This window comes from Heloderma suspectum, chromosome 13 (assembly GCF_057233095.1).
Source record: "Heloderma suspectum isolate Gila_16-S chromosome 13, 16-S_ref, whole genome shotgun sequence".
Taxonomy (NCBI): domain Eukaryota; kingdom Metazoa; phylum Chordata; class Lepidosauria; order Squamata; family Helodermatidae; genus Heloderma; species Heloderma suspectum.
Genome location: NC_139470.1, coordinates 5,843,680 through 5,966,429, shown reverse-complemented (window position 1 = coordinate 5,966,429; position 122,750 = coordinate 5,843,680). Strand labels below are relative to the sequence as shown.

The following is a 122,750-nucleotide window of genomic DNA, read 5'->3' as shown; positions in this document are numbered from 1 at the left end:
ATTAACCTGGAGTGGCCCCCACAGGTTGGAATTTTTTTTATTATTATTACATTTATCTCCCGCCTTTTTTTTCCTCCAGGGAACCCAAGGCGGCGTACATAATCCTCCTTCTCCTCCATTTTATCCTCACAACAACAACCCTGTGAGGTGGGTTGGGCTGAGAGTTTGTGACTGGCCCAAAATCACCCAGTGAGCTTCCATGGCTGAGTGGGGACTAGAACCCGGATCTCCCGACTCCCAGGCCAGCACTCTAGCCACTACACCACACTGGCTCTCATCCTATCTAACTCTACAGACAAGATGGTTAAACTGCAATCCTATATGGAGATTTAACTAATTTTTTTTTACCTTACCTTATTTTTTCCTGATGGATACACACATTTATTTAGTACATTTCTAATCTCTAATATTAGAAATCTCTCTTAATACATCTCTAATCTCCAATAACTAATGATCTCTGGGTGGATTACAACCACACACACAACACACACTTGCACACGCTCTTTTTACTTGCTGTATAAATTGTATTTTTACTCTTTCATTAGGTATTAAGCTCCTACTTAGGCCATTTTACTGGAGATGTTCTATTAGCATATCGATTATAGATTAAGAATTATAATTAGTGAATTGCCTTGTTTCTTTAGTGATCTTGATCTTTTAGTGTGTTCTTTTTGTTAACTTTATTTGGTTAACTTATTTTGAAATAAAGTAAAATGTCATGAAATACAGACTTACCTGGGATTAATTCCCATTGAACTCAATGGGACTTCTGGGTAGACATGTTTAGGATTGCACAGTCAGCTGTATGCACAAGATCACTCTCTGGAGTGACTACCATTCATTCGATATTTGTGCCCCACATTACCTTGGACTATATCCTCTTACCCCACATTTTAGACAAACACTGGATTGTACTCCAGTGCAATGACTCTGGAGTGACTGCTATTCATTCATTTTAATGTTTGTACTCTGCTTTACTGCTATAGATGAGTCCTTATTTATTATTTACAGCATTCATATACCATTCTGCATCTAAACAGATTCCAGAGTGGTGAACAATAAAAGATAAAATGTTAAAAAGATAGAACAAAACACCATATTAAACATTATTTTTAAAAACAGTACGGACAAAAACTGTGGCTGGTCAGTCAAGGAAGGCTTCCTGGAATAAAGGTGTTTCCAGGAGGTGCTGGAAACAGCAGTCTTGGCACCTGCCTGACCTCCAGAGGCAGGGAGTTCCATAGAAAGGGGGCCACCACACTGAAGGCTTTTCTCTAGGTGGACTCCAGTTGGGCCATAGGAACCAACAGGAACACCCGACTCTCCCCCTCATTAGAATCTCCTCTTCCTTCACATGCATGTTTTAGCTACATAAATCAGAACATCTGGAGTATAATTAATGCAGAGTGACTATCGCAGACTAGGATCTCCTTTTCCAAACATGCTTTTAGCTGCTGCATGCAAAAGCATCAGATTTAATTCACCAGTCTAGCCCTTAAAGCTCACACTGGACGCTTACCAACTCATTCCATATTTTTACTCAACATTAATCCAGAATGACTCCCACAGGTCAGCCCATAAACACGTGGAGCTTGTATACAAGCTCAGTCTAGATTTTATTTTTAAAATAAAATAGCCCAGATAACTAGGTTGTTAGAGCTCACTCCTTCCTTCCCCACTGCCACACCACACACACACTTTTAACAAAACATGCAAGATTCTTGTAGATTTACCCTTTTGTTCAAAACTGAATTTCAGAGTCATGATAACTACAAGAACAGCCCCTACCCCAAAAATAGTTCAGTACCTGAGCTATTGTCACGTAGTCACAAGAGTTCTTGTTTTCACCAGACAGGTGGAAGGTGTAATGTTGAGCGTTGATCTGAGAACTGTGTTCTCACTGTTTGCATTTATGTGATGCACTGTTTGCATTTATGTGAAAAATGGATCACACAACTTTGCTGGAATGTATCAAATGTTAAGTTACTAAAAACTGTACTATTTTGAGAGCAAGAAGTTAGACGATAAAAATGTAGATATTTATAACATCTAGATATAAAAGTGTGCTTTCTGAGGTTCCATTTTGTCAATTATCCCAATTAAAGGGACATTAGATAAGGAGATACCCTTTTTTTCACCAGCTTTTGGTCATGATGTAAAATCAGGCAAGCTTTCAGCTCACACAGAACTCTTAACCAGACCAAAATGAAAGGAGAGCTCATTCTTGTCCACAGAGCAGCTAAAGATAGCTTATTGACAGCCTAAACAGCCATGAAGACCATTCCAAACACCGTTGTTAACAATGCACATCTAATGTGGTAAAAAAAAAAAAAAGGCACCCCCAAATTCAATACCAAGAAGAAAAATTCTGAGACAAAAGATTAAGAACAAGGATGCAATGTTGCTTATTTGGCAAAGTTATTTTGCTTCTATTAGCTGTGGACAGGAATAAAGCATGGTACAGAAACCCCATGTCTTCTATCACCGAAAGCCCTCCTCAGGTCTGAAATTCCCTCAGAAATACCTATTTTCAAAAGCCACAGTACAGCAATTGCTTTTGAGTTTTGGAGAACTCAGGATCTTGCTCACTACTCTGTAGCATTTTAGCTGGTGCTAATAAAGGTAATGCCCTATTGTGTTGCTTTTAGATTTTTTTACTCACCTAATGGGCCAACAATTGAGCTAATGTTTGTGTCTATTTTCAGCAAATTCTGCACATTTTCTCTGTTTGATCACTGTAACAGAACTGTTATGGTGATTGTACAGACGCAAGAGAAGACAAACCATTACTATAAATTCCAGAGGGACAGCTGTGAGTCTATTATAGTGTGCATGTGCACACGCGCGCACACACACACACACGCACACACACACAAACAGAAGTGTGTTATTGGTAACACCTTGAAAACTTCACAGATTTAGTGTGGCAGAAATTTGTGCACGCAATTCTCTCATTTAAGGCACAATCCTATGCATGTTTAGACAGAAAAAAAGTCCTACAACTCCCAGCATTCCCCAGCCAGGGAATGCTGGGAGATGTAGGACTTTTTTCTGTCTAAGCGTGCATAGGTTTGCACCCTTAAGTTCCTAGTTGATTATGCCATGCAAGTACATCAACATTTTAATTCTTCTGCCTTCTTTTGACAACATGAACTAAAAAGGACCTTTGAAGGATTGATAACAGAAAAATAACGAAACACTTACTTGGTGAGGAACAATAACTTCTTTATTTGATTAAGTCTCTACTTCATGTGGAAGCATGATAGTCCCACTTCCCCCAGAATTAAACTTTGGCAAAAATCACAAACAGAAAATAAGCAGCCAATACAGAACAGTGAAAATGCCAACAGTAAGGACACCCCTTTAACAGTTCTGCTGTCAGGCAAACACACGTAGAAGCCTTGGTTTGGCTACGACGACTAGAACTTGGTGTTGGTTAAAAGGCAGGGTTATTGTTTTAAAAAAGCAACATCACTTCTTGACTTCTCCTAGATCTTCGATGCTATCGTCATCCACCTGCAAGACACGAAATGTGTCATCAGTTGGAAGAGATTACAATTTAGGGCCATTAAGAAGTTAAAAAAAATAAAGAGTCACATGTAAAGAAGTTGGAACAGCTCAAACCTTTTAGCTTATAACAAAAAGGACAACCTATGAGGTTATAATTTAAAATATGATGAAAGATTACTATATAATGTTATTTTTTATTTATTACATTTATATACTGCCCAATAGCCGAGGCTCTCTGGGCAGTTCACAACAATTAAAAACTAAAATACAACGCAATAAAACCTACTATAAGACTTTAAAACCGGGATATGCAGACAAGACAGGGTCTACCATGAAGGCTGGATGTCCGAGGGGGAAGAAGGGGGACAACAACCCTTAGTGAGCCCTATTGTCTGTCAGGCACACCATGGGTTGTTCCATGAACAATCCACCCTGCATAAATTATTTGTAGAGTGGGTTGTCACGTTGCGCAAACCCACCCAGTGCATGAAGTGTCTTCATTTTGCAAAAATCACAGTGGCCACTAGTTCAGTTGGGTACAGGACCGGGAGTGAAATATATGGAAATTTAACCCCCTGCAAAAAAGCATGCATGTGAATGGCAAGATAAATAGTTCACCTCAGGCCACTTTTCCTGGATTACATCAATGATGTCGTCTGTAAAGTCCCCCTGAATGATTATTTCATCCTCTCCTGTTACCGAGGCACCACAGGAGAACTTCTGAGCAAAGAATCTTTGTGCTTCCTTAAGGTCTATTTCTGTTTGGGGAATAAAAACAGTAAGAAAACCAACACCCATTTCCTCTTTGTTCAACTTTATTCATTTAATGCCAACAATGTGTATGGCACTTTACGCGGGAAATAAGTGAGCGAGGCAGGAGGATACAATTTAAAATTTAGACCGAAGAGATGAGGAGGGGTGGGGAGAAAAAACATGGGTAACAGGATGAATACATTCAGAATGCAGTTACATGTATTGGGGGTGGGGAAGATTCACCTCCAGTTGGGAGGTGAAGATTAAAGTTTTGAAAAGACCGTGTCTTCAGAGAGACTGAGAGAAGGAAGCCCAACAAGATGCGTTACCAGTGGAGACAGCTGGCTCTGATGTCAGTGGAGTGGCAAATCCACTCTGGGCTTCAGCCAGAATTCTAAAGGACCTATCCAAGCACCCTGGATAGCTCCTTTGGAGTCCTGACTGGTTCTGACTGAAACCCGCAGTAGATTCACTGCCCCGCTGACATTGGAACCACCAGCCTCGACTGTCTGTTATGAAAATCACAGCCAAGAATTCAAGAGAAATGTGACACTCCGTGAGCTTGAGGCAGCTTAACAGAGCAATCCTATATTGTCTACTCCAAAGAAAGTCCCATTAAGTTCAATGGGGCTTACTCCTATATAAGTTGGCATAAGACTGCAGCCTGGGTTGCTTGTCCTCCAACAGCAACCCGCAGCCCACTGCATGGCAAACTGCTTTTGAAACTATTCCTAAAGCTGCTTGAGATATGCCGTTGGAGGAAGCTGTTCAGAGAATAACATTCTGATAGCACAAGCCCCTTGCATGAACCTAAGCAACTCTTTGGGTCCCAGTCCGTGTATTCAAGACCATACAGTGGCACAAGAGAGTTTGTATGCTAGTCAAATGAGTGACACAGCAGCCCATGAGCCACAAAGCCATCAAGCCTATCTAAGTGGTCAAACCTCTGTCTGTTCCTCTTAACCCCGCTCCCAACATCCATGTGTCCAGTGGTGTAGGGGTAAGTTTTGAAGTGCAAGCAAAACTTACTGAGTGGGTTCCCACGATCTCACGGGGTAAAGAAGCAGGTAATTATGCAAATCACAGTTCTTTTACCACCACCTCCGAACACCGCCATCATGATCGCCCCCACAGCCACAACCCCGCAAAGAATCCAAAAATCCAGGCTGTTGTGTTGACCCGTATTAACAAACCAATTCTAGTGGTCTTTTGTAAAGCTGATGGCTCTAAATTGCCCATTCAAGACCAACTCACCCCAAAACACTTTGCTGTATTGTTATTGGGAAAAATTCATTTCCTCCAGCAGGATAGTTCAGAGGGAACAGGGAATTCTGAGGGCACAGGGTGGCAGATGATGTCAGCGCCCACGCTAATGAACAGTGCAGGCGCTGCATCCCTGCGAGTCTGGGCTCCACTACACCACTGCTTGTGTCGTCCAGCAGTGCTCCCGCTGAAGCTGGTCTTGCGCTCCACATGGAAAATCAGCATGTGAAGGAGACCAGTTCCAGCCTAGCCTCCGCCCTAACGTGCCAATTGTCTTCGTAGGGGGAAGTTTTATCCAGAGGAGCATTGGCACATGCCAGTGCCACCCCAGCCCCCAGCCCAGCCATAAATGTAACCAGTATAGCCCCAGAGATTCCCTGGAAAAGACCCTGATGCTGGGAAAGATTGAAGGCAGAAGGGGACAGCAGAGGATTCGTTGCATCACTGATGCAACGACTATGGACTTGAGCACGCTCCGGGAGAGAGCGCAGGAAAGGAAGGCCTGGCGTGCTGTGGTCCATGGGGTCACGAAGAGTCGGACACGACTGAACGACTGAACAACAACAACATAGCCCCAGAGACCTCTGTGAAAATGAGGCCTTTCTTCACGTACCAAAAGTTGCAAGACCACACACTCTTGTGACGTATTTCTTCTTTGCTCTAGGTATTTTCGCTATCGTAACTTTTTGAGGTACAGTTTTCTTCTTCTGCTTTATCTGACCTCTTCCACCTGGGGGACAGAACAGAAAACAACATAAATACTCGCCTCACAGGCTTTTTTCTTCACAGCATATAAACGGGTGTGCCAGGTTTTGGAGTTTACAGTCCCTCTGCCAGAGCTGCCGTCCTCGGGCAAGACCCCCTCCCCCACGGAGTCTGCCTTCTCACGGCCATGGTCACCAGCTGCGTGTGCTCCTCCTCCTCTTTCCCTTCATTGCTGTCACTTGCTTTCTTGACAGGCAGAGAGGCCAGTGAGCAAGGAGGCAGTGGCAAATGCCTACCATTGTCTGGGCCAGAGCAAGAGGCAGGCGAACAAGCAGGTTGCAATGGCGTGGAGGTAACTCTAGGGGCCTCTTGTCAGTGGGCCCCTGCTGGGGTGTGAGCCCTTAGCGGGTGCCCAATCACACCAACCCTTGGCATCAGCCCTGTCCCCCAGTCCAACACAAAATGGCTGACATTAAAGCATAGCTCATGCCCTTTTTTAAAAAACAAACAAAAATGCATCCAGCCCATAAATAACCTTGCCTCTCTTTTGCTTTTTCTTCTCTTCCTCTTCACCAGTTGTCCCTTGACCTTCTCCAACTCCTGATTCTTGTTTTGGAGAATTCTCTAGGGTGTAAACAGTAACAGTATTTAAGCTTGAGAAAGGAAGAAATTGGGCGCAGTCCCTTTGGGATTAGTGGAACGTTAACAAGGCTAACTTTTTTTCCTTTGATGTTCCCAAACACAGATATTTTAGTATAGCAAACTGGGAATACCCATCCTTGATTTACTTATTCTCACTGAGACAGAATGCAATGTAAGGAGGGAAGAGACCCCTTTTTGACAGAGTAATCATATGCATGTTTACTCAGAAATACATCACACTGAAGTGCAATGGGATTTACTCTCCAGTTAAGTGTTTTATAACTGAAGTCTAAGAGGTACAGATCCAACTCGGTTCATGCAAATGTTGCCAGAATAGGTCACGTTCCAGCTATCACTAGAATGCATCTCTGTCCACTATAGAAAGGGAGACTGTTTCCTCTCTAGAAGCAGAACTCTTGGGTAGTGTCATATGTCTTCCTGGAATGTGTTCCAGAAGAGTAGCCATGCTGATCTGTTATAGCAAAAAATAGTCCTGGGCTACCTTAAAGACTAACAAGCTTGTCCCTCTCATCAAAGCAAAGGATTGTGAGACTGAAGAGGAATATATGAGCAAATCCAGGAGTAACTTATATTGGGAGTGAAAGGGACCATGAAGTATGGGAAGTAGTAAAGTGGTTACTACCGGTGTATTCTAGGAATACTATTCCTGGAAGAGTTACATGCTGATATACACAGTTCAAATCAAAGCTAGTTCATATGTAAATACCTCAGTCATTCTCCTTTTGAGGTCCATAACAGACCCCCATTGATTTTATCCTCTCTGGGAATCTGTACCCATTTCTTTCCCCCTGACAGCGCAATCCTATGCCTACTCGAATAAATCCCACTGAACACAATGGGGCTTACTCTCAGGTAAATCTGAACAGGATTGCAACCCAAGTCTCACATTGAAAACAACACAGAGAACTTCTTACCTACAGTAAGCTTTGCAAACTCGTTTGGAAAATTCTTCTCTAGCCATTGTCTGCACTTTGCCACATCAGGCATGTATTCGCAATACTGGAAAAGAAACACAGCATAGATTTGTTCGCTGAGGGAACCCGTCCACATGCACAATTTCACACAGCATACCAGTGGCCTTTACAACATTTTTGGTAACAGCTAGCACACACGTATACACAGCTTTATGCCCAGTTACTTGTAATGTCCCGTCCCCCCGACCCCGCCCGCACACACAGAGCTATAGAATTCCTTCTATTTCTGATGTTCAGGCTGTGAGTGCCGTTGCATATGTAGCCAAAATTACACCACCCACACATAAAAGGGAGGCATCAGCAGGCTTAGGGAAACTCCAGGTTTGCAGAAATACAAACATCTTTAAGAAAAAACATAGCCCTCCCCCCCGCCCAGTGAGATCTGGTGGTGCTCAGCATCCACAGAATGCTGTCTGACTGTTGGGAGACGCTCTATGTGACACTCTATGGAGTTGATAGACACTCCAGGGGGAAGGGCAATGAAACAGAGCAGCTGAAATCCTGAACAGGGAGCACTCGACACAGCAACATTTTGTCACAGGTCCCACTTGTCTCTATCTAGAGAGAGTGGTATAGTGGTTACAGTATCAAACTAGGACAGGGAAGGCCCAGATTCAAGACTCCACCAACATGAAGCTCAGAAGGTGACATCGGACCAGTCACTATCTCTCAGCCTGACCTCCCTCACAGGGTTGTCATGAAGGTAAAAAGGGGAGAGAACTACATTCACTACCATGAGTTCCTTGAAGGAAAAGTGGGACATAATTTATTTCATTTATTACATTTCTATAGAAATAGTGAAGAGATAAGATAGTTAGTGACTAGGATTTATGTGTATAGGATTAAAGTGGTAATTAAGCGTGCATGTCTGCAAGAGGATATATATATACAGAAGCTTTTAATGTGACTTATTTACTCTTTAACATCTTAATGCTATAAATAAATATTTCTATGTTTTATAAAATCCTACGCCAACGGCTCGTGGCTACAAAAGCATAAAATAATAAAGAGAACAGAGGTCAGAATGAAAGCCAGTGTGTCCTCGCATCTCACAAAAAAAAAAGGTGTTGGACCTGAGTTAAAGGTCCTGATGGCAGCGTGAAAGGTGTTGCCAGTGGTGGGAAAGGCTTTATTGGAAAGGTATTCTTACAGGTAAATAGGCAGGAATGCCACAGGTTATTAGAGCTTCACCTATTGGGTGGTATAGAAATGTAACAAATGAATGAATGAATGAATGAATATTACAATTCTATATTGTCCAATGGCCAAAGCCAAATATAAACGCCAACAATAACGAAATCAACCTATATACAAATCCAGCCAAAACAGAAAGACTTCACATGTTTCATGGAAGACAGAAGACAGTCAACCAGAGCAGCCTCAGTAGGCAATTCAACAACAAGAGCAGCACCACCACCCCGAGGGCGGTTGTCTGCTGCCACGCTTCAGATGGCAAGGGGAATCTTCAGCAAGGCCTCTCCAGGCGATCTGAAGATACGTGGTGGAGCTATAGAGAGAAGCGGTCCCTCAGATACCCCAGGCCATTAACACACACGTCCACGGAAGTGGGCACAAAAGGATGCTGCTAGCGGAAAAGGGAGCCGGTCTACACACGAAGCAGGGATGAGGTGGCCAAGTTCCAAGGTGGAAGAAGGGTCTCTACTACTTCAGATGCAAGGTCACATTTTGGAAGACTCCCCTGTGTACAGAACTCTTTGTGAGGGGAAAACCAATACAGCCAGGGACAAGCTGAGCTAGGATCTCTCTTCTCATAGATCATATAACTCATAGAATCATAGGGTTGGAAGGGGCCTACAAGACCATCGAATCCAACCCCCCGCTCAATGCAGGAAGCCTGATTCCCAGGCGGAATCCCATCCAAATACTAAACAGGGCTGACCCTGCTTAGCCTCCAAGATCAGACGAGATCGGGTGCATCCAGCCCTGATGAACATCCTAGTTCTTTACTTGCAGGGAGCTCTTCATACGGGCGAGCATGAAAAGAAAATGGAATCCCCAGCTGCAGTCTGAAGTGAAACGATCCACTCTAGCCTCTCACTCCCACTGCCTGCGCAGAGTACAACACAAGCCCTTCAAAATTAAGGCTACTCACCTCTGTTGGCAACGAGCAGACTGGGGAAAGAAAAATAAAACAATTCTTTTTATTAACATCACATTTTCTCTATAGGTGTTATATTTTAAAATTTTACCACTTCTAACATAGCTTATTAATCGCCACTTGGAGATTGTATTTCATCGGCCACTCAGGGAAAAAATTGTATGCTGCAAACTGAAATTGTAAAAATTGTCACTAACTCCCTACAAAGCCACATCTTAGGCAGGGGGGAATGGATTACCCCCCCATCTCATTAGGTGTAAGCATCCAATTGTTCATTCTGGAATAACCCAATTTCTCCCCCACTCAAATTACGTTCTATTGTTAAGAATAAAAATATAAGTACAGAAGATATACACAGTTTATACAATATACATATTACTATAGTTCTTATGTTGCATCTCACTTAGTATTTATAATAAATTAAGGCTGCAGCTGTATGCCCAGTTATTTGAGATGTCCCCACCACCACTACACCCCATGGTGGAAATAGAATAAATCACTGACAAATGCCAGAGGGCTAACCATGATAGAGAGCAATCCTGTGGCCCATAGACAGCATCTGGGGGGGCCATAGGATAGTTTGGATTGCTGGATCCGAGGTCAGAGACAGCGCTGCAACCTCAGACCCAGAAGTCTGAGCTCCCCACCCCCTCTCCCTTGCAGCTGGTACGGAGAGAACCGTGCCAACTGTCCCTCTGAGCTTGCAAAAGTGACCTCAAGAGAGGAGGGAAAGGAGTTGGTTCTGGGGAGGGGACTGGGGAAGTGGGGATATGAGCTCTCCCCAGCCTCCTCCCCCCGCCACCTTGGCAGAGCCTTAGACAGATGGGCAAAAATGCTAGCAAAATAATTCCGCTCTACGAAGGATGCCCGTCAGCCTCCAAGTTCACAGGCTGACGGGCTTCTGGATAGGACTGCACCCTTAGCCTGTCAAGCAAAAACAAGGAGGTCTTTCAACACTTGACAGATCTGACTTAATTTAAACCCCGCGTTTCCACCAAGGAAATGGTACTCAAGGCAGCCAACAAGGAGGCTGCAAATCCTACGCATACTTACCTGGAAGTAAGCCCCACTGAAATCATGGGGCTTACTTGTGAGTAGACATATAGGCGTCTACTGTTAATATTTTATGGCCTCTTTTGTACAAGCCTCAGGATCATGCACTCCCCCATCACAGCACAGCCTTGTGTGCGCGTGTGTGGGGGGGGTGCATTCGGAAGCTTTCTCTCCCGTTATAGACAAACCACAACTTGTTGTGACAACCAAACCTGGGATACTGCAGTTAGTTTTAACCAGCCTTGACCAACCTAGTGCCCTCCAGACATGTTGGACTACAATTCCCATCACCCCTGCTGGCTGGGGTCAATGGGTGTTGTAGTCCAACACATCTGGAGGACAGCAGGCTAGGAAGGCTGTTTTAACTATGGTTAGGGAAAATAAGGCATCCATAGTTTATGGAGCAGGTTCGTTTTCACTAACCATTGCAAAGAGTAATCCCATTTTAAGCCAGAGAAAATAATCATCTTGGAACAAAACCCCCTAAAAGGAGACCGTCGCAGTGGTGGCCCCCTGGTTATGGAATGATCTCTCCACTGAGGCAAGATTAAGACTGTCCTCTGCTCCCAGGCATTTGATAGCATATGATGGGGCATAGAATCACAGAATAGTAGGGTTGGAAGGGGCCTACAAGACCATCGAGTCCAACCCCCTGTTCATTGCAGGAATCCAAGTCAGAGCATCCTTGACAGGTGGCTGTCCAGCTTCATCTTGCATGCCTCCAGTGTGGGAGAGCCCACTACCTCCCTAGGGAATGGGTTGTATTGTCATATTGCTCTAACTGTCAGGAAGTGTTTCCTGATGCTCAGCCGGAATCTGGCTTCCTGTCACTTGAGCCCATTATTCTGTGTCCTGCACTCTGGGATGATGGAGGAGAAATCCTGGCCTTCCTCTCTGCGATAACCTTTCAAGTACTTGAAGAATGCTATCATATCTCTCCTCAGTCTTCTCTTCTCAGGGTTAAACATGCCCAGTTCTCTTCTCAGGGTTAAACATGCCCAGTTCTTTCAGTCTCTCCTCAAAGGGCTTTGTTTCCAGTCCCCTGATCATCTTCATTGCCCTCCTCTGAACCTTTTCCAGTTTGTCTGCATCCTTCTTAAAGTGTGGTGCCCAGAACTGCACACAGTACTCAAGATGAGGCCTAACCAGTGCTGAGTAGAGGGGAACTAGTACTTCATGTGATTTGGAAGCTATGCTTTTATTAATGCAGCCCAAAATAGCATTTGCCTTTTTTGCAGCCACATCACATTGTTGGCTCATATTCAGCTTGTGATCTGCAGCATTTATGTCAGCTGTCTTTATCAGGACTAATATTTTATTGAAATTAATTGTTTAATTGCTTTAAATTTTGTACGTTAAAAATTTTATATTGTGTTTTATTGTATTTTATGGTTTGTAACTTTTGTGAACTGCCCAGACAGCTTCAGCTACTTGGTGGTATTTAAATGAAAATAATAATAATAATATTAAATATTTCATTAGGTGTCCTCCTTGCAGCCATGCCAGAGGAGGAGAGGGAAACAGGGAGCACAAACTGCGTCACTGTGGCAAAAGCTTTCGTGGAGAATAGATGTCCTTTATCAAATGTACAAGAAAGCATATGCCACGAATGGTAATAAAGCTTTCAACTCTTACATAACAACTTTTTATTCTGTAAATAACTGACAGTTTGTCCTCTCATAAACATCTGTGAGGAGCCACCTTAACAGCAAATAGATCTTTCACCACCTATCCTGAATTAGTGTTATTTATACCTGCCTTCCCCAACCTGGCAACCTCCAGTTGTGTTGGACAACACATGGATAAAGGGCTGGATGTGCCTGATCTCGTCTGATTTCAGAAGCTAAGCAGGGTCAGCCCTGGTTAATGCTTGGATGGGAGACTTCCTGGGAATCAGGCTTCCTGCACTAAGCAGGGGGTTGGACTCTATGGTCTTGCAGGCCCCTTCCAACCTCATGATTCTGTTATCCCAGGATCCACAGCCAGCATCCCACACTGGCTAGGGATAATGAGGAGTCCTAGTCAAACAAAACCCAGAAGGTTTTTGAATGGAGTCCGGAACTGGACAGAATGCAAAAGGAAACCTCTTTATTTAAGCCCAATGCGTTTCAGAGACAAAACGCTCCTTCATCAGGGGCAACATTATAAAATGCAAATGCTGAAAACAAGTGAAGTCAGCTTACAAAGGTAGTGGCTATTCTTCATATACCATAGCTCATTTTCAGGATTTGCATTTTATGAGATTGCCCCTGGCAAAGGAGTTTTTGTCCCTGAAATGTGTTGGGCCTAAAGGCATTTCCCTTTGGCACCTTTGAGAACGAGTCCTAGTTAAACCCATCTGGTGAGCGCCAGGTTTGGGAACAGTGATTTATAGCAACAGCCCCACACCCCTTTAGTACTTGCCTCCACAGTAGAGGACTCGGAGGGGATAGTCAGCATCTGGCCTAGCACTGCACCTTTGGTCTCCTTTACAGTCCAGGACCGCAGTCTCAGTAGCATCCATTGCCCTCTCACAAGTCTAGGAATCACACAAGCACAGAATGTCAGTGCAAATTTCATCCCTAGAAATCAGTGCAAATCATGGTAAGGCACTGGCTATCAAAAACCACAGCTACAGGCCCCACCCCAAATCTCGTTATAAAAAATTAAGTCTCTAGACTTTTTACTAAGAAAAAGCCTGGAAGCAGGATTCTACTCAATTGCTCACTAAGGCTGCAATCTTATACATATGTGCTTGGGAGTAAGTCCCACTGAACTCAGTGAGGCTTATTCCATGTCCACATGTCTAAGATTGCATTGCATGACAGAAACTCACTCCCCCACCTTCCAGCAATCTATCCGATGAGTGGCAACAACTTCTTGGACTTTGTTCTTCAATTGCATAACACTTAAAAACATTTGATTTTCATTTATCAATACCGAACTCAATTAAATCACTTGGAACATGTTAGGCTACCCGCATTTATGGCCTCCTGAAGGGGACAAGGTACTGATGTCAGGGTATCGACCATTAGGTGGGTTTGGTCCAGGAAAAAAATGAGATGGTGAAGAAAGTGAGGAAGGGGATCAAGTGATTCAAGCACAGATATATAGCTCAGTGGTAGATCGCAAGATTTGCATGCCAAAGGTCCCAGATTCAGTTCCTGACATCTCCAGGAAGGGCTGGGAAAGAATCCTGCCTGAAACCCTAGAGAGTTGCTGCCAGTCAGTGCAGGCAATACTAAGCTAGATGGACCACTCCTATCAGCCCCAGCCAATGGTCAAGCATGCTGGGAGTTATAGTCCAAAACCTTTGGAGGGCACCAGCTTGGAGAAGGCTTGCAGAGGGTAAAGATGAGATGATTCTGGCTGCTCCCACACTGGAGGCAGGAAACAGATGACAATAAAGAAGTGCAGCAGAGATGTGGGAGTGGGGCAGGGTGGGGGGCAAAAGAAGAATTTGAGTGCTAGACATGAGGCAGATAAATTAGGGGAAGTCCAATGGTTCACGTTTGTGTCTGTGAGGAATGACCAAAGGGTGCCAGTTGGGTAAAAGAGAGGAGTTGCTAAAGGTGCTGGTAGTTAAAAATCAGGGTGCCGAATTTGAGGCAGGCAACACAGCAAGCCGTCCACAGCTTGCAGTCTGGATGACAGGTGCGGGAATGAGCACTTACTTGAGATTCTGAGTACTAGGTGTGGGCTAGAAAGAGAGGGGTATACATGAAGACTAAACAGGGTGGGGCGAGGTGGCTACCATCTTGAAGATGGACGAGGGGTATGGGGGGGCTTGGGCGAGGAAATGGGGGATGTGTCAAGGATAGAACATTGGCTCAGCATATTCTGGAAGATCTCCGGTTCAATCCCCCATGCAATCCGGGAGGCAACGCCTCCTGAAAATGCACGCATTCACCCCGACTTCCACTTAAATTAATCATGCTGCTTCATCTTACTGCTCCTCATATTCTTCTGTACTATTATTGTAACTGGAATTGTTTTAAACATTATTTTTTAAATGTGGCTTTAATAATTATAGGTGAACCGCTTAGGGATGTTATTATATTAAGCGGTATAGAAGTATCACAAATAAATAATAAATACATCCATAAAATCTCCAGCTAAAAGGATCTCAGGTATCAGGTGATGGGAAAGACATCCTTCTCTCTCTACCCGGGAAGCCACGGCCGGTCAAAGTCAACCAGCCTTCCCCCCAACCTCCCCCCCTCCAGAGGTGTGGGACTACAACTCCCAGCTATGCTGGCTGGGGGATGCTGGGAATTGTAGTCTCACACCTCTGGAGGCGGGCAGCTTGGGGGGGGGGAAGGCTGCGGCAGACAATACCAGGTGAGACGACGGGCAAAGCCGGTTTCGGGCAGCTGCCCAACTAAAAAAAACAGAAGCGATTTAAATGCATTTTCTGTGGATATGCCGCAGGGCTGCTTTGAGTGCTGGGCGGGGGGGGGGGGTGCGCCTAAAAAGCAAATTCATTATGCGGGGGGGGGGAGGCTGGCACAGGAGCACGGCAGAGTGGGTGGCGCCCAGCTGCCCTGAATTATGCGAGGTGTGGAGCGAAACCCCGGGAAGTGCCCAAAGGGGCGGTCGGGGGGGGGGGCATTAAGCAGGCAGGGTTGCAGGTATCAACTTTTGGGGGTGGGGGGGAGAAATGCTAATCTGGGTGCCCAGCAAAGGCTGGGCAAGGCATGGAGGGGGGCCGTGGGGAGCGGGGCGCGTCTCTTACCCAGGCAGCCCTCAAGTCTCGGGGGAGGGGGCGGCGGTTCCTCCTCCTCCTCCTGCCGTTGCCACCCTCCCGAGTGGCACATGCAGCAGCAGCAGCAGCAGCAGCGCCAGCGAGGCTTCAGGCAGGAGCGGGAAACGTCGCGAGAGCGGGGGATTTCTTGCGAGATCTCTCTCGGAGTTGCCTCGGCGGACGGTGAGTCTATATATACCTATCCGAAGGCTCCTCCTTCGCTGCCAGGCGTGAGCTGAGCCGTCCCGGCCACCGTACGGCCGGACCGCGATGTGAACCCCTCTTGCTCCCTATTTGGAGCAGCGCCGTAGGGGGAGCAAATGTGCCGTAACAGCATTTTCTATTATTTTATTATTGCTATATTATATATATATATATAATATTTGTATTTATTATGAATTTTACAAAAATGAAATCAGAGCGGCTTGCAACAAATTAAAACACAAAACAAATACAAGAAAAACAAGAAAAGTGATAAGACAGTGGCTGGAATTTGGTCATCAGTCAGGAAATGCATGCCTGAAAAGTTTTCAGGAAAGTAATAACGGTAATAACGGGTAGTAGTGCCTTAAAAAACGAGGAAATCTATTGTGGCATTAAGATTTGATAGGCTAGTAATGCTATGCATGTCTACTCAGAAGTTAGTCCCACTGAGTTCAATGGGGCTTACCGCCATGTAGCCCACCTAAGGCAAAATCCTATGCACGTTTGGAAAGAAAAAGCCCTACGTGGCTGACTGGGGGATACTGGGAGTTGCAGGACTTTTTTCTTTCTAAATATTATCATTATTATTTATTACATTTCTATACTGCCCCATAGCCGAAGCTCTCTGGGCGGTTTACAAAAGTTAAAACATTAAAATACAATATACAAAGCTTAAATATGCATAGGATTGCGCCCTTAACCTGGGAGTCGAACCCATAGAGTTCAGCGAGCCTTACTTTTGAGTAGAAATACATAGGATTGCGCAGTAAGACAATGAAATACCAGCAAGTTAAAGTCAGGTCTGATAACTCGAACTAAACAGAATTTTGAATTAATTGGAATTCAAAGTAACAGCCTCCCAGGGGTTTGGGCGGCCCGACAGGACGAACTTTCGATTCTGTGCCGTTTATATATTTTTATTTGCACGTCGCCTTGACCTTGGCTGTAGCTCATAGGCGTGGTAGAAATGCCAAAAAGAATATGTTTTACTCTAAAGTAAGCCCCACTGATATCATTGGGACTAACATCCTAGTAAGCCTGTTACAATATCTTTCAACCCTTTGGGGCAAAATTATAGTAAAAGTCATCTTTCCTCTTCAACCCTCCACGGGATCACGCAGGCAAGACGCAAAACCCCCTTGGTGTGCGAAGAACAGCAAGAGCTGCGGCTCTTCACGAGTTAACTCCGCTCAAGGCTCTAGATGTAACTTGCTATGTTTGGCCCGCAGGACTTGCCGTAGCTGCGGAAGTGAGGCTTAAACCATAGAGACAGCGAAGGAAGGACCGTGTGACCGACGGGTCGCTCTTTGGGCCAAACTACTTACGCGCACTCTTCTCCAGGCGCTGGGCTGAACAAGAGGGCGGCAATGCCTCGCTATGCTCAGCTGGTTATGGGGCCTGCGGGGAGTGGGAAGGTGAGCTGTGGGTATGTGTGCAGAGAGGGGGCTAATCAGGAAATGATTTGACCTTTGGGGCGCTAAGTTTCATAGCGGGAGGATGAACTTGAGCGTGACATAGTGGCGTGTTGTTCCATAGCCTCCAGGTTAGCTTTCCCCAGCCTGGAACTCTCCAGATGCGTTGGACTACAACTCCTGTAATCTCCAGGCAATAGTCCTGCACATCTGGAGGGTACCAAGTTGGGGAAGACTGACTCAGATCATGCGTTTATACTGTTCATTAGTTTGCTAACTGGTTACTCATAATGATGGTGGTATTATATTATTATTACTATTATTATTTCTATTATTATTCCTAGTAATGCTGTTTATTAGTTGATTTAGGGCACAATCCTATGCACGTTAAGGCAGGAAAAAAGTCAAACAAGTCCCAGCATTCCCCAGTCAGCCAAGCTGGCTGGGGAATGCTGGGACTTTTTTTCTGTCTAAACATGCATAAGACTGCGCCCTTATTTATTTTCAAAGATTCTAAGGGTGCAATCCTATTCATGTTTAGACAGAAAAGTCCCCCTTTCTCTGTTTAAACATGCATAGGATTGTGCCCTAAGCCACCCTTCCAGCCTGGTTTACACAATAACAAAAAACAAGGCAATAATAAAATGTAAGAGCATGAAGCAACAGGTAAAAACCTGGCAGCAATAACATTGCTATTGCTTAACTGTTAAAAGCTTAGGCAAAACTTTAAAAATGACCTGGTGCTAAAACAATAATGAAGTAGTGATGAGCCTCCCTGATGAGAGAAAGGCAAAAAAAGGTGCCACCACTGAGAAGGTCTTTCCCCAGCTCTCCCCACTCCCTTCTAAATCTCACCTCAGATGGATGGGGAAACTTCAGGTGATTATCTCAGCAGACTGAAGGAGAGATGGGCGTTCCTTCAGGACCTTTGCAAAGATTGATATTGCACCTTTCAGTTAAATGAATGACCAAGATGGCTTATGTAAAATTTAAGTACCCAGAGCAAAACTCATTAAAACTTTAAAAAGTGGTAATGCATCCCTATTATATAAGAGTGCCTCATTACACGTGGTGATATTCCTAGGGACCAAGGGACAGATAGCACAGGCTGTGCAATGTTATTCTCTGTAATGGAGACGTAGGTGTCATTATTCTGTGACCATTGGTCCTTAGAAGGCTGTGGAAATGTCTTCACTGGCTCCACCTTCCTTCGCAGCTGTGGGACTGCTGCCCCCTGCTAGACGCCCCAGGGGGTGTTCGTTAAAGCTCTGCATTTTCGATTCCAGAGCACTTATTGCGCTACCATGGTCCAGCACTGCGAAGCACTGAATCGCTCGGTTCAAGTGGTTAACCTGGATCCAGCTGCAGAACACTTTGACTACGATGTCATGGCGGGTAAGGCCCAGGCTAAGGCCTGAAGCCGGTGACGATGCAAAGGGCCATCTCTGAGCATCTCTTCTTCCTGGAAATGCATTTGTTATAGCTCTTTGATCTCAGTCATGTGTAGCCATTGAAAAATGGAAGAGCCAGTGTGGTGTAGTGGTTAGAATGTCGGACTGGGACTTGGAAGATCCCAGAGAGCTTTGGCTATGGGGCAGGGTAGAAATGCAGTAAATAAATACAATCTGGGTTCTAGTTCCCACTCGGCCATGAAGTTCCCTGGGTGACTTTGGGCCAGTCACTGAGACTCATCCTAGCCTACCCCACAGGGCTGTTGTGAGGATGAAATGGAGAGGAGGAGGAAGATCACGTAAGCCACCTTGGGTTCCTTGCAGGCAGGATATAAATGTAACAATAAATATTTTTAAAAAAATCAGAGCCCTGCTGGATCAGACCAAAGGCCGATGTAGTCCAGCATTCTGGTCTCACAGTGGCTAAACAGATGCTTATGGGAAACCCACAAGCAGGACGTGAGTGCAAAAGCACTTCCCACTTGTGTTCTTCAGCATCTGGCCTTGGTAGGCATACTGCCTGTGATCCTGAAGGTAATATATAGTCCTCATGACTAGTAGCCATTGGTGTGGCCTTATCCTCCACAAATTTGTCTAATTCCATTTTAAGTTGGTGTCCCAAGTCCAAGTCAGTGGCCATCACGATGTGCAAGCGAATTCTATAGTTTAACTATGTGTTCAGTGAACAAGTTCTTCCTTTTGTCTGCTCTGAGTCTTGCACCATTCAGCTTCACGGAATAACCCCAGGTTCTAGTCTCCCCGTCCACATTGTCCACGCCATGCATAATTTTGTACACTTATCATGTCTCCCCTTATTTACTTTTTTTGTAAGTTAAAAAGCCCCAAATATTGTAACCTTTCCTCACAGGGGAGTTACTCCAACCTGTTGATCATTTTGGTTTTGGCCATGTGGGCTGGGAATGATAGTTTTTGCAGTCCAATACATCTCTAGGGCCCCAAGTTGGGGAAGGCTGTACTAGATGGATCTGAAGGCAGGTCTTTGTTTTAAGACTATTTCAAGCCCAAACGTTGTTTCCCTTCCTGTTTCAGATATCCGTGAGTTGATTGAAGTGGACGATGTCATGGAAGATGATTCGCTAAGGTTCGGCCCCAATGGTGGTTTAGTTTTTTGCATGGAATACTTTGTGAGTAACTTTGACTGGCTGGAAGAATGCCTCGGCCATGTGGAAGATGATTACATCCTTTTTGATTGCCCAGGTAAGCAGAGAATTATGACTTTAAAAAATAGCTCAATACGCAGCTCATTATGTAGCCCTGATTAAGAAAGAGATGTGAACCTCAAGAAGTGGTTTGTTTAGCTTTTCTTCTTCTGGTTTGACTTGATCGTCAAGGCTTCAGAAATGCAGTGGCCTATGGCTACCATGTCTTTCTTCCTGGCAACCACCTGCCCCTGGATGCCCAATACAAGGCAAGAGATCCATCTCATAGGTTCTCTGCACATTGCAGAGAACTTGGCAATAGGTGAGGGGCAGGAGAAAGGGGCTCTGCTGTTCCCCTGAATTTTCTGGCCAGTACAGAGAGTTCTGGGGAGGGAATCAGTCTGGACACACCAAGTTCAGGAGAAACACAAAATGTCTGACCCAGTCCAAATCCTCCCAATGGGCCAGAAGATTGAGGATTGGAGCTGGGTTGATGGCAGCCATAAATAACAGCTGGCTTCAAAGACCAGCCCAAATGTGTGTGAGCCTGATTATAATAGTGGTCCTTCTTTGCATAAAATGCTGCTTGATTTGAAATTGGCCCTTGGGATTTCTGCAGTAGTTGTATGTAGTTGTTTGTTTGTTTTGTGCTAAAGTTGCTCAGTAGATAATTTTTGCTACGTTCAACTAGGCTTTGATTTTACTCTTTTGGGGCACAATCCTATACATGTTCAGACAGAAAGAAGTCCTACAACTCCCAGCGTTCATCAGCCAGCCAGAATGGCTGGGAATACTAGGAGTTGTAGGACTTTTTCTCTGTATACGTGTATAGGATTGCGCCCTTAGCTTCTGCTATTTTTATCTGCTATTTCAGGCCTTGACGGTCATTGCTGATATATTATTGTTTTTATTGGTTTTTCACTATGCTAGCTACTGTGGACATTTTATGGAAGGGTGTGGTACAAATGTTTGAAATAAATAAACTTGGGTGTGCTCCTTAGGTCAAATTGAACTCTACACCCATTTACCAGTGATGAAACAGTTCGTCGAACAGCTGCAACAATGGGAATTCCGTGTCTGCGGAGTCTTTCTCGTTGATTCCCAGTTCATGGTGGAATCCTTTAAGGTATCTTACAATCACCTCCCAAAAGCAGCAGCAATTCCTGGGTTCTTGTATCTCAGGGTCTGAGCATGACTTGACCTCGTTTTTTAATGTTACATCTTGGCAAACTAAACATGGCTTGGCAGGGGGCAAGGAAATAGGTATTTCCTTTTGCATCTGATGCCCTCCAGATGTTGTTGGGCTATAACACCCATCATTCCCTAAACTGCTTGGGGCCAGGTTACTTGAAGGATTGTCTCCTCCCATATTTACCTGCCCGAACCCCTAAGATCATTTCAACAGTCTTCTCCAGGAGCCCCTGCCAAAGGAAGTGAGGTGGGTGGCTACTTAGAAGAGGGCCTTTTCTGTTGTGGCACCCCAGCTGTGGAATGACCTTCCCAGAGAGGCTCACCTGGCGCCTACGTTGTGCTCTTTCTGGTGCCAGGTGAAGACCTTCTTATTTTCCCAGGCGTTTTAATCTTTCAGTTTCTGTTGTTTTAAATCTGGTATTGTATTTTAGATCTTTGCACTGCTGTTTGGTTTTATTTTGGTTTTTTTATTTTATAATGCAGTTTTAAACTTTTATATTGTATTTTATCATGTTGTATTTTATGTTTTTAATTGTTGTGAACCACCCAGAGAGCTTCAGCTATTAGGCGGAATAGAAATGTAATTAAGGGCACAATCTTATGGCCACTAGTCAGCTGCTAGACAGCCATAGGATTGGTTGGTTTCCAGGAACTGACCTCAGAGCCCGCACTCCGGTTCCTGGAGAACTGGCTCCCCACTGCCTTGTAGGTGGTGCGGATCATCCCTGGGCTCTGTGCTCGTAAGAGCAGCACAGAGTGGGCTAAACGGTGGCGTTCCCAGGGGCGGGGAGCACAGAAGTGCCAGTATGACGCTTCCTATGCATCGTCTAGCCTCCCCACCCCATGTTCCGACATCCCATAGCTAGACAGCCAAAATGGGCCCTCTAGCCACAAATGCAGGGCAGCTGGAACACGGAGGAGACGATCCCCTCTGCGCTCCTCCCACAGTGCACCTCTGAGTTCGGAGGTGGCCGCCTCTCCACATAGGATTGCTCCCTAAATTAGATTAAAGTAATACATACATACCTGGCCATTAGCTATAATGCCTGGGGCTGATGGCAATTGTAATCCAAAGCATCTGGAGGGTACCTGGTTTAGAAGGCTATGCTATAGCAACTGGATTTTGGGGAAATGCCGGCCCAAGACATTTTGCTACTTGAAGTGGGGCCCAAATACCTCCTCCACTAGAGACAATACTAGTTTAAAAAGTGTTTTTGCACTGCTCAGACAGCAATGCCTGCCTTCATCTATTTCCACCCCACCCCACCGTGCTCCCTGAAGCAGGATCTGCTGAATGGCTCTGTTGTTCCTCATCTTGGGCTGCCCTGGCCCTGTCACAGCGGCCAATGAAGCAGTGTTTTGGAAAACCAGGCACAGCCAGTCCCCTCTTCTGACTCCCTTCTTGTTGTTGTGTCTTCTCCTGTAGTTTATCTCTGGTGCCATGGCGGCCCTCAGCGCAATGATCTCCTTAGAGATTCCCCAAGTCAACGTCATGACAAAGATGGACTTGCTAAGCAAGAAAGCCAAGGCAGAAATCGAAAAGTAAGTTTGCAAAAGCGAAGGCTCCTTGCCTTGACATGGTTGGGGCTAGATTTCAAGGATGCCTTCTGCTCCTTTCTCTCTCTCTCTCTCTCTCTCTCTTTCTGTCTGTCTCATCGTGGGTCTCTCATAGAGATGTGAAGCCCCGGAAAAATCAGGGAGCAAAAACCCAAGGGGGCTCCACGGGCCGGATGCAGAACCTCCGCAGACCAAATTAGGCCTGCGAGTCAAAGGTTCCACATCCCTGCTTTAGATAATAACACATCAAAATACAAGGGTCTTTTTTAAGTGTATGGGAGTTCGTGTAAGGGACAGTTAATATGAAGTCCTTCTCAGACAGCTGCATTTTAAACCTTAGCTAACATCTTCCAGGTACCTGGACCCTGACATGTATTCTATGCTGGAAGATTCTACAGATCTGCTGAAAAGCAAACAGTTTAAGAAGCTGACTAAAGCTATCTGTGGTTTGGTAAGTAGTCTTGGTTTTTTAAGATCCAGCGTGCAATTTACAGGTAACCATGCCTAGATGGCTGTTTTGACAGGCCAGCTGATAACGTTAAAATGTCCACACACGATAGCCCAATGTGGTTGGTTGCGTCATCTTTACACTTGGCATGAACTAATGTCTTCCATCCTTGGGAGAATCTGTTGAGGGTGCTGCTAGCAATTGGCTTTTGCAGACTTCCTCAAACTGGTGTCCTCCAGATGGGTTGGACTACAACTCGATTTGAAACTGATTTCAGATCCTGGCTTGTTCCAAAGCCGGTAACCATAGTTTCTGAGTTCGGACAAAACAGGAAACTCTGGTTAGTTGGAGACTTCCGTACTGCACTCAGGTGTGTTGGAAAGGGAAAAGAAAAGGGGCTGCATGAAAGTCCAGAAGGCTTGTTCATATCGTGGCTTAATAAGCCAAGATACGATTATCCAAACTGGGCTATTGTTGATAAAAGTCAACCATATTGGCCTTCGTGTGTTGTTATCTTTTTAAGGCAATCAGTCGGTGCTAAATGTATTGTCTTGCTAAGTGTTGCTACTTCTGTCCGTAGCCACTCTCTCCCAATCTATTGGTCACCTTTCTAGATTGACGACTACAGCATGGTTCGGTTCTTGCCTTTTGATCGCTCCGATGAGGAGAGCGTGAACATCGTCCTGCAGCATATCGACCTTGCCATTCAGTACGGGGAAGATCTGGAGTTCAAGGAGCCGAAGGTAACAGTTGAAAGGTCCCCCTGCAAAAGCTCATGCCATTTAATTCAGAACTAAAGAAGGTTCCAATCTCGAAAAATTAAAGACCACAAAAGTTACTATGGCAGGGAGTAGTAAAGAACCACAGTTTAGTGGTATAGTCCCCTGCTTTGCACGCAGGAGCTTCCAGGCTCAATCCGCAGCATCTCCAGTTAAAAAATAGATCCGGAAGCAGGTGACATTCAAAGTCTCTGTCTGTCTGAGGCCCTAAGGTAGCATTCACTAACACTGGGGGATGCTGGGAGTTCTAGTCCAACATGTCTGGAGGATACCAGATTGGAAAAGGTTGCCCTAGAGTTGGCCCCAGTTGGAATAGACAATACCACACTTATAGTGCAATCCTATGCATGTTTAGACAGAAAAAAGTCCTACAACTACCATGCTGGCTGGGGAATGCTGGACTTTTTCTGTCTAAACATGCATGGGATTGCACCCTCAATATCCTAAAATCTCTAAGCGGTTCCCTATATATCTATACAGTATAAAACCAATACAGAAACAGTGTATGAACAATAAAAACAACAAATGCTTAAAAACTTGACAAGACAGTCATAAGATGGAGCAGTATCATAACCCATTAGAAATCAGGGAATGCCTGTGTAAGCCAATATGTCTTTAAGAGGCATTTAAAGTTCAACATACTTTCTGCCTCTTGAACAATGCATTGATGGTGATCCAGAGTGTGGGTACCTCTACCGAGGAGTAGGGATGGACGAAAGGGACTTAACTGGTCCCGCAGCTTGCTTCGCGGTGGGGGGGAGGCGCTTCGGTTCTCCCCCCGAAGTTCAGGCAAGGGGGGGGAGGTGCCCCGCCTCGCCCGGCCGAAATTCAGGCCGGGGGGAGGCGCCCCATCCCTCACCGCCGAAATTCAGGCCGGGGAGGAGCGCCCCGTCTACCCGGCCGCGAAAAAAAAAAGTAAAGTAAAAAAAAAAACCACACACACCCGTGATAGGTTACGTAGCCTATCACGGGTGACTTTGAGAAAAAAAAAAAGCTCATATGCAAATGGCGGCGCCCATAGGGCGCCACCATTTGCGTTCCTTAGTTTGGCATGTCTAGTCTACGTAAAGATTTACGTAGACTACGGCGAAAATAAGGGAACGCAAATAAAGGAACGCAAATGGCGGCGCCCCATGGGCGTCGCCATTTGCGTACACGCCGTTTTTTGGTTTTTTTTTTCAAAGTCACCCGTGATAGGCTACATGACGATTTACGTAGCCTATCACGGGTGACTTTGGAAATCTAGCCGTGATAGGCTACGTAAATCGTTACGTAGCCTATCACGGGTGTGTGTTGTTTTTTTTACTTTCCTTTTTTATTTTGCAATGGCGGCGGCGGCTGGTCAAAAGACCGGCCGCTGCCACCGCCCCTGCCGAAACGCCACCGGGACCCGCCGCCGAGAGGGACATTTGCACGAGGTAAGTCCCATCCTGGGGGGGGGGCAGGGGGCCGGCGGAGAATTTCACCACCAATTTCAGGGGGCCAAATGCGTTGGCATTCAGCCTCCCGGAGATTCGTGGAGAAATTCTCCGCCATCCCTACCGAGGAGGCCCACTTATGTGTTGTTACTTGGTGACACACTGCTGCTCACAGAACGACCAATAAGGCCTCCTCAGAATATCTCAGGGTCGATAGGTCCCGAGTTGTTTAGGGACATGAGCCATTTGCGGCTTGAAAGAAACGACATTGGTGAGGCTTCCTTACCCAGGCAGCATGCCTTACTGACCCCAGGCAAATAGTGGTTTCCAGCCCTGGATTAATTCATTCAGAAAGACAACAGGCCTCGATTTCCATGGAGCGAGATTAGAATGGTCCATGCAGGTGCATTGAAAGGATGCCAAAATACTGCTTTTAAAAAACATTCTAACCAACAAATCTCATGGACCGTGTGTTTAGGATTGTGATTTTTATGAGGGAAAAATGACAGCACGATTTCTCGTTTAGTCAGAGTTCGTACAACTGCCCAAGACACACAATGTGTCTTGGAGAACTCAGACTTTTTTCTTTCCCCAACAGGAAACTGAGGAAGAGAAATCTTCTGGTTTTGATGAATATTTTCAAGACCGAGTGGATGAATGAAGACTTGAAGATTGATTTTTGTTTCTTAAAAAAAGACTTCAGTTTTTTCTATGCATTGCATTTTTAAAAGATGCAGACTGCTTGATAAGTCTCTGGCAGAATTTGAACAATGGACTTCTTTCTCCCATTGAAGAGTTTAATGTATATAAATGGATAATGCTACTTCGTACAGTTTTATTCTTTGAAAAAGTTAGCCTTGAAGTATGAGAAATAAATTATTGAGTTACTACTTTGCTTGGTAGCTTTCAAAGCTATAAAAACCAGGAAAACTTCCATTTGTTCTTGTAACTGTTTGTGGGGTTGGTGTGGCTTTGTTTACATTGGCAGCTGGAGCAAATATGTATAGAGTTCATTCTTTATTTAGAACTTCTCATAATGCAGTCTTAGGCTCCGGCATGCTGCACTGAAACCTTTAGCTAAGGGGGAACAGCCTTAGCGCAAGCATGGTTATGTATTTCCAATCGCTTCCACCGCAGCCCGCTCTGAAAACCAAGGCAGATTCTTGCCTAGCGACCCATAATCATTGCTTTCCACAATCCAACAGTTGCCTAAGTAGGTTTTCACAGCCTCCGCACGCCTGGGAACCTGGAATCGGTTGTAACCTACGTACGCAAAGAGCAAGTGTGATGTAGTGTCTGAGGCTGGACTGTGAAATGGGCATTGCTGAGTTAAATGTGCCTTTTGCCTTGAATCAGCAGCACTGAACCTCTGTCAGCCCAAGGGCTGAATTCAGTCTTGACATTCTCAGGGCGCTTTCCAGTGGTGGGTGGAGCTGGCATCAAATGAGGGTGGGGCTGGAAATACCCAAACTACCAGCAGATGTTTGCTTAAAGCACTTACTGCCAGTACATGAGCTTTAGGGAAGGTATTTCAACCTTTTAGAATGGTGGTTTTGCAGCTTTCGCATTTTTTTCCGCAAATGATCAATCAGCCGTTGGGAAAAAGGAGCCTGCGCCCATGCATGTTTACTCACACGTAAGCCCACCTAAACAGAAGAGGGCTGGCTCCCCAGTGAGCATGCAGAGGGTTGCAATTACAAAACTCGGTCCTAACCATACATAAAAAATCAAAGATAGTCATGCTGGTTCATGAGGGGGAAAACTCCAGAACTGCCAGTTGGGCAATGCCGTGATTGTTGTTGTTCAGCCATTCAGTCATGTCCGACTCTTCATGACCCCATGGACCAGAGCACACCAGGCCTTGCTGTCCTGCGCTCTCTCCCGGAGTGTGCTCAAGTCCATATTCATTGCATCGGTGATGCTATCTAGCCATCTCATCCTCTGCCGTCCCTTTCTCCATTTGCCTTCAATCTTTCCCAGCATCAGGGTCTTTTCCAGAGAGTTTTCTCTTTGCATTAGGTGGCCAAAATATTTGAGCTTCAGCTTCAGTATCTGTCCTTCCAATGAGCACTCAGGGTTGATTTCCTTTAGGACTGACTGATTGGACCTCCTTGCAGTCCAGGGGACTCGTAAGAGTCTTCTCCAGCACCACAGTTCGAAAGCATCAATTCTTCGGCGCTCAGCCTTCCTTATAGTCCAGCTCTCACAGCCATACATTACTACTGGGAAAACCATAGCTTTGATTAGACGGACCTTTGTCGGCAAGGTGATGTCTCTGCTTCTTACTATGCTGTCTAGGTTTGCCATAACTTTTCTCCCAAGGAGCAAGCATCTTTTAATTTCATGGCTACAAGTCACTGTCTGCGGTGATCTTGGAGCCCAAGAAAATAACATCTGTCACTGCTTCCATTTCTTCCCCTTCTATATGCCAGGAAGTGATGGGGCCAGATGCCATGATCTTCATTTTTTTAATGTTGAGTTTCAAACCACCTTTTGCACTCTCCTCTTTCACCCTCAACAAGAGGCTCTTGAGATCTTCGCTTTCTGCCATTAGGGTGGTATCATCTGCGTATCGGAGGTTGTTGATAATTGTCCCAGCAATCTTAATTCTGACCTGTGATTCATCCAACCCAGCATTTCTCATGATGTACTCTGCATATAAGTTAAATAAGCAGAGTGACAATATGCAGCCTTGTCGTACTCCTTTCCCAATTTTGAACCACTCGGTTGTTCCATGTCTGGTTCTTACTGTTGCTTCTTGACCCTCGTACAGGTTTCTCAGGAGACAGGTAAGGTGGTCTGGTACTCCCATCTCTTTAAGAATTTGCCACAGTTTGTTGTGATCCACACAATCAAAGGCTTTAGCGTAGTCAATGAAGCAGAAATAGACATTTTTCTGGAATTCTCTTGCTTTCTCCATGATCCAGCGAATGTTGGCGATTTGATCTCTAGTTCCTCTCCCTCTTCAAAACCCAGCTTGTACTTCCGGTAGTTCTCGCTTCACATACTGCGGAAGCCTAGCTTGTAGGATTTTGAGCATAACCTTGCTAGCATGTGAAATGAGCACAATTGTACGGTAGTTTGAACACTCTGGCATTGCCCTTCTTTGGAATTGGAATGTAAACTGACCTTTTCCAATGCTTTGATTAGGACCAACCAAAATGCCCCCCAAATGTGCAAACTTCTGATTTCTGCAGAACTCATCAGGCTAGGTGGTACAAAAAGCAAAGGACAGGGGCAGAAACATAACTAAGCACTGAGTTTATTATTATTACGTTTATATTCCACCTTTGTTCCTCTTGCAAGGAACCCAAGGTGGCTTACATGGCCCTCCTCCCCTCCATTTTATTGTCACAACAAGCCTGTGAGGTGGGTTAGGCTGAGAGTCAGTGACTGGCCCAAACTCACCCAGTGACCTTCATGGCTGAGTGGGGACTTGAACCCAAGCCTCGGGCCAACACTAACTACTATGCCACACTGGTTCCCCAGTGTTCAAGGGGATCTCATTTTTAATTATTGTATGAGGGTGAGCCACCAGTAGAACCCATTTTTGACCAAGAACATTATCAAATAATTGTAAACAAATGCCTCATGGAACTTAAGTCTGAAGTGAAATCGACAAAGATTCCCTTCCAAGTAAACTATGGTTCCCCACCCACCCTCTGCTCTGTGCAATGAACAGTAGCGTGATAGGCAGAAATCCAACTGGCGCAGCGCTGGTCCTTCCCAAAGGAAGAGCGGAATATAAACGGCATCAACCTACGCCGTGCCCTCACTGTTGCTGCTCCTCATCTGTGGTGAAACGGGGCGCCCACCGTTTTTGTTTCGCTTTACACCTCGGAAGCCCCTCATACCTTCAGCAGCTGCATGCCCGGCGGACGTGCAAGAGGCAGCGCTCCCCCCGCATGAACGAGGTACGGCGATGAGGGGACACGGCCTTGGTCGCAGCCCGTGGTGGCCCGCTCTTCCTCTGGGAAGGGCCGGAGCTGCGCCGGTTGAATTTCTGCCTGTCGCAGCGCGGTCCGCCGCGCAGAGGGGAAGAGGACGGGCCTGTGCCGCAGGTCCCGCCCCCTGCCGGCGCCCCTGGGCCGCGCAGCCCGCGCCGCGCCGCCGCTCACTTCCTGCCTCGCCCCGCGGCCGCGGCGGAACAGGAAGGAACTCGCCCGCCGCAGAGCTGCTCCCCGCTCGCTGGAGGGCGGCGTCCCGGGTCGCGTTCCGCAGCTGGGCTGACTCGCTGACCTCCGGACATGCCGGTACGGGGGGGGGGGGCGGCGGCGGACGTGCATGCGGGCATGGCGAGGCGCTGGCTCGCCTCCCGCGGCCGCGGAGACCGGGGCGGTCTTGCCCGCCTGCCCAGGCGAAGGGCAGGAAGCGGGGCCGGGGGCCGGGCTGCTCACCGGTTCCCCTGCGCCGCGGTCGCGGGGTCACCGGGCGCCCGCCAGATGCCTCGGACTGCAACGCCCATGAGCCCCAGCCCGGCTGGCTGGCTCGGGGCGATGGAGGTTGTGGCCCGCCACGTCCGCAGGGCGCGCGGTTCAGGGAGGCCGGTGCAGAGCAGGGCGGCTGGGGCATCTTCCCCTTCTGAAGCAACAGCCCCCACCGCGCGCGCACACGAAGCAGGCGCAGATATGTCGGATTCTGATTTCTGTGATGTTTTGCACTCCGGCCGGGCTTTGCGCTCGGCTGCTTTGTTGAACGAGCGTCAGCTCTGGTCAGACAGGAGAACTGCCTTATATGGCCATCGGGGTGTAAAAATCCGCATCAGCATTGGCTCTCTGTTGGATCATAATTAGTGCAGCATCCTTGCTTAACAACTAAAAACCCAGCGTAGGTTCAGTTTTTGATGTACGTGTAAAAATCCGCATTAGCGTGGTCTCTCTGTTGCATCATAATCTGCGCAGCATCCTTGCTTAACAACAAAAAACCCAGCGTAGGTTCAGTTTTTGATGTACGTGTAAAAATCCGCATTAGCATTGGCTCTCTGTTGGATCATAATCTGCGCAGCATCCTTTTGTTGTTCAGTCGTTCAGTCGTGTCCGACTCTTCGTGACCCCATGGACCATAGCACGCCAGGCCTTCCTGTCCTGCGCTCTCTCCCGGAGCGTGCTCAAGTTCATATTCATTGCATCCGTGATGCTATCTAGCCATCTCATCCTCTGCCATCCCCTTCTCCTTTTGCCTTCAGTCTTTCCCAGCATCAGGGTCTTTTCCAGGGAGTTTTCTCATCCTTGCTTAACAACAAAAAACCCAGCGTAGGTTCAGTTTTTGATGTACGTGTAAAAATCCGCATTAGCGTGGTCTCTCTGTTGCATCATAATCTGCGCAGCATCCTTGCTTAACAACAAAAAACCCAGCGTAGGTTCAGTTTTTGATGTACGTGTAAAAATCCGCATTAGTGTGGTCTCTCTGTTGCATCATAATTTGCGCAGCATCCTTGCTTAACAACTAAAAACCCTGCGTAGGTTCAGTTTTTGATGTACATGTAAAAATCCGCATTAGCGTGGTCTCTCTGTTGGATCATAATCTGCGCAGCATCCTTGCTTAACAACAAAAAACCCAGCGTAGGTTCAGTTTTTGATGTACGTGTAAAAATCCGCATTAGCGTGGTCTCTCTGTTGCATCATAATCTGCGCAGCATCCTTGCTTAACAACAAAAAACCCAGCGTAGGTTCAGTTTTTGATGTACGTGTAAAAATCCGCATTAGTGTGGTCTCTCTGTTGCATCATAATTTGCGCAGCATCCTTGCTTAACAACTAAAAACCCTGCGTAGGTTCAGTTTTTGATGTACATGTAAAAATCCGCATTAGCGTGGTCTCTCTGTTGGATCATAATCTGCGCAGCATCCTTGCTTAACAACAAAAAACCCAGCGTAGGTTCGGTTTTTGATGTACGTGTAAAAATCCGCATTAGCATTGGCTCTCTGTTGGATCATAATCTGCGCAGCATCCTTGCTTAACAACAAAAAACCCAGCGTAGGTTCAGTTTTTGATGTACGTGTAAAAACCCGCATTAGCGTGGTCTCTCTGTTGCCTCATAATCTGCGCAGCATCCTTGCTTAACAACAAAAAACCCAGCGTAGGTTCGGTTTTTGATGTACGTGTAAAAATCCACATTAGCGTGGTCTCTCTGTTGCATCATAATCTGCGCAGCATCCTTGCTTAACAACAAAAAACCCAGCGTAGGTTCGGTTTTTGATGTACGTGTGTGTACCCCCAAAGCAATAAGATCTCAGGGCAAGCGACATTCTAAAACAGCCTTCCCCCAACCTCTCTTCTTCCAGCTGTTTGGGGCTACAACTCCCAGTATTCCTGGCCACTGGCTGGTTGGGGCTGGGGCTGACTGGAGTTGAAGTCCAAAACATCTGGAGGGCACCAGGTTGGAAAAGGGAGGTCTTAAAGCAAGGCTGCACTTTCAAAACAGCAACCCATGTTTTTTGATATTCAAGGTTTTCCATCTAGAAAAAACCTACTCTGGAGGTTACTAAAAGACTTCTGTAGCCCAGCCACCTCCAGCTGGTGCCTTCCAGATGTTGGACTGCAACTCCCATCATTTCCAGCCAGGCTGCTCAGTGGGAGTTGCGATCCAACACATCTGGAAGGCAACAAATTGGGGAAAGCTGCCCAATACACTGATTTAAATGTTCTTTTAAAAACTTAGTTCACTTGTCCCTGTTAAATCAATCCCATTGGTTATCCTTGGGATCTGAAAGATCAGCTAATGATGGAGGGGGTGGAAGTTTGCTGTGCTCTGCAGCATGTAGCTTGACTCACTTTCCTGAGTGACCTGTCTCTGGTAATCCTCCCAGTAACTTAATAAAGAACACCTTGTATTTCACTCCAAAGGTCTGTTCTGTATGAGCTGAGCTGCAGTGGGTCTGTTGATCCTGCCTGGGTTGGGATAGGACCCTTGATCATCTTCAGAGGCCCTCCTCCTGGTGCCCCCACCAAAGGAAGCTATGCAGGTAGCTACAAGACAAAGGGCCTTCTCAGTGGTGGCACCCCACTTAAGGAATAAACTCCCCAAAGAGGTTCACCTGGCACCAACCTGATATCTTTTCAGTGCCGGGCAAAGACCTTTCTTTTCTCCCAAGCATTTTAGGCACCTAGTTCTAGATTATTATGACTGATGGAGCAATTCCTGTGCTGTTTATTGTTTTGCATTGTATTGTATTTTATTCTTTATTGTTTTAAATATGTGTATCATATTTTATATTTTAACTGTTCTATGGCATTTTAGTTTTTTAACTGTTTGTAATCCTGTTTGTAAACATTAATTATTGGGGGGATTAGAAATGTAATAAATGAAATAATAATCATTAATAAATAACTGGTGCCTCCCAGTGTTTTTGACTACATCCTCCCATAACTTCTGACCTTTGGTCATGCCGGTTGGGGGCTGATGGGAGTTGTATTCCAAAGCGATTAGTCAGCAGTTGTGTTTGAAGCATAAGAATACAACAAGAGCCCTGCTGGATCAGACCCAGGGTCCATCTAGTCCAGCATTCTGTTCACAGCGGCCAACCAGCTGCCCATGGGAAATCCATCAGCATGACATCAGTGCAACAGCACCCTCTTGCCCATGTTCCCCAGCAACTAGTGTACTTAGGCTTGTTGTTGCTGCTGTTTATTCGGTCAGTCGCTTCCGACTCTTCGTGACTTCATGGACCAGCCCATGCCAGAGCTTCCTGTCGGCCGTCGCCACCCCCAGCTCCCCCAAGGTCGAGTTCGTCACCTCCAGAATATCATCCATGTACTTAGGCTCACTGCCTCTGATACTGGAGGTAGCATATAGCCATCAGGACTGGTAGCCACCGATAGCCTTCTCCTCCAGGAATTTGTCAACCCCCCTTTGAAAGCCATCCAAATTGGTGGCCATCACTTATGTCTTGTGGTAGCGAATTCCATAGTTTAACTCTGCGCTGTGTGAAGAAGTAGTGAGCTAATCCCTACTCCTTTGCATAGAACCGGGAAAAATCCTAGGAAGCTGCCTTATATCCAGTCAGGCCATTGGTCCATCGAGCTCAGTGTTGCCCAAACTGATTGGCTGTAATTCTCCAGGGTTTCAGATAGGAGACTTTTTCAGCCCTACCTGGGGATGCTGGGGATTGAACCTGGGATCTTCTGCATGCCAAACACATGCTCTTTCAAAGAGCTACAGCCCTTCCTCAAACCCACACTCCCCCACTCTGCCAGTGCTGCATCCTGGTTTTATTGCCTCCATTTCTCTCTTCCTCCTCCTTTCACTTTCTGGCAAGGGGAGGAGAGGGGACCCAAGTTTACCATTGTTATCCAGGTGGCCCTCTTTGTGGGCCAGGTTCAACCCAGGGGGCACAAGGTTGCCGACTCCTATTCTACCCGTACGGTCCCACAACACATTCGGTAATAAACCTTCTTCTATACCCTCTCAGGAGGACTGGAAAAGATGGAAATTGCTTTCCGGTGTGTTTGTGACTTTTCGTGATTGGCTGACTGATGTGCTTCTCTTCTCTGTGACAGGCCTATCATTCTACCCTTATGGATCCTGACACCAAACTGATTGGGAACATGGCCTTGTTGCCAATTAGGAGTCAGTTCAAAGGGCCGGCACCCAGAGAGAGTAAGTTCACAACTGTAAACCTCATTGCATTTATGACATTTCTGTACTGTCCACTAGCTTAACCTCTCTGGAAAGTTTACAAAGATTAAAAACCTAAAAATACATATACTGTAATATAAAACCATCTGCATACAAAAGGATAAAACAATCCAATGATAAAAAATCCCAGGACCCATTACATATCTAATCATATGCTGTCAGATGCCTGGGAGTAGAGGAAAGTCTTAACCTGGTGCTGGAAAGAGCGTTCCAAATTCCCTTTCTTCTACCAAGGGGCCCCAGGATCAGGCCGATCAACTACCCCAGCCCCAGCTGGTGCAGCTAAATCCCCACCGCCACCGCCATTAGTTTCACCGGGTGCAGGGGGCACTGAAATTTAAACCAGTAAGGCTCCACCAGGCCTGTTGTTGAGGAACCTTCCGCCCCCCGCAAACACGCCTCCTGTCCTAGCAAGCACAAGCCAACAAGATTTTGGAAGTAGTGGATCATCCACCAATTCACTCACCCATCCTACAATGGATTGCTTTCTCAGACATCTTCAGGAGTTCACATACATTTCTGGCTTTCTTTATTGTTATTCCAACTACGTTGTACTTCTCCATTTCTTGGTAGCAAAAGATACGGACATCATAGATGAAGCCATCTACTACTTCAAAGCGAATGTCTTTTTCAAAAATTATGAAATCAAGGTAAGGAAAAAATCTGCTTTAAAACGCCTACTAGGTGAATCAAGTAATGGACCCCAGTAGTCTTCTGTGGCCACTGAGTATGCTCCGTCTTCATTGGGTTGTTTGGGGGATTCCACCCCCTTTAAGGTATGTGGGTTTTTTTCCTTAAAGACTTTTTGTCCTTCCGCAAACCTCAGAGTTCTCCCAAGCCTGGCGATGTCCTTCTCTTGTGTGCAGACAGTGCCATTTGGGGTACATTAACAATGGCACTCACAGCCTGAACATAGGAAATAGAGAGAATGACAGACCTATCATTGTTTGTGGAATCCCTTTTTAAAGCCATCTAAGCCTGTGGTGGGGAATTCTATAAATTAATAATGTGTTGCATGAAGAAATATTTTCTTTTGTTGACTACTGCCAGTCGGTTTTCTTAGATGACTTCAACTTCTAATAGTATAGAAGAAGGAGAAAAAATATATATCCCCTTCGTCCACAGCATGTGTAAAACTAAGGTAGCAATCCTATGGCCGCTAGGCAGCGGCTAGACAGCCATAGGATACCTTGTTTTCCGGGAACCGACTTCCCTCCGCTTCCACACTGCCTCGGAGGCAGCGTGGAACAGCCCCGTCCTCCACGCTCGCAAGAGGAGCGCAGAGCAGCTAAAAAGGGCCATGTCTGGGCGCGTTCCGGGGTGGGGAGGGTGGAAATGCCTGTACAACACATCCAATGTGTTGTACAGCAGCCTCCTTGCTCGCACAGCCCTCCCATGGCTAGACAGCCACAATCGGCTGTCTAGCTGAAAATGCAGGGCAGAAGGAGCACAGAGGGAATGATCCCCTCCATGCTTCTCCTGCTCTGCATTGGATAGGCGGTCGCCTCCGAGTTCAGAGGTGGCCGCCTATCTGGATAGGATTGCGCCCTAAATCTCTATCATCTCTCTCCCACCACTCCTTAGTCATCCCCCCCTTTTTTTAAAACAGTAAGGGCGCAACCCTATGCATGTTTAAACAGAAGGAAGTCCTACAACTCCAAGCATTCCCCAGCCAGCGCTGAGGAATGCTGGGTGCTGTTGGACTTTCTTCTGTCTAAACAGGCATAGGGTTGTGCCCTAAGGTACACTAAACCTGTTGATGATTTTTCTTGATTACCTCTCCAGCCATTCCTATCTGCCCCTCAGTTTGCCATTGAATTTGTTGTAAATCTGTAGATTGAGAGCATGATCCTGCTAACAGCCCTCATATTTGCGTGCATGCGTGTGTGTAAACACACATACACATGTATTTATATGTATCAACCTCTCCCATCTTCACATCCTCCGGATGTGTGTTGGACTACAATTTCCATCATCCCCACCCACCAGACCCCATGGCCCTGCTGTCTGGGGATAATTGGAGTTATAGTTCAACACAGCTGGAGTGCACCAGATGTCAATCTAATGGTCACCAGTAGATTGACACAGGAGACAATCTTGCTGAAAAAGTTCTGCAGTTTTTTCTCTACCCCCTGAAAAAGGTCTAAAAATAATTTTTAAAAGGCCAAAACGCATTTGGCCTTCTACAATAAATTTATTTTTGCATCCTGAGAACCTGTTTCTCTTCTTTGTGATCTAGTTTGGATGCTCACCTCCTTCTGTTTTCTTGTGCACCAGATGTGCCCTTCGCATGTGTTGGGGAAGGTATACATGTGTGCGTGGGGGGGGGGGAGAAATTTTAAGTCCTCCCATAAGCTGACTGATTTTTATTTTTAGAATGAGGCTGACAGAACCTTGATCTACATAACGCTATACATCTCTGAATGCTTGAAAAAGCTGCAAAAGGTAATGGAGCGGGAGGCGGGGGGGATTGCGCACACGTGTGCGATTTTAAAAGCTTTAAAAAGATAATAATAATCAAGACCTAGTGCAACACTACAAACATGTTGATCGCTAAGGTCTTAGCAGTTCCGAACCCTTTTCTTTATTCAACAGTTATTTCAGCTTAGCAAACTCATGAAGTTTTTTAGTTCCTATACTCTGTTCTCGCGTATTGTGCTTACAATGAGAATGAAGCAAGACTTTTTTTTCCTTTGAATATGAACTGAGAGAAAAGAGAGCTTCGGCTATTGGGCGGTATAGAAATGAAATAAATAAATATAAATAAATAAATAAATAAATGTCCCTCTATTCCTACATTATTCATTCATGTGAACATTAGGAGAGCAGGATCTGCTTCATTCCTTCCCAGAATGCCCTTGTATGCGATAGGAGGACTACTTCCTCTGTAGAGAACAGAAGGGCATTCTGGGATATATTCATTATTATACTTCTTTCCTCACATGAGTTCAGTGAAGCCAAGGCTTGCAATCCTATGCCCACTTACATGGGAGTAGGCCCCACTGAGTAGGAGCTTACATATCTGAGTAGACATGTATAGAATTGGGCTGTAAACCCCCTTGTGGAGAAAAATGGGGGCTATATATACTCTGAAATATGCAGTCTGTGTGAATACAGAAGCCAAATTCTTCAGAATACCTTTAACAGAAGTACCTGCTGGTGAACAAAGGTATAGATTCCTCCTGTGATATCCCCCACCCACCCGCCCCTCTTTTTGAGAAGTTAAACCTTCTTTTCAAAGTGAGTGAAAGTAAGTGGCATAACTGCTATTTGCCAGTGTTATTTGTCCTTTTTATTTGGTAAGTATATTCTCAGAATTCTGTCGAATGGCATAGATCAGGGGAGGGCAGAAGCTAGATTACCTGATGTTTTAGACTTCAACTCCCAGAAGCTCTTGGCAGCAGGACCAATTGTCAGGAATACTAGGAGTTGAAATCCAAAACTCTCTGCCAACTCTGGCATAGATATGTAAACGAAACATGTTTAGGAAGATGTAGCTTGCAGAGTGTGGCCAACTCTGCCTGTGATTCTGTAGTTCTATCGCCAAACTTCCACTATACAGCTACAATCCTAAACACATTTACTCAAGCCCCCATTGAACACAGTGGGATTTGAATCTGAGTAAACGTACATAGCATTGTGCTGTAATTCTGCACCTTCCGATTGCTATTAGTGGGCAAATGGCTAGAGATCCCAAAAGCATATAAGATGGACTTCTGCCATTTTAGGGTGGTTAAAGAGTATCACTGTATTGCATTCTGTTTAGGCTTGTGTCTTTATTTTCTTCATTGGGTCACATGTGCTTATGTTTTCTTTGCCTCTAGTGTAATTCCAAAGGCCAAGGAGAAAAAGAAATGTATACATTAGGAATCACAAATTTCCCGATGCCTGGAGAGCCAGGATTTCCGCTGAACGCTCTCTACGCCAGACCCAGCAACAAGCAGGAAGAAGGTAAGAGGTGTATAACAATGAGGACTGCAAGCTTGAATCTATAAATTGAGCTGACAGTTAATTAATCTTAAACTTGTTTTCTCAGAAGTAATGGGGCTTAGTCCTGGGTAAATGTGCAAAGGATTGGAACTTTCCACTTGGGACATACATAACAGGACAAAATGCAGCTCTCCTTCCATTTCTCTGCAACTTTGCTTTCTTTGCAGCTGTTCTTATAGAATCATAGATTAGTAGGGTTGGAAGGGGCCTACAAGACCATCGAGTCCAACCCCCTGCTCAATGCAGGAATCCAGGTCAAAGCATCCCTGACAGTTGGCTGTCCAGCCTCATCTTGAATGCCTCCAGTTGGGAGAGCCCACCACCTCCTTAGGGCATGGGCTCCATTGTCGTATTGCTCTAACAGACAGGAAGTTGTTCCTGATGTTCAGCCGGAATCTGGCTTCCTGTCACTTGGGCCCATTATTCTGTGTCCTGCACTCTGGGATGATCGAGAAGAGATCCTGACAACCTTTCAAGTGCTTGAAGAGCACTATCCTGTCTCCCCTCAGTCTTCTCTTCTCAAGGCTGAACATGCCCAGTTCTTTCAGTTTCTCTTCATAGGGCTTTGTTTCCAGTCCCCTGGAATTCAAGCTTCTTCAACCTTCAAGCTCCCACTCTGTCCATCCTGCCAACACACGACCTGATCGAAGCAAGCCCGTGTGTCTCCTGTGCACATGAGCTATTCCGTTCAGTCTGATGGAAGGAGCAGATCCATGTGCACAAAGGAATGCAGAAATTGGCTTGCTCCATTGGAGCGAACAGGGTGGTCTTTGAATGAGCAGTCTGCCCATCAGAGGTCCCACACTTACTCAGATTCACTGTATCTGAGCAGTTGCCATTGTCGTTCTGAAGCGCCATCAAACAGGGGGGGTTCATTCGTTCACTTGGTCCAGTAGACAATGTTCTGCCTTGTTTTGTAGGAAACTTTCAAAAGACAGGAGGGACAAAGCTTGTTTCCGCTACAGGCTGCTTGCTTGAAAGCACTCTTTGGGAAGTGATGTAGCTACCAGCTGGCTGCTGAAAGCACTCTTTGGAAGCAGGACACAATGATGAATTAGAGAAGCTATTTGGTTGAGAATGGGAGGGAAAACTTTTTAAATGACCACAGCTTTTGACTGAATGAGAGCTGTCATATGATCTGGTCTTAGCTGGGTGTTCCTCTCTCTGTTTTCAGAGGTTATGAGGGCATACTTGCAGCAGCTGCGGCAAGAAACAGGCCTGAGGCTTTGTGAAAAGGTCTTTGATCCGCAGAGCGACAAACCTAGCAAGGTAAGATGTTGTTTTCATCATTGGCTTAGTTCTATTGAAAACTAACCAGACTGTTGACGGAAAAGAAGCACTTTCTTTGTTTTTTAAAAGAGAGAACAGTAGCATTTGTCAAACAAGGTGTATATTTAAATACAATGTGTATATTTATCAATTGCTTCAATCACCCAAGGTTGCTTATTTGTAATTCATCATCAAACTTGATTGTATGTCTTAGGTTGTGAATAAGGGATAGAAATGGTTCCCTCACTACAGAAAAAATAAACTGCCTACTCTCTAGTGTGGGGATGTGGGGAGTGTATTCTGTTCATTAATATATATATGAATATATCTATCTATCTATCTATCACATCACATTTGTGCGCATTTATGGTAATGCATCCTAAGCCCACTAGATAAGGCTTTCCCGCACTCCTTCCCATAAAGTCTATTGCGGATTATAAGGGGAAAACGAGACACAGAGTTTGTGTTTTTTTCGCAGCAGCCCTGTTTCTGTCAAGTCTAATTCTGTCAACTTGACGCTGTAAAGAAAAAGCATCTGTATACAAACCGTGAGCGTGATGTGAAGTTATTACACTGAGTTTTCCTATCTCTGCCAGCCAGTCATATGCAGCAGGGAAGCTCCCGGTGTGATGATGTCATGGTGCATTTCATTTGATGCTAGAGGGAATCAGGTTAGAAACGGATATGGGGATGCCATTTTAGGTGGCAACCCCGTTTCCTTTGTAAAGACCTCCTTCACTCCATTTTTATATCTTGTTTTCTTTTCCCTTTGTCTCCTAGTGGTGGACCTGTTTTGTGAAGAGGCAGTTCATGAACAAGAGCCTGTCAGGGCCAGGGCAGTGAAGAGGAGTGTGTGCCTGTTTTGTCAAAGCACTTTGCTGCCAGATGTATAAAATTTTGCCTATGTTTTCTACCAAGAGAAGCATTTCTGTTAAGGAAAAGTGGAGCGAAAATCATGTGCAAATCTTTTTGAGCTGGAGCTTGATGATGGTGATAATAAAAAGCGGTTTCTAACGTGGTTTCGTCTACACTTTCAGCTGTCAGCCGCACGTGTCCCAGCCATAACCTAGAGCAGGCGTGGGCCAAAGGTAGATCTTCAGGTGTTTTGGACTTCAACTCCCAGAAGCCCCTGCCAGCAAGGCCAATGGTCAGGAATGCTGGGAGTTGAAGTCGAAAACATCTGGAGATCTACTTCCTGCCCACCCCTGATCTAGAGGAGCTAGATTGCCATGCTGTCAAACAGGGATAGGGAACCTTTATTTTGTTACAGGTCACATTCCCTTGGGGGTCCCATTCCAGTTGCGACCAAAGCCAAAACTAGCCAGAGACACCCCCTTTTCTTTCTCTGCCACCCCTATCTGTATGCGTGTGTGCCTCTCTCTCTGTGCCACCCTGTCTCTGAACCACCTGACACTCTCTCTCTCTCTCTCTCTGTGCCATCCTCACCAGGCTGCCAGGGGAGAGGAACACGAGCGGGAGCATGCTGTTGCACTCATGTCCTGCTTGTGGGCTTCCTATAGGTGTCTGGTTGGCCACTGTGGGGACCAAATGCTGGACTAGATGGGCTTTTGGTTTGATCCAGTATGGCTCTTCTTACATTCTTCAATCAGTCTTGCCAGAGGTGTGAAATGATTGCTTGCAGAGGGCTTCTGAAATTAGATGGAGGGCCACAGGTTGCTGGCCCCTGCAATAAGATGATGTTCAAACTGTTCTGGAGTACCCTAGATACCTTCAGAAGCCTACTGGGGGTTTCCTAATTAGAAGGTCAGCAATAGCAAACTAGTCTCCCCGAAAGACACCTTGCGCGGTGCTACTCATCCTCTGTTTCATCTAGGACTCTGTGTCCCAGAATATGCCCCAGAATCCACTGCAGCGCTCAGGGGTTCATTAGAAGATATGACAGGGTTCTTGAACAAACAAGTAAATGGCCATGCTGGCTGGGGATGATGGGACTTGTAGTCCAACTCATCTGGAAGACACTGGGCTGGTGTAAAGTAAGTCCCGTTTCTTTGTAGTAGTTCAGCGCCGATAAAACTGGACTTGCCGACTCCAGGAGCAAGCGGATGCAAGCGGAAAAATCCACCCCACACCCATCTTCTTCATGTAGTGTGTAGTTCAGCTAAGATATTTGCTACTGGCGAATATGGTGATGGCCACCAACTTAGATGACTTAAAAGGCGGATTAGACTGATTCATGGAGGATAAGGCTATCAATGACTACTAGTCATGATGGCTATATACATATTTCGAGTAACAGAGGCAGTATGCCTCTGAACACCAGCTCCTGGGGAACTCGAGCCGGAGGGTGCTATTACACTCATGTCCTGCTTGCGGGATTCCCAGAGGCATCTGGTTGGCCACTGTGGAAGCAGAAGTTGGACAAAATGGACCGTTTGGCTTGGTCCTGTACATTACTCCTTATGTTCCTATCTCTGGCCCATAGAATCATAGAATAGTAGGGTTGGAAGGGGCCTACAAGGCCATCAAGTCCAACCCCCTGCTCAATGCAGGAATCCAAGTCAGAATCTTCCCTGGAGAGGCTCATCAGGTGCTGACTTTTCAGCACTAGGTGAAAACCTCACAATTTGCTCAGGTTTTTTACATGCTGTTGATACATATGTTTATAGTACTGGTTCTGGTTTTATGTGGCTTCTTAACACCTAACTGCTTGTTAATGTTCTACAGTGGGGCTTAATGTTCCATTAACTTAAGGCCCATTGAGGTAAATGGGTCTGCTCCAAGTATGACTCAGTCTGCTTGGAACCAACCCATTATATTTTTAGAGTGTGTATCTACTCAGATGGAAGCCCCATGGAGTTCAGTGGGACTTACTCCCCAAGTATGTATGTATATATGATGGCAGCCCTAATATGGATGACTCTTGTTTTAATCATTGTTAGCCCTTTGGGCTTGAAGAGAAAGATATCACTGCATAACAGAGGTGAGAACTTGTGGACCACCAGATGTTTTAAACTACAACTCCCATCATCTGTCACCATTGATTATACTGGTTAGGGCTGATGGGAGTTGTAGGCCAAAAATCTGGAGGGTCAGAAGTTGTCCACCTCTGCAGTAGAAAATAAAAATGAGCAACATCTATCTCCCACCCTATTGAAATGTGAGTAAAACCCAGCCTTCCCAACCTCCAGATGTTTTGGACTACAGCTTTCATCTTCCCCAGCCACCAGAGCAATGCTAGCTGGGGATGATGGGCACTGTACTCTAAATCAGGGCGGGCAACATGTGGCCCACCAGATGTTGAACTGCAACTCCCATCAGCCCTAGTCAACAGACAATGCTGAGGGATCATGGGGGTTGTAGGCCAAAACATCTGGAGGGTCATAAGGTGACCATCCCACACGTGCTCAGATCTTTCCTTTGTTCGTCCCACCTTTCTATGATTTCGGTTGGAGCAGAGTGTCTAAAGCACTGCCTGCATTTAAAAACAAAACAAAACGCATCTTTCTGAGGAACAAGAATTTTTTTTTTCAAGAAAAAGAAAAAAAACAACGATACCTGAGGTCCGATAATAATTTCTGCGGTGAAGAATGGTAGCATTTTTGCTGACGTTGACAGGCGAACCACAGGGCAGCCCTCTCGGTGGCGGTTTCCCCCGCGGGTGTCATGGCCGCTTTCTCTGCGAGGACCCCTCAGAGAGGCGCCATTTTAGAGTTCCTGAGAGGAGGACACCGTTGTGGTCGCCGCCGCCGCCGCCGCCGCATTGCCTCACGTCTTCTCGTTCGCCGCCTTCCCTTTCTCCGTCGTCCTTTCGGCTCGCCCGTGGCCATGAGCGTGGTGGATCATGTGCGGGAGATGGCGGCCGCCGGGCTCCACTCCAACGTGCGGCTCCTCAGCGGGCTCCTGCTCACCATGAGCGGCAACAACCCGTGAGTGAGGCAGCCAGCCGCGGTGGGGCGACGTTCGCGCGTTACAGATAACGAGAGCAGCCTCTCAGGGCTGCCTTTATTACGTAGTCCATCTCTTTCTTTACCTCCCCCTCCCCACCAGCGTTATCGCTACAACAGCCCTGTGAGGTAGGCCAACGCTGGTAAGGTTTCATTAGTCTAAGGCAGCCGTTCCCAACCGCGCGCCCTCCAGATGTGGACTGCAAGCCCCATCATCCCAACCACTGGCTGGGATGATGAGACTTGCAGGCTAGCACATCTGGAGGGCGCCTGACTGGGGAAGGCTGGCCTCAAGAAACCCAGCGAGCTTCACAGCCAAGGTAGGGATCTGAACCTGGGTCTCCTCAGCCCTAGTCCTTTTCCCATATTGCTGAAATCTCTCTTACTACATGTGTTACTGTAAGAACACAGCTGAGCTTGAAGGGCTGTGTTATATTTTTAATTACTACTAGTGTGAATACTGTCTTTGTGACTTTGTGTTGGACTAAGACTTGGGAGACTTGGATTCAAGTCCCCACTCGGCCATGAAGGGCACTGGGTGACTTGGAGCCAGCCGCTGACTCTCAGCCTAACCTACCTCACAGGCTTGTTGTGAGGATAGATAAAATGGAGAGGAGGAGGCGAAGGATCGTGTAAGCCGCCTTGGATTCCTTGGAGGGAAAAGCATGGGATGTAAACAAAGTAGTAGTAGTAGTAGTAATAATAATAGACCTTTTTTGTTTGCATATCTTGGACATTTGGCTGCATTCTCCTCCCCCGGTGTTTATATACCTAAGAACTGTGGATAACCCTTCCTGTGTGTAATGGTCTCTAGTCCACCAGTTTCTGCTACAGTATATCTGCTTAGGCTGTGCAATGCTCGTTACACTTACCTGGGAGGAAGCCTCATTGAAGCCTCATTAAAGATCCGTAGGATGGCATCACATGCATTTAAAGTCTTGTGGCAGCTTTACAGGCGAATGGATCTATTTGGGCATAAACTTGCATGGATTAAACACGTGCTGCAATACAAGGGCAAGGAATTAGTGGCCCTCTGGATGTTGTTGGACTCGAACTCCCATCAGGCTCAGCTGGTGGTCAGAGATGATGGGAGTTGTAGTCCAACAACACCTGGAAGGTCACAAAGTACCCCACCCCTACTGTAATAAATCTGCTTAGACTTTAAGGTGCCACAAGGCGCTTTGATGGTTTTGCTGCAACAGACTAAGAGGGCTGCTAGACCTCTGTACCAAAGTAGAAAGATTATGGTGGGGGAAGGAATGGTTCTGATGGGAGATTGGATTGAGTGGAGGTGGACATGGGTAGATGGGGAGCAGTATGATCAGATGCAAAGGAGAGTAGGGCTCCTGTGCCTTTAATCGCTGTGACAATACTTGGTATTCATAGGAAGAGGCATCTTCAGGCTGACAGAATAATGGCTTGCTTAAGGCCACCTAGTGAGTTCAAGACAGAAGGCTTTCTGGTTGACAGACATAGGGCAGCAAGTACTCCAAGAGCAGATTGGGGTGAGGCAATACCTTATAAGTTCTTGGTCAGGACATGGAATTGATGGATGGTCTCAGAACAAAGACACAATTCTATTGATTCTCCCTTCCTTTTAAGGCATGCTTGATGCCCTCATGCGATCATTTGACACCCATCTGCCTTTTGTTTCCTACAGTGAGTTGTTTTCCCCATCGCAGAAGTATCAGCTTCTTGTGTATCACGCGGATTCTCTCTTCCATGACAAGGAATACAGAAATGCCGTCAGTAAGTATACCATGGCTTTGCAGCAGAAGAAAGCACTGAGTAAAACTTCGAAAGTCAGACCTTCAACTGGGAATGCTGCGTCTGCTCCTCAGAGCCAGGTACTCATGGTTAAAATGCTGACCATAGCTTGTACCTCACCAATCAGACAAAGGGCTGTTGTGTTGGTTGTTGATTACCATGACAAGTAGATTGCTATCTAACTTAGTTCATATCTCGAAGTTTCTTTGCCCTTATGTGATATTGGGATGGGAGTGCGGGATTCAACATATTGACCTGATTCACATGTAATGGTGGCAAATCATGAGTTAATTAACCCACGATTTGCCAGAGTTGTGTTTGAATATGCAACCTCCGATTGGCAGTTCTGAGTCAGACAGGCCAAGGTCTGACATGTTCTAAGGCAGCTCCTTTAAACACCTTTGTTAAAAATTCCATCTCTATTTATTAGATTCGTATACCACCCAACTAGCAAATGCCCTCAGTATTTCTATTTCCTCATGTTTCAAAGCTGCCAAACTATTAAAGTAGCCTCCATTTTTTATTTTAGTGTCTGCCTTCTGAAATCGAAGTGAAATACAAAATGGCAGAGTGCTATACAATGTTGAAGCAAGACAAAGACGCCATTGCTATACTTGATGGAATTCCTTCAAGACAGAGAACCCCTAAGGTAGGCTCTTCCTAAGAAATCGGGTTAAATTTCTTGAGAACCTTTGGCTGGAGGTGTAAGATCATTCTTTAAGATAATTCCTTGAGCAGCCTTTGGTTGCAAAGTATAAGGCACCAATTTCCAGCTTTTGGAATAAAGGTAAAAACAGTTTGCCGTTAGTCATTGCAGACCCAAAGAGTTGCCCATCAGCAGTTGGAGAGAACAAATCCAATGCCCTTAGTGCGAAGCATAATGTCTTATGACCATATTAAAACTTCATTGTTTTCATAATTGTATTTCTGTGGATTACAGATTAACATGATGCTGGCAAACTTGTACAAGAAGGCAGGCCAGGAACGCTCCTCTGTGACAAGTTACAAAGAAGTGCTGAGACAGTGCCCGCTAGCCCTTGATGCCATCTTGGGTAGCCACTTTTCTTCCTACCAATGGTTACTGTTTAAATTCTTTTGAAGTGAAGTGTTCTTACAGGGCAGAAAAGGTGTGATTGAGAAATGTTGGTAAATGTGGATATTCTTAGCATGGGCAAGTGACAAAATATGGATTAAGGCAGGCATTCAGGTGAAGTCATTCAGTTGCCTGCTCATGAGTAGGTGCTAAAGGGGTACTCATGGTGGCTATATGTATTTCGTCTCAGAAGCCTTAAATGCTCAGAGAGGCAGTAACAGTGGTGTTGCAATGTCCTTTCCGATCTGAGAGAAGAAGTCTAAGGCAGTTTCCCCCAGCCTGGTGTTCTCCAGATGTTTTTGACTTCAACTCCCGTCAGCCCTAGCCAGCATGGTGATTAGTCAGGAATGCTGGTAGTTGTAGTCCAAAACATCTTGAGGGGAAAGCTATGCTAGGGATTTGTAGCTGATATAGTAGATAAGTTGTACAAATTTCAGGTATCTGCAGGGCTGGATCACTACAGCCCAGAGGAGGGCAACTTGTGGCCCTCCAGATGTTTTGGCCACAGTTCCCATCATCTGTCACCATTGGCTATGCTGGCTAAGGCTGATGGGAGCTATAGGCCAAAACATCTGGAGGACCACAAGTTGCCCACCTCTGCTTTAGTCAATTTACCTGGTCTTGGTACCTGAGCACATAATTTCCTTATGGCTGCCAAGGTAGTCACAGGAACTGTCGCTTCCCTTCTAGGTTTGTTGTCACTCTCAGTGAAAGGTGCAGAAGTGGCATCCATGACAATGAATGTGATTCAGAGCATCCCAAACTTGGACTGGCTTTCAGTGTGGATCAAAGCGTATGCATTTGTGCACACGGGCGATAACACCAGAGCCATCAACACCATCTGGTAAGAATCCAGGGCAAACTTGAACCAACTTTCTTGAAGAACACCTTGCCTAATCTCTTGTTCTGCTTGGTACAGAAGGCCATGTGCTCTTTGGAGCAAGGCATTTTCTATACAGCGTCATCTGTACTCCTTGGACACAAAACTGAGCTAGAAACAATTTGCTATTGATTGATGGTTGCATTCTTGATGTGGCAAAACTTTAATATATTGGAGTGTGTGCAACCCCAGACCACCTTTTTGAGATGCTCCACTGTGAAAGAAACCAAAATCTGAAGCATATACCTTCTTTCTGGGTATATATGTATCATGTGTTCTCCCCTCCTCTTTTTAATCTTCTTTGTATGGAAGATGTCCTGGCTGTAGCTTTAGGGGATATAGATATTATGGCATCAGCTGTCTGTTTTCTGAGATCAAAAATACCTTATTTTTTTGACAAAAGAGTAGGGCAGTGGTTGTTGTTGTTCTAATAATAAATACACAAATATTCCAGGAGGTTATTTTTAAATTGCTGTTAAAAGATTATTGATCTTATTTTTTTCAATTTGTTCTTTCCCCAAAAGCTCACTGGAGAAAAAGTCACTACTGAGGGATAATGTGGATATACTGGGGAGTTTAGCAGATCTGTATTTCAGAGCCGGTGACAATAAGAACGCAGTTCTAAAATTTGAACAGGCACAAATGTTGGATCCATATTTAATAAAAGGTAAGTCTCTGAGGGCTTCCTAGAATCATTTGTGTTCTTGATCCAATTAACAGTGCAATCCTATGCATGTCTACTCAGAAGTAAGTCCCACTGAATTTAGTGGAACTTATTCCCAAGTAAATGTACACTTTAATAGAACAAAAAAATCCAGCTTGTTCGTTTTTTGTTCCCAACATCATTGAGGTTGAAGTAAAAACTAGGACAAATGAAGCAATTCTTTTTCTATTTGTCCTTATACTTCTTAAAATCGGAGAGATGATTAAACCCCAGAGTGAGACATTTCTAACTGGTTAAAAAAAAAAGGTATATGGGTAACAGGTGATGCATCAACAGCATCATATAATGTGGAGGACGTTGCAGCACAAAATATAGAACATTATTTAATGTTTGTGTTGAGTTGAACACATCTAAAATTATTCACATCCAGTGATAGCCACTTGAATGTTAGGGCTTCATTTTTTTAAAAGTGTAGATTTGGACTACTGTGGACCTCCAAAGAACTGTGAAACATATTCAAGCTGACTAGAACAGGAAACATACCTAGCTTCTATGGAGACTAATTTTATAATTTTATTTTGAGTTTGTGTGTCTCTGTATCTGTGGATACATGTATAAAAGTGGGAATATTTTCTTACCCTTTCTAAAAATTTAAAAATGTTTGGCTCTGAGCACTATTTCTGCTTATTAGTGACAGCTGTAAATTATCTTACGCTCTAGTTTTCTTCGGTCTTACATTTTTCTATTTTTCTTAATATTTGTTTATTATATGACAGCTTTTTTCCTCTTGCAAAGAGCCCTGGGTTGCTTACATGTTGCTGCTGCTCCTCCATTTTATCCTTGCAACAAACCTGTGAAGTAGGTTAGGCTGAGAGTCATTGACGGGCCCAAGGTCACCTAGTCAGCTTCAGAGTGGGGACTAGAACCCAGATCTCCCAAGTCCTAGTCCAACATTCTAACTACTTTACCACAGTGGCATTGTTGTTGTTGATGTCCAGTTCTTTAATTCTTTGTCTTTAGGAATGGACGTGTATGGTTACTTGTTAGCTCGTGAAGGTCGCCTGGAGGATGTAGAGAATCTAGGCTGCCGTCTCTTCAACATTTCTGATCAGCACGCAGAGCCATGGGTGGTATCGGGGTAACTGGCTGTTTCTTGTTACCTTTCTTCTCTTCCACTGAACTGTCTTGAGGCTGGGTCCATCGAGGCACAAGGCTCCATTAAACAAGTCGAGTTCTGGATTGGCTGCTCTTCAAGGAATCTTAGGTCCAGGGCAAATGGTTTAGTGTCAGGCAGCAAAGTCTTGATCCACTGAAGACTGGGAGTTCGACCAAGGCTTATGTGAGATGTCCAGGAGTCTCTGCAACTGAGGTGCACAACAGAAATACTGCTTCTAAAGCACCTCTTACTGCTGTTGAACTGCTTTGGAGCTGTTGGATCCAAAAATAGCCAGGGATTTCAAAGCCAATCTGTCTGAAATAAAATTCGGCCACAAGAGAGCTAGCACCGAGTTACACATTTTGTAGCTCTGCCTTTCCAACCATGCTGCTCAAGACAGTTCATTCATAAAATAATTCATAAAAATTGCAAAAGTCCTTCCCTATAAACAAAAAACACTGTATTGTGTTATCATTAAAAAATGGTAGGACTAAGCAGAAGTGGGTTTGCTTTATTAAGGTGTTTCATAACTTCTAGGGAGACACTACTGAAAAATAGGCATCATTTCAGGATATTGAAACCTAACATTGCATTTCTTAATGGCAATAGACCATTCTGCCTTTAGCAAGGAGTTCTATATTCCGTTATTCGACAGACAGAAAGTATTTTCTGCCCAACATCAAAAGCAGTAATGGAAATGGGAGGTTGTAGCAGTTGGGGAAGGAGGTGTGCAGGGTAGAGAATTCACACAGAAGAGAGCACACCGGATGTCAGGATATCATCCCAGGCTGGTGAAGCAGGTAAGGCTTGATCCCAAAAGTGGGTGGGGCTATATCAGAAAAGCCCCTTCCTACTTTGCCAACATGCCCTTCCCACATTCCTTGATCCACGGGGGATGCACGCTGCCTTGACTGAAGAATTCCCTGGCTGTCTTCTGATGGTGGGCGTGTGAGGAAGTATATTAGCCACCATTCCCCTTCTTTCTGCAGGTGTCACAGTTTCTACAGCAAGCGCTATTCCCGTGCCTTGTATTTAGGAGCCAAAGCCATTCAGCTGAACAGCAACAGTGTGCAGGCGCTGCTGCTGAAAGGCGCCGCTCTTCGGAACATGGGGAGGGTGCAGGAGGCCATCATACACTTTCGCGAAGCAATACGGCTTGCGCCTTGCAGGTTGGACTGCTATGAAGGCAAGTAAAGATGGCGGACGTCTTGAAACGGGCAATGTCAAATCTAGTGGTAGAGTGAACGTCCCTGTAGGTCAGCCTTCCCCAGCCTGGTGCTCTCCAGATGGGTTGGACTAGGGACATAGGAAGCTGCCTTATACTGAGCCAGACCCTTGGTCCAACTAGCCTGGTACTGTCAACGCTAAATGGCAACAACTCTCCAGGGTTTCAGGGAGGAGTTTTTCCAGCCCTACCTGGAGATGCTGGGGATTGAAACTAGAACCTTCTTCATGCAAAGCATGTGTTCTACCATTGAGCTACAGCCCCTCCCCATTGGCCATGCTGTCTGAGGATGATGGGAACTGTAGTCCAATACATCTGGATGGCACAGGTTGGAGAAGGCTGCTATAGATCAACAAATGAATCTCATCACTGAGATGTCATCTTTCTGACATGCCAAGTACCCTCCCTAAAGCTTTGAACTTCCATTCCACTGTGCTCGGTTCTTTGACCATTGAAATGGGTAATTCTCCCCCCTTACTGCTAATGGTTCTGAAATAAGGAACTCTGGTTACTTCTACAAAAAATGATATTGACCTCTTTGACTCTCAGGTCTCATTGAATGCTACTTGGCATCCAACGGTCTCCGTGAAGCCACTGTTATGGCTAATAACGTGTACAAAACCCTGGGAGCCAATGCACAGACTCTTACTCTCTTGGCAACTGTTTGCCTGGAAGATCCGGTTGCACAGGAGAAAGCAAAGACTTTGCTGGACAAAGCACTGACACAGCGCCCTGATTACATCAAAGCAGTGGTAAAGAAGGCGGAGCTTCTCAGTAAGTCTGCTTCCTCTCCTTTTGTGTGCTTTATACATGCTTGTCAACACAAGTCTTACACAGCACACATAGATATTCCCCTCCAGTGCAAATCGCTCCTGTCTAGTCTCAAAGATGGTGACAGTTGACAATTCTCTCCCAAATCTCTTCAAACTATAGCCATATTCTGACATGCAGCATCCTTTCCTTTCACTTTTTGGTGTGGGCTACCAGCTGCCAACCATTCAGACTCCTTGGCTAATTTCTTTTACAGAAGAATTTGCCATTGAACTTTAAATGACTCTATAAATTGAGCTTCCCTGGTATCATTTAGCAAGGAGTCTCACATAAATTGGGGCACCAATGTTAGTCCGGCCTTCCCCGGTCTGGCACCCTCCAGATGTGTTGGACTGCAAACCCCATCATTGCCTAACCAGCATGGCCCATGGAGCTGCAGTCTAACACATTTGGAGGGCACCATGTTGGGCAAGGCTGGTTTAGGATGCAATGCTGTGCATGTTTAGAGAAAAAGAAGCCCTACAACTCCCAGCATTCTCCAGCCAGCAAGGATTGTGCACTTAGTCAACTAATTGATTTGGGTTGATTTTATTTTTAATTGAATGCAAGTACTTCTAAATCCGTGGGCTCCAAGTGCCTTCTAAAAATAGTCCTCCTTCCTGCTGTCTCACTCAGGAAGGAAGGTTGCTTCTGAGATGGTGTCTGCTGTGTGACACACAAGTACATCATCTAAAACCAAGACAGAACGGGTTCTTCTGATAACTTTTAAACTCTGCATAAATATGCATGTATATACATAATTTAAGACACATGCAATTAATGGACAAAGGTTTCTTTAATTGGGCGGCAGCCCTGGCATTAAATAGCTCTAAATCTCCTTGTTGACAGGCCGAGAACAGAAATATGAAGAGGGAATTGCATTGCTGAGGAGTGCCCTGGCCAACCAGAGTGACTGCATTCTCCATCGCATGTTGGGGGACTTCCTCGTGGCTGTTAATGAGTATCAGGAAGCCATGGACCAGTATAGCATTGCTCTCAGGTAATGTTCTGGGAACTGTTGCTGTGATGGTGATGAGTTATAACTTCTACAACAGCCTTTCCCAGTTAGGCTGGCTGGAGAATGATGGGAGCTGTAGTCCCACAAATCCAGAGGATGCCAGGTTGGAGGAGGCTGTCCTGCAACCATCTTCCTCAGTAGGCTGCTGGTAGACCCTGCTGAGCTTCTGCCTCATCTCCTTATTCTCCAACTGCTTCTCCTTCCAACAGCTATAGACACCCTAATTCTGTGCATCCTTTTATTGTGTGCGCGCACACAAAGTGGCTTTGTGACCCTCCCAAAAGTTGTTAAGATTCTGGCTTTGAGTCTCCAAGTGGTAGATCCCTTTTTGCTTTTTTTGACCCTCCTACATCAGGGTCTTTCCAGTAGACCTTAAGCAAATGAGTACCAGTAAAGCTACATTATGTCCTAAGAAACCCGGCTTGCTAATAAGCCATGTGAGCATTTGGGTAGTAGTCCTAATGGCTTTGGGCAACTTACTGTTCTCAAGAACCTTTATTTTTAAAAAAGATTTTATTAATTTTCCAAGTACAAAGACTTGGAAACATGCAAGCAAGTAAACAAATGAAAAGAAAATTACATCTAGTTTAAATCTAGTTGTTGACAGAGGGTAGTACGTGTGACGTATTTTTCCCCTTTACTTTACAGGTAAAAATATGGGTGGAATCTGTTGGCTATGGAGATTTTCTTTATGATTCTTCATAATAGCTAATTATATTTACGGAGGAATCCTATGGTCCCTGGGAGAATGTCCAAGGGACATAGGATTTTAAGAATTCCCCCTCCCAAAGCTGTAGACACTCCTACGACTTCAGGGGGAGGACTCTGAGATCTGCCCCTGCCCCCATCGCCTCGCAGCCACTGTGGAAAGAACTGTAGCACCTGCTTTCCAAGGTTGGGGGCAGTGTCAGTGGGAAGGAGTGAAAAGGAGAGGCTGGGATCCACTCTGTCCTGTGGCCTCTCCAGCCCCACCCCAGGCAGCATGACTCCTCTAGACAGGCTCAGAAGCCCATCTAGAGGGAAACATTTAAAAGGAGGACAAAGCAGTGAAACCTGCCTCCATCACTTCTCCTGCTCTGTGGTAGCACCTTGGCGGGGCACAGGCTACTCAGAAGCCTCTGAGGCCAGAGGCTTCCATCTCGTTAGTGGCAATTCCATAGGGTTGCACCCTAAATCTCTTTTTCCATAATCTGAAGAAAGGCTTTGATAGAGGTTGCTGCATACGTCCCTGATTTTTATATGAAATAAAATCATGCCATACAGTATAAAAATCAGATTTTTTTTTACAAAATCTTTATTTGAATGCACTTACCTAAACAAAAGCAAAAAACCTAAACACAACTGTATCATCTTTATTTCTGAAATATATAACCTCCTTCTTTATGGCCCTGAAGTGATTTAGTTGCATAGACTTCAGTGAGACTAAGCTATATTAAGATGCTTGGCTGTGCTTGTCTGAAGATTGCACCATCTGTCTCTTGTGTTGTCCTTTGTGAATGGTTGAAAAGCCACACTTCTGTGCAGTCAGAAAGTTCGTGGAGTTTAGCCAGGTGTGTTCAAAAGCTAAACTCTGCAAGATCCCTGCGTGGACTGCCTATGCATGAATGTTTCTCTCAGGAACCAAGCAGAGAGGCCTCATGTATCAGAAAAGGGCCTAGAAACTAGAAAGGTGAAGAAAGAAGATGAGCATGAGCTGGTTTGTCTTCTTCTACTGCCCCCTCCCGTCAGGATATTTTTCTGTTCTTCTCTTCCCCCAGTTTGGATCCCAATGATCAGAAGTCGTTGGAGGGAATGCAGAAAATGGAAAAAGAAGAGAGTCCCACAGATGCTACCCAGGAGGAGGATGTGGATGATATGGAAGGGAGTGGAGAGGAAGGGGACCTCGAAGGCAGCGACAGCGAGGCGGCCCAGTGGGCCGATCAGGAACAGTGGTTTGGCATGCAGTGAGGTGGCCTCTGAGACGACCTGGAATTGTAGCGCTTGACGAGTTGGCCCAAGATGTCCTGCTTCTCCCTGGCATGAAGAATTCCAAGGCCAGAGTGTGCTGCTGCCAGAACTGGGCTGAGGCATGACCCAAAGCAGCTGAGTGGTTTTAAAGAACAACAGTTCTTTTTCTGCATTATACTCTCAGTGCTCCTTATTTAATGAGGTGGCTGAGCCACTTCGGTGGTGAGTAGGCATTAGTGTCAAACAGCAATGTTGAGTTCTTGTTTCTAAAATTAGAAGCTTTAAAGTATTATAAAGCATTTCTCAATCGTTTGTTAATGACTAAAAGATGTTGGAATCATGTTGCAAACTAATTACGCTTGATCCCCAGTGGTGGATAAATGTAGGCTGCTTTTATATCCTTTTATGAAAGGAGGCTTTATTCACAAAGCCTGCAGTGTCTTTAGATGTATGAACTCCTCCACAGACCTGTGGGAGACTTTCAGAGTAGCAGTACATTTCCTCCCAGCCCTTTCCCCAGCCTCCCCTGTTTTTTTGTGGAGGGCACTTAATATGTGCACTCTAAAACAGAAGCCAGGCGCTTCAGGCATCTAAATTGAGGAGCACCTCTATAGCCAGTCAGCTGAAGAAATGGTGGCCTATGAAGGAATTGCAGTTCTTTTCTACTTTCTGCCGTAACAAGTGGTGTTCCTTTTAAGCCTTTGTGTTTGAAAAAGTGAAATGTAGCAGCATTGAGGAAAGTGCAGGCTGTGAAAGGCTCTTAAGGTAATTGGTAATACCAATTAACAGTATCTCTACACTTCAGCCCTTTCCTGCATAAACTATTAAAAACAGCCTTGATAACCTTTTGTGCTTCAGACCTTGATTTGGTTGTATTAGGTAACTGTTCCTCAAAGCACAGTCCAGTGGCAAGTTCCCCTGGGCATGCCCCATTGGGAACAGCTGCACACGAGCACAGAAGCGCTGTGGGTTTTGTTAAGTAATACCAAAAAGAAGAGGGCATCTTCCCTCTCTCATCTCCTTTGACCCCATTGCGAGCATCTTTCAGCTCAAAGGAGGCTAGTTTTCTAATTGTTTTTTCTTGTGGCATGCAACATAACAGGTGGCGTAGTGAAGGATGTAATCCCCCTTCTTTCATAGTTGCATTTTTTTGCTCTTCACTGGAAAGAGAACTCTGTTTTTCTACTGGGGCACACCTTATCCTGGACAGTTTTGGATTTTCCCCGCTTGTATTGCAGATTGCTTTCAGCAATTATGGATGTCATTTTGGAAGTGAGGGGGGTGGGTTTGCTTCGTTCATTTCTTTCCATTTTTGGCTGTCGTCAGATGCCAGAATTGTGTGCAACCAACAGCAGTTACACATGAGATGGGCAATGAGCTGAGGCATTGTAGCTGTGGCTGCTATTTTGTATTCTGTGTTGAGTGGAATCCCAAAATTACAGAAACAAACTCCATAGAACAGGGCAAGTTGAAAAGTGTCCCAATCAGGGTCCACTGCAAGTTCACCAGAGAGATGTATACACAACCAGGCTGTGACCATTGACCCCACCAACAGAGGTCAAAGTTTGGGATGGATTTAATACGTACGGAGATTCTTGCTAACAATGAGATATAATACCTGTGCAAAAACTTTCCTGAACATGATATGAAAAGGGCCAAATAACGAAAAGAGTGTGAATGCTGGGGTGTGGAGAGGAAAAGAGTATCTCCTTTCCATCCTAGAGGATGTGATGAGAGAAAAGGGCGGCTGGGAGAGAAGGCAATTGCTAGGAGATATAAGCAAGGGTGGAGTTGAACTAGCTCAGCCTTCCCCAACCTGGTTCCCTCCCAACAATGGCCACTGGCTGGCTGGGGCTGATGGGAGTTGCAGGCCAACGCATCTGAAGGGCACTAGGTTGGGGATGGCTAAACTAGTGGGACTGCTTCTGGTGCCTCATTCAGCTCAGTAGCAACAGGACTGGGGAAGGCCCACCAGACATGAGAGAAAGGATTTGCCTACAATAGCATATTCCTACCTCCTTTCCCTTCCTCATTTTTCTGGCTGAGAGTCTGCTTTTAGAACCAATTAAGTTAACTGAATCACAGCAAGCTGCATTTTGTGCAGAAAAAGGAGCTTAGCTCTTAGATTTCGTTAAACCCTTTAGAACCAACAGGTGCAGCTAATATCCTTGCAAAACAATGCATTGCTGGTGGGAGCTTTACGTCCTCGATACTCACTTGCTCCTAATGTCTCTGGACTAGCCACCTCCAGTGCTTCTGATGATGGATTTAATTGCTCTTTAATGCTGTGTGTAGAAGGAGCATTGGAAATTTCACTGCAGCTGGTGACGGATGTTTATATCTTGAAATCCATCATTAAAATTACTGCCAGCCTCCCTTTCTCCCTCCAGCACCCAGGCAAAGAGTGCCTTAATGTACTTGGAAAACGGTTCCTCTTGTTGCAGAAGAAGCAGACCTTTTATTTTAAGTGTGTATGTGTGTTTTTAATATGGAAGGCCGTGAGTTGTACACCCATACTGGAACCTCCTGAGCATTGCAACTTTAAAAAAAATAATAGTAATGTTATAACAATAACAGACACCCATGGCTGAAAAATGTATGTTCCCAGAGCAAGAAAATGCGAGTCACTGGCTGTGTTCCTCTGAACAAAGGATAGACACCTTTATATCAGGAACACATAGTTTTTTAAATTTACTATATTTATACTCTTGGTTTTCTGCCAAAAGAATAGCACACAAGGCTGTTTACACTTAATCAGAAAAAACCCTGAAAACATCACAAAATACAGCAATATATTAAAATAACAGGTAGTTTAAAATGGACTAAAACCAGGAAGGATAAAAAACAAAGACCCAATGCAATAAACCAGTAATGAAAAACAACATGCCACCAACTAAATATTAACTACCACTTAAAGCTCAGGTACACAAGACAAACTTCAGTGCCTAAAAGCAGCCACTACCAGCTGAACCTCCCTTCAGGGTCTACAGTCAGCATGCAACCACAGAAAAAGTCTTGCCTCCAGGAGCCATCTGCCCTAACCTCTAAGGACAGGAGGATCCAGAGAAGGGCCTCTGAAGACTTGCCTTGCTCAGCCTTCCCCAACTTGGTGCGTGCCAAATGTATTGGACTACAGCTCCCAGAATAATGGAAGTTGTAGTCCAACATGTCAGGAGGGCACCAGGTTGGGGAAGGCTGAGCTGGCTGTTAGGTTCATCCAGGAGAAGGCGGTCTAGAAGCTGCCCACATCCCAGAGCGTTTAGGATTTTATCAGTGGGAACTGCAACAAAATGTTGCAGTGTGGACAGCTCCTGTTTAAGATGGTAGCCGGCCAACTCTTCCAGGTTACTCCATTACATTCCCACTCTGCACTGCCCTTGTCAGCTCTATTTTTTTGTTCATCCCAAGTCAGAATTCCATGTCGGTTGAATGTGCTCAGTCCTCATTGAGCTGGGGGGCGGGGTGTCTTCCCTTGAGGGTTTTTTTCCCGCAGCGTATTTTTTCTACTGCCAACCTTGAAGTTCCCCTGAGCCTGAGGATTTCTCCGTCTTGTGCATGGATGGTTCTGTTTCGGCTGTGTAAGGATCTGCACTCTGAGAATGAGTTCGCCTGCCCCTGGTATAAGTAATACTGGGTTAGGTGAACAAATAGTCTGACCTGATAAGCTTATTAGCTCAGTGGTAGTGTAGAGCCACCTGTGTTGCATCCAGTGGGTTCCAGGTTCAATCCCCAGTATCTACAGGTAAGGCTGGGGAAGATTGCTATCTGAAACCCAGGAGAGCTACTACCAATCAGTGTGGACAATAGATGGACCAGCCCTCCAACTCTGTGTAAGGCAGCTTCCTGTCCTTGCAACAAGCCTGCAAGGTTAATCACCCATACTGCTGATGTTAGGCTGATGTTGAGATAGTGGCTTGCTGTGTTCTCAGCATTGAATTAAGATCTGAAGCAGAGCCTTGCTGCTTCACAACTTTGTTTGCTAGTCACTATGTTGGTCTATTTTTCTTAACTTTAACTGGTTATATACCCTTTTTTAAATCTTGATTTTATATGCTTTCATCCCTTCTCCCCTGCCCCCCCCCAAAGTAAGAGTGAAATGGAGCATAGGAAGCTGCCTTATACTGAGTCAGACCCTTGGTCCATCTAGCCCAGTACTGTCAATAGTGATAGACAGCAACTCTCCAGGCTTTCAGGCAGGATTTTTTCCAGCCCTCCCTGGAGATACCAGGGATTGAACCTGGGACCTTCTGCTTGCAAAGCAAGGGCTTTACCACTGAGCTTCCCATCATGGTCCATGCATTCCAGAATGTTAGGATCCCACCCACCCTGCAATTACAGGTAAATACATATGTTCCCAATTACCACTTTGGAAAAATTGACCATAGGGAGAGGGGCAGGGGTGGGAGAGGACGAGGAAGAATCAGAACAACCACCGTCATTGGTGGGATTTGTAAGAATTTACCAAACAAAGTAGGATTGCATCAAAAGCAGCTTGGTGAGGGAACAGAGGCAACCAATCTGCAGTGTTCTTAGCTGTGCTTTCAGGTGTTTGGAAGTTTTCCCAGCTGGGATCCCTGGCTTAGGAAAGGTTTAGCTGTTGGCAGGAATTAGATGCTTCTATTGGCACCCAGTGCAGAAACTTCACATTGATAGCGGCAGTGTGAAAGACCAGGCTGGGCGAATGGTTACATGGTGCTCTAAAAATACTGTTTCCGTACAGTGTTCTTTCTTTCCATCCTGGCATAACCATAGAATCATAGAATCATAGAATAGTAGGGTTGGAAGGGGCCTACAAGGCCATCGAGTCCAACCCCCTGCTCAATGCAGGAATCCAAGTCAGAGCATCCCCGACAAATGGCTGTCCAGCCTCGTCTTAAAGGCCTCCAGTGTGGGAGAGCCCACCACCTCCCCAGGTAATTGGTTCCATTGCCGTATTGCTCTGACACTCAGGAAGTTTTTCCTGATGTTCAGCCGGAATCTGGCTTCCTGTAACTTGAGCCCATTATTCCGTGTCCTGCACTCTGGGATGATCAAGAAGAGATCCTGGCCTTCTTCTCTGTGACAACCTTTCAAGTACTTGAAGAGTGCTATCATATCTCCCCTCAGTCTTCTCTTCTCAAGGCTAAACATGCCCAGTTCTTTCAGTCTCTCTTCATAGGGCTTTGTTTCCAGTCCCCTGATCATCTTTGTTGCCCTCCTTTGAACCCTCTCCAGCTTGTCTGCATCCTTCTTAAAGTGTGGTGCCCAGAACTGGACACAGTACTCCAGATGAGGCCTAACCAGTGCTGAGTAGAGGGGAACTAGTACTTCCCGGGATTTGGAAGCGATGCTTCTATGAATGCAGCCCAAAATAGCATTTGCCTTTTTTGCAGCCACATCACATTGTTGGCTCATATTCAGCTTGTGATCGACGACAATTCCAAGATCCTTCTCGCTCGTAGTGTGGTTGAGCCACGTATCCCCCATCTTGTAACTGTGCATTTGGTTTCTTTTTCCTAGGTGCAGAACTTGGCATTTGTCCCTATTAAATGCCATTCTGTTGTTTTCTGCCCAGCACTCCAGTCTATCCAGATCACTTTGAATTTTGTTTCTGTCTTCCAAAGTATTAGCTATCCCTCCCAATTTTGTGTCATCTGCAAATTTGATCAGCATTCCCTGCACCTCCTCCTCCAAGTCATTAATAAAAATGTTGAAGAGCACTGGGCCCAGGACTGAGCCCTGCGGTACCCCACTCGTTACCTCTCCCCAGCTTGAGAAGGTCCCATTGATAAGCACTCTTTGAGTCCGATTCTGTATCATCAACAATTCTGTATCATCAACCATCATCAACCTTCCTCAATCGACAGGAATTAACTACTTGACCTGAGTCACTTAGGGTTTTAAAGGTCAATACTAGCACTTTGAGGATGATAATTGGTTTATATCCATATCTGCTTTTGATGGTGAAAAGCTAGGACCCAGTCTTAGGCTTCACTTGAGGGGACCAGTTCTGCCATTGCTGTGCAGTGGGACCCTACTGCCCAATACAATGGCCCACTGTCTCCATAAGACAGCCATATGGTGGCCAGGGCCAGCATCAAAGGTAGGCATGTCTGGGTATCTGCCAAGGGCCCACACCCCAGCAGAGGCCCACTGGCAAGAGCCCCCTAGAGCTGCTTCTCCTCTTCAACATTCCAACCTGCTTGTTTACTTGCCTCTCTCTCTGACCCAAACAATGGTGGTGGTAAGGAAGAGGCAGCACACAGGATGCCATGGCCTTCTTGCTCAGTGGCTCTCTGTCAGGCAAGGAAGTGGTAGCAATGATGAGAAAGCGGAGGAGGGGCAAGAGCAGCTGGTGATGATGGTGAGAAGGCAAATTCACTGAGGAAGGGGGCCCATGCAGGGTCTTGCCCAAGGGTCCTCCAAACCCTGGAGCCAGCACTGGGTGTGGTGATCTATCCTACTTTCTAGAGGACAGTCCTCTGTTTAAAGGCATCCTCTATCTGAAGGCCTGGCTGGTCCAAGTCCAGTTTAAAGAACCCATTAAGAAGGGAGAGCAAAGAGGCCTTGAAGCTGCCCAATGAACAGTTAGTGTCTGAACAGCAGATGGAGCAGGCACACAAGTAACGTGGTCAAGGTCTTCCCCACTAGACTTTAGTCTTTTAGGTCTGTTTTAAATCTGTTAGGGCGCAATCCTATGCAGATTTAGACAGAAAAAAGCATAGCTGGCTGGGAAATGCTGGGAGTTGTAGGACTTTTTTCTGTCTAAACCTGCATAGGATTGCACCCTTATTGTATTTTAAATCTCTGCATTGCTGCTAGGTTTTATTCTGGTTTTACTTTTATACTGTAGTTTTGAACTTCTAAATTTTATATTGTATTTTATGCTGTATTTTGTGGTTTTAATCGTTGTGAACCACCCTGTATAGAAATGTAATAAATAAATAAATAAATAGGCTGAGATATTTCGTGTTTCTATTTGAATTAGAGTAATTATTTCTAAATTTTCATCGATACATATAAACTAGCATATGCAACATTTATGCTAATTGGTGTCATCTTTTGTCCTCCATTTTGGCAGTGCATGGCCATCAATCTCTTTGATATCATTTCTCTGCTAACCACACAAAGATAATTCTCATCCAACTTGCCTAATGAAGTACCTTGCTCTGGACACATCATTTAGAAGGAACATAAGGCTATTGATGGCTACTACTCATGGTGGCTATATATTATCTCCATTATCCAAGGTAGCATGACTCCTAAACCCATTTGTTGGGGAACTTGGGATGGAGGGTGCTCTCATCTCCTGCTTGTGGGCTTTCCAGAGGCATCTGGTTGGCCACCATGAGAGCAGGATGCTAGACTAAAGAGGCTCTTGGTCTAATCCAGCATGGCTCTTATGTTCTTAGAAAGGCAGAATTCCTGCTGCGATACTTCCTATGCAGGCCATTCTATAGCTGGCGGGGGAGCAGGTGGGCAGACAGGGGGGTTCCTGTTCTGAAATGAACCACAAAACCAGCCTTCCCCAACCTGGCGCTCACTCCTCATCCTCTTTCTCATCACTGCTACCGCTTGCTTGCTTGACAGGCACAGAGCCAGGGAGCAAGAAGGCAGGAGGGAGTTGCAGATGTGCTGGACTGCAACTCCCATCATTCCCAGCCAGTATGGCCAGGGCGGGGAAAGCTACTCTAAAACCAAAGAGGAGGAAGGAAAGATGAAGCAATTTGCAAATAAGGATCAACATGGATGAAATGACTCATTTAATAAACTCCCCGATTTGGTCTGAGTTGAAATGGAACAACAGTACCATAATAGGGAAACGGGTGGGGGAGGAACAGGAAAGATGGTCCTAAATATTTCTAAGCTTTCCTAGCTGTTGAATTGCAAGTTGCTGACCAAGCTTACAATATTTTTTTCTGGCAGGACTATTTTGGCAACGCTTTATTCCCATACTGTCTCCACTTGATGCTTTCTGCAAAGGAATGTTCATTGATAATCCCAACGATTATGAGGAGAATCACCTCCGTTTATTTAGTCTCTTACTACTTAGCTGTGAGTGCCAGATTCTAACTCTGGGATCTTCAATGTGGGGGTCTCCTCTCTTGGAACACGCCAGGCTCTCTGCCTCCTGATTTTTAATTAGTTATTATGAGAGAGAGAGAGAGAGAGAGAGAGAGAAGATATAAATACATGTATGTATGTATTTATGTATATATTTAATTGGAAGGCCGGCATGCTACAAAGCAAAGTTCTGCCCTCCAGCACCATCTTTATTTGGCCTCAAAAGAGTGGCTTTGTGTTTTGGAGCACACTTAGGTACTTGATCAGTTTGCCTTCTGGGAAATTAGTGTTTTGTGACTGGTCATGCCCAGCATGGCAGCCACTTTATGACTGGACAAGCCCCCTCATGGCACCTATTTTGCTACAGCGCCCACAACATTCTCTCAAAATTCCAAATGTGCCCACCGACCCCAGAAGGTTGGGAGGCCCTTCAAAGTGTAACCCCTTACTGTCTAAGCTAACTGGCAGCAATACAATTGGTGGCAAACGGAGTTCGATGTTCCCTGGCACAGCTCAGGAAAAGGTGGGAAAACTCTCTTCCTTCCCATTCCTCTCCTCATTCTGACTCCTCAAGGCACAGTGTTCTATCAAAGTTGGGGAATTACATGAAAATCCTCTCAGAACTTGTCAACCAGTCTAGATACCCCATGTTGACACAACATGATGATCTTAGCTTAATTGTGCCCGACTTCCCACCCACCCACCAAACCTCAGAAACAGAAACACAGCAACTCTAATGAGAAATGAGCAAACTATTTCTGTGGAGATTATTACACCCCTCTTCTCTCAGAAACAAGGAGGGGTGAGCTATGTGGTGAGAAAACTAAAGGTTTCCCGAACCTTTTTTTTCCTGTGGACTTTCATGCACTCAGAAACCCCCTCAGAAGCAGCAATGTGCTGTCTGGCAAGAGACAAGGGAGTTCCCTCCTAGCTGAAGATTTTCCCATCTTTTTTCTCTGAAGCCACTAGAATAGGAAAAGCAGTTTGCTCTGTTTAGGGAGCTGCCTGTCTCTCCCAAGCCCTGAGGGGCATTTCTAAGGGCAGCAGCAGAAGAGCCTGTTGGCTCCTCTAGATGGCTACAACTCTGAATGAATGAATGAATGAATGAATGAATGGCTTTATTCTGATCTCGGAAGCTAAGCAGGGTCAGCCCTAGTTAGTACTTGGATGGGAGACCACCTGGGAATCAGGCTTCCTGCATTGAGCAGGGGGGTGGACTCGATGGTCTTGTAGGCCCCTTCCGACCCTATGATTCTATGACTCTATGAAGAGATAAAGGATTCCCTTTGCGGATGGCTCTATAGCTACACTAGACGGTGGCATGTTGGTTCCAAAGATGTGGATAAAAGTCAGCCTTGGCCATTAAGATGGCAGGGTTACATTTCCTTCCACCAGGGTTCCAAGCTTTTGACCTAAGAAGCTCCTGGAACGTGCACCTCAGTAGTGTGTAAAATTTAGGCAAAGTAGCTAAGGCTCCTGCCCTGATGATGGGTACAAAATTAGTCCCTATACGTATTTCTGCCTGCATCCTGTCAGCAGATATGATCAGATTAAATGTACAGCTTGTAATATATGGTGTGTATCCTTCAAGTTGCTTTGTTTTTACTCTTTTCTTTGCAAGTACTCTTTTTGGAGAGCATCTGATGCTATTATAATAGAATCAATAACAAGAAGCAGCTTCAACTTCAGTTCCATTGATAAAAGGAGAAGGCTTCAAAGCGTTCCACTAGTTCTTTACGTCCCTTTAGGTCGCAGGGATTATAGGGACTTCACAATTCTCTCATAGGATTACAACATCCTGTCAGTACGGAGGAGGATTCAAAGTTTAAACTTGCTTGAGAAGCTTTCTCCACAAACAATTGGTTGATTTTAAGGCATTCAAGAAGATTGTTGTCTAAAACTCACTGTGGTCAATATTGGTAACTCTTCCTATACAGGGTGGGTTCAAGGCACATGCAAAACAATATGGTCTCTGAAGAACCCAATATTTCCTTGGACTGAGGTTTATTGATCAGGTGCCTCTCCAAGAGAAATTCTCAGATTACTCAATTTTCCTTGTCTTACAGGTAAACAATCACATGGAAATTCCCTGAGGAAAATACTTTTGCATCCATATAGCTCCCTTGGTAGGTGATCTGCAGAGAGAAGACACCACAGCTCTCCTTGGGCCATGAGAGAGGAAAATACTTTTGGGTTCTGCAGCAAGAGAACCCGCTAGCTCTGTAGATCTCATGAGAGCATATAGTCATGTTCCCCTTCTCCAAAACTTCCATGGATAATTCAAACTCATTTAAAAGCAATTGCTATTAATACAAGATACTTTCATGCCACCCTATTGACTCAGCAGTGTCTACAGGGGATGCATATTAACCTATATTTTTACTTAACCATTGCATTCATATTTTTTTTCTGGAGGCACTCAGGTGAACCTGCAATGCAGTAAAGTATTTGTTGGGTTCCATGCCAGACTGAATAAGTAATAATTTAAATAAAACAGGGATCCACGTTGCTTACAAAAGGTGGATCTTATACTGCTGAATATGTGGGTCTACATAGCCTTTGTACAGGCAGATTGGCTGAGCAGATAGAACGTGGATCAAGGCAAGTGGGCATCACATCTACAGATATTCTATCTCATAGCCAAATAGCCAAACAGGGAGGTGACCATGTTCTCACCCTACCTGCCACAAGATCAAACAGGAAAGTAGAGAGGTTCATTTCGTGATACCAAGAAACAAAGCCCTATGAGGACAGACTGAGGGAGCTGGGCATGTTTAGCCTTGAGAAGACTGAGGGGAGATATGATAGAGCTCTCCAAATACTTGAAAGGCTGTCACAAAGAGGAAGGCCAGGATCTCTTCTCCATCATCCCAGAGTGCAGGACACAAAATAATCGGCTGAAGTGACAGGAAGCCAGATTCCGGCTGAACATCAGGAAAAACTTCCTGTTAGAGCAATACAACAATGGAACCAATTCCCGGGGGGGGGGTAGTGGGCTCTCCCACACTGGAGGTATTCAAGATGAAGCTGTTGTTGTTGTTCAGTTGTTCAGTCGTGTCCGACTCTTCGTGACCCATGGACCATTTCATCAAAGATGAAGCTGTACAGCCACTTGTATGCTTTGACTTGGTTTCCTGCATTGAGTAGGGAGTTGGACTCGATGGTCTTATAGGCCCCTTCCAACCATACTATTCTATGATTCTATGAAGAACTGGAAGCAGAAGCCATGGATGATCTGCATTCAGAGTGGCCACGGGGCCTCCTATATGCATTCCCTCCCCTTCCTGTGTTGGCACAGTTACTGTGCTAGATTTGTATGACTGGGGCAGAGGTGGCAATGATAGCTCCATACTGGCCCAGGAGGCCCTGGTTTTCAGAAGTGATAAGACTTCAGTGTGAGCCCACCTTGGAAACTTCCAATCTGACCAGATTTCATATCTCAGGGACTGATTCTTCACCCAGATCCAGCCTGGCTCCAACTCTGCATCTGGAGGTTGAGAGGGGACAACTCTTAGAGCAGGGATTGTCGGAAGAAGTGGCGAGTACGCTTCTGGTATCCCACAGAAATTCCATAGCAAACATCTTTGTTATGAAGTGAAAAGTGCTCCAAAGGTGGTGCAAACATCAGCAAATGCTTTCAGAGCAGGTTAGGATTCCTGATGTGTCCAATTTTTCTTTAAGCCACCTTGAACAAGGGCCTTGCACCAGCAACTCTGGTAGCTACAGATGTCTTTAAGTCATGTAGGAAGACCTATGTTTCCAGCCAACCCCAAGATGTTTCCTCTGGGGTGCAGCCCTTTTCTCTCCACCTGTGATCCACTGGTGCTGGAAGCTGTCATTCAAGCCCCTTCCTTCAATTCCTGTTAAAGAACTCATGTGGAAGGTCACCTTCCCAACTTCCACCAGAGGGGTACGGGAACTAGGAGCTCTGTCAGTTTGAGAAGAGCTCCACTCTTTTCTACCAAATTGAATAGTGCTGAAACCTGACCCAGGGTACATACTTAAGGTTATCTCTATGTTTCACCAGGTTCAGGAATGGCATTGCCTGATTTTCGTCCACGGCCATTCATCCTAGATTAAAGTGGCAGCACAAGCTTGGAAACTAGGTGTTCTGAAGCTCTATTTCTCTCTTATAAGAAGGGAGATCAGACACGGAAAGTCACGATTAGTTGATGGATTTGTGAGTGCATCACACTGGCACTCCCAGCAGTTAAATTCCACCCAAAGTTATAACCACGCATTCAGTCGGGAGTGCTGCAAAGTCAGCGGCACTATGAACCTACATGCCATCAGAAGACATTTGTAGGGTATCAATAAAGGTGTCACCTTCCATATTCACCTGCCACTACAAAATTCACAAGTTTGCTTCTGCAGAAGCATCATTTGGACGTAGAGTCCTACAACAAGTATTGAGACATATGCAGTCTGGCTCACTCACAAAGGGCCAGTACTTTGGGACTTCCCGTTCCTGCCTGATCCACTCCTTCACTGACCAAGAACAGGAAGTTCGGCTTACCATGAAGTGGTGTTCTGGTCAGCGAGGGATGGCGCACGCAGTCCCACCCATATTGTAGTTCTGCATATGGCATTGTGTATGTTTTGGTCTGGGGAGGGATATGCTTTCGCATTCTTGCAGTACCCCTTTGCAGCTAGCTAGGGACTCCACTGGAAACCCCTCTGATGTTTATCTAGGGATGGCAGAGAATTTCTCCACGAATCTCTGGGAGGCCGAATGCCAACGCATTCGGCCCCCCGAAATTGGTGAAGAAATTCTCCGCCCCCCCCCGGGATGGGACTTACCTCGTGCGAATGTCCCTCTCAGCGGCGGGTCCCAGAGGCGTTTCGGCGGGGGCGGCAGCCAGTCTTCCAACCGGCTGCCGCCATTTCCCAGTAAAGTAAAAACAAAAAAAAATGTGATAGGCTACGTAACGATTTACTTAGCCTATCACGGCTAGATTTTCAAAGTCAGCCGTGATAGGCTACGTAAATCTTTACGTAGCCTATCACGGCTGACTTTGGGGGAAAAAAAAGCATATACGCAAATGGCGGTGCCCATGGGCGCCGCCATTTGCGTTCCTTATTTGGGTACAGGTAGGCTACGTAAAGATTTACGTAGACTATGGCGAAAATAAGGGCAACGCAAATAGCGTTGCCCTTATTTTCGCCGTAGGCTACGTAAATCTTTACATAGACTACCCGTGCCCAAATAAGGAACGCAAATGGCGGCGCCCATGGGCACTGCCATTTGCGTACGTGGTTTTGTTTTTTTTTTCAAAGTCAGCCGTGATAGGCTACGTAAAGATTTACGTAGCCTATCACGGCTGACTTTGAAAATCTAGCCGTGATAGGCTAAGTAAATCGTTACGTAGCCTATCACATTTTTTTTTTTTTTACAATTTACTTTTTTATTTCGCGGCCGGGGAGATGGGGCACTCCCCCCTGGCCAGAATTTCGGTGGGGAGGGATGGGGCGCCTCCCCCCCGGCCTGAATTTCGGCTGGGAGGGGCGAGGCGCCGCCCCCCCGCCAAGAATTTTGGGGGGAGAACCGGAGCACCTCCCCCCCCACCAAAAACAGCTGCAGGACCAGGTAAGGGAGTCCATCCTTATGTTTATCTCTTTCTTACAGTTGGTTGGTTAATTCAGCTAAAAAGATCTTTTTTCCAAGTTCCTTCTGTAAGCTAAAGCAAGGCTGGTGACAGATGGGTTCCTCCCCTTCTGGGTGGATAAAGTCTGATCCGATAGGCCCATGGAAGCAAGAATTCACCCTTTTCTTTCCTGCCTGCTCCATCCTGCTTTTCCTGCTTTTCTTTCCTTGCCGACCAGAACACGACTTGCCAATAAGTCCAACTTCCCATTCTGTGTAACGTGCAGATTGGCTCCAAGTAAACATATTTAGAACTAGGTTGCAATAAAACTTGCATGTATCTACAGCAGAATTTAAAGTACATCCAAACAACTCAGAACTATGTATTGTAGAATAAGTTTATTTTACCTGAAACTAGGATGGTAGGTGTGATGCTTTTCACCATCAGCAATGAATCAGTTAATGTTATTTACAACTTCTTAAAAAAAAGTCACACATGCTGTCTTATGAACTGACTAGGTTCATTATTAGGGTTTTGTTGTTTAAGATAAAACGCATCACAACATGTGTATTGCACCAATGTGTGTCTACGGCTTTAGATTTAAATAAGTTACATTATTACAGTGCAAAATAGGTCTATTTGCACACTCCAAGATATTAAAAAAAAAGCTGAAGTTATGGAATTGAAGGTTTAACAGTTTCTTAAACATTCAGCAACAGTACCGTTGTCAATGAATTTGTATAAATAGAATTGCATATTGTACAGAGCTGTTTAAAGTGTTATGTTAAGATACAATAGAGATTATTGGCTACTTACAACTGAAAAGCATGCATTACAGTCCGATATTGTACATTTTATAAACTATGACATTTTACACAACGAAATATGGAAAGAAAAAAAAGATAAAACTTGGCCAATCACCACTCTTTAATTCTTGCTTAGCAGTTTAGGGAGGCTTGTCTTCCTTCATGCAATCCCAAAACTTCTTTGCAGAGGTCTGTTTTATCAGTTAAAAACTATATTGCACATTGGTAGAGATTTGTATATAAACCGAAGCTTTAACAGCACCACACACTTCCTTCACGGAACACGAGTTTTCAGTTCTATTTTTTTTCTCCCTCCCTAGGGAAAGATTTTTTTTTCCATTTTACAAGACTCATGCAGATGTTTTCAGTAGATGCGTTGCTAAAGACGCATGCAAGAAAATTAATCTTACAATTCTGCAAGATTTGTTTAGGACTAAGTGATTACTCCAGTGGTACTGCAAAGGAAAAGAGAAAGAGGGAGAGAGAGAAAAGGAAAACATTAGTGAAAAAGATGGATAAAGAAGACTTAATACAAGCACTAAAAGGACTTTAACAACAACAAAAGGCTCAGTAGCAATAGAAGATTATTTTAACAGTTTGATAACTGGTCTCCCATTTTCCAGTGGGAGACTACAGGTTAATAGAAAAAGCATAAGAGAATTAAAAGCTGGAAGAACATCCAGTTAGCAGTTCTCTGCCCACCACCAAACTGGGAGCTTGTTAGTGGACTTGAATACTGGAATCTAGCCAAGTACCAAATCTCTTGATATTGCACAAGGGAAGAATGGAGACACTTGACACAAGATCTTCCATTTCCTTAAAAGGTATTATGACTGGAGCAGAGTGTCATAGTACCTTATTTCCTTTTCACTGCAGGCCTTCCCCTCTAAAACTCTGTGTGGGGGTGGGGGAGAAATGGCTATCGCCAAAGCTCTGAGAACCAGCCAAAACTAGTTTGTGCATCCACGTTCATCACTTATTGACTGTAATGGCTTATCTGTGTACATGCAGCCACAGACTAACCACGATGGATAGAGCTTTCACAGATCACCATATGCCCACCACTGCTTCTTAAGTAGAGCCAAGCAAACCTGCCTGTGTGAATCAACCTCAGGCTGCCTGTGGCTGCCACATGCTTTGGACCAGCTTATCGACAATTCACAGCATGATGGGACTCTTCCGAGATCCTATCACCTCCAAATTCCTATCACTCAATTTCCTAGTGAATGATGACTTTTGCAGTAAAAAATGTTTGGGTTAATCCTTTGTTTCCTTTTTGCTAATAAATGTGTTCAGCCATTCAGCCAGTTTCCCTTTCACATTTTTCAAGCAATAGCACTATTCAAGCATTGCTCAGTTATTCAGTGCTCCCCCGCCCACCCCTTCTAAAGCTCTAGCAATTTTGGCTGAATTTTGTGCAGTGCTTCAAAATGTGACTCCCTCAGGATATGCCACTAGTTGGAGATGCAACTTTAAAAAAGCATCTTGGAAGTGTAAGACGCATAATAGGTAGTACAGATGTTCTACTAGCCTGTCTCTTCCCCACACCCAAATACAATAGACAATTTATTTTTAAAGAGGTAGACAAGGTCTGCCAACCAGGAAAGTCAACTAAAGTCTTTCCCTGGAAATGCTTTTGCCACCAGAACCACTGGCATACAAGCCTGTTACTCATGGAAGTTTACAAATATCAGGATAAAAGTTTTTGACAAGATTCAGTCCACAGCCCCTATTTTGTTTACTCCTGTTCTATTGTAACGTTTCAACTTGGCTTTTGTCAAATTATTCGCTCTCCCCACACGCCAGAGTTTGTGTTAGGAAGTATGGAGATCTTTTTACCGACCATGTTAATTTTTTTAATACAACGAGCAGAGATTAGGGAAACAATGGTTAAGAAGTGCAAGTAGTAAAACGAGACAGGTGCGAGGACAGACAGTTTGCGTTGTTTCATGGCTCACCCATCCTGAAATCCTCCCCGGGTTGGGGGTTTTCCCCCCCGTTTCATCCATCTAAGTCTTTTATTGTCTGTGTCCTTGGAAGACACTAGAAGACTGCTGTACTGCATTTTATCACCACAGACTTAGGATCCTTCCCCTCCCCATCAATACTGCAGAAATTTAAGTGAAAGCACAACTAAAAAAACAGAATAACCATAAAAGGAACTTTGCATACTATTTTTAATGTTTTTTTTTAATGCTGCTGACTTAAGACGACAGTTGTGCTGTGTAAACAAAAGGGGAGAACATAAATGCTATTTGGCAAGCTTAGCTTAGTCCTTTTAACAGCTGGCCATGCTAGTTGTAGTCCAACTCATCTGGAGGGGACCAGGTTGAGGAAGGCCAGTCTAGAATGTTGGATAGGTTTATCAACAAGGAAAAAAAGGTTTGCAATAAATACATGAATAAATAATGCTTATATGAACCTATGTAACTGTCTTGGACTGATTCAAACTATGGGTCCATTTATCCCAGTATCATCTACTGCTCCAACTGGCAGCAGCTTTCCAAGGTTTTAGTCAAGGGTGGTCTCCAACTTTGCTATGCCAGAGAAACTTTTAATATGAGTTCCTGGGGGTTTGAACCTGGGATCTTCTGCTTGTAAAATGTGCTTTTCCTCTGAGCTGTGTCCCTTCCCCCTATCAACTCAGGGAAGTTTTTAAACACATGAGATGGGTCTAAATCTTGGCTGGCTGGCCTTGGATGAGTTACCAAGAGAGCCCAATCCAGTGTTGTTCTTGTTGTGGTATTCAAAACTATGGAACACTTTGTGCATGTAACATGTTATGTGTTTAACCTAAAAAAAAGCTTTGATGTTCAAATCTGCCTTAGAAAAGCAACACCCTCTCTAATGGTTTCCTAAAAGTCCCAGGAGTGTGGAGACTTGTTGCATTTACTCAGTGGGAAGGGGAAAGCAATCTATGCATGGACATGCACACAGATTACTTCGTAAATCCTAGGCTGAACCTCAAGATTCAAAGAAGTGCAGAAAACTTTCACCAATTGCTTCTTGAGCCTATGGAAAATTTGGTGGCTAGAACCCCTGGGTGCTTCCAGAAGGAGAGTTCCTAGCACTGCCAACCAAAAAGTGTTGTGCAGCTATGCCATCTTTTTCTCCTTAATGTTTTTGTATTATTTTTTGTGGGAAGAAAAGATGGAAGAAACTGTGGGAAAACATGGGCAGCTTACAAGTGGAGGATGAGGTTGTCTGGACCCTGTGTAAATCCCATGAAAGAGGTGGGATGATTACATGATAAAAGCCTCAGCTGGAAGCACCCCCTCCCAGGCCATCTCACAACTCAGGAGGTTCCATCAACTTGCAAAGTATGCATTTCTCTTGGGGGCATGAATTGTTATCTGTATCTGGTACCAGGAACTGCAAATATCATTTAACTTGCTGGCCCAGTGTATTACAAGGTTACATTTTTTGCCTCCCTCGTTTGGTCTGGGGGACACAAAATGAGGGACCACAAAAGTTGAGAAAAGCCATTCTATGGCAGGAGCTACATGCAAGTGATGGACATGGGAAGCTGCCTTAGACCAAGGTAGACCACTGGCTCATCTATCCCAGAATAGTCTACTCTGATTGGCAGCGACTGTCTTAAGAAGCAGGCAGATATTTTTGTTAGCCCTGCCAGGGCTGAACCTGGCCCTATTCTGCAACTGAGCTATTGGCCTTCCTGTATAGCTGTGCATCAGCCTTCCTCAACCTGATGTCATCCAGTTCTTTTGGACTTCAACCCCCATCAGCCCTAGCCAGCATGGCCAATGGTCTGGAATGCTGGGAGCTGTAGTCCAAAAAATCTGGAGGCCACCAGGTACTTGGTATACAGGTGTTTCTTCATCTGGGAGAGAATTTTCAGAACCAAGATCACTGTCTAACCCAGCTGGAAATGGAATGTAGAATGCAGACCACACCCACTCACATGTTTTTAAGTGAACTGTCTTCCCTCACAAGCACTCCCTGTTTAGTGAACACACATACACACTTTACAGGCATGCAGGACTTTACTTCTTTTATCCCAAAATATGCTTGCTTTTTAAATAAAATATCTCTAAATGTTTTTGCTTCCTCAAACAACGCTGTCCTTTTCCCCTTGCTGTGTTTAATGGCTGGAATGGCCTCCTAGAACACCAATGTTGTCACCATCTTGCTTCCTTCAAATACCTCCTCAAAATCCTTTTTTCTGTGAAGCCTTCAACACATCTCCTTAGTCCCCCTACCCCACTGTAACAGACCCCAAGTGTGTGCAATTGAAATAAATGGGTATTACCTCTGGCTCCACTTCCATCCCCTTCCTTTTGTCAACACTTTAGATTGCAAGCTCACCGTTATCTTTGCAAAATGCCATGCACATTGGCAGCACTAAATAATGCTGGATATCTTAGGGCTGTTCACTTTCATGAGGAGCAAAGAAAGGGCAGGGAGGACGCGTGCCAACCAAAGGAGATCTGAGAGCTTCTCCTAGACCAGGGGTGGACAACACGCAGTCCAAAAACTTCTGGATGGCCACAACTCCCACCATCCCTCAACATTGGCTATGCAGGCTAAGGCTGATGGGAGTTGTAGTCCAGTAACACTGGTTGGCCACCCATGTGCTAGACCATGTGTGGGGGCTACAAGTGGTTCGGGGTGCAGGGTCCATGGGACTGCCTACACCATATGGACATCGATGGACATCACTGGAATCTGATGCTTTACGATAGCTTTCCCCATCCTGGTGCTCTGAAAGCATGTTGGGCCATGTTGGCTAGAAATGATGGGAGTCGCAGTCCAACACATCTGGAGAACACCAGGACAGGGAAGGCTGCTTTTGCATGACTTGTAGCATATTTGCCTAAAGATTAGCTATCACAAACTGCAGGGCACTCTTTGAGCATAGAGACCAGTGACGCCTTCCATCCCCAAGGGGTTTCACCTTATACATCAAGTAATATTTGAACTTAGCCATCAGAAGTCCATCAACTGTTCAATGCCAGTCACAGAGATGAGTTTCAGCAAGACTCTGGCCAAATATTTAAGCTAGCCACTTTCTAAACAAAGAGTGACCTAGCAAATGACTAAAAAGCACCTGCAAAGCCAGTGCACTATCCACAGTTTGCCAAATGTTGCCCCTTGGGTCTGCACTAAGCTGTGCTACATTCATACAACTGCTCCTTTGCTGTCTTTTGCAAGGCATACGAAGAGAGCCTCTCCACTCAGTGGAAACAATCATGGAATTGTTCTGTTACAAAGAAATATCTGAGAGAAGGCAACTGGAAGAGCCATGACCTTCTGAAGCTTACAACTGTTACCTGAAGTGGCTCATGACCTTTTTTTTTTTTTTAAAGAAACAGAGAATAGCCTAATAACATCAAAGTACAGTCTGCCATATGCTACTTGGGATGGATGTCCAAATACCTCTTTTACTTTGGAGATACAGTATAGAGGACACCTACAGCTAGTGGCTCTGAAAAAGCTGCTGCTGCATCAAGTCATTCCAGAGGTGCTAATGGAGAGTGGATGTGATTTTAGATTAAAACCTTTAATTTTCTGAGCCTCTTAGAGCGCTGCTTCCACTAGTTTTAAGTTCTAAAGATTTAAAGCTGACAGAAATTGGGGGTGCAAATGCGCTTGTGCTTCAAATCATGTGGGCCTTATGCTACTGTATGCAGAATCTGAGGAGTGGTGATAATAATGTAGCACAGCAGAATATCTGACAAAACGCAGCATGGAATGAAGGAAAAATTAGCATTTATTTTTGACATGTATACAGCACAGGCTATCTTTTTTTTTCTTTTTTACACAGCACATCACCACTGAAATGGTGAAATGGAAGAGAAATACTCACTTCAGTCGATGAATGTTGGAAGGCATTGGAGAGAAACACCACACAGTTAGGACTGTTAATGAACTTACACATCGTTGGTACAGGACTCAATTTGGACGGGAAAAACACGACATCATGCGCTAACATTTATCGCAATTGAATGACGATGGTTAGTGCCACATTAAAAATAAAAATAGTTCTATACAGTATGTTCATTTGGTCATGTGGTATTTACAGATTTTACAAAAACACACACACACACACACACACACACACAATTTGTTACTTTTCCACTTCAGGATAAGATGTGGCCAGCAGATTATGTTCCAAGATGTGGCACTGTAAGTTAGAGGTCTAACAAAAAAAAAACCCAGCAAAAACTCCAGCTGTGCAAAATGAGAGTTGTTTGTTTCCAGATCCCATTATCAATGCCCCCATTTTATTTAAAAAAAAAAAAGGAACAGAAAAATCTGACAAATGGATCCTGCTAACTATAATGAAACTCAACAACCTCCTAGGGTATAAAATGAAATGAAAAATGTTCTCAATTAAAAAAATAATATATATATATATTATTTTGCTCCTTGCTTGAAATCCATCGAGGTAGCCTTCTCCCTCTTCTGCTCCTCCCCCACCCTCCCAAAGTGGGCAATGATGGTGAAATAATGTTGTTACAATAAAAATACACAAGATATATAAATAAATAATTTGTTTGTTTTTAAAAAAACCTACATATTGAGGGGGTGGGATGGGGGAAAAACACATTAATAGGTTACCCCTGGAATGGTATTTTCTGCACCAGCAAGAATAGGCATACCTCTCAAAGACAGGCGTAAACAAGTTTTAGTTGGAATCTAAAAATATCGGAAAGGAAAATGCAAAAAAAAAAGGGGGGGAAGGAAAGATACTGAGGTAGCAGTATTATCTGCCCAGTGCAGAAAAACCAACTAAATGACAAATTAAGATTAGATGACCATGCAGAAGACACAAACAGTTGCATGCTTTTAGTTTAAGAAAAACACACAAGAACATTCATTCCCTAAAATCTGCTACCAATTACAATTTGCTCAATATAGTGTCCACTGGCACTCCACACACCCCCGCAAAACACTTTTTTTTTTTACAAGGATGAGTTGACTATTAAACAGAACACTGTACATGCTTCTCTACAAAAAATATTTGCATAAAATAGTGTTAATTTCTCTGTACATGTCAATGGACACCCTAGTTGTGTATAAAACGGGGGAGGCGGGGGAATACTGCATCCCCACTGGAGTCAGGGGAAACAAAAAGAAAAAACCCCAAAAGTCTAGAATATGGAACCTCAGTCACCGGCAAATATGTTCATGTGAAAATTCAGCAGAATAAGACAATTGCTTTAAACAATAAAAAAAACTGATTAAGTTAAACATCTCTCTGTCAAACTATTATCACTTCAGGTCAAGACAAGAACATGTCACTAAAGTTAGTGTCTGTGCTATACAGCCAGATAACCAAGGGTAAGGTAATGAGCACAAACGGCCAGGAAATCCCTTCGGTGCATGCGGACAAAGAACGTGGTTTGGTGGCAGGTGGCACGCTATCTTTACCAGGCTCTAGGTAGTTACGCGCCACAAATTTAAGTGTCTCGTCCAGCAGAATGACGGGCAGCGAGATTTTCAACACCATCAGCCACTGGGTCAGATTTAGAGGTGTGATTTGGAAGATCAGCTGTGGAAAAGAGGATAAAGAGGATAATTCTAGGAGGCAAGCAAGAGCCAGGGGTGGTGAAAAAGAGCTTTTCTTCTTTGGCTTGAGAGCTGTTCTGGGACATGAGCTATGTGAACTTACTGGCAGTGGCTCCACGTAAAGGATGAGGAAGTGAAGAGACATGGACAAACAGATGGAGCCCAGTAGCCAGACATTCTCCCACGGAGGCATCCTTAGCAAGGACTGGTTTTCAGATAGGCTGAAAGAGATAACCACACAAATACGGCTTCATGGTCCACTACTACTTTTGTTCCTCAGTATGAGGCATATAAGACTAACTAGCATTTACATGATTCTTTTGGAGTGTTTAAAATGTTTTGCATGGCCTGTCCTTTATGAATTTATTTAAAAGCTTATTTTTTTCTTTTAAAGAAAGCCATGTTTGAATTCTATAAAATCCGCTAAAATCACCCAAATTCAGGACTTTGGAAGTCAAGGCAAGTTCCTTATTTATCACTAGCTAACAAACCTGGCTTCGCATGGATTGGAATAGCCCTTAGTTTGATACTACAAACACTTCAAGCAAAGTTATGCAGGTGTCAGATGAACACGTCATGCCCATCCTGTCTGAGTGAAGCCGTGCCTGCTGGCACCTGCCATGGTGCATTTCTATAACCCCCTGAAGTAGAGATTTGTCCATTTTATTTCCCTGAAATGGGGGAGGGGGGCTCCCCCATAGCAGTGGAGAGAGGCAGCTATGTAACTCTGTCCCTCTGACTACTCCCCTCGCCTTCAAACTGTTTGGACTGCAAAGCTGTTGGTTAGAGAAGTCTGCCATCTAGTGACTGAAGATGACAGTCCTCAGCCTGCAGTGCAGGCTTCAAACACACAAGACACATGTATTTATTTTTTTAACTGATGCATTTACAAAACCAAATCCACACCCCTAAGGTCCCCCTTGGTATGCATGCCAAGTTTCAGATGTCTAGGTTTCATGGTCTTGGAGTGTTGGCCTTGACAGACATACACCCTGTTATAGATGAATAGATTCAGAATTCACATCTCTGCATCAATGATATATGTTTTATTAAAAGCAAACAAGGTAAGCTCAAAAAAGGCAAAATAAAATCTTTTAACTTTCCATTTCAAACACACACCTGTTAAGAGCATTACACATCTCTATAGTGACCAAGACAGAAAGTGCCATTGTCATAGGATATGGAGACTCAAAGACCACACAGTCAACACCGTCAAACTCCGGATTTTCATCTTTGCATTGCAGAAAATGGCTCTAGGAGTCATAACACAAATACAAGTTAGCCTGAGTACACTCACTATACCATTTCTCCCTCTCTTCTACCCCAAACTCATCAGAACATTCTTGTGCTAGCATTATTTTAAAAAGTTCATCTATAAAGTTGAAAGGACCAAGGCTTTTTCTAAGCACTCTAATCTGATTTTTTATTGTTAATAAGGGATTTGTTTGATGTGTAGAAGATCTTACCACAGATAAATACTGGCGGTCTTTTAATAAGACATTTGAGACTTCTGTATTCCACTTAACACACTATAGTTAGGCAGTTGTACTCAGAAAAATGTAAGCTTCATTCTGACAATGTTAACAACGTTTCTAATTTTGAAATATTGAGAAAGAAATAATACCAGCTGGTAGTAGGTAATTCTTGGGCCACCATCAGCAGCAATAAACCACCAAGCAGCAGCACCAACTGTAGCAGCTCCAACATAGCCTTAAAGGGAAGGAAAAAGCATTTTACCTGTCTCTGGGCTGAATAATGGAGCATCTGTACTGCCTACTCACCTCACCTGAACTTCCTCTCCTCTATACAATAGAGTACTGTGTGACCCATACCCATTTCCTGCAATTACTACCCACGCTTGATCTTGATTGCCAAGTCACCACAACTGGATTCTTTCCAACAACACATATCTCGTTTAAAACAGACCCAGAAATGTGGCTGTGCACTATGAACAGGGCAAGAGCTTTGTGAGAGAAATCTACACTTTCCCCAGGGAAAAAAATCAGCCTTAGTAGAAGTAGCTCTTCTACAAATACACTCATACTAATTCTTTACACGGTAACTTGCAGTGGGGCATACAATCCAATATCTAGAGCATAAAATCCAGTACTGTACATTCATCCTCTGAAAGATTAGCAATTGCCAAGAGAGACTGAGAAAGAAGATGTAGCAACAGCATGTGAGAACACCTTTCTGGTAGCCTTAAGCCAACTTCCACAACTCTATCAAATGGCAATGTGGACTGGTTCATGTCATGCAGCAGTCCTAAATGGACTTACTTTGTGTAAAACCCAGGGAAGGGAACAGAGACACACTGGGAAATGGACAGCAAAGAGCTCTGCCCTAACCCAGAGTTCCACAGAGCCAAAACAAACACTCACATCCAATTGCCAAGTAACGGAAGAAGAGCCACCCAGAGATTAGGGGCTCTTTGGGATTGCGAGGAGGCTTGTTCATGATGTCCAGATCAGGAGGGTTGAAGCCCAGAGCAGTAGCAGGGAGACCATCGGTCACAAGGTTTACCCACAACAGCTGGACAGGGATTAAAGCTTCAGGGAAACCCAAAGCAGCAGTCAGGAAGATACTGCCCAAAAAAAAAAAGGAAAAAGGCACAGGTGAGGCTAAACAATTACTGCAGATTTTAATATACGAATAGTAATTAACATCTTTGGTTTTTCATGTCATGAAATTAAACAAGCTACATCTATTTAGAGCCGTGTTTGTAAATCAGCTGCAACCTTCCAGTTCTCGATACTGCTATATGATAACTGAGGAGACCTTGCCAATGGGAAGGAGACCTTGCCAATGGGAAGGGGACTGAATTTAAAAGGGGGCAACTTCAGTCACTTTTATAAGGACTTACTCTTAACTATAGATATACCACTGTCTGTGAACCACACCTTTATTAGAGGAAACAGCAGAAGTGATTTTAAAGAGTAATTAAATTTGCCAGGTTTGGGCTATCTAGGACCCTGGGTAGCCACTAGACTGGATCGTCCCAGTAGCCAGAGCTGACTGGCCATTAATCATGCCCTGGACATCCTCCAACATTTCCTTCCATTAGGAGGAACCCCCTGGAAAGGTTTGTTAAACCGCCTATGGACTGAATTTGTCCCAGCAGCCACCCACACTTGATTTGCTTGCTCAGTTCTTGAGAGGAGTTGCACACCTACCAGACAACCTCTCCAACGTTGGAGGAGATGAGGTAGCGAATGAACTGTTTCATGTTATTGTAGATTGCACGGCCCTCTTCCACAGCAGCTACAATGGTTGAGAAGTTGTCATCTGCCAGCACCATCTCTGAAGCTGTCTTTGCTACTGCAGTGCCTGACCCCATAGCAATTCCAATTTCTGCTTTCTTCAAGGCTGGGGCATCGTTTACACCATCACCCGTCTGAAACAAAGTTTGAGAAGTGAGCACCAATATGAACCACTGTGACAAGGTGCAGTGGAGTTCTCTGTCATTGGGTTTGTGGAAGCTTGCTGGGGTTCAGTGGGTGGAAAAGATACTCTGAGGCACTCTTATTTTTCCATCAGGGTTAAGGCCCAAGGTTAAGAATGTGTGAACAGGTCCCAAAACAGAGCTCCACTTCTATCACATAAGCAGTAAGAAAAAAGACTAACATGCATTCAAGCCTGTTCTGTATCTTCTTGCGGGGGGGGGGGGGGGAGATTAAGAATGGCTTGTCAGGATTTCAGTATATATATTTATGAGGGACCCCCACACACTTCCAATTAATACACACACTTTTCTCCATACAAGAAGTTGCCCCCTATCTGTTGTCCCCCATAACATACTTACCATTGCTGTAATTTCATCAAAAGACTGGAGAAATTCGACAATCTTAGACTTATGGGAAGGTTCCACACGGGCAAAGCAGCGAGCGTTTAGGCAGGCATCTCTCTGGGCAGCTGGGGAAAGTTCATCAAACTCACGGCCAGTAAAGGCTTTTGTGGTGACATCCTCATCTAACCCAAAAATGCCAATACGACGACAGATGGCCACTGCAGTCCCCTTGTTGTCCCCAGTTATCATAATCACCCTAATGCCAGCTTGCCGGCATAACTTTATGGATGACGCCACTTCAATTCGTGGGGGGTCCAGCATCCCGACACAACCCACAAAGGTCAAATTAGTCTGAAAAAAGAATAGCATCAGTTCAAGTTATGTTGTTCAAGTTAAGAACAAAGTCACACATTCTCAAGTTGCTGAACAGAAGGAGTTTTATGACATTATACCATAGTACTTACTGCTTATACAGCTGTTTAAAATTTAATTTGCACTCTAAATTTGTTCATCTTCAACATTTCAGGGAGGTAAGTCACTATTGTTCCCATTTTATAGGTAAGGAATGGACACTAAGAGGCCCTAGGTAAGTCTATGAAGCCAAGGATCAGATGGGACATAATCCCAGATCTCTCAGGTCCAAGGGCACTAACGTTTATCTAGGATGTCTAGTGATAAATGCACAGTGTTACCATGGGACTAGAATTGGGGCACAAAGCATTACAAACCAATCTTGGCTGTATTCCCCCACCTCCAAAATGGCCCACTTATAGTTGCCATCCAGGTCTGGGCCTGATTTTAGGCACCTTCAGCTATCCTTAAAGCTCCAGATAATGAAGAGCCAACACTGAACCAACCTCATAAGTAATGAAGTTTGCAGAATCCTCCAGTTTCATGTCTTCCCGTCTTGGTGGATTGTCATGCGTTGCCAGAGCCAGGCAACGCAGAGTATCTCTGCCTGTACCCCACTCTCGGATGACACTCATGATCTTCTGCTTAATTCCTGGTGTCAATGGCACTTTAGTGTTTCCAGCCCGGATGTGCGTACACCTGTCAATTACACCCTCAGGAGCACCCTGCAGAAGCACAACATGGAAAGCAATTAGCCTCACAAGCAAGAGCAGGCATTTGCCTTCCTATCACAGAACCATTAAGAGTAAAACAAAAAACAGAAACAGCTTGCTCACTGCAGGAGCTGAAATATTACTAAGCACAGAGTTATTTTTTGCAACTGCGCTGCAAATTTATTTTGGCACTACTTCAAGAGCCATGCTGCTTTGTAGCTAATTACAAGTGCTTGCTCCCGTAAGGTATTACTTGCCTTAACAAACATCTTGGTCAAGGCAGTCCGGCTGGGCTTGTTTGGTGTGCAGTACACTGACATGGACTTCCTGTCCCTGGAGAATTCAAGGGTGAACTCTTTCCTCATGAGTTGCTTTATCACCTGTGAAAGGCAGATTGGGGATGGGCAGGGGGAGGAGAGAAGTTAGAATTGCATTGCCATGAAGTTGCATGAAAGGAGAAATTTTACCAGGCTCTCTACTGTATTTCAGAACTACTGACCGAGTTGCAAGCATTAGCCCGTTCAATTCTGGACAGCCCTTTCAACTCAGTGCCAAACACGTTCATCTTCTCAACCAGACAAGTGAGGGCAGTCTCTGTAGCTTCACCAACCTTCTCATACACTCCTTTAGCCTTTAAAATAAAACTAGTATTAGTATAATCAATGTTACAGATTGCTTAATAACTGTGCGTGTGGGTGTGTGGGGGTCTTCTTGGTAACACAGACATCCACAAAATATTATTTAAGTGAAAAACACAACCAGCTTTGTAACGCAGCCAGATTCTCAGCCCTTGTCCTTGGGTGGGAGACTAGCAAGAGTTGAATACAGGCTCTGGTGGACCCCGGGGAAACTTATTTGTACTAGCTTACAATCAACTATCTTGTCTCAAGTCCACTCTCCCTGGCTATTCCTTGTTTATGTAATACTCTGCCCACACAAAGCCATTCAATACATTCTTTCTCTTTTTAAGGCATATGTCAAGAAGCACTAATTTTTCGGGGGCTTCTTGAAAATTATTTCTGGCTTTGTGTAGAGTGCCTCCTCTTCTGGATCTCCCACCACCTTTCCTCAGCCTTGCATGATTTTTAAGATGCTATTCTACTGTAACATGGGGCTGACAGCACTCTTCAATCCAAGGGAATTATCAGCTCTACACCTGCTTAGATTTAGCCTCAGGTGCTCCCAAATCTTTCACTGGGTCCCTTATGTGCATGGTTTTTAAAAGATTAGTTAGAGAATTCTGCTTTATATAGCACCTAAGCTCTAAGAAACCATATGTGCCCTAGATCACAAAGAAGTAACTTGTACAGGCACAGTCCACAGGGTTCAAGGGGTGTGCCCTGAGCTCACCAATAGCAATAAACAAACATTTAGATTGCAGAGATCTACATTAGTTTTGTTTCTTGCATTCAAGTATCAGAAAAGAAACAGTATCCATAAATTCTGGTGTGGCCCTCACACTTCTGAAATTCCCTTCCTGAGGAAGTTTACTTTGCATCTAAACACCAACAATGTAGGTGCCAAGTAAAAACCTGCTTAATTCAGCCTGTCTGTGGCTTATTTTTAGCAATTCTGTCTTGGCTCCTTCCTGCTTGTTAATCTTGCTGCTGGATTTTTAATTGTAATATATTGTAATTGTTTTTAGTTCTCAGTTATTGTAAACCACCATGGACACAATTGCTGGAAAGTTGGAAGGCAGGGAAGGGGGGGGGCAGGGGGAGAAGAGTATAAGTAACTCAATAAATACATTCTTAAGGAACAGCATCTCCTTTATACAGGTAGTACCCACATGCAATAAGGAGGTAAGAGGACAGGATGTAGATCCCTTGACACTAGTGTTACAGCTCCAGCCACTTCTTACAAACAGAGGAGACCAGGAGTAATTATTTTGTCCATTCTGTTGTTCTCTTGAAATGGAAAGAATTACTTACCTCATTGAAATCCAGGGAAGAATCGTTGCAAAGGGCACAAATAGTTGCCAATTCTATAAGGCCATCATACTGACAACATTTGACAGGTTTGTCATCTTTATGCCTGTCAAGGGAAAGAATTCCAGAAAAAAAACAGCAATGAGATTCTCACTCCAGATGCTGGTACAGTATCAGAGATTACGTATCGGCTAATTGGATCCTTCCTGCCCCTGCCTGCAACGGTTCATACTCTGAATTCCAGAAAGCGGTCAACTGCATGGCTTGGGACACACATGAAACTTTTTAAAAAATCCTAAGGTGAGCAATTTTGTGCTGAATTAATTATATGACACAGGGATTCAGCAGAACCCAAGAATTACAGGTAGGTTGACTGGTCTTTTGCATCAAGGCCATTTCAATCTTCTCTGTCCTCATTAAGAATTTCTTCTTGCCCAGTCAAATACAGAAAGGAGTTGTGGTCAAAGCAATTGAGCTTTGTTCTTTGGGATGGTACGAATAATTTCACCTTTGTCCCAGGAAATTTTGCAAAAAGGCAATCTAAATTAATCATACACACAAAACAATTAGCAAGAAAAAAATAGGCAGGGACCTCCATGGTATCCATTTACACCAGAACTTGCCATCAGTGACTTACCCTAGAGAGCTAGGAAACTAACCAATTTAGAATTTTCTCCAATTGGGGGAGATATGAGCCTCTCTAAAGTGTCTGATGAAGTATTTCACCTTGCGTGCTCCTTCTAAAGAGCTCCATGTAAACAAAACCATCAACTAGGAAATGACAGCAGATGTTATGCCTTTTTCAGTCATCACCTCACATTAACAATCTGTACCATTCTTTGAAACTATAAAGATACTGTTCTATGACCTGGCAAGATTCCTATGGAAATGCCTGGGTGAAGGCTATACACAGTAAAATAATGGAAATGAGTATTTCTCCATTTGAACTTTTTTCTCTGGGTAAGGAAAGGGCAAAACAAGTTTTGCTGTTACGATAATATGATATTGAATGGCAAAAAACTTAATATCCTTGGCAGATAAATTTTGTTCTTCTATTTTTGGCATCCAATTCCCAACTGGGAGAGCAGGAGCTAATAACTTAATAACTGTAGATATTTATAAGCCTCAGGTTGTGTTTACATTGCGTATGAACATTCCATCATCTGCTCTGCTGGGGAGGAGATTCAACAGGAGTTTTTCATTGCACTCTCATTGTCCTTGTGGTTCAGGGGATTTAGAGACTAACACCGTTATGAGACAAACAAGTACATTTCTATTATTTAAGTTGCCTGGCAGAGACTATTTGTTTTATGTAATTGTGCAGTCAACATCATCGCTGACGTTACTGAAAAAGATTACTCTTTTTTTCTGTTGCAGTTAAGCTGACAGCCCAGTTAACAGGTTGTTCACTGGTCATGGTCCATAATACACTGATTTTATTTGATCTGAAAAGGTACCACACTTGGGCGTATATGCGCATTTCCTTAAATGGAAAGAGAATTGCCACATAAAAATACTGAGGCATAAGATCTGGCAATGTGACATGCGGATTTAAGAAGGTAACAGCACTTAGCTTCAACACAATAAAATGTTTGAGGAAATTGAGCTTCGAAGGATTGAGAACATGACAGTATTCATCAATTAAGGTGGTACTCATAAGAGATATACTCTTCTAAGGACAAGGAACTTACTCTGAAGGACAGATTTGGATTATATTTACAATGCTAAGTAAGAATTCACAGTAAACAGACATACTTAGTCAGATCCGTCATGTTGTTCCCTGACAAGAGAAAGATCAAACATCAATAACTTGTCTTAAACTTTGTGGACAGCTTTCACTTTCCCCACAAGAGTGACTATTCCAAAACGTTATCTTTAAATTGCTAATCCACAAATCAAGAGGCTGCACTTCAGTCCCACTTTACAGCATCCACCTTTCTTTCAGACAGTCAAATTTTATGTCTAAGTGCTGCCGCCCTGCATACAGCCAGGCCCATAAATGTATCAGCTGGCAAACAGTTAGCAAGAATAAAGCTCTTACACTTCTCCCAAGGGAGCATACGTTGAGCCGGACACAGTAAATTCATTCAGAGAACAGCTATCCCCTTCCACTCGGTCCACAATGAACATCTGTAAGACAGACAAGTGTACAGTTACAGTCAACCAACTGAAGTAATTTAGAACTTGTAAATATCAAGAACAGAAGCAGTGCAGGAAGGATTTTATATCAACCCAAGTCACAATCATCTCTATCTGGCCCTTCAGATCACTCAGCCGCTGCTCCATTTCCTTCCCTCTCTGGACCATAATTGATTATGGTATCTTATTGGATTGGCTCTGTGAGGTGGGAGTTGGGGGCGCTGTATTACAGTGGTTCTGATCCTACCTGCACGGCCAATTCCAGACAGTAGTATTGGTGGATTCCTGTGCTACCCCATGGCTACTAAGGTGTGGGGTGCCACAGGGTTCTATTCTCTCCCCCATGCTGTTCAACATCTGTATGAAGCCACTGAGTGAGGTCATTAGGAGTTTTGGGGTGGCGTGACACCAGTACACTGATGATGCTCAGCTCTATTTCTCCTTGTCACCAGAGTCAGCTGCGGTGGTGAAGGTGCTGGACCAGTGCCTGGAAGCTATAATGGGCTGGATGAGGGCCAATAAACTGAAGCTAAATCCTGACAGGACAGAAGCTCTGTGGATTGGTGGTTCCCAAATCTGGGAATTGGGTAAGCAACCTCTCCTGGACGGGGCTGTACTCCCCCTGAAGGAGCAGGTACGTAGCTTGGGAGTACTCCTAGATCCACCCCTGTCACTGGAACCCCAGGTGGACTCCGTGACCCAGACTACTTGGGGCCAGCTTCGGCTGATCCACTAGCTACGGCCTTTCCTAGACAGGGATATCCTAACCACAGTAGTACATGCACTGGTACTTCCCGATTAGACTACTGCAATGCACTTTACATGGGGCTGTCCTTGAAGACAACTCGGAAGTTGCAGCTAGAACAAAATGCAGTAGCTAGACTGCTGACCGGAACATCTAGTTGCCGGGAGGTCGCCCCTGCTGCCTTCTGAAGTCCTCAGGTAGCCAGAATCAACAATGCAGACAATAGGGCTCTTTTCCAAGGCTTTATTTCCATTCAACCTAATGATGCTTACAGATGCTAATTGCTTGATCCTATGAGTGAGACATAAAAGAGCTGCCAACTCGGGGGGTTCTAACCTTAAGAATCAGTTGATCTCCATTTGGAGGGGAAGGCGGGAAACCTCTAAACGTACGGGCTAGGAGGAGAGAGTCCACCCCTTTCCCGTGGGGCATCAGGGCGCCGCTGTTGCCATCGCGCCAAGCAGGCTGAGCACCTCCTCTCAGCGCCTGCCATCTCCCGCTTTACACTGCGCCAGCGCCTAGCATCCAAAAACTGTTGTTGCACCTCCCTCTCCCTGCCAGGGTCACTATCACTCTCAGGAATGTGTACCAGGAGGGGCTCTCTCCCTGGCTGCGCCTCTGAACAGCGTGCGGGCTCCGATCCAACCCTGACATCAGTAAAAATCATATAACACCAGTTTTAAAGGAATTGAACTGGCTGCCAACATGCTTCCGGTCTAAATTCAAGGTTTCGGTGATGACATCTAAAGCCCTAAGCAGCTTGGGACTCGATATTTTAGGGAGCGCCTCTCCCTATATATGCCGTCCCACCAGTGCGAAACATACACTATGGTGGGACGTGGGAGAGGGTCTTCTCTGCTGTGGCACCCCAGTTGTGGAATGTCTTCCCCTTGGAGGCCTGATTGGAGCAGACATTGGTTTCATTTCATCAGCAAGTAAAAACATGGCTTTTTACCAAAGCCTTTGAGGGCTAAATGCATCGATATTAGCTTGTTTAATGGTTAATATGTTTTTAGCTGTTTAAATTATTTATTGTTTTATACTATTTAAATAGATTTTATCTGTATACCGCCCTGAGATCTTAATGATATAGTGTGGGACATAAATGTTTTAAATAAATAAATAATACATAAGAACTGTTTTTAGGAATTTCAGTTGTCATGCCTCTTAAGCTTATACACTTCAGAACAATTCATCAAGACTGATGCTTCAGCTCAATCCACAGAAACAGGGCTGATGTGCAACTTTCTCTATGATGCCAATTGTTCCATATTGAAAACCAGTGAGAATGTGGAGATCTCTTTCCTTCCTCAGGACTGTGCTATCACTGTTACTATCCAAGAGTGTGTAGTTGGTACATAATGACTTCATGGTATTACTCAGCTTATTTTTCAGGATATTTTTTTTTTAAAGCATGGCTCTCTTACTCATACATTCCCCTGAACTCTTGCCTCTTTGCTATGATTCTATAATATTTTGGAATTCAGCTCTCAAGAATCCATATCAATGCAAAAGCACCATGGTAAGATAATAACAAGTCAGCCTGGGTTTATATTCCCAGTCCATTCTGGGTAAGTACAGCTATGCTAACTTCAGAGCACTGATGTCCACTTCCAGCTGTTGGGGGTTTGAACAAGGTGAACCCTTTGACATGTCTGACCTGAAGAAAGTGACTGATGCATCTGAGTGACAGGATTCCAGCCTTGAACTGATGGATGTGAAAATATACTATTTAACACTCATTTAGCATGACCAGAATACAAGGTGCTGTACAGAACATAGGAGGCCCCTGGGGCAAACAGACAAGTCATGATTTGCGGGGGGGGGGGGGGATGAACATGAATTGTGAGGATAAGGTAGGAGAGAGCCATAGGACAGTCTGGGCAAAGTAAGCTTTTGTTGAAGAAATCAGCCTTGACTCTGGAGAAAAGGAATGTTTTTACACACACACACACACACACACACAGGTTCAAAATAGAGGTAGGAGCAGCAAGAGGAAAATAATTTATAATGAACGAAGAACTTATAATGAACGAAGAAGATTCTGCCCAGTTTGGGAAATGGACTCCAATCCCCAAGACAAAACACCGTTAGTGCACCACAAGGCAAACCCTTTTCAGAAAAAGTCCCAACACTCAATTACTTTCCTTTAAGGCTTGCTCTGTACAAGTCTCAAGAATTTAAATCACATCAACTTGGACTGGATACAGTTTGGCCACAGACTGTAATGAAGAAAAAAATCAGCTCCTAGGATTACTTCTGCAAAAGCTTCCTGAAGGGACAGCCTCTACTTTTATACAGGAAAATGCTGCTTTACTGCTTTTATGTGCTAAGGCTTCCTTCCAAAAAATTCCAGCCAATGCTGTTCTGAATTACCTAATGGACCCGACACTAACAAAAACAAAACAAAAAGCCCAAAGCACAATATACAGGATTAGAGAAACTTTTTATCTAAAGTAATGCAGAGTCTACTATTGCACTGCAATAGATTATTTTCAAAAGGACAAAGACTTGGATGTTCCTCTGTTGAGGAACCTTTCTATTTTTTGGCATCTACCTCCTTAAGAGACGGAGACTTATGCAATACCCCTGCAAGTAACCTTCTCTGGAATACAGATGAGCAACTTGCTTTGTGTCCCACAAGCAGAAACACTACAGCAGTAAAATCCTGGATAAGGCTAGGGAACACCACAAATAGGTAACAGCACATTAGAAAAATGGAACAGAAGTTTGTTACAGACACAAGCCATTAACATTAAAAAAAACCCAAGGATACAGAGAGATAGAGACAGACAGACAGAGACTGACATCTTTATCACTGTTCACTCATTTGACATTCTCCTCTGGCCCGGTAATTCTGAATGTAATTATTTGAAGCTATGCAGTACAAAGAGCCACCATCTTATTATTTAGTCCATCCAATAATTATCCTTCAAAGCTAAGAGTGCCTTAATTTGAATTAGAACTCTCACTTCATGCACCTATTGACGTTCCTGCTCAGAATATCAAGCACAAGTGAGGCACAACAGATTGAGAGAATGAAAAGTCTGGCATAATTACTAAAGAACACAACAATACCTAGATTAATCAGCATTCAAAATAGCTTTGAGACACACGTACGAATGTCTCAAAGGCAGAGACACACACACACATAGTTAGTTCCTCTAGTTAGAATGAAAAATTAGCATCGAATGTACTTTTGAAATCTAGTCAATCCCCTGTTTATTTTCAATATAAAATAATGCGTCAGATTTTAAATTTGGGCTAGTCAGTTCTAGTCCAGCTTGAATCTGCTGGAAAATGCTGATACAATCCAGAGTGTAAAAGTTGCAGAGATGGGATGAACAGAGAAAGGCAGAGGCTGTCAGGAGTGTGACAACCTGAAAAGGAAGAAATTTGTAGTTGTGGGATTTGTGTCCCCCCACCGTCCCCCAAATTAAGTGTCTTAAAAGAGGAGAGAAAGTGAAAATATTGCACAGGTATTCCCATAAGTCTTGTGTGTTCCTTGTGACAATAACTTCCAAGCAATCACCTAGGGAAGCTTTTGTAAACTGGGAAAGATTGTTTTCCCCCCTTTCTCCCCAAATGTCAGGGTTAGGTCAGTGGGGAGGGAAAGCTCATTCGAAAGGCATGCTGTCTTCCCAAGATGAGCCCAGGAACTGAAAAAAGATTCTAGGACTGGGTACTGGTAAGCCTTAGCTCAAACCAAGCCCTGCAGTTTGGCTTATTATGTACTGAATGTACCAAAGTTACAAAAAGAGGCAGTTTCCCTTTTGGATAAGTGCAAAAATAGCTTTTTGCACAATACAGCCTCTGCAGCAATCACATCTTGATAAAAATCAAGATTTGGAAGCAGGCTTTGGTAACAGAGATGTACAGACAGCTACAACCAAATTCACAGTTCTGACATTACCCCCAACGGATTCCAGAAATTCAGACACAGAATAAGTGAATCAACCATACCCTGCAAACTGACATCTGGTTAGTGGTCAGAGTGCCTGTCTTGTCTGAACAGATCACAGAAGTGCAGCCCAGGGTTTCCACAGATGGCAGGCTCCGGACAATAGCATTCTTCTTGGCCATTCGGCGTGTGCCCAGAGCCAAGCACGTGGTAATGACAGCAGGCAAGCCCTCTGGGATTGCAGCCACAGCAAGTGCAACAGCAATTTTGAAGTAGTAGATGGCACCTCGGATCCAGGAGCCACCATGGACAGGATCATTGAAGTGACCAATGTTGATTATCCACACAGCAATGCATATAAGTGAGATGACCTTTGACAGCTGCTCTCCAAACTCATCCAGCTTCTGCTGAAGCGGGGTCCTTTCCTGCTCAGTAGCTACCATTTCATCACGAATTTTGCCAATTTCAGTGTTCACACCAGTTGCCACAACCACACCCATGGCTTTGCCTGCAGCAATATTCGTACCCTAAACCAAGGAGATAAAACAGAAGCTGAAGAACTGTTTGGTAGATTTTTAACACAATAAAATAGGCTAACAGGTTATGCTTTCAGATGTTACTTTTTGCCAAGTCATTATATTCTAACTACAAGGTTTGTGGTCTCATTTTGGCTAACTTGAGTTAGCAACATTCATGTATTTTACGCTGCCATTATCACCATTTTGCAAGTTACTTTGGATTTCATTTTGGTTTTTGAACTCTGAACAGTCTTTTATACACAAAAGACTATTGTATGGTATGTGTGTCCTACTCCTATTGCTACAAGTTTTCAATGGTTCACTTCAGATTTACACCTTTAGTAAAAATTACATGGAGAGTGTTTCCAACATTAATCCAAATCATCAACAACGTCTCACTCCTCAAAGGCCCACCAGCAGAAAGGTTTTTACCAGTCTTCCAAAAATAAAGACCTATCTGGCCAACCAGGCCTCAGGGAGGAAAGTGGAGAGTTCCACAATGAGGGTTCTTTAGCAAAATAGACCTTGGGCCCTCACAGAATGACCTTAGAGTAGCAGGGACACTCAAAAGGGAAGAGGCACCCCATAAACATTAAAATGGTCTTTCAATTGCCTTCTTCAAGAGAGCATGTTATACTCTCTCCCAAAGAGAAGCATTTACTCAGATCAGCCTGGTTAAACTGGCAGGAACTAGCTAGTATGGGCAAGAGTTGAGCATTCAAGTGGCTGAATCCTCAAGTCAGCTTGAGTTCATCCAACAAATGCAACAAACCCAGGACCTACATTCATAACATGGTGACTAGAATACATGGAAGAAAAATAGGGTCCCTTTCCAAGCCTCTCAGCCAGACACATTTTAGCAGAGAGAAACAGATGTATCACTTAAAATCAGGAAGATAAGCCACCGTAATACATAGCACTCCAGTTACAAAATATTGAACAGTAACTGGTAAATGACAAAAAGATCCCACGTCACAACAGTAAGCCTCTTACTCACCTCTCAAACAGGTACCCTAAAAACCTCTCCTGCTCTCACTAGACGAAAACCTTTCCTTAGGGATAGAAGCTCCACACCCCTCTGGACAACAACTGCACATTTGTAATGTTTCCTATTTTACTGCTTTTCATCTTCACACTGTTTTGCCTATGTGCGTCTAGCTGAACAGAAGTTTACCAAGACTGAAGAGACAATGTGTTAATATGCTTTTTTCCAGTTTAAAGGCTCATTCAGTTCCATACAAGGTAACCGTTTAGATGACCAAGATATTCTCAATACTTTCAACATGAGTTACCCTAAACAAATTGAGTGAAGGCTAATTTTTTTTTAAACCACTAGGAAGAAAGTCAGCATTGGGGAGTAACCCCTTAATAAACAGTATGCACAAACAGAATAAAATCTTTCAAGATTTACTCACAGAAAAAAGCATGTTCTTCTTGTCTTGGTTCACTGCACGGGGATCAGGTACAGGATCCGTGTGCTTAATTACCGACACAGATTCACCTAGATGAAGGTTACAGCTTTAGTAAGATATTAAGCCCCTCAGGCTCAACTCCCCACCATTTTACATTTCCTGAAGACCACCTGGAAAAGCCATTACATCAGAATATAGTCCACAAAGATTTTGCTTTCTAATGCAATAAGTATCCTCCATGAACAAAAATTGTCCAGCTTTCAAAGAAAGCATGTAATTTGGAGGATTGCATCTAGTAACATTTGTTTCAGATGCTTCTCAAATGGTAGAACTGGAAAGAGAGCAGAGGTTTTAATTCAAAATCCTATACTCTATACACTGTGGGTGTATATATTTAAAAATTGCTAAGTTCAAGTTAACAATTTTTCCAGGTAAAATAATTCAAGGCAACTAATTGCCAGAGGACAAATCAAGATGACCACGTATGTCTGCATTCTTCTCTTCCCATACACACTTTTAATAGGTCTTTCAGTACATCTAAAATGTTGGAAAGGGACACAAACAGCCAACGTATATTTGGAATTCCCTACCCATGTAAAGACACAGGGAGGTAGGCAATCAGTTTTCAGGCCTGATCTTGTGCAAGCCTGTTTTATTTGGTTTGTATTGGTTTGACATTATATAATTATATAGCAGGCTAGAATAGACTTCAGAGTTTAAGCCATTTTGTTAATTGAAAAACCTTCTCAAAACCTGATATGGTTATGTCACAAATACTGCCCACACAAATTCTACAAGTACAAAATTATACATGCTAGACCTATTGATCAGAAGACGGGAACAACAGATGGACATCTCTTCTGGCCTTCTGTTCATGTACTTCTTTTGGTTGTCTGGACAAGAACAGTTAAGCCTCTAATCTGATCTAAATTCTACAAAGCAAGCAAATTACTCTCACCTTTAAAATGTCAAATAAAAAGCCTAACTAGGACACCGTACAATAGAGTCTCCTCTCTAGCATTTCTCTTGAAAAATAACATTTTATTTATTTATTTATTTATTTATTTATTAAATTTATTAATCGCCCATCTGACTGGTCACCCAGCCACTCTGGGCGATGTACAACCCACCATAAAACAATTTAAAACAATAAAATTTTACCATAATTTTTTTTTTTTAAATACCCTAGCCCACCCCAAATGCCTGCCTGAACAACCACGTTTTTAATGCACGACGGAAGCTCATTAACATTTCCTGCAGATAGAAGAACTCCTGGTTTTAATAAGACAAAACCTAGATGAAACCAATAGAGTACATATAAGGAACACAGGAGGCTGCCTTACACAGAGTTAGACCATTGCTCCATCTGGCTTAGTATTCTCTGCACTGACTAGTTCACACATAAAAGCAATTCCTGGGTTGTTTAACCCAGTAACTGCTGAAATTTAGTGGGAGCGAGCAAGCAAACTGCCTCCCGTGTGCTCATCACTTCTGCTTTCAATTAACAACCCAGGAACACCCTGGTCCTAGGTTATTATTATGATATCTGAACATGAAAACTCTGGGTTGTTTAGGTGTTACTCAACCAAGGGTTAACCTAGCAAAAACCCATGAGCTAACTCTGGGTTATTTAACCCCCAAACAACCCAGGGTTTCTGGGTTCAGACATCACGATAACCCAGGAACAAAGATTAATTGAAAGTGTAAGTGACCAGCATGTGAGAGGCAGCATGCCCAGTCGCTGCTGCTCGGCCCTAACAGCCCATGGTTTAAACAACCTATAGGTTATGGTTACATGCAAACTGAGCTACTGACTGATAGGGGCAATCCACGGTTCAAAAAGGGGTCTTTCCCACCCCTACCTGGTGATGCCAGGGATTGAACCAACGAAATATTTTCCAACGAAAGCATATGGTCTACCACTGAGCTATGGCCCCTGCTTTGGATTTTGGAAATATTGTTAGTGGTGTCAAGCAAGTCAAAGTAGTGTGGAAGGATGGAAAGGGTAATTTCACCCACCCACCCTGCTTTTCTAACGTAAACCTTTGTTGTTAAAAAGTTAAGTTTTTTACAAGCAATATTGGCAATTAACCAATGGAGATAAACCAGAAAGTGCAAATACCTCTAGTTTTCAATATGCTAAAATACTAATTGATCACTCCAAGGCTGAAACAGGCAGAAGTTATTCATTCCAGCTTATAACCAAACCAGATATTTTGGGTACTTTACTGGCATGTGCTCAGTGCAGCACAGATCCCTCTTATTCACCACAACCATGCCTAGCAGTTCTGTTGAACGCTGTGATCCTGATGCTGCAATCAGGATGTGGTTTCCGATTTGTTTGGAAAGCTAACCAAGAATCACAGGTTTTCTAAAAGACAGTACCAAGAACCACCTACCTGTGAGAATCGACTGGTCTACCCTTAGAGTTGTGGATTTAATAGAAGTAATTCTTATGTCAGCAGGAACCTTGTCACCAACTGCGGATTAAGAGAGAGCACATGAGTTTGACAATTAGTGAATGCAATTTTTTTTTTACATGTGCATAATGTTAGTTGTAGATTTATGTAAAATATTTCTCTTTTATAAATGAAGCAGCTAACTTATTTTTCAGAATGTCTCCAACAGAAATTGCATGGCTTTCTTTCGAAGTGTATCCAATGCCTTTAATTGAGAATCTAATTATGGACATCATTGTGCTTATTCAAATATATGTGCATGTGTGTGATCACATGTACACACAGAGTTTTCTATGAATTTTCCACCAGCCCATTAAGATATTGATAACTGCAAGGATCCAGCAAGCCATGTGAAGTAGCTCTATACATCCAAGGGGCGTTGGGTTTCTCAAACAGTGGCTCGCACACACTCCTCTCATGCCATGTGGCAAACCACTTTTGAAGTTGAGGATGTTTCAAAAACAAGTTTGTATTATGGCATGCAAGTCTCGTGTTCAGTGGAAAAACAAAAAACCCAACTGGGACATCCAAGCCTTTTGGTCTGCCTAACATAGCTCTTTGGAGTTGGACAGGCAGATGGCAGGATCTAATTTCTTTGCATCTGCCTACATTTCATCCAGTAAGCGTTTCTGAAGTAGCACGCATGTGAAATCTAAAGGAAAAGCTCATGTAAAATGCTTATTCTGCAAACTGCAAACATAACAGGGAACTAAAAGCATGCCAAACGCCCAAGAATAAGGCACTGAACATGCTTGCATCACCAGCTAATAAATTACTTATCCTGTCACAAAGAATGGACTTGTTACGCCATAGTCCCTGTAGTTTTACTGCAGGGATGCACAGAGTAAATGCCAATTCCTACAGGAACTGCTTATGCAACTGGCAGCAATCATGCATGCAGAGAGAGAGAGAGAGAGAGAGCACGCGAACAAAGCTGCAAGAAAACTAGGTCTGCAACATTATGTACTAGGTTGTGCAAATACGAACACTTACCATACAATTAAGCACATACTATTTGTGGCTTTAGATGCCCTTATAGAACACATTTTTGCGCAATTACTCACAAGATTAAAATTACAGTGCTGGCCTAGGCAGAGGCTTTGGTGGGAAACAAGCTATATCATACTTACACAATTCTCTATTTAGAATAAAGAGGCCAATAAGCCAGTTATGTTTATTTTAATTATTTACTATATTTATATAAGGCTGCCCCATAACATTGTTCCTCTCTGTTCCATTATTGCACATGAAAACCAATCTAAACTCACTGTGCCCTTCAGCACTGAAGAGAAAATAGTACAAGACAAACAATGACCAAGGCCAAAAATGGGCAAACTATTTGAATGCACTCCCCTGATGTCGTGAGGAGGTTTATATGTAGATACATGATAGCAGCTGTTTTTCTGCTATCACAATCCCACCAAACAGCAGCCTAAGACTCGGCACAATGCAGGAGAAAGCCCATCAATCCATAAGGGCACACACGGTTGCCGGGGTTTTCAACAGCTGAGCATCTCAAATGCACTGCCACACTTGACAATGGCATATTAAAAGACTGGATCTCTCTTCTAGGAATGTGTATAGATCAGGTTAGGCACAACTGCTATAAACAGTTATAACAACTAGAAGAAAGCACTGAAAGATCATTCTAATACATGACAAAGGACGAGTGAATGCCATATTTGCCCTGTAGTAGAGCATTTAGAAGACCCACACCCCCAGTAGCATGTTCTGAAGCTTTATTATTAACTCTTCAAGGAAAATGAACACAGTTAAAATAACAACAAAGTTTGTTAAGCTAGCCTCTGGTATTCAGTAACCTCCTAGTACAAGTTGTATAAATCTTCCACTGTAATTGCTGCCAATTGTTTTAAACAGCAAGGATGACAACCAACCTTCATTGTTATGAAGTTTGCTTAACAATCCAAACTGAACAATTAAGCCTGGGTAGCACACAAAAAGACACACCCATTGTTCTAATGCTACAGTACTGTACAGAGGTGTGACATTCCTGTAACAGGGGTGGGGGGTGGGTATTTTGCATTCTTATTTCCTTTACTTTGCAGCCAGCCTTTCCAGAAGACGTTTCCCATTTAACCTCAATCCATTAGTTAGAAGGCATAGTTAAAACCATAAATCTTCCCAGGTTTGTCTTATCTCTGGGTTGAAATATACCTGTGGAATGTAAAAGTATCCTATCCACAACGCTGTTCAAACTAACCTACTTCACAAGTGGTTGTCAGACTAAGCAGAGTAATGACCAAGAACTTGGGTAAAGAGAATCAAACTGGGCTCTTAATTCTATAGCATTCTCCAGTGCATATTTTTCCAGAGAGGAATGGGATTGCTAAACACATACCAGTTACAATTGACTTCCAAAATCTACAGAATAAGGGCAAAGAATTTACAGATTACTCTTTAACTACATGCACCAAGGTATTTATGTATTACATTTCTATGCTGTCCAATAGCCAAAGGTCTCTGGGCAGTTCACAAAACCTGAAACCATAAAAAACAACATGATGATGATGATGATGATGAAGAGCACTCTAAATTGTATTTCCCCTCCTACAGAAAATGGACTCAGCTTCTATTCAAACATCCCCTTGTTTCACCCACCCCTTGAAAAACAGACACTAGTCCAAAAGCACCAAAAGCTTCTATGTATCACTAGATTACAATATGACCTGAAATAATAAAGTCTATGTTCCACTGTCAGCCAGTAATTCCAAAATCAACGGGATGCTATTTTCCCCACTTTTAATACCTAGCTTATAAATTCTACTATCCAATTTAATTATCGCTTCAGGGCAAAGAAACTAATGATGCAAAGGCCTCTACAGTCTATGGACTCTCAAATCTTTGCCATGGGAATACCCAACAAGAAGACTGGCTGAAAATATGTTAGCCCAAAGAAACAACTCTGGGAAAGGAAAATTAGCATATAGATGCTAATTTCCTTTCTAACCTGCCCCTTCACAGGCTCAGAGCACACACATTAGCAATTTCCACACAGAACCTGGCCAGACTCCAGCAAATTCCTGTTTAGGCTTACTTTAGGACTATGACTGAGACAATCTGTTGGGGAGCACTAAATTAGTGAATGGGTTAAAAAAAGAAAAGGAAGAAAGACAGCCTTCAGTCATCTATTATAAACTAACCTGGTTTTTGTAGTAGTGTTTTAACATTAGTGAGCTCCCCAACCCTCTTATAAACACTGTTACTTGTCTGGATTCTTCCAATAAAGATAATTATGACTGTCTGAATACAGAGTAGTAAACCGATTAGCTGAAAATAATGAGGAGACTTTAATTATAGCAAGAGCTAAATGCGTAGGCTTTTGCAAACACAAGGAAGAACAAGTCACAAAACAGCAGTAACAGTGCAGTCAACATAACTAGTGGCAGAAATGTCTTAGCTCAAGGGCCCAGAAGACAAGACCATTAGCATTCACCTTGTGCTACACAAGTGGATTCTGGCAAGCCTGCCAAGTGAAGCGGCAACATCCAGAAACTACCACCATTAGACTACTGCATGTATTCACGTAACAAAAGCAAGAGTAAATAGTGATATTTTAGCAGAGTCTGCACTGCTGCAATGCAAAAGGTTTCTATAGTCCAATTTAAAAGTATGTGCCAAAACAGAATGAAGTATAAACAGCAAATTATCTTGATGTTCAAGCACTTTGTTCTGTACATTTTGTTCCAATAATAAATCCCCTTTGAAACATCATTTCTATTAAGGGTATAAGGCAACTATTTCATGAATCCCAAGCATGAGAATAGCATATGCTTCATGCTCTCGAAGCCTTATAGTTCAGTAATTCACAAGGGGGGGAAACAATCAGACACAGAAAGAGGTCAAATTTAACAATTCTTTTCTAAATTCTTAAATAAATGTGCTGTCCTAGTTTGAACTCCAGTCTCCAGACCATTTTACAGATTTTAGTGGGATGTGGCATAAAGCTGGAATTAATCCTTTCCATTAGAACTACACTAGTAGGACTTTTCTTACAGTCAAAAGCTGGCTGAAAGCTACATTAAAAAGTGATAAGTACTCAACGAATATGGCTATGCTTTACATATTTCATACCCACAAAATATACTGCTTTACAAATGCTATTCATAGATGTTAGAAGAGCAGAGTGACCCTGAAAGCAGACACTATTCAGAAAAGCATAGACCTATAACACTGGAATGATTATAAAGCACTGTTCCTAACGTTCTATCAGATTATGTAAAAGCAGAATACAGCAGGCACTAGTGTTTAACTTTAGTATTTAGACAAGCAAACTAGGGACTCTCCTGTACTTCTATGGAAATAACTTCCTCTGAAATGAATGACACTTCTAAGAATGCAAATGTATGTTATTAAGCCATCAAGTATGTTCTTGTTTAAATTTTTCTTAAACTGCATGAACAGCTGTTCAGGCACTCCCCATATTGTCTCAGGACAGGCAACCTGGTACCCTCCAGATGTTTTGGACAACAATTCCCATAATCCCTGACTATTGGCCATGCAGGCTAAGGCTGATGGGTGTTCTAGTCCAGAATATCTGGAGGGCACCAGGTTGTCTGTTCTGGTCTATACTCCTTTACCTATGAATAGTAAAAACAGGTATTACACAAAACTGATCTGTATTATAGGGGAACAAGCAGAATTAAGACAGTTACCAAATCATGGCTATTAACAGGAGTTTCTCTTGTAGTATTTTCTTCTAATGAAGTGAAGTTAAATATGTGTACAACTTGAACTATTAAATTACAGTAGCTTCTGTAGCTAACAGTTTGCTTTAATTATAAATTGCCTTCTAGGACTTATCCACCATTAACATCATATCACCCCATTTAGGAAAACTGTTGACCACACACATATACTGTATAGAGCATGTGTAATGTGTATCATATTCCAATATGGTTACCCCAATATGAAGAACTGTACAAAACTAAAACATGAAGTTGGGTCCACTCTAAATTTCTTCCAAAGAAAGAAACCCATATGTATCAATTGTGTGCACAGAGTACTTTTAGAACAAGCAGCTCAAATTCAGAATCAAATGAAAAGGTAGCTTTCGTACAATTGATCAATACAGCTGAAAACAAACAGCAACTGCAAAACAAAAAGGTTTTAGCTCTTCCCAGTGAAAATATGTATCAGACCAATAAGGTAAAGAGACATTTGAGGACATCTGTACACGTTCGGGTAGTCACCTGTAGGTTACTAAGCTACATTCAGTTTATTACAGAACTAAAGCTGAGAAAAGTACACCCTGTGGAGATCAGTGAGTAATCCTAAAGGTATATGTCCCCAGACCATTCTTTTATACTCTTCAAAAGAAGCTTCCTGTTGACAGCTGATATACTATGATAATTTAGTAAGACAAAGTTGCATTATCATTTGGATTTTAGATTTTGTGAACAGTCCAGATAGTTTTGACTATTAGGTGGCATAGAAACGGAAATAAAAAATAAAGCTTCTCACCTGAACAGACCATTTTCTTAGAAAATGATGTCTATTATCACAAATTCTGCTTCGATATGTCCTGAACAGTCAATCACTTTCAGTCAATCACAGGAACAAAACAATTCTAAGAATGTTAGCAATTCACAAAACATGTACCAACTGTCTGATGGCCAAATATGTTGTGCTTTTGTTCCTAGATTACTGATGTCCAAGTGCAAGCCTCTCTTTACAGTGATCTTAATGCATTCTAAGAGGACAGAGTTAGTATTCTAATCTCTTTGCTCTATTCTTAAATCAGCAATTTATAACTGTAATCGTTCCAATTTCTTCAACATTGACAGGAATAATTGTTTTACACAATAAGTGATAGCATGACCTAGCTACACTGGAGGTAGCTTCAGGTAACCCAGCTCTGAGAAATTTTATAAAGCTCATCACAAGGCAGCTACCTTCAGAAGGGCCGCTGGTCACATGAAGCGACAGGCTGCATAATGAAGGAATCGTTACCATCCCTTCATCCACATAGTTGCACGAGCATGATATAGTTATCTTTATCATATTACTACAGACTACCTCCTCCCTTCATGGATGCGTATTTCACACAGTTAGATTGTAAACAATGTCCACTTAAGTGTCTTCTAGAGAACATATAAAGTCTCTATCAAGTACCTCTTGGCAAAGAACAATATTGTTTGAATGGTAATAACCTACAAACATCTAGCAGTTTATAAGCTTTAGTGTAACCCTAACATGCTACAATGTAGTCTTTATCAAGCCATCATCTACCACGTACTTTACGTTTTCATGAAGCCATATGTTTGCTTAATGCTGTTCTGTTCCTTCCTGACAATAAACAGCTAAGGACGGAGAAGCAAAAAAGTTGCCTGTGTTTAGAATCTCATTTCCTTTTCAAGGATGCTTAAAATAAGGATACTTATTTTAACGCCAATGACTATGGACCAGTGCCTCCTCTGCTGAAAAACCTGTACTGAAGTAACCATGAACATTATAGGCACCACTGACATGGGGGAGATAACTGCCACCTGGTTATTTTACGCCAGTCAATGGTGAGCCGCACTTGCCTGCACATGCAAATGTCATTGGCTCGCTGCCTAAAATTCCATGCCCAGATATGCATCCCAGCATCAAGTGCTTTGTCGCTTCCCTACATGGTCTTCTTTTTGCAGGCACCATGTCAAAGGCCATTCAATACGCTTATACTTATGACAGAGGCATGCACACAGTTTCTCTCACCTCCAGGTCTTGACACTAGCTATGGAACACAGTGTATGTACTCTGCCTCCCACCCTGAACTTTTAGCTAAGTTACAGTCACTTATTCCTAGGGAATTGATTACATTTTAATGGGATGGACTACAAAGACTACTGACATTAAATGGAAGACTGTTCTATAAAAAATAAATTTATCCATCCAAGGCTGATCATGGCATTGTTGCTAATCTGGGAATTATTGGTTATCAGTATAAGTGTTATGCTGGCAACATAAGAATTAGATGTATTTAGGTCAGTGTCAATACTGTAATTAAGAAGAATAGTAATTCAAACCAAAAAGATAGCACACCTATTTGCCAGCTTTAAACTTTCATAATCTATCACCACAAGAAGAGATCTCCTTCCAATGGCGGTAAGATTTTAATGAAGCACATCAGATTCTGTGATATACAAGTTATCTGTATAAGCAGATATTAACTCTATATCCCATTCTGTTCAGTACGCATGCAAATGGACCTCTCAAGTTAAAGAGCTGGTGACACAAGCTCACTGCCCTGTGTTTCTTTGCTTCTAATAAGAGGACTTATACTACATACCTATTACGTGCAGACACTTCTGCATCTACCTTGACCATTAAACCAACAAATCCTGTGACCAGATGCATCTGGCAAAGGCGGCCTTTGCCTATAAAAGGCTTGTGCTACAGGGCTTTTTGCCTTTGCTAAAGCAGAATATGGCTACTCTCCTTGAATTTAACCATTAAAATAACGCTAGAGAAAGCCACATTTGCGCCCATCCCAACACAGGCTGCACCATAATGCCATGAAAGAGAGTATAGTTGTAGGAAGTCTAGAAGCTAGTAAACATGATTTTTCCTGCACTTCCAGTACAGGACGCATGGCACAAAGAAAGCAATTGGGAGATCTGCTAGATCCTTTACAAACTCTCTCTCTCTCTCTCTCTCCACACACACACACACACACACACACACACTTTTTTTTTATCTGCCATTATATAAAGTTTTGTTTGCTTGGAAACACACACATCCTGAGCACATCAATTTTACATATGTGAATTACATCCTAGGTTGAATACCTAGCTAGCTCAGTCTAGCTAGCTCAGACTCCCTCAACCTGGTGCACTCCAGGCATTTTGGACTCCAACTGCCATCAGCCCTAGCTAGCACACCCAATGGTCAGGAATGTGTGGATTTGTAGTTCAAAACATCTGGAGAGCGCCGGGTTGGGAAAGGCTGAGCTAGTGCAATTCTATTAACATTCTTTACAGCTGCTGTAGCTCCAGGACTACATGACAAAGCAAAATGCTCTCATAGGATACTTATTCTATTTAGGTCACTTCATGTCAGTTCAGCTGTTGTTGCAGCAGCAAGTTTAGGTCACTTCATGTCAGTTCAGCTGTTGTTGCAGCAGCAAGTTTGGTTCTCCGGAAGCAATAAGTTTTTCTACCCTCACAACACTGACGTTGGTGAGGAAAGGGAGTTGTAGAAAAAGTATTACATTGATAACGTAGGCACTCTAGATGTCAGCAGGATTTACCTGAGCTGAAAAATGGCAGCAATTTGATTACAAAGTATCTCAACTGCACAAGCTTAGAATGATCGCATGATCCAGGAGTCTGCAGATTAAACTTGGTGTGAAGTTAGCAGCAAACTGCCATGTGTCTTAATGGATCTGGAGTATACCTTATTCAGCACATTCAGTTTAGCCTTAACAGCAAATCAATTCATAAGAATTAATTTATTGTCAACAATAGCTTGTGTTAGCAGCATAAAAAGGTATCTTAAGACACATATATTGTGTAGTAAACAAAGCAACTCACCAGCTACTTCTACAATATCACCAGGGACAATATCTCTTGCTTTTATCCTTTGTACACTTTTCCTGTCTTGCCGGTACACTTTACCCATTTCGGGTTCATATTCTTTAAGAGCTTCAATGGCATTTTCAGCATTTCTCTCCTGCAAAAAAAAAAAAAAAAGCAAGTTAGAGGGCTCAGAAGCTCTAGCTTTTACTACTGCAGTTGGCAAAAGTGTCAGCTCCCAATTTTCCCATTTATATCATTAAGCAAGCAATCTATGTTCATTCACTGACATGACTAGGCACAATCATGCTGTTGCAACAAGCTGAGGAAGCAGCCTGTAAAGCATCACTGTCAAATGCAGTCTAGAAACCAGTGCATCGTGCTTTAGTTTGTTTCAAGTATGTTTGCTACAGTTTGGGTAAGATAAGGCTAGTTTTAGTGTTTTAAGTCAAAAGGTTCTTTTGGAGAAAATTCCACATCAAGAACGTCCTCTCAAAGGAAGATTACTATCTCTTATATAAGATTATCTTATATAAGGCAGGCATTTTAGAACAAATAGCAGACCTAGTGAATATTTCTTAGTGATTAAGTAACTGGCCAATAAACTAGACAGCTCAGAGTAATTATGTGGAATTAAGCTCCTATCCTTCTATCCCTCCCACAGCATTTAGCCGTTGTTTGGCTGGATGTATCCATAGTTCCAATCTAGATGTCAAAGAAGTTATTAGAAGAAAACAATTGACCCCAAAGCAAAACAACTGACCTCAAAGCAAAACAATTGACCCCATCCATAACTAAAAAGACAGCATGTGACACTTCAAACCCATGACCTGCTAACAAAGTGCCTACTATTAATTGAACATAGTGACCAGATTGGTATTCTAGAAGAAAAAGCATTAACATCTCATCACTATTTCAGATGGACTCTATTTGTCTACAAGAACTGATTATATTAACAGTGGTTTACGGCTGCAGTTATTTAGTAAGAGCCAAGGGCCTTTCAGTTAATAAGATTGTCTTCTCCTAGACAGCTTAATGCTAAAATCTTGCTAAATTATTATAGGTTGCCAAAAGAAAACAAAGTGTTCAAGTAGCAACAGCTCCAGCTCTAAAATCTACAATGAAGGTCAAACAAGAAACATCTGTCTATGTTTTATCCTGCCAATACATGCAGATACAGCAATGCTGCAAATAAGGTAAAAGCTTTAATCGTAGGGGAACACACACTGACAGAAGCTCTTATTTGCCATAAGTCTCTTCAAACATGATATATAGGCTAATAAACATTGTTGAAATTGCCCCCTCACAACCTTCTCCTCCTTTAACTTATCACATGGAAGAGAGATATACTTTTTGCAGGGGGTCCTTCTTCTCACCTCCAAAGGCATAATTCAAAGAAGGTATGGTACATTTCAATTTCATCAGCCATGAAAGAAGTGAAACAGTCACCCATGAACCGTAACATTCCCAGACACATCATGGGATAATAGGACTGTTCTTCATATCAGTCCATCACAATAAACAAAATTTAATCTAGGTGAGTGCTTGGAGGACCATGCACTCAAACTAAGTGCAGTAAATGAAATACCTTTTCAGCCATTCCAGCAACTAAGGAGTTAGCTTTCAAGGGAAATGTTCATATTGTTACTAGAAGCTATGTGGGGCAAAATAAGTTATATTTGTCTCCCATTACAGTGCCTATTCAGAATCCCAACATGAGCATACTTGCAGTATTAAGCCACTCAGATGAACCAACTTTAAATAAATTACAAAAGAACATTTTTCTGAATGACTATTTTTAACATTCTGTTTGAGGGCATGAGAGAGGACAGTATAAATTGAGAGATCTGCACTATGGGGACATTCTGCTCAAACTTTTTGCTCCAGATTAAATTCAAACATTACACTGTTTATAGCATTTGCTATGCATTCAGCATAATCACCCTGTACATTTCAAACCAAGACATACTTCAATTACCACATATACATCAATTTTAGGCAATTTGCATAACACATTGGCTTGCTGTGCTATCTGAAACGAGAGAAATATGGGCACCACTGACCACAGCTTGCCCAATTTGGGCATCATAGCAATCTATGACCATCAAACCACTTAAAACACCACCAATGCATATGATCAGGGACTTACACAGAAGAGGATACATGCGGAGGCACTCACTGCAATAAGGTTTTTCCCAAGCTTCCTATTAGCACATCAACCTATGCATGTAAGTTGCCATATAAACACAACCAGCAGAACCAACTTTAAAAAAAAGCAACACGGAGTCAAGCAAATTTCAGTGTCAGGCATCAGCTATAAAACATTCTGAAACACCATTAGACCATGGCCAATAGATGAAAAACTTGTTGCTCTCCCCACATCATAAGCATCACTCATAGGATGAGAAGTTTTTCAGCCAGACAGCACAAGATTGGCAGGCTGTAGTAAATCAACCTTCCCCAGCGGGGTCCCTCCAGATGTGGGCTGCAACTCCCATCATCCCCAGGCAGCATGTGCAACAGTCTTCTTGGTGGAGGTTGACAGAAACTGCAGTGCAACACATCTGGAGGGCACCTGATTGGAGAAGGCTGCTGTACATCTTCAGTACTGCATAATGTATGTGAAGGTGATTTATTGCAAAAATGGACAGATAGTACTGCCCATGCACACTTAAGCACCGCTCAACTTTCTTTTGGTAAAAAGCCTACCTGTACCAAAGGATATAATGACTTCACAGGGCAATGCAAGCAAGTTAAACCAGGCCAGCCTGATTGAAGAACAATAAAAATGTATCCCTGGGCAAAACGTCACTTGTGAGCAGCAAGGTATGCTTAAGTGTTACTTTTTGCTACAAGTGTTTAAGGCCAACTATCAACTTTGCAGTTTTAAATCTTAGCAAGTAGCATGATCTTGAGACTGTAATATAGTATCTCAATATTTTTTCAATGTCCACCTTAATCAAATCTAAGTTCAATTTTCAGAATAAGCATACACAGAGATAGTAGCCATATGAAGAATTTATTTCCATGGGAGTAAGGACTTAGGTATGCTCTGTGAAACTTCTTTTATCAAAATATTGAATACATACACAGATTCAGACGTGAAAACTGTAGGGCTGGACATTATAATGGTCTCTCTCATTCCCCAAACAACTCAATTTTCATAAAAATTATACAAGGTACAACTGTATTCCTGAACAGCAGATTCACCATGAAAATGCCCCATTTCAAAAAAGATGTTATGGGGGGCTGCTATTTAAGGCAACACAAGCCCAAAGTCTCCTTGGGTGCACTGAATTAGCTGCACGGCTCTTTGGATCCTGGCCTACTTCTACAATGTACAGCATCTATCAAAGAACAGAAAAGCACAAATCTGAAACACCAAACTAGTTCCATGATTTCACAATTTCCATCTACTTTCAGGACACTCTATAAAATAAATATGGTGATTTTAATTCGAAGCCATTTAAAAGGAATCTCTTCCAATTGTACCCTTATTGCAATGATCGTCACTATTTTTCAAGTGGGAGCCACTTTGGCAAAAAAAAAAAAAATCAGTGTGACAGCCACATTAATTTACAACTAAAATTAATGCAGAATAGTGACATGCAAAACTTACTTTGGACTTCAACTCCTATCAGTCCCAGCCAGCATGGTCAGTGGTCAGGAATGCTGGGAATTGTAGTCCCAAACACCTGGAGGGAACTAATAGAATGCAGAGCAGGCAGGGGCGCAACTGCTTGTGGGGAGGGGGAAGGGGCTGACTCTCCCAGCACAAAAGAAACCACCCCAAATTTACCACTGTTCCTGTTACAGGTGGTGGGGGTGGAGGATTAACCTAGTCACAGTGTCTCTTTTTACCTTCCGCTGTGCTACAAGGCAACTCTTCAAGCTCCCTCCCTGCTGCTGCTCAGCTGTCTTGCTTTTCTCCCCCCCCTTTTAAAACCTTGGAGAAGGCTTGGCCCTTTGAGGGGTGGGCTAGGCTGGGTTCCCTCTGACAACAAAGCGGGAAAGGTTGCCATAGACCAGCACAGTGCAGCACCAATTCCAACTCAGCAGCTGCACACCATTTTAATTTAGAACATTTCCCTCTGAGTGACAGTGGCAACATACTCAGTCAGTCAGACTCCACCTTTTGGGTCACACAGCCAATGCAGGTACTGGAGCAGCGATGGAAGGGCGAGGGGTCCTCATTGGCTGAATGACCAGAAAGGTAGAGCATGGCTGAGCTTGTTGCTACTGTTGATCCTCTGAGAGAAATGCTTGCGTTAAATGTGGCTGCAAGTGCATCATTTAGCTTCTGCCTGGCTCACTACTGTCACTGCCAGTGTGGCCATTTCTGTGGCATTGTTTGGGGGCTGTCTGAGAGAGAGAGAGAGAGAGAGAGAGAGAGAGAGAGAGAGAGACGGACGGGTGTGGTGGGCTGGGGTGGGCTGGGGTGGGCTGGGCTGGGCTGGGGTGGGGAGAGGGGTTGGAAATATGTTTGGGAGTCGCCAATGGAGGCCTCCAATCGCCCGCAAGTCTTACAGTGAAGAATAGCAATGTTTAAAGTTTTTCAAGATTCAGGATTATAAAAGTATTTGCTTACCTGCCACACACCCACAATTGCATTGGCTACTAATATGAGTAAGATTACAAAAGGCTCTACAAAGGCTGTGATTGTTTCTTCACCTTCTTCAAACCAGGCCAACACCTGCAAGAGAGATTGGAGAATTGGTAACTTACACACAGAAATGATTAGATGCCATTTTCTATAATAATCATCTTAATTTGGCTATGCTTTATTCACTTGTAATTAAACATTCCCTAGGGTTTATTGCACCTTTTTTTGAAAAGTCTGCTGACTCATGTAGGCCACACCTTAGAAGCTGAAAGTAAATTCCATTTCACAGAAATAATCCCCATACCTGCTTCTTTCCAAGTGGTTTCCTGCCTGAAAGTAATTTACACATCTGAGACATTAGCAGGCATGGGTTGTAGATTTTGCTTTCGAAACAAATTACTAAATTAAATTAATAAGTTAACGTTTTCCTAGGGGTAGCATACATGGCAATGTGAAGGGTTATTTTTTAAAAACAGGAGAAATAATTTGTAATGGACCTTTAAAGGTAAGATTTTAATTGTTTTAGCAGACTGCAGGATCTGAGCTGGAATTTTTATGCTTGGTCAGTTTTCTATTTCGAGGAATGTATTGTTGTAGTCTTTATCTATGAGTAGATCAGGTTCTAAGCGGACATTATGATCTGCTGCTGCACCTCAATCCCACTTCTACCACTGCTTAAAGTCGACCTTCCTCTCTATTTAGAACAGAGATGGCTAACTTCAAAAATCTTGAGTGGTCCTGGCTGCAAGCATATTTTGTGGTGCAATCTGCGGCCTCTCAAGGGTGATCAGGACCTATGGTGCAACTGATGTTCTCTGGTAAAAAGAGCTTCATGATTATGAAGGGTTTGTGCTCAGATAATGACAGGGCACTACATACAAAATCGAAAGAAATGTAACATTAAGGTGTGCAATATCTGACAATTTGGACTTTTCCCCTTTCTTGACAGCAAACCTTTTACTATACTTTGGCTTTAAACAATGTTAGACCCACCTAGGCCCAGATTCAGCCTGCATTCACTCCTGGTTTAGAATAAAACTGCTGATAACATTAAGTGTAATTTACTTTAAAAATTATCCAAGAAGATAAAAAAACATTAAGAGGTCTTTTAATATACAGCACCTAAATGCGGTCAAATACTTAAAAACAGAGTCTTGCGGCATCTCAAAGACCAACAAATTTATTCTGGGCTAAGTTTTGTGGACACTAACCACATGCAATCCTTTGACTATTTCCATGGGCTCTTGGACATTATGCTCTTTGACACTAAGAAAACAGTGATGGCCTAAAAAAGTAGAAGTGGACATCTTCAGTAGATGAAAGCCCCTTCTAATGCCCTCTGACCTGCTTTTTAAAAAGCATCCTCTGTGCTTTCTGAGAAGGCATCCCAGCGCACTTTCAGAAGCTGTCTCCAATATTTAGCATGCTGCATACTCAAAGGATTGCATGTACTGAATGCAATGCTTTGGGTCATAACCAAGATCTCCTTTACTAATGCCAATAAACATCCATATTAATAATCTATAGACACGTGATAGTCTACAAGAAACCCTGTAATGATTAATGAAGAAAATTGCTACTGCTATATTCAGCATATTGAGCAACAGAAGTAGAACACAACCAACTTAAAGAATGCTGAAATCATCAGTGCTTGGAAGGCACTCAATACTAAGCTGCTAAACAGATTCCTCTTCTAAATGTAGGAAGAGAAGCAAGAAAATGAAGCCTGTCACTGGGCAGCTTTACTGCAGCTATTGTGGACCCATTTTCCAGGTGGGTCCACAAGCTGCAGGAAGCTGGAAATGCGGGAAATACTGCACTAAAGACTACAGGGAAGGCAACTTCTAGGTCAGACGATAGAACAGCATGGTAAATATGAAACAGTGGAAAAGGTCCACTGATAAACCTCCTTAAATACCCACAGCTGTATGCTAGGACATAGGTTAGAACACTGTATTCAGTGGTTTAGAACTAACATCCCAGCTGTAGTGTGGAACCCAGATTTACTCCATGAAATAATTACATACAGCCTTGTAATAAGCCAGTACAATTCAGGAGGACAGACAAGAGACAGGTGCCAAGCGTAAGTTTTTCCTCAACATTTCTATTGTCCATTTTGTTAGTAGGCAAAGCAGAGTATTACCACATAGTGAGGGAAGAGCACAGAAACCAGATTTCACGCCAAAATTTAATCCTGGATCTTTTAAATGGCTGTAACTACAGTTTATCATTAGCCACTTGACGGAGCTCCAATCATACAGCTATGATATAGACTATGAAAGATAATCAAGATCCTAGTTCTGAAACAAGAGTTTAAGTGACCTTCACAACCACATCTACCAATGGAAAAGCAGCACAAGCTGATTTCTAAAGTCTGCCCATGCTCAATTTATGGCATGGGTAAAAGGATAAATCTCTCTTCCACTACACAATCTATACTGCATTAATATGTATCAACTGCCAGGGTTATGAAGTGCAGGGAGTATGTTCTAATTTACATATGCTTGCATGCTTTAAAACTGCAATTTTTAATCCAATATTCTACCCAATACACAGCACAATCGTACTCTGAACAGTGGAGAGGCAACAAACGTCAAGAATACAAATCACAAGTGACCTCAAGTCCACCAGAAGGGAATGAGATGTGTTCCACTTTAAGATATCCCATCCTAATCTCCTCTAAGCATTTCTCATTTTAACTCCAGCTCTTTTTTCTGTAACTATGACTAGAAACCTGCTCTGTAAATGAAAGCTCAGAATCTCACATTATTCATTTCATAGCAGATCCCATGCAGATTTTAGAGCTCTTGCTAGAATAATATAAAGCACTGATTACTGTAGAGTGGGGAGATGCAAGATGTGCTTAGTAAAGGGGGCATGCCCTTTACTAAGAATGGAATTTTATTACTAGCAATGGTAGACCTATCCCATTATTTATGTTGGGCACTTTCCTTTGTGGGAGGTTTTTAAAATGGACTGCACAATTTACACACATATTCATGCACTATGCAAAGATGGATGCCATTTGCCTCTTCTCTTCCCTGCACTTACACCTGTGAACTGGCCTGTTCTGGTAACATGTTAAAAAACCCATTCTACAACAAAGCAGCCTGACCTGCTAGTCCATCTTCTGCACAGGGATCTTAATTAAATTATTCTCATTTGCCTTTTGGAAGTAACTAGTTAAGACTTGTATCAGGACATCATGTTTCATACACCTTGCAAAAGAGAAGGTTGGAAATACCACTGCATGTTTAGAAAAGGTCATTAGACTCGACACAAATAAGCACCAAGGACCTTCGCTACCTATGTATAAAGGCATGCTTATTCTCTACCCTAACATACAACTCCATGCAAACAAAGTCACTTGACATTTAATATACAGATTTTTTGAACTGTTTAGGAAAAAAATGGCAAGGAAGACATTATAACCAGGGCGTGTGAGAGAGTGTGAGAGAGTGTGAGAGAGTGTGAGAGAAGGAATGGTAGAGACTGGTTGCCAGCATAGATGGGATGCGCAAGGAGCTGACAGATTTGAGTAGGGTGGCCCTCCTATTTGGAAGCCTTGCAAATGTTCAAAGATTTGGAAGTCTTTGTTATTAATGCTCATGTTTCTAGACACCAAGACTGTCATACTCTTAATTTCTGAGCCACGTAGCAGATGTTATCATGCTAGTGTGTGACAGATTTAAGGTACACAAGATTCTTAATAGTTCTACACTGAACTATGGGCTAGTTCTCACAAAACAGTAGTTGAGGTAGCAAGCCTGTATCACTCACTTCAGATTGCAGATAGAGGGTTGCTCCCCATATAAAAGAAGCATTCACCCATAGAGGCTAAAGTTCTCCTCCCTGACAACTTGTTTTCTACGTCTAGGGCATTTTTGTATATTCAGTCAAGTGAGCCCCAATCTGCACCCTGAAATGGTACAATCCAATCACAGGTTTATTATCTGTTGTTTGTCAGAACTAGACCCGAGTTAAAGAGACAAAGTGGGTGCACTGGCAGGTTTCTGCTTGAGCTTCCTGTGTGCTACTGGATGTGTAGAAGGGTCAAAGCAATCTAGCAGGCACTTGACAGGCTCAGTAGAATCAGATATCTACAAAACAATTTGGGTGGATGGGGGAAGACAAGACAATTTTTGAAAATCACCATCAAAAATAAGCAAGCTATGCCATTATGTAATTAACATATTCCAGTGTTGGCCCAACAGTAGGGTCTGTTTTTAAAGGTCTAGCCACAAAGGAGCTTCCCAGGTCACCAGTGGCAACCATAATTTTTTGATCTGGTGAGTGCTGCCCACAATGACAAACAAGAGACAGACGGCACCTTGTCTCAGGCATTGTGGCAGGTTTTGGAAGCCATTGGGAACAGCAAGTCTCACTATTTCTGAAATCAGACCCCTCCCCTCTGCTGAGTTAGGGGAGAAAAAGGGAATGATGGCTAGAGACCAAGGCCAGCCAAAGTTTATGAACCCCTGAGCAAGAGCACTTTGGTAAAACAAAAACAAAAAAAACACCCCCTCTCTAGTACAGTTTTACAAAAGATAGTCAACAGTGACCATCTTAGATCTTTGTATTCCTTGTTCCCCAATAAGAGTAGGCATATCATTGCTGATGGATTTTGTACTGAAATCTTTTCAACTATGCAGATTCATGGGCATTACCTAGGCGTACCACTAGCATATTGCTTGAGATCATGCATCTATGAACTTAACATTAAAAAAAAATTGCAATTATTTTTTCACTCGTCAACACTGAAATAAATCTTGAGTTGACTTTTGATACCACCACTTTTCAGAGGACAACGAAGCAGTTTTAAGTATCTGTCCCTGCTCTATCTCATCTTGACTCAGTTATCATATGCAGAATTCAAACTTTATAGAAACAGACTAAAGAGCATTCTCCACCCTCCCCCAAACACACACAAAGAGCAGCTTAAACAGACTCTTCAAATAAAAGCAAAGAATGCAAGTAGCTCATTGTCACTGCTGACAGACACACAAAAACTGCATTTATGATGTACAGTACAATTCTATACATTTACTCAGAAGCAAAACTCAGTGTGCTCAATGGTGCTTATTCCCAGGTAAGATTGCAATTCTAAAAATAGTTACTTGGAATTAACTCAATGGGGCTTTCTTCCAAGTAGACATGTATAAAATTGCACTGTAAATTAGCCAGTAGTAATTTAGTAATGAAAGACAATAAAACGAGAAACTTTACAATAGTACTAAGTAGGACTGAACATTCAATAAAAAAGTGACATTATGGGTAATATTAATGGACAAATGCTGTTTTTGAAACCAAACAAAAGTTCACTATCTGTAAATCTAGTGATCCACTGGAGTGAGAATTGGGATCAGGTGACCATGAGTGACACAAAAACTTCAAATGCTAGTTAAAAGACAAGTAGGGAATATATCCAACTTAATCCTAATTTTACTGGATTCATTTTTCTGTCTAAATCCTGATAAATTAGTTTTTCCACATTAAAATTTTGCATATTTAGTACATTTTATGGAATTCATAATATCTTATTGATGCTACCCTTTTTCTCATCTTCTCTAGAGTGCGATCTGGCCTGTTAATGGCATACTGATTTTACTAAGTTGACTGTATTTCATTTAAAATTAAACAAATAAAGTATTTCATTGTAGTAGCCTTGACAAGTTATTCCATATTAATTATTTAGCCATAGGGGAATTGCCAACCAGTTGGTTATTAGTGGGAGACTGTGGAGCCATATTAATTCAGCAGGCAGCAACCTTATGTGTGATCTCCTATTTATGTACGTAGGAGCTGTCTGCTATAACTCCAACTCTTGGAGGAGGAAAATACACATGATCTTGGCAACCAACATAGTTACCTACTGAAAGCATCAAACCTATGCAAATTCTTATAGCTCTTAAATTCTTCCCATCAGTTTTAAAAAACCCAAAACAATAACTTTAGCCTGGCTAACAAACACGCAGTGAAGTACCCAAATACTCTTCCTGTGTTGCACAACTGAACAGCTATGTAGATTACGTTATGTCTGTCAACCCCAAAATGGTCAGCCATTCTTTGGAACATCCTTGGTCAAAAGGCAGGACATAAAGTACATAATCATTCTACATCTAATTTGAAGGCAAATTAGAGAGAAAATGTTCACAACTTATCAAGAGAGGTCGCTAGAAATGTTTTAATTAGAGGGCAGCACTTTTATATACCAAAGCGCTTCTCAACATTTTAATAAAGATACATTAGATCATTCCCTTCTGTTTTGAGGAAATATTTACTTTCTGAAACCAACTTTCAATGAGCTTAGAAAATGAACTGAATCCTTTCTTTTATAATAGAGCAGTCAGACCAATAACAATTATCTTGTTCAATTTTAATTTTTTGTTGTAATGCTTCCTAATATATGTTATGTGTAACTTCTAAACCATATCAAATATTTCACTGAACTGCAAAAACATAAAACTATGTCACATAAAACATAAAACAAGCAGAGTTTTGCTCATACAGATGACTTCCCTCTCCTCGCCCCTATACCTTTTGCCCCCTGCCCCAAAACTACTCCAACTCTCCAGAGCAGATCTGGGGAGTACATGGCAGATGAACACAGTTGGATTCAACCCATGATTGTGTTTCTAGTATTCAATAAAAGGTTGCCAATTTTTCTAAAAAAATGAATTTTAAAGCTGTTTTGGTCAACAATCTCTTATGCTGGGAATGTTTTCTAATTTCTGCTACCTGGCATATAATATACGCATGGGTAGATCATAACCACTAATACCAATTCTATTTAAAAAGCTCATGAAAATCACATTTGTCAAAAGACATCAAAAGAAAGCTGCTGCTTCAACCTGACTCAGGTTGCAATCCTATACACACATACCTAAGAGTAAGTATCACTGAACACAATGAGACCTACATCCAAGTACACAAGTAGGCGTACATACGATTGCACTGTCAAGCTACAAGCATGCTTCCTAAATTATACTGAATCTAGCATAAGACAAACCAGATACGTGGAGGTTACTGAATGCGATCCACAGAAGTTTAAAAAATGCCAAAGCTAGAACATGGTATATGAAAGCTTAGTATGAAGTATCGTGTATTAGTCTTTGTATCTCTTACACAAGTGGGTAGATGATCTCTCATGTTCCAATAATTTAACCTTATCTGTTGCATCTGTTATTCTCCAGCACCAAGATAACAACCGTGTGTACTAAGCTACCCTGCCCATGCCAATTTCATGGTCACTATTAGAAGAGCAGCAGGCCATTTTTATTCAGGAAAATAATTAATGTCTCATCTCCCAAACCGCATCCAAGAAACAAGGCCAATACTGAAAGGGCTGATGCTAGACCAAGGGCCCCTCAGACAATGGAGGCATAGCGTAGTGACAGAGCACATGTTTTACATGCAGACAGCCCAAGATTCAGCCACCAGCACCTGCAAAGAATCCTAGGTAGGACTGCAAAAGACCTCTGTTGAAGGCCTTGAAGAGCTGCTGCCAGTGAAAAGTAGACCATAGAGGGCAGACCAATGGCCAGGGCAAAGCTGCATCACAGCTTCAAACTGCAAATACCTTATTATTTTTCACCCCAATCTCTGGTCAAGAAGCTCAAGGTTGTGTGGATGATTCTACTCCATTTTTATCCTAACAACCCTGTGAGTAGGTTAGGCTGACAGTGATTGCCCCAAGGTCATCCAGTGAGCTTCATGGCTGAGTGGGAATTTGAACCTGGCCTTTCTAGTCCCACTCAGACTCAAAATGCTACACTATAATAGCTTACAAAGTGGACTAGGTGCCTGCCACAGAGCTAGGAAAGAGAACAGATTTATAATCTCGTTCATTAGAACGCTTGCTACATGAACAGGGCTACAATTACCAATATTTTTTCTTCTTTAGCAAAATAGTACATCTTTACAAATCTATAGGGTAGTGGTTCTCACACTCCAGCCTTAATTTACAAGCAAAGTATCACGCACACAACATTTAAATGTTCTTAGTTTTAAAATTAACACCTTCCCTATTGGATTCCAGTCTATTTTTAAATACTAGCACAAAAATAGTTTAGCAATTTAGCATGCAAGACAATTCATAAGGAAGAGCATGTGCCATGCACACATAAGGGGAGAAAGATAAAGGTTGGATACATTGTTTTATACTTATGGGTCTGGACACATGAATATGGAAGCAGAGTATCTCCAGAACAACACACAATACTCAGTACTTCTCCATATTCAATACACTTACTTTGTGGCAGACTTGCTAGTCTACTACAAAATAAGATGCATGCTGTCTTATATTCCTTGAGGAATCTCAATTCCTTACAAGCCTTAGTTAGAAGGTGAACAGTTGTTCCCCCTAATGCACACCCCTACTGCCTTTTAAAGTCTTTTTTTAGCCTCTTTGTAAATTAATGACACAAGATCACCATAATTCAAGGTCTCATTTCTTCCATTAGTCTGGTGGGAACAGGTTTACTTTTCCCCAATTTTTTATTGTGAGATTTAACAAAACAAAACAATAGGGGAACAGGTTACTTAAGAGCACTTCCCAATTCACATTCTGAGCTTCCTCAATACTCTAACATTCAGATTCTGAATTGCCTCAGCACTAAGAGTGTGCACAAGCAGATCTTGTACTTCTTCACACAGCACATAGTTAATCTATGGAATTCACTATCACAAAACATAGTGATGGCCACCAATTTGGACGGCTTTAAGAGGGGATTAGACAAATTCCTGGAGAAGGCTATCAATGGTAACTAATCCTGATGGCTATGTGCTACCTCCAGTACCAAAGGCAGTATGCCTGTGTGCACCAGTTGCTGGGGAACATAGGCAGGAGGGTGCTGTTGCACTCATGTCCTGTTTGTGGGTTCCTACAGGCAGCTGGTTGGCCACTGTGTGAACAGAATACTGGACTAGATGGATCCTTGGTCTGATCCAACAGAGAGAGAGAGAATCTCTCTTTCACATCTGAGTCCACTACACATCTTAAATTCGATTTTCTATATTGTACATTTGGATACAAACTGGCAGACATGACAAATGTTATGATTTCATTACGCCCATTCAAATTTTGGCTTTGTCTAGCTATTAAGTCTATAGGCTAGAAAACTTGTCAAATATGGGGCTACAGATACTTTAAAATAATCAACAGTGAACCAAAAAAACCGACTCCAAAAATACCTTCAATCTACATTATGCAGTCCTGGATTGTTCTTGTTGAATTCAGACTACCCCAAGATTATAGCAGTAACTTCAATAACTTCAGTCAACACATGAACTGTATAAAATGCAATATTATAATATTTTGTGCTAGTTACTACTGTGGAATTAATACAGTCCAGATTTAGCTTAGAAATATTAGAATATACTGTGGAGAAGTAAACTCATTAATTTGCTTCTTGGAAATTGTTTTAGGAAAGCATCTTCCAGACAAAAACTAAACCATGTCATCATAACTGTAGGGAGTATTAACCATGGTAAGATATGGTGTCATCTTCAAGTCTGAACAATTCTAAATGTCAATCTCACATTTATGTGCATAGCTCTTCAAATGACGTAATACTGAAGTGTTTGTGTAGCACACACAGACTACAACAAGAACTGAACACTTTCAGAAAATACAGTTCTTGAGCATATCTAGCCCAGACACAAATAATGGATAGTGATTCAAGTTTAGTTCAAAACCAGTATTTATTTATTTATAAAGGGAAATTAAATAAATACTACAAAATGAAACATTATGAATAACTTATGATTCTCTAGTGAAGTCACTTCTAATCATACTTCATTATTTTAAAACTACAAATATACCTTGAGTGGGCACACACTATCCCTACGTCCCACCATTCTCTAGTGAACTAAGATATGTAGACCACATCTCACATTTACTTCCTAGAGATAAAATGCTCACTCATTCAGAATTGGTACTGCCACCATAGTTCACCTTCGTAAGGAAAAAGCCAGAATGACTAAGCCATCTGTCTCCACAAAAAACCCCAATGCCAACATTTGGCTGGCTGCAATGATGTACCAGAACTGAAGCCTCTTCTTTGAAAGAGCATGCCGGTGTCATGATATTTGAAACCCTCACTGGCCCAAGATCAGCAACATACTATACTACATAACTCTACAATGGATAACCCTCCTCACCCACTTTTTTTTTTTTTAAATCATCGTATCCCTACTGCTGTAATTCATTTCCAGTCTGCACTATTTCTTCTATTCCTTTGGCTTCTAAGAAGGCTCCAAAGATACAGTTAAGTTATTTAGAAAACTAATGCATAACCTAAATAGCAACTGGAGAAGAACCATGGATGGAAGTTCCACATGAGAGTCAGAGCTTTGGCCATTGAACAGGGATTTCTGAACCCCTCTTCTCACCAGAGTCCCTCATGCCCCCTGTAAAGTTGCTCCAAAAGTCAGGGGACTCTCCAGAGAAGTGAACACAGCACAAAGGGATGAGTTTAAAGGGGAAGTCTAGACAAACTGTGTGCATGAAGGAAGCACTTGAGCACATGCTTGGATACGTTCAAAAGGTCCTTCAAACACCAGCCTTCACTATACCCCACTTTTCAATGTACATTCTTTATCTTAATCATCCTCACAACAACCCTGTCAGGTAGGTTAAGCTGACAAGCAGTGACATACCTGATGTCACCACAAGGCATGCAGGTATTCAAAGTTGTACCTTCACACAGCCAACAGAGCACACTACCAATTGCACCATGCTCACCCCTCTTTAGATTTCAGCTCCAGATTTATTGCTTTTAAGAAGAAACTATCCATTCCTTCCTCCCAATGTGTCAGAATATGTGTACCATGACCACCTCTCTCCTCTTATTTTGATCTTTGCTTCATGTCTACTGTTCCTCTGCAATCCCATGTTTGGCATCAGGCAATATTAGCCTATTCAATGCTTTTCTTAAAATAATAACAATCCAGAACTGGTTTCACAGCCCCATCCTACCAATTCTGCATGCAAGGCAAGGAGTTTATTTTACAAGAGGCTTCCCAAAGGTCAGTTACCAAATTTGGTCAACAATGGTGCCATCACTGCTGTCATCATTCTTGTCACTGTCAAGAGCAACAACTGTCACCTTGCTATTATCAGCAAGGGAAGGCAACTGGAATATTCCCCCATGCAAATTCTATTTACAGTTTGCATTGCATCCAAAAAAAGACTTCCAGCAGTCTCAGTTAGTTTCATAACAATCAACTGCAAAAAGAATACTAGTTCACCTTCTTACTGGGGCCAAGGTTAAAAGGCAACTGCCCCAGGAGAAACTGCTTTATCCTAAAAGTGCTAGCATGTGTCTGCTTTAACTGGCATGTGGTCTGGGTCCCACACTAAACATACTTTTTCATTAAAGTGTATGTTTAAACTTGCTATGAAAAATTGCAATGAAAAACTGCAATTAGGACGGTTGTTCAATTTATTGCCCTAAAATTGAGAGGAAACTTCTTTCATGTGAATAAACAAGGCAGGAATCAAGATGCCCAGTAAGGGTAAAACTTGAAAAAATCATTTTTCTACATCTTATGCTTCTCCATTTAAGTATGTTTGAGAAACCTGTACCTCAATATATTCAGGGCAGGTCATACAAATATGAAATCAAATACTAAGAAGATACTTACAAATGATATACATGCTGCCAACAACAAAATTCTAACTAATAAATCTTCAAACTGTTCGATCACAAGCTCAAGTAAAGTTTTTCCTGCCAAGATAAAATGCAGAAGATGTAAGCTGTCAAATATATACTGGTGGAAAGTCAAGACATAAATAACACAAATGCTTCATACACTTGCTTACCTTCTTCAGCCGGTAGTTCTTTAAGAGGCAACAGTTCCCAGGAAGCACGTTAAAGGAGAAAAAAATCAAACAGCTCTATTAGAAATGATAAAGAGATCTATCCTTTATATCTCAGCTAGATTAAATAGCATTAATAGTTTTATAAAGCTAAAATACCTAAGTTAAAAAAAACCCTAAAGGCACATGCAATGCAATGGTTACGGCGCCTTCTTTCTTTCAATGAGACAGAGAGAGCAGGCTTCATGCTTCCTGCATTTTACGTCAAGTATGTTTCAGCATCAAGCTAGTGAGGTTACCAATTCAGCCAAGTCATCATTGCTGCCAACCGTAACTTCCAATGCAGCTCCATACACAGGGTCAAAGGCTTTGAACACTCCCTCCCCTTCCCTACGCCACAGCCAGATAAGGATTTTATTTTTTAATTTTCCCAACTTTAATGTTCCAGAAAGGGGGGGGGGGAGAGAAACAGAGAGATACAATTATCTGATATGCCTTTCAGGAATAGCTCCCCATCTCCGGCCCTGCGATATGGCTTCCTATATGAAAGCCAATTTTGCAACACATTAAAAAAAGGTGTCTGTTTTTCTTTCAGAGTTCTCTCTCTCTCTTATATCAAGAGCTACGTTTCACAGGAACGACGGAGCATGCCGGAAGGAAAGGAGTGGAAGAAACAAAGGTCAAATAAGCAATGGAGAGGCTAAAACAAGGAGGAGGAAAAGAAGAAAAGTGGCATGAAAATGTTCCATAGATAACATAAGTTCTACCCCCATGAAAAAGGAAAGGGAAGTGGGCTGACAGTTTACATGTTGGAACAGCCTCAGGAGCCTGGGGCATGGAGGAAACCCACGAGGTAGATTGCAAAGTCAGCCATCTTCTCTCTCCCTCTTTTCTTTTATTCCAGGTCCAGAAGCAGATGCCAGATTGTGTATGTGGCTGTGCATTTTGTACACAGGCTTTAGGCCTTGACAGACAGGCTCCGAGAAGGGGAGGAAAATAATAATTGTAACAGGGAAAGGGGAGGAAAGGAGGAGAGAAGAAAGCCCAGCAGCATCTCCTCTAACCGTGAAGATTTGGGGGGAGGGGGAGCTGGTGCTCCAACCTACCGTTGGCGCCCCATCTCTCCTTGAGCTTCTTGACTTGCTCCAAGCTCAGCCCGGTGCTCTCGTTCACACCGAAATAAACCAGAACTTCCTCCACGGTCTTGGTGTGCGCGTTCTCCATGGCTGAAGCCGGCGAAGGTGGAGCAGCAGCAGCAAATGGTGCCTTGCCTGCGTGTGCGAGTGTCTCTCTCCCTCTTCTTGGCTCTCTTCCTCTTCCTTCTTTGCAGCAGAAGCAGCAGGCAACAGGAACAGCAGCACACACAAAAAGCCTGCCGGCCTCACCACCGACCTTCTCCCACCCCCCACCCCCTATGGATCCCCACAACGCCTCGGATTTGTCACCATAAGACAAGATCCAGGGACGAGCCTGATGCTTTTGTAAAAAATGAAATAAGTCAGTCGCTCAGAAGAGCTCCCCCCTGCTCGGAACAGAGAAGTTGGGAGGGAGGATCTTTCCCCCTCCTATATAACCCCCAAAGAGGAAAGGCCCCACCTACTGCCAGTATGGGGGGGGGCAATAAAAGTCAACTCCTTAGTCCCCCTCCACCCTCAAAAAGGCACCTGGGGGGGGTTAATCTGCAGGGATGCCTCACCCAACCCTCGTCCCTCCCCCGCCTTCCTCAGATCCAGTTTCAAGGGGTATTCCGTGATATAGCAATGAGAGCTTATTATACTAGCGCCCCAATAAGAATTTTAGGGGGGAGTTATTATAATATTAAACGACCCCCCCTTTTTTTGGTCCTTCCTCAGAGGGTTATCCCTGCTCTCTCCCCCCCCCCTCAGTCTTGAAGGGGGGATTACAATTAATAGTGCCTGGAGAGCTACCACCCCGTTTCCCTCAACGGTGGGGGTATGAGCGCCCTGAGGGGCAATACGAATTGCCCCAGCCGCTTCTCAAGGGTAAAAATAATTGCCCCCGCCACTTCCAGCTCGGCGGTCTTCTTCGGCTGGCCGGTTCCCTTTTTTTCTTCTCCCCCCCTTATTTTTGGGGCGAGGGTGATCGTTGTCCTGGCCGCCTCCCCCTCTCACACAACTTCCCTCTCCGGCGCTGTGGCTGAACCGGCGGCGGCGGCGGCTGCTCTAATAGAATTTATCGGAGCCAACTCGCCGATGCCCCTCTCGCGGCCGCGGCATGTGGACGACGCTCATTGGCCGAGAGCGGGAGCAAAAAAAAAAAAAAGAGGAGGGAAAACGGCTCCGCCTCGTGACGTCACTCAGAAAACCCGTATCCTGCCCTGCTGCCGAGATTTCGCCAGAAGCCGGGAAGACAGGGAGGGCGGGCCATTTTTTTTTCTTTAATTTGCCCGCCCGCGCCTTGATGTTGCGGCGGGTATACGCTCTAACTCGCGCTGCTCGAGGAACGGCTTTGTTTGGAAAGAGAGTACGCGGGCGGGCGTCGAAACCAAGTGGTTGGGGTTTTTTTAAATGAGAGACCAGAGAGGAAAGTCTCGAGCGTCAACGGACAAGCGTCCTCCAGAGCGGGGTTGGGGGAGGGGTGGCGAGCTGCCCCTTGTCTCCTGACGTGACTCTTGTGGCGGTTCGCCCTTTTTTCCTTCATTCGTGTGCGCTAGCGGGAGTTCCTGTCAGGGCAAGCGGCTGGCGTGGTTGCCGGCCGCACACGCGCCGCTACACGGGCACACTTTCAGTTTTAACACATACTATTTTAACACATACTATTGAGGGAAAGTGCAAATTAATCAAGCTATATATATATATATATATATACATACATACACACGCACACACAGCACCAACATTTATATATGTGTGTGCGCCCGGAAACATGAAAAGAAGACATCAAAATACTAACGTCATTTCTTTGTGCTAAATGTTGGTGTTGTGTGTGTGCATTTTATACACACACAGAATACCAACATATCGTGTGCATGTGCGTGTGCGTGTGTGTGTGTATACACCAGGCTAGGCAACTTGTGGCACTGGGGTGGTTGCCAGCCCACGCATGCACACTTTCTTTTTTAACATATATTTATTGAGGGAAACTCCAAACTACATATAATAATATATCTATAATTATATAAATACACACACAGCACCAACATTTATGTGTGCGTACAGAAACATAAAAGAAGTAATCAAAAATGTAATTTCTTTGCGCTAAATGTTGGTGTTTTGTGTATTTTATGCACACACAAAACACCAACATTTGTGTGTGTGTGTGTGTGTGTGTGTGTACATTAGACTAGGCAACTTGTGGCACTGGGGTGGTTGCCAGCCCACGCATGCACACTTTCTTTTTTAACACATTTATTGAGGGAAGGTGCAAATATATAATACACACAGCACCAACATTTCTGTGCGTCTGTGTGGAAACATCTGAAAAGAAGGTATCATTATATTAATGGCATCTCTTTGTACTAAATGTTGGTGTTTTGTGTGTGTATTTTATACATATACACAACACCAACATGTATATATATAGATTCTATGTACACCAAGGTAGGCAACTTGAGGCCCTCCACGTTTAATTTTTTTGGCCTGCAACTCCCATCATCCCCTACCATTGGCTATGATGGCTAGGGCTGAGAGGAGTTGTAGGCCAAAACCTATGGAGAACCATTAATTGCCGACCCCTAATGTACACACACAAAAAACATTTATTACAAGTAGAAGATGGCATATTGTGATGCCTTCATTCTTTTCAGGTATTTCCAGACACACAGACTCAAAAGAGGTGAAACTGAGGTGCTTGGCGAAACAGATTATTTTCAATAATTATTTTCAATAATTTCTAGCCAAATGCTAGAAGAGAGGAGGCCCAGTGGATCTCCAAGGGAAAGGTATTTCACAGTCTTGGTGTCACCCCTGCTAAGGCCCTTAGATGGCCAGAGATGCCCAGAGTTATTCCTAATGTTATAGGTGAACTGTACAGGTTATACATTTGCTGTACAAGAAGCAGTCCCACATAGGAAATGTGGTGTAACCCACTTCATACCCATGGGTCTGCTGCATCTAAGCACAGCATAAACAATGGTTGGTGTTGGCTTTCCAACTTGTGGCAAGACGTGTGTGTTTGCAATGCAACAT

At 43.5% G+C, this 122,750-nt stretch overlaps 5 protein-coding genes across 15 annotated transcripts; 3 read left to right on the top strand and 2 right to left on the bottom strand.

Moving 5' to 3' along the window:
• Positions 1–3,202: 3,202 nt before the first annotated feature.
• On the bottom strand, positions 3,203–29,524 carry DENR (density regulated re-initiation and release factor). 6 transcript variants are annotated; one of them, XM_084820317.1, is made up of 9 exons: positions 29,238–29,522; positions 23,832–23,949; positions 18,235–18,305; positions 13,429–13,558; positions 7,809–7,893; positions 6,772–6,855; positions 6,140–6,256; positions 4,129–4,268; positions 3,203–3,516 (listed from the first exon to the last, which is right to left on the bottom strand). In XM_084820317.1, exons 4-9 carry the CDS (start codon positions 13,537–13,539, stop codon positions 3,472–3,474), a joined length of 582 nt encoding a protein of 193 aa, XP_084676443.1. In that variant the 5' UTR covers positions 13,540–13,558; positions 18,235–18,305; positions 23,832–23,949; positions 29,238–29,522; the 3' UTR covers positions 3,203–3,471. The 6 variants fall into 6 exon arrangements, with proteins under 6 accessions (XP_084676443.1, XP_084676439.1, XP_084676442.1 ...); XM_084820313.1 differs by lacking the exon at positions 23,832–23,949 and adding an exon at positions 9,982–10,001 and having other exon boundaries at positions 13,444–13,558; positions 29,238–29,462; XM_084820316.1 differs by lacking the exon at positions 23,832–23,949 and having other exon boundaries at positions 29,238–29,524.
• GPN3 (GPN-loop GTPase 3) lies at positions 15,823–26,324 on the top strand. Of its 3 annotated transcripts, none has more exons than XM_084820308.1 (8): positions 15,823–15,946; positions 18,666–18,774; positions 19,881–20,048; positions 20,992–21,116; positions 22,608–22,723; positions 23,093–23,189; positions 23,801–23,929; positions 25,982–26,324. In XM_084820308.1, the coding sequence occupies exons 2-8, from the start codon at positions 18,684–18,686 to the stop codon at positions 26,042–26,044; spliced, it is 789 nt and encodes a 262-aa protein (XP_084676434.1). In that variant the 5' UTR covers positions 15,823–15,946; positions 18,666–18,683; the 3' UTR covers positions 26,045–26,324. The 3 variants fall into 3 exon arrangements, with proteins under 3 accessions (XP_084676434.1, XP_084676436.1, XP_084676435.1); XM_084820310.1 differs by lacking the exon at positions 15,823–15,946 and adding an exon at positions 15,984–16,090; XM_084820309.1 differs by lacking the exon at positions 15,823–15,946 and adding an exon at positions 17,300–17,382.
• Positions 29,525–29,527: 3 nt separating the features above from the next.
• Positions 29,528–40,295, top strand: ARPC3 (actin related protein 2/3 complex subunit 3). The gene is made up of 7 exons (XM_084820318.1): positions 29,528–29,636; positions 33,880–33,979; positions 34,592–34,668; positions 36,395–36,463; positions 37,843–37,969; positions 39,183–39,277; positions 40,058–40,295. The coding sequence occupies exons 1-7, from the start codon at positions 29,631–29,633 to the stop codon at positions 40,118–40,120; spliced, it is 537 nt and encodes a 178-aa protein (XP_084676444.1). The 5' UTR covers positions 29,528–29,630; the 3' UTR covers positions 40,121–40,295.
• A 2,634-nt stretch (positions 40,296–42,929) lies between these two features.
• Positions 42,930–64,321, top strand: ANAPC7 (anaphase promoting complex subunit 7). 4 transcript variants are annotated; one of them, XR_014785794.1, is made up of 14 exons: positions 42,930–43,164; positions 44,843–45,029; positions 45,479–45,598; positions 45,890–46,001; positions 46,733–46,886; positions 47,447–47,589; positions 48,607–48,724; positions 49,732–49,928; positions 50,517–50,741; positions 51,627–51,777; positions 53,553–53,964; positions 60,803–60,971; positions 61,648–61,776; positions 63,852–64,321. XR_014785794.1 is itself a non-coding variant. In XM_084820305.1 (11 exons), the coding sequence occupies exons 1-11, from the start codon at positions 43,064–43,066 to the stop codon at positions 53,740–53,742; spliced, it is 1,698 nt and encodes a 565-aa protein (XP_084676431.1). In that variant the 5' UTR covers positions 42,930–43,063; the 3' UTR covers positions 53,743–58,490. The 4 variants fall into 4 exon arrangements, 3 of the variants coding, with proteins under 3 accessions (XP_084676431.1, XP_084676432.1, XP_084676433.1); XM_084820305.1 differs by lacking the exons at positions 60,803–60,971; positions 61,648–61,776; positions 63,852–64,321 and having other exon boundaries at positions 53,553–58,490; XM_084820306.1 differs by lacking the exons at positions 60,803–60,971; positions 61,648–61,776; positions 63,852–64,321 and having other exon boundaries at positions 44,843–44,931; positions 53,553–56,494.
• A 9,568-nt stretch (positions 64,322–73,889) lies between these two features.
• Positions 73,890–120,084, bottom strand: ATP2A2 (ATPase sarcoplasmic/endoplasmic reticulum Ca2+ transporting 2). The gene is made up of 20 exons (XM_084820303.1): positions 119,709–120,084; positions 118,606–118,623; positions 118,428–118,510; positions 106,767–106,871; positions 102,197–102,335; positions 93,603–93,683; positions 91,207–91,292; positions 89,336–89,800; positions 84,530–84,618; positions 82,492–82,594; positions 81,060–81,191; positions 80,818–80,940; positions 80,354–80,572; positions 79,512–79,847; positions 78,883–79,103; positions 78,091–78,293; positions 77,334–77,419; positions 76,829–76,962; positions 75,813–75,930; positions 73,890–75,692 (listed from the first exon to the last, which is right to left on the bottom strand). Exons 1-20 carry the CDS (start codon positions 119,824–119,826, stop codon positions 75,423–75,425), a joined length of 3,129 nt encoding a protein of 1,042 aa, XP_084676429.1. The 5' UTR covers positions 119,827–120,084; the 3' UTR covers positions 73,890–75,422.
• Between the last annotated feature and the right edge of the window lie 2,666 nt (positions 120,085–122,750).

Coding starts and splice junctions, on each gene's coding strand:
- DENR (XM_084820311.1), bottom strand. CDS start 13,599: ATGAAATTTGCACTGACATTCTGTGCTTGTGTGATTCCTAGACTTGTG. Junction 7,894..13,428: donor TGGAGGCAAGTACTAAAGGG/GTGTGGGGCTGT, acceptor TTTCTTTTCCAG/TATTGCGAATACATGCCTGA. Junction 3,517..4,128: donor TCCAGGAAAAGTGGCCTGAG/GTGAACTATTTA, acceptor CGTGTCTTGCAG/GTGGATGACGATAGCATCGA.
- GPN3 (XM_084820309.1), top strand. CDS start 17,335: ATGCCTCGCTATGCTCAGCTGGTTATGGGGCCTGCGGGGAGTGGGAAG. Junction 18,775..19,880: donor TGACTACGATGTCATGGCGG/GTAAGGCCCAGG, acceptor TTCCTGTTTCAG/ATATCCGTGAGTTGATTGAA. Junction 23,930..25,981: donor TGGAGTTCAAGGAGCCGAAG/GTAACAGTTGAA, acceptor TTTCCCCAACAG/GAAACTGAGGAAGAGAAATC.
- ARPC3 (XM_084820318.1), top strand. Junction 36,464..37,842: donor GCTTGAAAAAGCTGCAAAAG/GTAATGGAGCGG, acceptor CTTTGCCTCTAG/TGTAATTCCAAAGGCCAAGG. Junction 39,278..40,057: donor AGAGCGACAAACCTAGCAAG/GTAAGATGTTGT, acceptor TTTGTCTCCTAG/TGGTGGACCTGTTTTGTGAA.
- ANAPC7 (XM_084820305.1), top strand. CDS start 43,064: ATGAGCGTGGTGGATCATGTGCGGGAGATGGCGGCCGCCGGGCTCCAC. Junction 46,002..46,732: donor AGCCCTTGATGCCATCTTGG/GTAGCCACTTTT, acceptor CTTCCCTTCTAG/GTTTGTTGTCACTCTCAGTG. Junction 48,725..49,731: donor GAGCCATGGGTGGTATCGGG/GTAACTGGCTGT, acceptor TTCTTTCTGCAG/GTGTCACAGTTTCTACAGCA.
- ATP2A2 (XM_084820303.1), bottom strand. CDS start 119,826: ATGGAGAACGCGCACACCAAGACCGTGGAGGAAGTTCTGGTTTATTTC. Junction 77,420..78,090: donor CCGTTACTTGGCAATTGGAT/GTGAGTGTTTGT, acceptor CTTCCCTTTAAG/GCTATGTTGGAGCTGCTACA. Junction 75,693..75,812: donor TTTACGTGGAGCCACTGCCA/GTAAGTTCACAT, acceptor TCTTTTCCACAG/CTGATCTTCCAAATCACACC.